The sequence below is a fragment of the Taudactylus pleione genome, unplaced genomic scaffold (assembly GCF_031769625.1).
Source record: "Taudactylus pleione unplaced genomic scaffold, aTauple2 ptg000485l, whole genome shotgun sequence".
NCBI lineage: Eukaryota > Metazoa > Chordata > Amphibia > Anura > Myobatrachidae > Taudactylus > Taudactylus pleione.
In genome coordinates this window covers 6,291,304-6,435,482 of record NW_028284887.1, presented here as the reverse complement: position 1 = coordinate 6,435,482, position 144,179 = coordinate 6,291,304, and positions in this window count along the sequence as shown.

The window sequence follows — 144,179 nt, the reverse complement described above, 5'->3', positions numbered from 1 at the left end:
AGTTCACCTGTAAAAAAAATGTTTAAAAAAACACAGGACACACACACCGTGACAGTATAAGTTTATTAAACATACATACACACACACACATGTACACATACTCACCTATGTAACCCTGTAGCATCGGTCCACTTGTCCGGTAAAGTATCCATAGGGGACCTGTGAAAAAAAACATACTCACCATCTCCTATGCGAGGTTCTGTCCTCTTCGTTCCAAAGTAGGCATCCCCGGACTTGGCAAAAAAAAAAACGAAAACGCGATCCACGAACTTAGTACCGTTCTATAGAACGGTACTTCCCGAATGAGAGCTTAGCGGCGGGGTATCACCATGGAAACCCCGCTGCTAAGCGTTCATTGGCTGAGAGAGGTCATCTCCCGTCTCTCAGCCAATGAACGGCTCCCTCCATTGTAGTCAATGGTGGGAACCGCAGGGTAAACTTTAATAACCTTGCGGCTCCCAGCATTGACTACAATGGAGGGAGCCGTTCATTGGCTGAGAGAGACGGGAGATGGCCTCTCTCAGCCAATGAACGCTTAGCAGCGGGGTTTCCATGGTGATACCCCGCCGCTAAGCTCTCATTCGGGAAGTACCGTTCTATAGAACGGTACTAAGTTCGTGGATCGCGTTTTCGTTTTTTTTTTTTGCCAAGTCCGGGGATGCCTACTTTGGAACGAAGAGGACAGAACCTCGCATAGGAGATGGTGAGTATGTTTTTTTTCACAGGTCCCCTATGGATACTTTACCGGACAAGTGGACCGATGCTACAGGGTTACATAGGTGAGTATGTGTACATGTGTGTGTGTGTGTGTGTGTGTATGTATGTTTAATAAACTTATACTGTCACGGTGTGTGTGTCCTGTGTTTTTTTAAACATTTTTTTTACAGGTGAACTACAGGTACTAGTGGGCCCTTAATGCCCTGCATGCTGGTACTTGTGGTTCTCCAAGTACCAGCATGCGGGGCAGGCTTGCTGGGACTTGCAGTTCTACTTGTAAAGACAATGTTTGATATTCTTTATTTACACCACACCACACAATCAACCCGCCACCCACCGCCACCAGGGGTGGCGGGGATAGCCCCGGGCTATCAGCCTGGGCCTGGGGTGCCCTGGAGAGGGTGACCCCTTTATTGGGGGGGTCCCCAGCTCTCCAGGGATCCCCGGCCTGGGCTGACTAGCGGTCAGGGCTGATGCTGCGGCTGGGGGGCCCGGTGAAAGGGCTCCCCTGGCTGTGGCATCAGCCCCCCGCTAGAAAAAGTCCAGTGCTGGTTCTGGAACATACAGGGGAACCCTACTCATTTTTTTCCCCTGTATTTCCAGAACCAGGACCGGATCAGAGCCCAGAGCTGGTTGCGCAGAATACGGGGGACCCCTACGTCGTTTGTCCCCCGTATTTTGGCAACCAGCTCTGGTTCTGACTAGCCCGGTGCTGGTTGTGTTTAAGTACAGGGGACCCCTATGTCGTTTGTCCCCTGTATTTAGCACACCCAGCACTGGGTCACTAATGCCCGGGGCTGGTTGCTCTTTTTTTGGGGGGGAGGACGCCATTTTTTTCTCTTTTTACACAGGTTTTTTTTTTTTTATTTACCACAGCAGCACAGACGGGTCTCACGGACCCGTTAGTGCTCTGTGTCAATGACACAGATGCAAGTAGCACGGATCTCCTGGTCCGTGCGTGCATCTGTGTCATTGAAATACACAGCAGCACAGACGGGTCTCACTAACCCATCTGTGCTCTGTGTCACTGTCAATCACACAGATGCATGTAGCACGGATCTCACGAGTCCGTGCTACATGCAAATGAGCACCATAATGCTGATTGGCTGAGAGCCGTGACAGACGGCTCTGTCAGCCAATCAGCACTTTGCCCATTAAAGGCAAAGGCATTTTTTTTTAAATGGCCGCTCGAGGCAAAACCTCGAGATCCGACAGCAGATCTCGAGGTTTTGCCTCGGGAGAGGGATCCGGGGCAGACAGGGAGATCCGAGCTTGGGCTCGGATCGCCCCGGATCCCCGAAGTTCGGGTGGGTTCGGTTCTCAGGGAACCGAACCCGCTCATCCCTAATATAAATATATATACACATATATACTGTATGTATGTGTAAGGTATGTGTGACATGAATGTGTGTGTGTATATATATATATATATATATATATATGTGCTTGTGTCAGGGGTTAAAGCCTACCCTCCTAGAAGTTGTGGGAGGCTCCCGATTTTTTGGGTAATCCCCCGCACCCCCAGAAGGATAGGCACTTCTCCCTCAATAGGGAGAAAATTACCGGTAATCGGCTGGTGCGTGCATTGTGGGCCAGACCTAATGATGATTATATGATAATCGTGTAATTTAGCCCCGCCCCCTTTTTAAATATCCAATGTTCGTGGAGAATTCCAGCAAGGTGGTGGAGCTTAATGATGTGATCCTGCCGGCCCCACCCCCAACTCCGCCCACCTGCTTTTCCTCCCCAGGCTTCTCCCAAGAGTCGGCAAGCATGGGTTAAAGTGGTCCAAAGTGGGACGGAACTGTGTTTCTTCAGTTTTCATTGTAGGCGAAACCAATTCTGCCTTCCCTGGCCTCAAAACTGTCAGCTGTGAACCTGCAGCTGCTTATCACTCAGAGATCCACGCTACACCTACTATGAGAATCCCATTCCGTGCCACACTTGACTTGGGTGAGGTTGCAGGATTGAGCTGGAGCTATTTCTCTTCAATCGTGAGAAGCGGCTGCAGATCTATCACTGCATACACAGTCATTATCTCCTACATTGTCTGCTTATGCTGCTGGCACCGGGGGAACACGTTACCCCCCACACACTGACATGTGTGCTCTGGGAATAGGCTGCCTCATATACACTGATGTGTGCCCGGGAACACACTGCCCCATACACTGGTGTGTGCCCCAGTAATATATTGCCCTCCATATACTGGCATGTGCCCGAAATATACTGACAAATATACCCAAAGAATATGGTGCCTCATACACTGAATTGTGCATTGGAACATGCTGCCCCCAACACACTTCATGTATGCACGGGAACACATGTCCTATCATACACTCTCCATATAATTCATGTGTGCTGCTGGGATATGTTGAATATGCCGGCGGACGGGACACCCACTCTGTCATTACCGTACGGTTCTGGTTTTTGCTAAGTGGCATTTTATCAACATATGTAGTAGAATGGACCAAAGTATGTTATATTTGCAATAAAGTAATTTTGGTTGTAATAAAATACAATTGGCTAAGCATGCTTGCCCACCTTGCCTGGCGGGCAGGCCTGCCCACCTTTCCCAGTTGGCCCACCCACCTTGCTTGGGCGGACACACACCTGATGTGATTGAGACTGTGAAAGAGTAAGTACAAGCAGCCGCAGCTGCACTGCCTATTTAAGTAATTGTGGTTTTATGCACTGTTTTGTTTGAAAGTCAATGTCTGTGGCTCGGCGGCTGGCTTTCCACTATGACTGTCATCTGCCCCACTGTGTGCTGCCCACCAGCGCTGTGGCCCAAAGTGCCAATAAGGGCCACTACTCCTTGGGGCACTACTATTGGAGGCATTACTACTGGGGGCACTACTAATGATGGCATTACCACTGGAGGCACTACTAATGGGGGCACTACTACTGGGGGAACTACTACTGGGGGCATTACTAATGGGGACATTGCATAAGGGGCACCACTACAGTGAGCATTGCATAAGGGGCACTACTGCTGTTGGCATTATGTTTAAGGGACACTAATGTGGGCATTGTGTGAAAGGGGCACTACTGTTTGTCATAACATGAAGGGACACTACTTTGTGGTGTAATGTGAATCAGGGGCACAACAATATGTGCGGTGTAATGTGAATAAGATTGTGCTACTGTGTGGTGCAAGTTGAACTAGGGTTACTATTGTGTGACCCCACCCCTTTCTTTTGAGACCATGCCCCTTTGTACGGCATGCTCTGTCATTTTATTGAAAAAACGGAGGGAAAGCGATATTTATAGTCTGCAGGGGGGCATCAATGACAGGTGGGGGACACTGTTGTGGGGGGAGTGAGTTCCACCATGTCTCTAGGACCACTTTAAGCACTGCCTCTGTGAATGTGTGTGTGTAAACCCTCCCCATAAAAATCCTGCATTTGCCCCTGTATTTGATTTATTTTTATTTTTTTTGCTGGAGGTGGTGGTGGTGGGGAGGTGACACCATGAGTTACAGCATCGGGTGACACCAACACTAGTGACGCCTCTGCCATAGAGGTAAAAATGCATAGTAGCGCATGTCAGAGGTCAGGCCTCCTGCTGAGCTCGGGCATGTCCTAGAGACCGCTGGCTCAGTTACCTGAGGCAGTGCAGGAAAGCTTCTCATTCAACAAGAATCAGCCCCATGTGCCAAACTTTATTACTGTTTTGAAGCTCATTTTACAGTTGGACATACATGCCCTTTTCAGCGCAATGCACATAGTTGTTGCTTTTACAATCTCTCTAAAATGCTTTTCAAAAGTAGACAAGTATGGTTTATTAAAGTTGCACTTTATTTTGGCCTGTGTTATTATAGTTAGCTAGTACATTGCATCTACATAGGTTTTGTTATTATTATACATGATCTTGGTTAATTAACTAGAGTACGTATATTGTCTAATAGTAAACGCTGAGAGGAGGAACACTAGGGCATATATATACTAAAGTGCGGGTTTTTAGAAGTGGAGATGTTGCCCATAGCAACCAATCAGATTCTTACTATTATCTTCTAGAAGGTGCTACATACATTATTAATAGAATCTTATTGGTTGTTATGGCCAACATATCCAATTCTAAAAGCCTGCACTTTAGTAAATATACCCTCTAGCGGTCTGATTCTGAGATGGGAGCAAACAGAAAAAAAAGGAGTAACTTTGAACCAGGGCAAACCATGAAGACAACAGAAATGACAATTTGAATGTTTCACCAGTTATTTTTTTATTTCACTCTAGTAAGTTAGCAACAATTCTTAACTTACAATCTTTTTTGTGTGTTTTTTAGGGCATTATAAGACAGTGCATATACTGTATATTCTTAATACCAATAATTATCTATTCATCTTTCATATTGTAGTCATGACATTTTATCATTCCTCTCTATTCTGATCACGTTAATCTGCAATAAGTTTACTTTGTTTTGCAATGGACTTTTTATGGTTAGTACCATAAGTGCCACTAAGTGGTATTATTTCTTTGATTTAGTTGACATGTATTGAAGCATAGAGTTTGGCAATTAAGTATGCTTTAATAAAAGCTTTCAAATTTATAGTTTTGGCTATAAAGGCCTGGAATACACTCTCCCTCTCAAACAGTGCAGACTCCATTTTGGATTTATGGTGTCACATTTGTTAGCTTGGCAGCATTAGTAGCCAACAGAGAATATTTCTCACTGTAGTACCTGGACTTACTCTGTGGTTAGGGATTTATTTAAGAAATTATCAGTTGTGGCCACTTCCCTGACAAGTTTTGACAATATCACATAACAGCCTAGAAAAGTATATATTATCCTGCACAGGATCAAAAAAAGGTCAGATGATCAAATGCATATAAAGTAAACCAGCAGTAAATAGAAACAAATTTCAATAATAATCAAATTTCTGAGAAATATAAATAAATAGTCGCTGGAGGTGCTCCCAGAAATCAAATAACAAGTACTTAAAACATGATAATTAGCCTAGGATAATTAAAAGCAAGAGATTCCTTTGTGGGGCACACTTTTGAATAATAATTGTGTATTATATAGAATTAAAATTTTACTTTTAATGGTTCTTCCCATTAAGAAAAAGGGGACATAATGACTCTTATATATAACAATATATAACGAATATGATGGAGTCATTCCTAAAATAAGAAGTACAAATGCAAAAACATTCACATATACACAAAAATATAAAAAAAAAAAAATATATATATGTATTTGATTCCTGACGATGGGGTTACAGACGCCGAAACTTTGACACGCTGATTTCACACTAAAGTTCGTTTTGTATCCAGTCTCTGAGTGACGCCTGATTTGTCATATATATATATATATATGTATGTGTATATATATACATATATATATGTATATATATATATATATATATATATATATAAAGCAAATATTAGGTAAATTGCTCAAATAATTCTCAAAATGGTGAAGATTACTGGTAAGAATATATCACTGCAATGTTTAAAATGGCAGATTTAGTTATGGATCCCAAACAATAAATAATCAAACAAAAGATATAAACTAATTCAGATTTAAGTGGATATCCAACCTTGCATGTTTCCATATCCAGCCTGATTGTCAGCAATTATCTCTTTTGATGTACACTCCCCCTCATTCAAAATACAAGAGGGGGGTGGAAAGGGGAGAAAAAGGCAGGTTTTGAGTATATATAATATATCTCTAATATATCTTGTTTTCTATCTATATTAGAATAACCAGGTTACCACAGGCTAGATAGAATAAAGAATCAAAAAGAGACACAATTCTCAATTTAGTATTGAGGGTTATATCTTGGTTATTAGAAAAAGGCATACATTGTTTAAAAATATCAAATCTGTTGCAACATGTGCTTAGTGTCTCTGCCCTTAATCGCAGTTTATACCAGTGGTTCCCAAACTGTGCACCGCGGCACCCTGGGGTGCCTTGGGACACTTACAGGGGTGCCTCAGGTTGATGGTCCAGCACAAAATCAAATTCTTTATGGTCAATGTAATGTAAATATATGGACAAACAGAAGCGCAAACCTGTCCCCATCACATAACTGAACCTAAGGATGACAGGTAAGCACAATTTACTTCACTTTACTACTTCACTACATTTTTATCTGAATTTCTCAATAACAAACTTTTGGCTTAGGGGTGCCGTGAAAACAATGCTGATACACTAGGGCGCCATGATTAAAAAAGTTTGGAAACCTCTGGTTTATACTGTTATTTGAGTGGACAAATATATTTATTAGAATGTGTTTCATTTAATCATGCTAGTGTAGCGGTCATACTGTATATTCAGCGAAGACACCCAAAAAAGCAGTGTATTCAAATAACGTGTTTGCTAATGTCAATATATTAATTGATTCCTTGCATGATTTGTGCAACACTAATACAAAGAGGTGTTATGAAAAACATTATGACTTCATAAAAACACATAAGTATACATAAATATATTAGAATATCAATCCAGATCTAAATGATGTAATCAGTTTGCTTTGTTGCATACACATCATATTTTAGGCATTTATCAATCAGAGTGTAGAATATTATGCTTCACCATAGCACAGGAATTGATATATAAATCCCAGGATAAATTGATAAAGAAATATAGGGTTAAAGTATGGTACCTGCATCCTGGACACTTCTGCTGTCTAGGGTCATCAAGGAGCGGACCTGAGATGAGAAAGGGTCCCCTGAACAGTGCCGATAGAAACAACAGTAAGTGCAGGAGACGCTGAACCCATATGCAGTGTTATACGGTCCCTGTTACTGGAGGCATTGCAGGGGCCGAATGCACTGCAGAGAAAGGTCACTTCATACCGCAAAGGAAATACCTGGGATACCAATAGATAATAATGGATTGCTGACTCCTGGATCTGCCGTTCGTGGTTCCCTCCTGCAGTTGGGAACTGTGACAGGACGTGCGTTTCACTTACGTCAGGCTTGATCACCTGTTTACCTGACTGCATGTTGCGGAGAGTGGATTAAATAGGAAAAGGTCACAAATCCCATTTAAGCCTACATGACTGGTCAATCTAGATGTCTATCAAACTTGATAGGTCTAATAAGTCCAGGAGAGGACCTATACATAATTTTTGTTGTTATTTAAATGAGAGCCTCTCTCATCATGATTTATTCCTAAATCTATTCTCCATTAATTATGTCTATTAGAGATTAATCACGCAAGTGCCAGTATATAGAGTAAGGTCCCTTATGGTTGTTATTAAAATAACCCAAAATAGTAGCACATTTATCCTGCACTTATAGTGTTGATCTTAGTTTATTTACCAAAATAATTTTTAGAATTTTTAGATTATAATTATTGTCACTGATATCTTGATCATCTTTCTAAAATATAGTATATCAATATTATTTCCATATATACTTCTTCTTCTTCGTGTATAAAATTGTTTATTGCTGTACTACATTAATGTAATGAGAAAATAAGAATGAAAAGTATATATATATATATATATATATATATATATATAGAACCAAGTTCCGGCACTCATGAGGAAAATGTGTAATTACTGATCCGGGTGCCTTCCACAGTGTAATTCACAATCCAAAAAACGCACTGACAAATACAGGATCCAATGGCGGCACCCCATAGAAATAACATCACTCCAAAGTGAAAGCTATGACTTTGGAGTTATGTTATTTCTACGGAGTGCTGCCATTTGATGCTGTATGTATATATATATATATATATATATATATATATATATATATATATATGTATATATGGACAGAAAAATGAATAATTAAATAAAATGGAAAGAATTGCCCAGTAAATGTAATATACCATATTAAATGTATACAAATTGCAACGTGTGATATCCCATACCTTTATATAAATTTTTTTATATTTGTTATATATAACGCATTAAAAATAAAAATATAAATAAACCTGTCTCCTAGGAGGAAAAATTCATCATATATGTAAAAATCCAAACTCTTGGTTATAAGAGCAAGAAAAACTAGTCAAGTAAGTGAAAAATAATAAAATGTAGGACACCCAATAAAATGAAAATAAAGATAAAAAATGGGTGAGAATGTAAAATATATAAGTGAAAAAAATGTGAATGAGTAAGTTAATAAGGTGTGTGTATAATATGAAGTATATTATCAGTGACTCTTACCACCAACCCATATGCTTGTGTAATAATACAAAATGGTGTATAGTCCAAAAATAAGGGAAAAAAGAGTCTAGTGTGACATGAATGAATGTATACTTGAAAAATATCTTAATTATGTGAATATAAACCAAAGTGTGAGACCAAGATTAGTGATAGACAATAATGTGAAAAGAGAAAAGAAGATATAATAACCAAATAAAAACAAGAAATACCCGTGTTTTATTGTTTAGTGTTATTGATATTGTGTTTAAAATATCTGGAATAATAAATCTATTTAGTAAGGTTTGAGGAATACAGTGTAATTAATCTGTTCATTTAAGCGGTAGGGTGCAAGGCTACCTAATCTCTAAGTCCACTCACTTTCCTTTTTTAATAGCTCTTTCATGTAGTCACCTCCTCTAATGCCAAGTTTTATTTCTCCAAGCAGAATACTTTCAGTTTGTGTTCTGGATCATGGTGTAAGTGGTAATTATGTTTTGCTACAGTTGTCAGTTGTTTCATATTTATAAAATTTCTGTCTGCATTTCTGATATTCCCCACATGTTCCAAAACTCTTGATTTGAGCATGTGGGTAGATATGCCCACATATTTAATGTTACATGGGTAAGTCAGACAGTATATCACAATCATTGAGTGACAATTAAAGTGCTAATTTATCTTATGTGTGTGTCCAAATTTATCCTCAGTTTCCTCAACTTGGGTCATATATTGACATGCTCTGCATGTTCCACAAGGAAAAGTTCCTATTATGTTGGATATAGATTTTGGAGTCTTAACAAATAATGTATCACGGAGGTTTGTTGACCTTCTCCAGCTCATTAACACATTCATACCCAATCGCTGTGCCAGATCTGGGTCTGATAATAAAATAGGCCAGTGCTTTTTTTGCATGATTTTTTTAAATTCTTTCCATTCGTTACAGAAGTCCCCAATGAATCTGATCTCATTTATATTCTCTTCTGTTTGTTTCTGAAAAATTAAGGATCCTCTTTCAACTCTAGTGATGGAGTGTTTTGCTTTTTTTATCAGTCTATAGCTGTAGCCTCGTTCTCTTAGACAGGCTGTTAGCACAATGTATTTATCCTTATAGACACTATCATCCAAACAATTTCTTTTTAGTCTCATAAAATCCCCTTTAGGAATGTTTGTAATGGTTGGGGGAAAATGAGAGCTTGAGTTTAGAAGGACATTGTTTTTTGCTGTCTTCTTACGTTATAATGCTGTTGCCAGCATGTTGTCCTTGTCCTGATAAATATTCAAATCAAGGAATGAGATGTTGTTAGTACTGTGTTCAAAGGTCAATTTCAGATTGATGACATTAGTATTGAGCCTCGTTATGAAATTTATAAGTTGGTCCTCCATTCCATCCCATATGATAAAGACATAATCGATGTAATGAAGCCAGGGGACTATATGGCATTTCATAAATTCATTATCTTCTTTGAACACCATCTCCCTCTCCCACCATCCCAGAAAGAGGTTGGCATATGGAGGCGCACATGCCGCCCCCATAGCCGTTCCTCTTATCTGGAGATAGTAGCGGTCATCAAATACGAAGTAATTGCTGTTCAGGACAAACCGTAGCAGTCTTAGGATGAAAAATTGAAAGTCCCCTAGGCCTTCCATATTCAAGAGATGAAGGTATATAAAGATTCAACATCCAAACTAACCAGCAGTTGGTGATCCTGTAATTTGAAGTCATTCAGCCTTTTCAATACATCACATGTGTCTTTCATATAAGAGGTTAACTGTTATGAAAGATCTTAGATGTACATCTATAAAGACACTAACTTATTCCGAAAGTCCATCAATCCCAGAGACAATTGGTCTTCCAGGTGGTTCAGTCATGTTCTTAAGGACCTTAGGGAGGAGGTAAAAAGTAGGAATCTTAGGGTGCAGTACCTTGAGGAGTTCAAGTTCATCTTTCATAATTATGCCAGTATGGAATGCTTGGTCAATTATTTTTAAGTATGATTCCAAATTATTTTCAGTGGGGTTTAACATTATTTTCCGATAGAGTGTGTTGTTCAATTGTTTATAAGCTTTGTTGATATATATGCTCTTTGCCAAATTACTGTTTTCCCCCTTATCAGAGAGTTTGATTACAACGTCATCCCACTTCCTAATTTCCATAATAGCTTGTTTTTCACTTCGAGTTAAGTTGTTAGGTATTTCATATAATCTCTTCTTTTATACAGTTGATCAAATTCCTGTGAAACAAGGTTTAAAAATACCTTAGTTTCTGGACTAATATAGTCTGACCTATTCTTACATTTAGGTCTTTTCTTGGAAGATTTTATGTTACTATCCTTGTTCTCACCATAGAGTTCCTCAAATATTTCTTACATTGCAAATCCTCTGCTGTCCAAAGATCATAGTTATCTCTCAGAGACTGTTCTTCTGATCCATTCTCTAATTGAGAATTTGTGATGTTTGAGGTAGCTTTAATCTTTTTATTGACATGGAATTTAGTTAGTAAGAGTTTTCTTCCAAGGAGCTGTAAAATCTTTTCCCATTGAAAGCGATCAAAAGTTTTAGAAGGAGAGAATGAAAGGCCTTTACACAGGACACTATTTTGTGCTTCTGTTAAGATATGTTCCGATAAATTTATAATCTTAAATTGAGGGGGGTCGACTATTTGTTCTTGTGGGTTCAGGTTTGATATTGAGCTGGTGATATTGCTTCCCATCTTTGCCGATCCCTTCCTCTCATTGAAGTGATGTATTCTTACCAGTAATTTTCACTATTTTGAGAATTATTTTAGCAATTTATCTAATATTTGCTACATATATATATATATATATATATATATATATATAAATATATATAAAGTAGAAAAAAGAGGGACACTCACCAGTCTTGTAAAAAAGTTAGTCCATTTTTAATTCAAGTAATGTACCATACTCAATGTTTCGGTCAGAGTTTCTGACCTTCTTCAGGATAACCAGCATCAAATACAGTTCAACAGCAATAGCATAAGATACAGGAATATATGCTATTGCTGTTGAACTGTATTTGATGCTGGTTCTCCTGAAGAAGGTCAGAAACTCTGACCAAAACATTGAGTATGGTACATTACTTGAATTAAAAATGGACTAACTTTTTTACAAGCCTGGTGAGTGCCCCTCTTTTTTCTACTTTGTATTACCAGTGGATTTCAGATCAGGTCTCCAGTGGTGTGGTGGACACCCCAGCATTACTTCTATAGAGTTTGATGTGAGTGCAGCCTTTTCCTGGATATAAATATATATATATATATATATATATATATATATATGTTTAAAAAAATATTTTTGTTTATAAAATGTGAAATTTTTTTGTATCTGTATTTGTACTTGTTATTTTAGGGATGATGCCATCATATTTGTTATATTTAAGAGTCATTATATCCCCTTTTTCTTAGTGGGAGGAACCATTAAAAGTTACATTTTAATTCTTTATAATACAAAGGGAAACTCTTGCTTTTATTTAGCCTAGGCTAATAACCATGTTCTAAATATCACATAACAGCCATACAGGGTTAGTTGCTAATGTTGCACAAAGGTGTACATCTGCCCTTAAAGCTATATCATTTGCTTCTCTTTACATTTTCTTTGACTCTTTACTCCCCATAAGGGCACCTAATACGTGACTGCCAATTCCCTGCTGCTTATTGTGAGTGTTTAATCGCTATTGCAGCAATCTATATAAATTGTGTCCTTGTCCTGCACTGTAATGTACTGTAAGTTGCTTGTTTCTTGTTCACTTATTAGTTCTATGTACTATGTAAGGCGCTACGGAACACTTGTGGTGCCATATAAATAAAGGAAAATAATAATAATAATAATATAGTGATTTGCTTTCATCTGTCTACTGTAGAATAAGCAATAAAATGTCCAACCAGGTGCAATGTACATGTAGCTTGTTTACAATGAGAGTATGTTGATACTTCTTACATATGTAACCTAGCTATTTCTCTGGTTTCTCTTAAGGTGGGTACACACTAGAATGATGGATCGGCCTATCTGATTATTGGTAAGTGCATTCACAGTTACCAATTGTCGGCCAGATGTGTCATGCCTGATGCACAAATGGGCAGGCCCGGCCAGTTGTGATGTCAGGCACCTGTAGTCTCTGCAGCAAGTGTATGGGCAATCGTCTAATGGGCCGATATATCTGCAGATATATTGGCTATCGACTTTGCTGCACAGCAGAAGTGATATCGCCTGAACACACTGACCTGATGCACACATGATATCAATTGAATGGCTGATATGTTGGCCAGTGTGCAGCAAGCACTAGGCTAGCTCAGTGTTCTTTATAACCCTCTCAAGTGTATATAAAGTTTAATAACATGGAAAGTAATTGGGATGACAAGTGGGATAGTGCAGCACAAAATACAGAAGTCCCACTATATTTACTCCTCCAGAACCATGGATGGGCAGCAAGCCAATCGGAACTCGCCATACAATCTGCGAGTCTTGCATGACTGACGAGCCAATCATGGCTTGCCACGTCAGCAGTCCTGTGACCTGTGTCAGCCATATAAATTGTCCTTATTTTTATTTTGCAACCTTACCCATTCTACAAGTATACATTCACTACACACATCTGATGTTCTACCCACCCCATCATTAACATCAGGCACTCACATTTAAAGTGTGCCTTCATTTTTGTCTATTAGCATTTTTATCTGAATGAAGCTGCTACCATCCCACAACTACAGGTGCACTCTGACTATCACTGAACACTAGGTCTGTGGGAACCAGTCAGGCCTCAGACCTGGGCCAACCGGTAGACAGGTGCTAAGTCTGATCCTGCAATAAAAGTTAATTTGGGCATTAGACCCTACTCAATGTATTAATTAGGCATTCATTAATTCTTAGCCCCCGTTATAGGTGACCTGGGCATCAGACCCAGATCACTATATAGAAAATTAGGTGAGCATTAGGATTGAGTCACTGGTAATAACCTGGTCATTAGGCCCAGGTTATTTCAAAGGAAACACACCCATTAGGCAGGCACTAGGCCCATGGACACTGCATTCAACCTAGGTATTCAGTCCAGTCAGTAGATTATGCTCTCATAGTGAGTTTGGCCAAGGCCATGCAGTCTTTTTTGTTGTAGTGTGTGAATAGTTGACCAGCTCTAACACATGGATTTCTTACCCATTTTCCCACCAAAATACTATGAGTGGATGAAGAGCTGACTGGCTTTCATCAAAAGTGACAATTAATGCTAATCGTTTTAGTCCCGTTACATTACCAAATAATTTGTTTCTTGTGTAGGGCAGGGGAAAAAAGCCAAACAGTTCTAGCTAGGAGAGGTATAGTAGATCTCACATAGTAGAGCTACTTGTTGAAGGAGAATTGTTGTGCATTGTATGCTCATTGTATGTTTCCTATGCTTGTATGCCTTGTTTTGTTATGCAGTGCACCTTAGCTGATGTAGTTTAAAAGGTAAGGAGTGTTTTGTTCATAAGGAATTTAATATAGCTAGAATTAGTTTGTGATGTTATTTTAGAATGTTTAGCACTGTTTATTTTTTATAGATTAGATATTGTTTTGTGTAGGTTGCTAGTTAGATGCACTATTGTGCTACAGAGTGATAGTTAACAACAGTTAAGGTAGGGTAGAAAGGTTGCACAGTGTTCTTTTACAGGTGCTGCATGACGTGGCCAACGTGACAAGAGTCAGGAAAGTGAGTAGCTGCTGTGCATGTCTGTATTCCCCCTACACCAGTTTGGTGATCCTTAAATGCCTGTGTAAGGCCCACGTTATACCTCTGAGCGAAAGCACAAATAGGTGAAAAAGGGTGGCTGAGGCCTTGTATCTGTGATAATCATTCGTCTACCCAGAGAAGATCACTGTCACCCTTAATATGTTCCCTTTTTCCTTTCCATGCAGAGAGAGAGAGACCGCGTATTAATTGCTCATGTTTACCTGTTCCTCAGCCGCCAAGTCGCCAGGTTACTGCACAATGCCAGGAATCGCCCCTATTAGGAATCCTCTGCCCTGGAATGAATGGTGAGTACCCCATTGGGGACAACAGCACCTGTCAGACGCCATTATGACCAAGATTGTAGGCCTAAGATGTGTTCACTAAACCCGTAGTACCTGCACACGTGGTTCATGTCAGACATAAGATAGACTTACAGTACACCCACATTTTAAAACATTGTTCGAATAAAATAAGCAAAACCCCTTAAATGTAGTAGGTACAAGTACAGTACATGTCACAGGGTGATCAAGAGCCAAATTCAGGAAAGATAAAGAGCTAGAGTGGTTGTGAGGCAAAGACAGGTAAGAGAAAGCCAGTGTGGTTTTCATATGAAATCAGAGAAAGTGGAGACTGAGTGGTTGACAGACTATGCTGAGTATCTGGATTACAGTGCAAGGGCATAATAATTAGCTATTTCTCTTGCTCTTGGCTTCTAGGCTGTAGATTGTTTGCAGACAGGAAAGGGTGGAGAACATGAGAAATGCTAATGCGTGATGAGGACGGACTTCTGAATTTAAGTTTTGACAAACAGCTCCTGCCATGGTTCACTCTGTAGATTTGATACTCTCAAGTTTACAGTATGGAGTCTATTTACATGTTTCTTATGAGAGGGTGATACACTATAAGGGATAATCATTATCACCTGTTTGGTATGATTGGCTAATCATGCACCACACTATAATCCTACAAAATCCCTGATTTTGTGCAAGTGCACCAGAAGAATTAATACTGTTTTAAAGGCAAAGGGTGGTCACACTAAATATTGATTTGATTTAGAGTTCTCTTCTGTTCATTCACTTTGCATTTTGTTAATTGATACAAATAAACTATTAACACTTCTATTTTTGAAAGCATTCTTACTTTGCAGCATTTTTTCCACACCTGTCTAAAACTTTTGCACAGTACTGTATATGAAGTGCCAAAAGTCATGGGAGAGATGCCTTAGGGGTAAATTTACTAAGATGAGAGTTCTATTAAGCAGTGATGTTGCCCACAGCAAAAAATCAGATTCCAGGTATTATTATCTTCTAGAAGGTGCTAGATAAATGAGAAGTAGATTCTGATTGGTTTCTATGGGCAACATCACTTCTTAAATAGAACTCCCATCTTAGTAAATTTACCCCTAGTGTCTATAGCCCGGTGAAGTGTAGCAACTCAACATGGCATCAGTTCCACAAGTGGACAGAATACCTCTAGAGAGATGTTGACCAATGCCGTCTGGATAGCTTCCCACAGCTCCCTTATTTTTGTAGGTACATGATCTTAGGTATGTATATACCTCTCTCATGCTCAATTGGGTTCATGTCGGGTGAACGTGGTGGCTACACCATTCATCGGAACTCTCCAGAATGCTTCTCGAACCAATTCTGGACAATTTGGGACCAATGACACAGTTCATTATCCTGCTTGAATATTCCATTGTTGTGGGGGTACATGAAGTTCATGAAGGGCCGCAAATGGTCATCAAGGAATGCAATGTAGTGGTTATTGGTCAATGACATTTTCAGCTGGACCAAACCCATGCCTCGTGAACACACCCCACATCATTTTGGAACCACCACCAGACTGCACAGTGACTTGTTGACAACTGGGGTCCATGGCCTCATGTGGTCTCACCCCACCCGAACCCTACCATAAGCCCGGAACAACTGGATCCATGACTCAGACAATGCCACATGTTGCCAGTTTTCTAGGGTCTAAATAGCAACATCACAAGATCAGGTGAGGCACTATGTCTGGTGTCGTAGTGTTAATAGGTGCACTCTGCTGGGTCTTCTGCTCCCATATCTCATGGAAGCTAAAGAGCTGCACTCAGTGGCATAAATTCATCCCAGACACCCGGAGGCAAGTTATAAGTTGATGCCCTCCACTTCACACGTCACAGCCACTGACACTGTAATGTAGCATTTTGCAAGCAGTTGCACACAGAATATAGGCATGCTACAGTTCACTTTAATCAGCAGAAGCTGCTTATGCATTCTATTGACATCATTGTGCAAATAAGATGCATTTGAAGGGAAAAATTAGCACAAGAAGATGCTCAGTGCTACCAAGTCACTCTGCACTCATGTATTATGTGTCACATGGAGGATAGATGTATGTGGACACATCTGTATGCATTAGTCACAGATAAGATAGTGACCTGTATGGTGCAATTAGCATAAGGCTCGGAGTCCTTCTGATGTAGGCGTAAGCCACCTGATGTGGGGTGGGGACTGGGGAGCCCTCCTGATACCCCTGATGGGGAGGAAATCCACCTGATGTGGTGGCTTTCAGGACTGAGTTTAAGTCAAAATACTGTAAGACTGCCACTGTGGTGGGACTACAAATCACAAAATGCCCACTCTACTGCCAACTGTATCACATGCCGGAAAGTTGCTTCTCCAAAGATCTACCCCCCAGACTCAGTCGTTGATGCCTCAGGCCACTACCTCCCATGCTCTCTTACCCACAGTTCTCTTCGATGCATCCTTGTAGACATCCGGCTCCTTGAAGATCTGATGCCGTGCTTATCCTTGGGCCAGCCACTCAGGACTCTGCTAGGGCTGCCGACAGGGAGGAGTGGGACGGAAAGTTGTGGTGGTTGTAGGGACTGCTGCACAAGTCCATGGCTAGGCCTGCCCCCAGGGAAGAGTGGGATGGGAATTTGTTGGTGAGGGGATCCGCCGAGACTGCTGCACGGGTCAGAGTGGCTAGGCTTGCCACGAGGGAGGAGTGAGACTGAGAGTTGTGGGTGAGGGGGTTGCAAGACATGTCACACTGACATAAGATGTGACAACACCAATGAGTAAGGACAGGCTATAGATAAAAAAATGCAGCAGCTGATGGTCTGATACAGAGCTCTACACTAGAGTATGGTGGCTTCTCAGGTGTCGGGAAGAAGTGCCATGTATTGGGCGACCGTAACGGTACACTCTGGGTACATAGTTACAGCCCCAAGTGGGGTGAATATATTGTGGGCAATGGAGGAGGTTCCCCTTCAGTGCTAGAGCCTGGCGGCAGGCACCTCCATTGTCTCCCATAGTTCTGCCCCTGGCTGCACTGACCTACTAGATACGCATCTGGTACATCCTGCATTGAATGTGGATGTGATTTGAGCAAGTGTCGCTTTTATGTTACCAGTAGGGGTGTGCACCAGCCACTTTTATTGTTTTGTGGTTTGGTTTTGGATCTTAATCTTTCTTCGTGTTTTGGATCTGTATTGGTTTTGCCAAAACCACCCTTCCGTGTTTCGGGTTCTGGGTTTTGTGTTTTGGATTTGTATTTGCTTGAAATAAAGCATAAAAACAGCTAAAATCACATAATTTGTGGGTTTTTCTGCTCCTATGCTATTATTAACCTCAATAACATTAATTTCCACTAATTTCCAGTCTATTCTGAACACCTCACACCTCACAATACTGTTTTTAGTCCAAAAGGTTACACCGAGGTAGCTGGATAACTGCTAAGCGACACGAGTGGGCGGCACAAACATGTGGCCCATCTAGGAGTGACACTGCAGTGGCAGACAGGATGGCAGTTTGAAAAACTAGGCACAAAACAGTACATAATGCAAAGAAAAAAAAGAGGTGCAAGATGGAATTGTCCTTGGGCCCTCCCACCCACCCTAATGTTGTATAAACAAGACATGCACACTTTAACAAACCAATCATTTCAGCGCCAGGGACTGCCACATGACTGTGGCTGAAATGATTGGTTCGTTTGGGCCCCCACAAAACAAGCTGGCAATTAATCTGTCCCTGCAAAACTGGTTCTACGGAGGCAAGATGTCGTCCTCATCCTCCTCATCCACTGATTCCTCACCCTCTTCAGTGTTGTGTACATCCTCATCCTCACAGAGTTTTAATTTGTCCTCGCTGGAATCCAGGTCCCTTTGTACATTCTGGAGGCTGGTCTCCCTGGAAGAGTTGATAAATAATTTTTATGAACATCATAATCTGCACATTTTGTGGAAGCAACCTCCTACGACTTTCACTGACAATGTTCCCTGCTGCACTAAACACTCTTTCAGAGTACACACTGGAGGGAGGGGCAACTCAGGTAAAATAGAGCCAGTTTGTACAGGGGCCTCCAAATTGCCTCTTTTTCCTGCCAGTACAGGTACGGACTGTCTGACATGCCTACTTGGATGCTGTCACCGATGTAATCCTCCACCATTCTGTCAATGGAGACAGTATCATATGCAGTGACAGTAGACATGTCAGAAATTGTTGCAAGGTCCTTCAGTCTGGACCATATGTCCAAACTTGGTCCTGCCTGCCCTACATCACTGCAAGCGGGTTGCTTAGGATACCTAAGTTGTTTCCTGGCAGCCCCAGTTGCGGGAGAAAATTAAAAAGGAGCTGTTGACATGTCACGTTCCGCTTCAGCTGACAGTGTTTTCACCAGCAGGTCTTTGCATCTCTGCAGACTTGTGTCGGCCAGAATAGTTCAAGCACGGTTGCCAATATGTAGTGGTCTGATTTCAACAGATTGACCACCCTAGAATCCTGGCAAAACGAATGAAGGGCTTCATCCACAAGTCCCACATGCCAAGTGGAATTGCTCTGTCTTAGCTGCTCCTTCACTTTCTCCAGCTGCTTCTGCTAAAGCCTGATGAGGGGAATGACCTGACTCAAGCTGGCAGTGTCTTAACTGATTTCACGTGTGGCAAGTTCGAAGGGCTGGAGAACCTTACACAACACGGAAATCATTCTCCACTGTGCTTGAGTCAGGTGCATACCCCTCCTTTGCATATGTCATAGGTGGATGTATAGGCTTGAATGGCCTTTTGCTGCTCCTCCATCCTCTGAAGCATATAGAGGGTTGAGTTCCACTGCGTCACAACCTCTTGCTTCAGGTGATGGTGGGGCAGGTTCAAGAGTGTTTGCTGGCACTCCAGTCTTCGGCACGCAGTTGCTTAATGGCAAAAGTGGCCAGAAATTTTTCGTGCCACCTAAAGCGTATCCTGCACGACCGTCATTTTTCAGAAAATTCTGCACCACCAAATTTATTGTGTGAGCAAAACATGGGATGTGCTGGAATTTGCCCAGATGTAATGCCCGCACAATATTGATGGCGTTGTCAGATATCACAAATCCCCAGGAGAGTCTAAGTGGGGTAAACCACTGGGCAATGATTTCTCTCAGTTTCTCTAAGAAGTTGTCGGCGGTGTGCCTCTAACTGAAACCGGTGATACATTGTAGCCTGCCTTGGAACAAGCTGGCATTTCTGAGATGCTGCTACTGGTGACGCTGCTGTTGTTCCTGCATAAGGTGATACATTTACCCAGTGGGCTGTCACAGTCATATAGGACCTTATTCAGAGGCGGCCGTATGGTCTACGACCGCACGGCCGCCTCGATGTTTTGCCAGTGCGCATGCGCATGAGGGAGGCGGCTCCCTCGTGCGCATGCGTGAGACTCGCTATCACTGACAGCGCTGGTCGCAGCGGGTCTCTTTCCAAAGGGGGCGAGCTGTCAATGTTGATTGACAGCTAGCCCCATTTGGAAGGCGGGCCAGGGGGGTGGCAGCCCAAACGGAGCCTGCCATTTGGGGGAGGCCCCACTGACATCACTAGTGATGTCAGTGGAGAGCTTCCGGCTCTGACAGAGCCAGAAGCTCTCCGGGTCTTACGACAAGTGAGACCCTACCCAATCACCAGAGCGGTCGTTAGAGCTGTGGGTGTTAACCCACAGCCTAACGACTGCAACAGAGGCAGCCGGTCAGGATGCAAGTGGCCGCCCAGTTTCTGAGAGACCGCTTGCATCCTCTGACCACCTCTGAATGAGGGCCATAGTCCTTAGTCTGTCCTGTTCCACTTGTCCACATGTCCGTGGTTAAGTGGACATTGGGTACAACCACAATTTTTAGGACACTTTTTCTGACGTTTCTCTACAGTCTCGGTAACACCTGCCTAGTGAAGTGGAATCTAGACGGGATTTGGAACCGGAGACACACTACCTCCATCAATTGTCTAAATCCCACAGCACTAATGGCGGAAACAGGACACGTCTAACACCAACATAGCAGTCAAGGCCTCAGTTATCCGTTTTGCTTCAGGATGACTGCTGTCTTTCTTCACCCTCCTCGCTAAGGACTGTTGGAGGGTCAATTGTTTAGTAAAAGTAGTGGTGTTCAGACTTCCTCTCTGGGATGATGAACGACACCCAGCAGCAACAGCAGCAGTGGCAGCAGGAGGCGTAGCAATGCAGGATCCTCCGGAGGAATCCTGGATAGGAGAGTCAGTCATGCCAGTGACATGGCCTGCAGGACTACTTCCGATCCTGACTAAGGAGGAAATTGACAAGGAGGGAGTTGACGGTGTGGCTTGCAGGCGCTTGGATACAACAGGACAATGGGATTTAGGTGTCCCTGGACTGCTTACGGTCTTAGCCAAAGTTTCTGAACTTGACAGTAACTTATTATGAACGCGCTGCAGGTGCCGTATAAGGGAGGATGTTCCTAGGTGGTTAACGTCCCTACCCCTACTTATTTCACCTTTACATATGGTACTTATGGCAAGACAGTTGTTGTCCGGGTTTGAATAGAAATATTGCCAGACCAAAGAGGTGGAATGTTTGGTCTTCTGCCCAAGCATGACCGTGATGGGCTTTTTCATCCCACGGACAACAACTGTCTCCCCCGGAGCCTGATTTAAACAAACCACATCACCAACAATCCTCCTCACCAACTTCCTCCTCAGCGCCATCTACACCAGTATCCTCATCCTGTTGTACTTCAACAGTGACATCTTCAATTTGCATATCAGCAAGTGGACTGTGGGTGCTCCTTTCAGCACTTGCAGAGGGCGTGCAAATGGTGGAAAGAGCCACCTCTTCCTGTCCAGTGCTGGGAAGGTCAGGCATCGCAACCGCCACCACACTTGGACTCTCCTTGGGGATTTGTGATCTCTTCTTAGAACGCACATTTCTTCGCTGTGCTTTTGCCAGCTTAACTCATTTGATTTTTGTAGCGGGAGGAGGGCTTCCATTGTCATGTGAAGCTGAACCGCTAGTCATGAACATAGGGAAAGACCTTAGCCGTTCCTTGCCACTCTGTGTCGTAAATGACATATTGGCAAGTTTACGTTTCTCCTCTGATGATTTAAATGTTTTTTTAAGGTCATTTTCCTGAACTTTGTCATTTCGGATTTTATATGCCCTTTACTATGACATTGGGCATCGACCTTGGCAGGCGACGTTGATGGCATTTTATTGTCTATGTCATGACTAGTGGCAGCAGCATCAGCACTAGGAGGAAGTGGTTCTTGAACTTTCCCTATTTTATTTTTATCGGACAAAGTTTTGTCCTCCATTTATGCTATATTGATTTATACGTGTGGCTAAGGCGCACACAAACACAGAAAAGGAGAATTTTATTTTTTTTTGGGAGTGCAATTTGGGGTTACACCATCCTTTAACATACGTATGACACAGGTGCACCCTTGGTGCTGCTCCTTTGTTGATGCACGTGTGGCTACAGCGCACACAATTCACAACACAGAAAAGAAGAATTTTTAATTTTTTGGGGAGTGCACTTTGGGGTTACACCACCCTTTAACATACTCAGGGCCGGATTAAGGGCAGGGCAACCGGGGCGACCCCACACACTGTCCCTGACCCCTGGCCACATGCCAGCGAAAAGGTTGATCTCGATCTACTGGAAGCTCACGGAGCTCCCTCCTGTAGATTGCGATCAACTTATTGTAAGTGGGTACGTTGATCTCTGAATACTGATCGCTTCAGAGGCCAGCGTTCCCAGTTATGCAGTGGGCGGGTGATGTCATGACATCACCCGTGCACTGCAGGGGAGAGGAGCCAGCGTGCCAGATTCAGCAGACAGCGGCAGCAGAAGTAGCAGTGACAGCAGGACTCAGTAACTGTGACGGTGTGGAGCGAAGACAGGTACGTTTTTTAACAGGGTTGTGGGTGGGGAGGGAGAGCCACTGGGGGCACTACTTTACGGGCCACATCTGCAGGGGGCATTTAAGAAGAGGCACAAATACTGTGGGCATTGCAGGGGGCACAAATACTGGGGGCATTGGAGGAAAGGCACAAATACTGGGGGCATTGGAGAAGGGGCACAACTAGTGGGGGCATTGAAGAAATGGCACAAATACTGGGGGCATTGGAGGAAAGGCACAAATACTGGGGGCATTGCAGAAGGGGCACAACAACTGGGGGCATTCCAAAAGGGGCACAACTACAGGGGGCATTCAAGAAGAGGCACATCTACAGGGGGCATTCCAGAAGGGGCACAACTACAGGGGGCATTGGAACATCAGGCAGATAGACCGGTGTGTGTGTATATATACAGTATATATATATATATATATATATATATATTTTTTTTTTAATATATATATAACTTATTGACAGGGGCCCTCACATGTTTGTTGCCGAGGGGCCCCAACAGACCTTAATCCGGCCCTGAACATACTTATGACACAGGCACATGCTTGGCGCTGCTCCTTTGTTGATGCACGTGCGGCTACTGCGCATACATTTCACACACAAAAACAGAAAAAAAAGAATTGTTTATTTTTTGTGGAGCACACTTTGGGGGTTACACCACCCTTTAACAGACTTATGACACAGGTGCACAGTTGGCGCTGCTCCTTTGTTGATGCACATGCGGCTACAGCGCACACAACTCACAACACAGAAAAGAAGAATTTTTTATTTTTATTGAAGTGCACTTTGGGGGTTACACCACCCTTTAAGAGATGAGCCAGCCGGCCCTTTACTTATGATACAGGTGCACGCTTGGCGCTGCTCCTTTGTTGATGCACATGCAGCTACAGTGCACATAATTCACAAACACAGAAATATATATTTTTTTGCACTTGGGGGGAGCACCCCTGATAGACAGATCACCCCCTGGACAACACTACAGCATCCCTTTAGGACTACAGCCTTTATGGGACACTGCACAACACAGCCCAGCCAGCCCCTATACACTTTTGCAGTGGACCCAGGCCCTATGGATAACTGACTGCACAACACAGCCCAGCCAGCCCCTATGGACAACAGCAGCACAACACAGCCCAGCTAGCCCCTATGGACTTTGGAGGAGTGGACACCGCCCCTATGGACAACAGCAGCACAGCACAACACAACACAGCCCAGCCAGCCCCTATAGACTTTTGGAGTGGACCCATCCCCTATGGACAACTGACTGCACAACACAGCCCAGCCAGCCCCTATGGACAACAGCAGCACAACACAATCCAGCCAGCCCCTATGGACAACAGCAGCACAACACAGCCCAGCCAGCCCCTATGGACTTTGGAGGAGTGGACACAGCCCCTATGGACAACCACAGCACAGCACAACATGACACAGCCCAGCCAGCCCTAACTCCCACCCTCCCTGTTCACTGTCCACAGCCGGAGTGAGAAATGGCACCGACGCGGGGACCTTTTATAGAATCCAAAACCCACGAGATCCGGAAGCGGGATGATGACGTTTTGCCTTGATTTCAGTTCCGAGTCAGGCGGGAAAACCCGAGCCGGACTCGGTTCCCGACTCGGATCAAGGGGGCTCCGGGGGGTTCGGATTTCAGAAATCCGAACCCGCTCATCCCTAGTTACCACGGACAATTCTGGATAGACTCTGCTGGTCACAATGAATGACACCGCACTTTAAGGAATGTTGAATGTCCACACAACTTCAGAAATGGATTGTCCCATCCGACACTGACTATGATGTCCCGTTCAAACTGTGATAATTCACATTGCCTTGCCATGAGCAGCCTAGCTGTTGTTCACACTGACTCACGAGATGTCAGATTACAACTGATGCAGGTCTGTGCATTTCCAAGACAGCACAGTATGGTTACGCCACCTACCATGAGCTTTACTGCTATACCATAACTTTTGGCACTTCGCAGGCTCGGAACTCAGATCTAAAAACCGGATCTCAGGTTTTTGGATTGCATTTAAGTCCCTCATTTGTGATTTCAAAATTAACTGGAAATGACTGTAAATTAATGTAATTTGTGTTAATAATACTATAGGAACAAAACAGGTCCAAGTTACATGACTTTAGATGTTTTTATCAATTTCTAAAGAAATCCAAAACCAAACCCGAACTGAAACACTTGAAGATGGTTTACGAAAACATGACAATGATTTAGAACTGAAACCAAAACTCTGGGTCTGTGCACTACTCTAAATATAATATAATTCACTTGTACTGCTGTCTTCAACTAAACAATGTAAATCATACTTGTATATTGAGAATTGGAGCCTGCTAAAGTGATATTTGCTTTAGGCCCATAAATGTTTGGATTTAGTAGAACATAGTTTGCAATTTGTTTAGCTGCGCTGGCTTCAGCTCAGTTAAGCCATAAAAAAAATATTATATTTGCAAGAAAAATACGTTTTCAGACAATATTTTCAGTAGTCATTGTTTTAAAATGTTTTCCATTATGTGAGAAGCAGAATATCAATTTACAATTGTATTAACAGCGGTAGTTGTGTATAATCTTTTTGTCATGGCTGCACTGAGGCTCTGCATATTGTAGCTAGTTGCTATACCTACCAAAGCCTGTAATAATGGCTAGAAGTGCTTTGTGACAGTCATTAATCCAATGGCAATTTCACATTATCGAAACATAAATTAAACCAGCCAATGCTCTGCACAACATCAGCCCTCATTATTCCAAGAAGAACCCCACTAAGAGTGAAAACTAGAATAAATCAATTCTGGACATGCTGGCTATCTACAGCTCCCTAAATCAAGAGAGAAGTGTGAGATATTCTAAGTGAGGATCAATCTTCCCGTCAAAGCGGTAAATACCATAATCTTTTTTTTTTCCCACTATGGTTTCGAAATTGTAGCTGCCAGGATCAGGATTTATGGGCAGCTATTGCTACAGCCTCTTTGAAAATGACCATTCAAAGAGCTTTTTTAAAACAGAGGTCAAAACTGTTGAAGCTACTTTGGGGGGCCTAATGGATGTGGCATGTAACTGCCAATACTATGGTAGTTTGTTCTCTGTTTGCTAAATAAGCACTTGTGCTCAAGCTCCCCAATTAAACATGTACTGTTTAATGAAGAGTTAAAACAAACATGCTGAATCGACTGTATGTGTTGAAATAATGTTCCCAATCTGCAGGTTTATCAGGATCACCATCTAGGTAATATAGGTAATGTCAGGGACATTCAATTGACTAAACAATGCAGTTATAGAAAAGGGACTTATAGAAAATACAATACACGCACTTACAGGTTAATGAGACTTCTGTAGACAAACTTGTATGCATGTTTAACAGAAATGCTATGGGTTTTTTACATATAGCCAAATCTTGAGATGAATCCAAATCAACATATACAGAGTGTTAAGTGTGCTTTTTATGGCATGAATGTTGCCCTACACAGGGACATATCGTCCGAGGGAGCCCGTGAGCAGTGGACCCTCTCATATAACCAGCGCCCACCCAACCAGGAATCTTACCTTGCTTCAGCAAACAGGTCCTTCTTCTTCCACTGAGCCATCTTTCCAGTGATATTCAGGAAGATGGTGCATGCGCACTAGAGAACAAAGGCTATGGCATATTGCCCGAATCTTTGCTGTCACTGTTGGAGTGAAGAAAGTATACTTTGGGTGCAGGGTGTGTGGTGCAGGGGCTTCCCTGCACCCATTATAAATACACCTACGGCCCTACGAGTGTTGATGCACAATGTTAGATGCACAAATGAGCATATGTGCAACTCAGCAGTTTTATGCGTATGTGGCCTCATTTAAGTCAGGTCCCTTTATTCAAGATCAATGTCCTTTAATTAATGGTTACAGAATCCAAGCCTGTACAATTATAAACATAGTGGATAGGGGGAGGTGGCTTGGACAGAGACTTGTAGTAGTACAATGCAAGGGACAAAGAACACAGGTGTACAATCTGAGTACTAAGAAAAATGATAGTAAAAATAATCCTGATAAAGTCTACAATTAAATGGAGTATAACTTAGATTCTAAGAAAAAGTTTGGCCAAAATTGTTTCCCCATCCACCACGTTAAGGTGAACCCCATAAGATGGGTCCCTAACATCCCTAATACTAACACATTAGGGTATATTTACTAAAGTGAGAATTTTTAGAAGTAGAGATGCTACCCATAGCAACCAATCAGATTCTAGCTATTATCTTCTAGAAGGTGCTAGTTAAATGTTAAGTAGAGTCTGATTGGTTTCAATGGGCAACATCTCTACTTCTAAAAAAAAATTCTCACTTTAGCAAATAGACCTCATTATGTGAATTTATCCAGGACTTACCTCTCATAGTGCTCATTCTAATATGTAGACAGTAATGTAGGAACCTGTGCAGATGATTAAAAGCACCTAAGGGCAGATGGCTGGGATGCAAATGCCCAGCAGAATGAGTCTCAGCCTTCAAGTGTACAAAATACAAAAATATAGTGGACACGTGGAGGGGGTTTGGACTACACACCCTAATTTTAAACATAATAAGAGGTGCTACTATGCTGAGACTTGTAGTACAATGCAAGGGACAAAATACATGTGCACTCTATGAGTAATAACAATTTTAAACATAGATCACAGTCTTAAACTATATTTAAAAGCATAGAGAACAATTTGGTATTCCATTTTATTTTTTAGCATTGTGTACTGTAAACTCAGTACACAATACTAACATCCTTTAGGCTCAGGACGGCTAGTTAACCACTTGCCTGGTATGGTCTTATCAGATACGACCATACCAGACTGGGCTTTCCCTGACATGGTCGTATCTGATACGACCAGTCAGGAAAGCTCTGTGGGTGGCTGCTGGAAAATAATTTTCTAGCAGCCGCCAATCACAGAGGGACCTCCTGGTCCCTCTGCACACTGTCCCTCCCTGTGGGCTGGCCGATCACTGCTAGCAGTGATCGGACAGCCCAACGAAGGTGCACCCACCCCTGACAGCAGCCCGGCGGCTGCTGACTGGGGCAGAGAAGGCAGTGCTGATAGCGCTGTCCTTCTCTCCATTCCCCTCCAAAGAGCAGCCGCCGACAGGGCAGAGAAGGCAGTGCTGATAGCGCTGTCCTTCTCTCCCACCTCCGGAGAGCAGCAGCCCAGTGGCTGCTGGCAGGGCAGAGAAGGCAGCGCTGATAGCGCTGTCCTTCTCTCCCACCTCCGGAGACCAGCAGCCCAGCGGCTGCTGGCAAGGCAGAGAAGGCAGCGCTGATAGCGGTGTCCTTCTCTCCCTCCCCCTCCAGAGCTAGCAGCAGCCCGGCGGCTGATGGCAGAGCAGAGCAGCCGCCGGGCAGTATATATATATATATATATATATATATATACACACACATATATACATACATATATATATATATATATATATATATATGCATTTGCATCCTATCAATGACATGTGTTAGACGGACCTAGTTTTTCATTTCCCTTTCTTGCCACTAGTTATTTCCAATATGCACATATTCGATTATATAAAAAAACATATAAATCCATACATAATACAATTGTAAAACTACACTATACATATATAAAATATATTTTTCAAATCAATATATACGATGTATAAACACATGATCATAATATAGCTGTGACAGATATTTTTTCTGTTATTACTTTTCTATAACACATGCATGCTCAGACATTTATAAAACTTTTCCTGATTCATACAAATTAAATTGAATTATTCCGAACTATTGCATATGCTATTTTATAACTTAATTATTAATTATTAAGAAAGGGTGTAATTTCTATCCCTTCATTCAGACCGTTTGGTATTAAAGTATCTAGTGCCAAAATCCAGTATGTTTCCCTCTTCAACAGATCTTTATCAAGGTCACCACCCCGATTTTTTACAATCATTTTCTCAATACCTTTAAATTTCAAAGCATCAGGATTGCTACTATGATACTCTTGAAAATGCCTCGGCAAGCTATGATTTGTAACCTTATTTTTTATGTTTCTCATATGTTCTAAAATGCGAATTTTTAGAACCCTTTTTGTCTTCCCTATGTATCTTAAGCCACATGGGCAGGTAACCATATATATTACAAACATAGAATTACAGTTTATAAAATTTTTTATCTTATGTTGAGTACTAGAATTTTTTCCAACAAAGCTTTTAGCCCCATGTTCTCCTAACTTGCAAACCTTACAATTACCACAAATGAAGAATCCTGGTATTTCTCCCAACACTTTATTTACATACTTGAACGTGGGATACAGAGGGTCCAATTTACTTTTAGAAACATAGGACTTAATATTTTTGGCTTTTTTATAAACCATACTTGGACCTTCGGGGAGACATTTACCCAGTACAGGATCTAATTTTAAAATATGCCAGTTTTCTTTTAGAACTTTTTGAATTATCTTTGCCCCACTGTTATAATTGGTTACAAATGGGCAGAAACGATCTTTTGCTGATTCATGAGAAATGGTTTTATTTTTATAAACCAGCAAATCCTTACGATCTTTTTCCCTGGCTTTCCTTCTAGCTTGTTGGATAACATCTACTGGATATCCACGTTCTAAAAAACATTGATTATATATTTCAGACTGTTGATCAAATTTTTGCAAAGTGCTACAGTTTCTGCGTAATCTTGAGAATTGAGAAACCGGTATATTTGTTTTCCACTTCTCAAAATGGCAGTTAGAAAATTCCAAATAACTATTTGAATCAACTTTCTTAAAAAATTTATATGTCACAATTTCTTTAAATTTCTCAAACTCAGTCGTGTCAAATACCAGATCCAAAAATTCAATCTTTTTTTCATTAAAGGTATAGGTGAATGTTAAATTAAAAAGATTGTTGTTTAACTCTTTCATGAAACTCTCAAAACTCTCTTTATCCCCCTTCCAGATAATAAGGATATCGTCTATAAATCTTTTAAATATTATTACTGAGTCAAAGCCTGTTATATTATTAATAGTTTTTTCCCAGGCGCCCATGTAAAGATTTGCTAGACTTGGTGCGCAAATCGTGCCCATCGCCATCCCGCACGTCTGCACAAACCATTCCTCCAAAAACATAAAGTAATTATGTTTTAACACAAAGTTCAAACTATCACAGATGAAATCCACCAACTCTGAGGGAATCTCATTGTCAGCTGACAGACAGTCTCTGACACTCTCAATTCCTTTTTCATGGGGGATTGAAGTGTACAGTGACTGTACATCACATGTAATTGATAGGATGCAAATGCAGTGTTATACACACCCCCACAATGATTGGCTAAGTCAGCCCTCAAATAGAACTTAGAATGTCATGAAGCACCGCCCTCTGACAAAGTCTCTGACGAAACACGTTAGGGCGTGGCTTCAGTGACGTCCACTACACGGATCCCCGGTGCTCTGTATGTCTGAACGGGTACGCACGAGGTCCGACCTGCAGCAGCCTGGCAGCGGTGTCTAGCGGCAGGGTGTGTGAACCCGGTGGACAACCCAGACAGTGTCCAGAGACATTCGGTGGAGTATATCTTTTATCAAACCATGTGGTAACCAGTCCACACTGTTTTTAATGAGGTACGAGCGGTACCATGTGATGTGTATATTTTATCAGCAAAAGGTGCTTTATTAAATCAACATTTACTTTGCACTATGGAGCGCTCTTCTTTTATTATTTATTAACAGATCTATTGGACCCGAATTCTGGTCATTTAAAGGAGAGCTGCGGTCCTTGGATAAACAGATTGAGGACCTGGTGTTATTATATCATTCACACTAGGAATCATCCAGTGTTTCTTTCTTGCTGGACTCAAGTGGGACTTAAGTGTTTATGCTACAGTGCATGTTTTAATTTAAGCGCATCTTCTGATACATGTCCATATATATATATATATATATATATATATATATACATATATATATATATACACATATATATATATACATATATATACATATATATACATATATATATATATATATATATATATATATATATACACACATACATACACGCACTATATATATGTGGGTATATATATATATATATATATATATATATACATACACACGTGTGATCTATACACATGGATATATACATATACTGTGTATATACAGTATGTGTATATATATATACATACGTGTATGTGCGCATATATATATATATATATATATATACATAGTGTGTGTGGAGCCCCAACCGATGTCAAACAATCAATTGTTTCTATCGATGGTTGAATCTATCGGCCATCGATAGTACAGCTGTCAATGACCAGAACTACAGTATACCATAAAAATTTAAATTTTTATGGTATATGGTGTTTAAAAAAAACAGTGCGTTGAAATAGTTTTAAAAAGATGTTTTTGACCTAATTCAATCATAAAAAAAACGACAATTTCGGAGCGGTTTTTGGAAAAAAAATTTGTCAGTTAAGTGGTTAAAAACCTGGCCACCCTGCATTTAGCATACTTGCCACAGATTTATAGGGAAATGTAAGCAAAATTAAAAATAAAAGCATTATGTTCACATTTTCTGAACACTCTGGTAGTAAGTATGTTGTTCATGTCTGCAAGGTCCATGAATGTTGCTCTCCTTATAATGTGGAAAGGTAGATAAATCATACATTTTTAAGGCACGGGAAAACAGAAAACTCATCCCAGGCACTGAAGGGTTAACTGTTATTGAGCCATTACATTTGGCACCTCAATTAGTCTTTTTATCTTCGCCAATAAAGTCAGTGCTGCTTCCAAAGAATATCTTTTCTGTTCTTTCATAGCTGCTGCAAATCAAATCTATATGATAACTGAAAGCACCAAATGGATGGTACAGTGATAAGGAAATCTTATTTTCAAGAGAGCTGTAGAAACAGGATGCTGCATCAGTCTGGATTCATATATCAAAGCAAAAGAATATGAATAATTAAGAGGAAAGTATCACAAAAGGTTATACAAGTTACTTCGTAGCTTGCAGTGTCTCATAATGGGACAACAATTCAGTCTTACACATTACTGCGGTGCATAAACACATCAAACTGATAGCATGGACTTTGTAAATCTGTTACCTTGTAAAATAAATTTTAATATATATCAAATAGAAAGGAAAAGTTATTTTGGTGGTGCTTCTCTATATTGCATTGCTCTGCAGTAGTAGGATAATTACTTTTAATATGACTGGATTTCTATATCCTTAATGACACCAAGGCGCCATACAGATTGAGAATTGTTATATATTCATACAGTACATGGCCAGTGATGTTACAGAACAACTGGTATATTACTCTATCTTATAGTTTGGGACTGGAGCATACAAGTTTGCATAAAAAACCATGTTACGATGTGGGGGGATGGGGTGCAAATTTCAAATGTACTGTACAACTGACAAATTAACACTTTCCAAGTATTTGTATGCAACATGCAAAAGTAGGCAGCATTTTACCTGCATGCAAAATAAAATGAATGTGGCTTTTTGAGAGAAATGTGTCACAAGATACTGTAGGTGTGTCTGAGAAAAAGTGGTTGGTTGTTATCTTTGTGTACAGTTTATGGTAACAATAGTGTTACCAGGTAAAGATGATATAGAAATCTATCCTGATAAATGAGAAATGTGATCATACACACAGGTGTGTGTGTGTGTGTGGGGGGGGGGGGCTTACTGGGGATGGTGGAGCAGTGACAATTTTTTTCCTGGGGGGGAGGTCAAAACCACTGGTAGTAAGTCAAAACATGGAAACTCATATTTTATTGGTTCTAAGATAGGATATAACACAAAGTTAAATGTATAGACAGCTAATGTATGCAAAGTATACAAATTAATTTAGCCTATTATGTACAGTGTAGTAATACATTTGTTAGGGCTTTAGGGCTTATTCGTCAAATCTACAAATACTATATATGTTATGAATGCAGCATGGTAACATTGTGCTTAAATTGCACTAACTACATCATATCTTCCAATATCCATGTACTTTAGAATTAGAGCAAAGGGGGTGTTGTCACACCAGCAGGTTTGTGGTCAAGCCATGTGCTGGCATTTCATGAATCCAAGGGGCATATGCCACACTTCAAAAGAGCTAAATCACCCCTTATTTAATTCTGATCCCCTGAAATCCCCCATGTACCGGTGTTAGGAGTTGTAATAATGTGTTGATTGACAGCTGGCTGAAAAGTTACTCAAATGGGGATCGTCCCACCTACAGTAAGGTATGAGAGGTATACCACAAGCATAACACTCTGAAAATACAGATGACTTTGAGATCAGTGACCACTACGCCATCTCAATACACATGTAGGCCAGAGAACAATGCTTACTTCATTCCCAAAAGACTGGATGTTAATAGTCTGTTAAAATGTAAATGGGGTGGTTATGTGTCATAGAGAGTCAATGACCCCAAAGCTACCTGTATTTTAAAGTGTGCATTCAAGCAATGTGGTATAACTGCACTACATACCCTAAAACACATATCCTGTATATGAAATACACATTTCAAGAGATATATAAACCCTCTAATATAAACCCTCTACTACTGTATGTACAAATATATTATTATTTACAAAAGTAGCAATTGAAAAGTTTATATACAGTTAATGTCAGCACTTGCAGAGTGTGTGATATTTCTGTTTTACTGTGATGTAAATATGTATTATGGTGTAGGTCGTTTGCAAGTAGAAGTAAAAGTTTGATTACTTTTAAAATACATTCATCTAATAGATAATAAACTAAACATCCTAGCCTGCCTCTTTCCTCACACAGAAAATGTATTCAGGATATGAGGCTCTAATCAGCCAGACATACAGAACATTATGGTATGATTTTCAATAAAGCATCCAAAGCAGTATTGATCTGTTACCCACACCGCTAGCAAATACATGCTTGTTTATAATTAATGGTTGTGTGTCTTTTAATGCATACAATGGAATCATGAAAATGTCAAATGTTTATATTGTACAGATAGTTTAGAGGATTTTTTTCATAATAATTAATATTGCAACTGTTTCCAGTTGTAGCAGCTCCTCATTCAGAAAGAGCAGTGTTGGACTCAGTAATTAGGGGTTGGGTACAGGATCCCTATGGAGTTTGATAAGTATTTTAACTATAATCCTCTACCTAGCCCTAACACACCACTCCCGCAGCCTAACCCTAACCCACGCCTCTCGCAGCCTAACCCTAACATTCCCCATAGTGACTAACCTAAACCAAACCCTAATACTTTAAGTCAGGATCTGTCGGGATTGTGAAAGTAGAGATGCCGCTGTTGGTATTGTCATCGTCGGCTTCCTGACCGTCGGGATCCTGATTACATCCCGTAATTAGTACCCACCAGCATATGCAATAATGAGTATAGATGGCTCGAAATGTTTAATCCATGCAAATAGACAGTGGACTATATTGATGGATGACATATATGGATTATTAGTAGAGATGTGCGGGTTTGGTTTTATTTGGTTCTTATCACCAAAGTAGTGCAAGTTCCTATTAGTTCGAATTTTGTCTTATTTGCTATCCAAAACACGTGAGAGATGGGTAGCCAATATGATGCCGTTTTTGAGAACCGAACATATCCGAGTAAATCGGAACCACACATCTCTAATTATTGGCTTCACCAAAAGGCTATGATGCTGGTTGGAGCTTTTCACAGGAGAAAATCAGCTAAAGAGCAGATATTCTAAGATATGGATGGGGGAATTCCATATTTGAGTGGTGTAAATAGACGAATACTATGGACACTAATCAGCCCTTATTGTTGTTGAATGCAACATTTTAATACATGCAGAGATTTTTTTTTACTAAAAGAGATTTTCACAGTAATTTTCCAAGTTTTCCAGACACCCCCTTCACTCTTTATTAGCACAGAAGTGGCCGTTGGCTTCTATTTGTGAGTATTGGCATAATGATCTGCCACCTCACCCAATGAGTGATATAAATAGTCTTAGCCAGTGGCGGCTCTAGAGTTGGGGCTGCAGTGCAGTCCAAAATTCAAATAGTGTAAGCCACACCAACTGTCACCCCAAACACTGCCAAGCATTGCCGGCCCGGGACTCACTGGCAGTTTGTGTGGCTCTCCTATTTGAATTTTGGCCTGCGCTGCAGCCCCAGCTCTGGAGCCGCCACTGGTCTTGGCCTTTCAATATTGACACTTAAAGTTTACATTTGCATTAAATTTAATGATAATTGTAACTGCCTTGTTGCCAAGATGGTTATGTGTGCAAATTTTGACATGTACACTGCCACTCACCTGCTGGAAGAAGCATAGCTGTCTACTTATCTTTTAGAACTTCCAATCAAATAAGAAAATGTATAGGGGGAGATTTTTCAAAGCTTGAAAGAGAGATAAACTGGAGAGAAATAAAATACTAACCAATTACCTTCTAACTTTACAGCCTGTGTTTATCTCTCTCCAAACTTTGATACAGTAAATCTCCCCCATATTGACTAGAACTAGAAAAATTAAGAACTCAAATTAGTGCTTAGTAACAAAAACCATGTGAAATAACAATATAAATACACAAAACAAATGTGATTGGCTTTGTAGAATACACTGGTTCATACATGAAATAGTGTAAAATACAACAAGACAAGGGGCACCACCAATATGGCACTAAAAATATAAACATTCAAAATTATATTTTAACCTTTAAGGCTACTGGCAGTCCATCTCCTTCAACCTTCACTGTGTATGTACAGTGTATATATATATATATATATATATATATATATATATATATGTCCTCTTCAATGCAGCACTGTCATCAAATATTCTTTAACAACAGCGGGGTGCATGACAGCTAGTAGATGAGTAAAGCATCACAAGCAGGAATCAGTATTTAATGCCGGCGGCTGAATATCAAATACCGACAGCAGAACACCGATGGACCTAATTCCCGACTGGGGCTGGTAAGTATCCTAACCCTCCCCTCTCTCCCCTTAACCCTAACCCTCCCTTAGTGGTGCCTAACCCTAACCTCCCCACCTAGTGTCTAACCCTAACCTCCCCACCTTAGTGCCTAAACCTAACCCCCCCTCCCCGTACCCTAACCCTAACCCCACCTAGTGATACCTAATCCTAACCCCCCCTTTCCCTACCCCAACCCTTCTGAGGGGGTGCCTAACCCTAAGTCCCCCTGGGGGTCCCTTAACCTAACCTTTCCCCCACTCCATGCAGCTAGATGCTAAGATACCTTTGTTCGGAATGCCGGGTGTCAGGATTTTGTAATGGGGATAATGATAGGCATCAGGATTTCGACGCCTATCTTCAGGGGTCGGGCTGTCAATGTCGGGATAGCTCCCGCCGGTATTCTGACTGCATCCCCATAAGCATATCCAATAATAAAAAATTTAAAAATTACAGGCACTCACAAATAAATGCAGCTATATATTATATTTAATCATTGCTTACTGCAGTTTTCAGTCCATTTAGACTCTAGTCGACGTAGGAGCAGTTCACGGTAACCACCCCTCAAGGGTGGGGGGACCCAATCAATCAATCGACATCTGAGGGATGAAAATTGTCCCTTTTGTACCCTTATGGCCACCGGTTTATCAGAACTCCCAATGCTTAGGGCCATTCTAATCGAGCTCCTATGATTTGCCATTCAGTCTCTAAAGTTTCTTGTAGTAAGACCCACATAGGCAAGTCCACAAGGACAAGTGATTACATAAATCACAAAGTCAAGTGTGCAATGTAGCCGAAATCTGATAGGAATGGCTATCCCACTGTGTGGGTGAGGACACAAAGTCCCAGTGACCATAGACCGACAAGTCATACAGTTAGCCCACTTGAAGCAACCTTTCTTAGCTGGTTTCAACCACATCTAATTTGGCTCAGTCTTTGGTGGTTCATGGGTCGCATGGGTCAGAAGTTACTTTAAGTTTGGCCCATGCCTATAAGCCATCAAAGGGGGATGTTGGTTGCACTTCTTTAATATTGGGTCAGTGGCTATAATGGGCCAGTTGTGCCTAATGGCCTTCTGTTTGATATTAGATTTAGTGAAAACCATACGACCCTCTATAGCTGCATTTTTCTTAGATTATCCCAGGGTTATATTATTTCTTGCTTTGTCTAGCCATCTCATGATTACCTTATTGGTATAGCCACTTTCTCTGAAGCGATCTGAGTTTAGGTGCAATACACACATGAATTGGGACACAGGAAGGCTTTCTTTCAATTTAGGTGGATGGTGGCTAGAAGCATACAGCAAGGTGTTGCTGTATATATAGGGGCTGATTGAAAAGTAATGAGATAGCCTCTGTTTTTCTGTCCCATAGGTAGACGTGGCAACTCTACTGTATGCTGGTTACTGTGAAACTCATACATCGATGTGTCTGAAACTATGGTTGGACTGCCGTAGTCTTCTTTGTTTGGTCAGTTGAGTTGTGCAAGAACACCGTTCGAATGTCATAGAGGATACCTGATTTCCTGAAATCGATTGTGACGAGTGAAGAATTGTGGATTCGTTGTTATGATTCAGAATCCAAACATCAGTCCAGTGTATGGAAATACTTGAATTCGCATCCCCCAAAAAAATTCTGTGTGAGGAATCCGAAATGATCCCTTTTCGCAACCCGGGACTCCTTCCCATAAGGAAGGAGCAGGTGTGCAGAAGCAAACACCATCTGAAGATGGCAAATGCTCTTACAGTCAAGCTCCAGAAAAATTGTATTTTCAGAGCTTGATGAATTTAGTGTATGGGGACAGCGGGCCACATCGGGAGTGAAAGGTAAGCAAGAGAGATCTGTGATATCTCCTGCCAGGGGCGGATTGGCTTTAGGACTCACAGGTAAGATTCCTGGGGGGGGGAATGTCCCTGTAGGGCTGTCTGTCAGCCGGGTGACCTTTTTTTATATATATATATGTGGCCCGGCCCCAGTACATGCTGTAACTGGGAAGTGATCCTTATTGGTTAGTCTGTGCCTCGGAGGAATCTGCTAGTGCAGCCTGTGTGTGGTGGTAACTGAGGGGTATGGGACAGCTCTGAGATACAGTGCTGCTAATCTCCCCACGGTTGGCACATGGAGATGGAGGAGGAACTCCATGTGTGCGGTCAATGTGTGGCATTGGGCTGAGGTACTAGACATGTGGAAGGAGCCTGAGCCACAGGTGGGAGGCTGCCATGTACATGTAGTGTGTCACTCCAAGACCAGCTTACACTGACCGCAGCCGGGAGAAAGGGGTGGAAGTGATCCAATGTCATTGCTGGACTGGGGCTTCTCTTTCCCTTTCCCTGTAACACAGTTACACTGGGCTGCATGTGCAGTAACCCTTCTTATTTACAGCAGCTGCCTGAGTGGGAGTCTCTACCAGTGCAGCAGCACTATAGCGGGCAGAACTTTCCCCGGTATATCTCTGACCTGCACTGGACTCCTGTCACATTTGTGCTGGTCACTCTCTGTCTGTGTTTTAATGTTCTCCAACACATCTTCCCTTTTGGCTCCTGACACTATCCTATAACCCTGACCCACAGCAGGTGGGAGGAATGGGCAGTTTAGGTGATAATTTTAGATTAGTTTGTTTTTGTTTTCAGTTGAAACTGAGAAATATGATGTTGTGCATGGGGGGTTAGTGCTGAATAATGTCCTGACAGTTCTCTCTGCAGTATGCCTCAGACTAAGACTACAGCACTTGTTGTGGCCCTTACAGAGGTGTTGGGCAGAATATGACCCCAGTCACTTGGCTTCTCTACCTTAGTCCTTTTGCTGTGTTTATTATGCGCTCAACTTTTACATCAGCAGGACTATGGTGCCCATATATTAATGATCACAATTGCAATGCATTCTGGGCACAATATTAGCACCAATCACATTTCTGGATGCGATCATACTGCCCAGATGTAACAAAAGGCAGATACAGGGACAGGGGCTAAAAAAGAAGCCCGTTCCTGCGATGTGCAAGGAGTGAGGTGACCGTCAAGTGGCGAGATTGAAGTGACTGTGACATGACTCAAGCGTCATGCGGGGTCTACTGACCACACATGCGCTGCATCCATTCCCTGGGGAGGGTTCTAATGGAGACACAGGGAAATGGAAACATATAGACACAGAGATGAAGCTGGGGATACAGGAGATGGTGTTGGGGACACAGAATATGGCACAGGTGACACAGGAGATGACTCTGGGGGAGAGGAGATGGAGCTGAGGAAACAAGAGATAGCATCAGGGGAAAGGAGAAGGCATTGTCTATAAAAGAGATGGTGTTGGGGAAGAAGAAATGGAGCTGGAGATGCAGGAGATTGCGCTGGGGATTCAGGAGATGATGCTGGGGACACAGAAGATGTGGAGGGAGGGGGATAAAGCTGAGGAAAAAAGAGATGGCGTGGGGAGACAGGATATGGCACTGCCAGAGAGGAGATGGAGCTAGGGACACAGTAGATGGTTCTGAGGGAGAGGAGATGGAGTTAGGGACACATATAGTGCTGGGAGAGAGCAGATGGAGCTGTGGAAACATGAGATGCCACTGTGGGAGAGGAGTTGGCACTGATGATACAGGAAATGGCATTGGGGACACAGAGTAGATGACGCTGAAGAGACAAAGGGGGGTGGTGCTGGAGAGACATAGAGGGATGGCGCTGGAGAGACACAGAGGGATGGCCATAGAGAGATATTGGTATTGTGCTGGAAAGACAGAGAGAGCTGGTGCTTGAGAGACAAACACAAGGGTGGGCGCCTGGTGCTGGAGATACACAGGAGGATGGTGCTGAAGGCACAGAGATAGGACCACTGGTAGGATTAAAAGAAAAGGCTGGGGGACATAATCTTCAGTAAGGCAATTTTTCTAAATAAACCATATTACTGCTACAAATGGTACCAAATTAGCAAATATATTTTATCAATATAAAATTGTTTGATCAGGGAAACTGACATTGTGCCCTGCCTCAAAACTTCTGTTACTATGTATGATCTGGTTCAAACTAGGCATGAGCGGGTTCGGATTTTAGAAATCCGAACCCCCCTGAGCCCCCCAGAAACCGAGCCGGGAACCGAGTCCAGCTCGAGTTTTCCCGCCAGACTCGGTTCCCGGAACGAGGCAAAATGTCATCCTCATGCTGTCGGATTCTTGCAGGGTTTTGAATTCTATAAAATGTCTCTGCGTCAGCACCATTTTTCACTCAGGCTGTGTACAGTGAAGAGGGAGGGTGGGGGTTGCTGTGCTGGTGCTGCTGTTGTCCATAGGGGCTGTGTCCAAAGTCTATAGTGGTTGGCTGAGCTGTGTTGTCCATAGGAGATGGCTGGGTTGTGTTGTGCAGTGCTGGTGTCCTATAAAGGCTGTTGTCCATAGAAGCTGTGTGCAGAGAGGGGGGGGCTTCAGTGGCTCCTGTGTCACTGTAGTCCTAAAGGGGTGCTGTAGAGTTGTCCAGGGGGTGCTCTGTCTATCAGGGCTGCTCCCACCAAGTGCAAAAAAAATATTTTTTTTTTCTGTGTTGATGCACGTGCGGCTAATACACACACAAACAGTAGCAGTGCCAAACATGCACCTGTGTCATAAGTCAAGGGCCGGCTGGTCTGTTGAAGGGTGATGTAACCCCCAAAGTGCCCCAAAAAATGAAAACATTTAAAAAGTGTTTATTTTTCTGTGTTTGTGTGCACGTTAGCTACATGTGCATCAACAAAGTAGCAGCGACAAGGGTGCGCAAGTGTCATAAGTCAAGGGCCGGCTGGTCTTTTGAAAGGTGGTGTAACCCCCAATGTGCCCCCAAAAATTAAAACAACTAAAAAGTGTTTATATTTCTGTGTTTGTGTGCATGTTAGTGCACGTGCATCAACAAAGTAGCAGCGCCAATTATGTACTCTTCGGGTCCTAGTTTTTCAAACTGCCATCCTGTCTGCCACTGCAGTGCCACTCCTAGATGGGCCACGTTTTTGTGCTGCCCGCTTGTATTGCTTAGCATAGTCATCCAGCTACCACGTTGCAACCTTTTTGCCTAAAAACAATATTGTAAGGTGTGAGGTGTTTAGAATAGTCTGGAAATGAGTGGAAATGAATATTATTGAGGTTAATAATAGCGTAGGAACAAAAAAAAAATTCTGTGATTTGAGCAGTTTTTATGCTTTTTTCCTAAAAAATACAGATCCAAAACACGAAGAAAGATCCAGATCCAAAAACCAATCCAGACACAGAACACGAAAAGTGGCCGGTGCACACCCCTAGTTCAAACTCTGGGCCTGATTCAGAGCCGTATGCAAGTGGCTGATCGCTCGTTCGACGAATGAAAGAAAATGTAAATTCAAGTGCTCGCTCGTAAGTTCGCTCGTAGCTAATCTTCCGCCCCAAAGTCTCCCAACCCCTCCTATAGCTAACGAACGAGCAAAATTGCGACCGTCCATCTCCAAATTTGGTTGCAGGGAACGCTCGCACAAGTCCAAACTGGAAGTGGGCCTGTCAGATTTCGATTACCTGCTCGTTCATTCTGCATACATACTTTAATCGTATCATGACAATCAATATATTAATTAGCTTAATTTCTCTTCACATGTTTGCCAACCGTTTTTTTTTTCATTTTCAATAAACTTTATTGTTGTCCGTGTGTGTCATTTTTCCCGCAGAATACGTACGGTTTCACCAATGGTTTACTTTATCAAAAAAACATGTTGTTAACAATTATCCTATTGTTTTCCTGTGTTTAGGATATTCCTATTTTCAGGTTTAAATTTCTTTATTTAAATTAGCTTACGCATGTCACTGCATGAAGCCTATCATAACTCACATTATATTTTGGAGCCTGTAGGACACATGACTCATACAATAACCAATACAATGGTTCCTGTTAATTTACAAAGTACATTGGCCAATCAAAAGTTTTCTCTGGCCTTTATTAAAACTGTTTGTTCTTAAAAAAATCATTGCCATCATGAGAGCCTCCGCATTTACCACACGGGAGCTGTTGGTCCTCACCGAGGTCATGGACCGGAGGATCACCAGCCAGCCTCCCCCCATCACCAACCGGGCCAAGCGATCGGCATATGCGGAGGTTCGCCACCACCTCATCGGCTAGTTAGAGCGCAGGTGGTCGGATCTGCGGTGCCGCACCCCCCGCTTGCTGGCATGTTTTCGGCAGCGGATCGCTGCAAGTAAGTGTTTTTTTTTTATTGTAGGATTTGTTTTCGGCCCTATCTGCGTGTGCTTGTTTCCAGTATAGCCCTGTTTGTTTGTTGCAGCCCTATCTGCGTGTGCATGTTTGTTTCCAGTATAGCCCTGTTTGTTTGTTGCGGCCCTATCTGCGTGTGCATGTTTGTTTTCAGTATAGCCCTGTTTTTTGTTTTTTGACATGTCTGTGTGTGCATGTTTGTTTTCAGTATAGCCCTGTTTTTTGTTTTTTGATATGTCTGTGTGTGCATGTTTGTTTGCAGTATAGCCCTGTTTTTTGTTTTTACACATGTCTGTGTGTGCATGTTTTCCTTTTTTAGAATGTTTGTATTTTTTTGTGTTGTAAATTTGGGTTCCAGTCCCCCCTCCCAAAAAAATTAAAAACATTTTTCCTTAATCATTTAGGGGCTGAACGCAGAATCCGGCCTCGCCGCAGAGTTCGTCGCCAGGCTCGGCCCCTGATGCCGATGCCCAGTCCCAGCCCATCTCCCCAACCTTCCCCCAATTCCCCCTCCACCCCTGCCTGGCCAATAGTTGAGTCCCCTCCCTCTCCCAATTTGCAACACCCCCAAAATTCCCCCTCCCCTCCACCCCCCCTCTCTTTTCTTCACCCTCCCCTCCACCCCCCCTCTCTTTTCTTCACCCTCCCCTCCACCACCCCCTCGATTTTCCAGCCCGTCAACCATTTCCGCCCTCTACCCTCAATCAACCCACCAGCACTGGCCCACCTCCGAGGAGGAGGAGGATGGAGGGCCTCCAAGACCATCCAGGCCAATGACCGGTATGTTTACCTTTCTTTTGTTGTAAAAATACATTTTGAATTGGATATACAATGTCTTGGATATTTTCCACTGATACATATCACACATGTGAAAACACTCATTCTTGGGGTTTTTTGATTTACCCTAACAAGAGTACTTCGTCCTTTCTGTGTCGCCTTTTTGTGTGTTCATTTATAATTTATTATTGATACCATCTTAGCATTTGCCAGTACTTGTTTTTTTACCACAAAACTGGATCTTGTTTGCAACTAGATTTATTTGATTAGTTTGTTTATTCAACTTATAATGTAAGGTGTCATTTCATTAAGGATCCCTTTCTTTTATACCAACAGAGGACCAGAGGTGGATGCATGGTATGCAGGAGGGCTTGGCCGCCTTGCGTGGCCACGTCATTGCCATGCTAGTGGTCCTGGACCACATGGCGGCGCTCCTTCGGAGCTGATTTTTTGTTTGTTTGTAATTCGGTTTTGTATATTTTTTACAATAAAATAGCATTGTATGTTAACGAGTCTCATTTCTTGACTGAAAATAATACATTGTTTAACATTCCATAAGTCCACGATTTGGTCATGTTCTTTAAAGTAAGGTAAATTAGATTTTACAAAGCGGTAGAAAGTATGTAAGCTGACACATTAAACACCTCACCATACCAATAGGTTTGTGGAAAAACCAACAGTTTGTGGTTTTTCTTGTGGTGGGTAATGTAAATAGAAACTGAAACCTGCTTAGGCCTATTTTGAACAAACTACTGATTCACCCTAATACCTTTGTTGTTTTTTCTAAGCCACAAAGCATGTTCAAAGACTTAACAATTTCACACATTACAGGATTCGGCATTATGAAAGGTGGCATTTTTTGAGCCAGGTTACTCATGCTTGTAATGTGTAAATAAACAGTCTTTTTAACAGAAAAGAAAACTTTAATACACAGCAAACACAAACAGAAAGTGAATTGTGACAAGCAATTCACACAGTGAAAACACACTACAAAAAACAACCTACACCAAACGCAAAAAAAACAAACAACACTCAAGAACTGTTGAAATAAGTAGCAGGCCAACATGAATCCACAAATGAGGTGATGAAATAATTTATCCACAAGTTAGTTCCAATGTGGCCACATGTAGACAAATTAGTGGGTCAGGTAGTAGGCATCGTTTTTACATGGTTTGAAAAGGAAGACAAGAATAAAAAATGAAAAACAAGATTAAAAAGGCACATTACAATCGTACATGTAGACACTGGGACAATTAAGTAAATGTTTGTCAATAATTACCTGAAAAAATGGGCCACCACATCATCGCGTATGGCCCCCCCACATACTGACCTCCGACCAACCTCGGGGGGCCATCCTCAGGTAAGGCATCCTCTGGCTGCATTGGAACACCACTCCTTATGGCGATGTTGTGAAAGATCCCACACAGGACCACAATTTTCAAAACCATAGCCGGCAAATACATGAGTTCGCCACCAGAGCGGTGGAGGCATCTGAATCGGCCTTTTAAAAGGCCGATACAGCACTCCACCACCTGCCTGGTGGCTGTAAGTGCGGAATTATACTCACTTTGTGGGCCTGGTGTGGGAGCCAAATAAGGAGTGAGCAGCCAGGGCGTGCAAGGGTAGCCACTGTCTCCTGTGAAAAAAAAAAAACAACAATCAGGTTCACTGTGTATCAAGCTTTGCATTGGTTTCAAATAAAGGGCTCCACTTACCCAGAAGCCACGCATCACCAGCTTGTAGGTTGTTTAATTTATGCCAAATCCCTTATTGCCGGATACCGAATGAGTCATGTGCACTCCCGGGTAAGTTTGCATTCAGGGACAGGATCTGGAGGGAGGCATCACATACCACCATTACATTCAGTGAGTGATAGTGCTTGCGGTTCCTAAAAATTGCCTCCAGCCGTGCTGGAGGCTGAAGTGGTATGTGAGTACCATCCACAACCCCTATGATGTGTGGGAAGCCAGCTATTTGGTAAAAATTGGCCTTCGCCACACTAAGGGAACCCATATCCAATGGCATGTTAATAAAATGATGGAGGTGCTTGAAAAGGGCCCTCAGGATCCTTGAAAAGGAGGATTGGGAGATTCCGGCCACTATTCCCACCGTGGTTTGAAAGGATCCTGAGGCACAGAAATGTAACACCGCCATTAATTGCGTAAGTGGTGGTATTGCTGTAGGACTGTCAATTTGCCGCTCCAGATCACTCTCTATTAATGAGAGAGTGTCTATGATGATTTGTGGAGGAAGACGGTGTCGTCTTAAAACCTCATCATCGGGCATTCCAAAAAGGGTGACACGTGTTCTATATATCTTGGGCCTTGCACGCCTACGATGCCTACGCCTGGGACGAGTTTGAGGTTGGTCGGGTTCCGGAAGCATGGCCAAAATAAGACGACCAACATCAATCTGAAATGGTAAGCCAGGTAGTTAATGGTTGTTCAAAATGATCTTTCCAAAAAATACTTATCTTTGCCGCAAAATCCAAAGATGCTTACATGCCGGGGTATTGTCATGAGTGCAACAACCTACAGTTCAAAATTAGAAATTCGTTTTAGAATTTTGGGGTGCCAGATTTTATTTTTTAAAATTTGGCAAAATGCGCACAAAGATAGGGTGGAGCACACATTATTTGAAAAATGCACCCTACATTGAGTGGACAAACAAGAATGGACATATTTATTTTAGAAAAAACATTTGTGCGCTAAATAGTTCGCATTTTTACATGGGGATTAAGGAAACATTAGTGCGCTAAATAGTTCGGATTTTTACATGGGGATTAAGGAAACATTTGTGCGCTAAATAGTTCGCATTTTTACATGGGGATTAAGGAAATATTAGTGCGCTAAATAGTTCGCATTTTTACATGGGGATTAAGGAAACATTCGTGCGCTAAATAGTTCGCATTTTTACATGGGGATTAAGGAAACATTAGTGCGCTAAATAGTTTGCATTTTTACATGGGGATTAAGGAAATATTAGTGCGCTAAATAGTTCGCATTTTTAAGGGATAAACAAAGGAAATATATTTGGCTAAACATTACGCTATATTTATTGATAATACATGATTGTTAAACTTAGAAATAAAACAGTAATGTACCAAATATATGCGAAAACCAACACATCCAAATTGGTAAATCAGGAAAAAAAGATAAACTAACAGAAATTCGACTAAGAAGTCACAGTCCAAAAACTCCAATGGGGCCCAGCCAAAATAACTGTAAATAAAAAAAATAAAAAAAAGAACATCTGGTTTGTATATCCCTTATTTTTTAAAGGAGTTGAAAAAATTACTTACTCCAAAAATAACCGACAAAGAAAATAACCGCAATAAAAAAAACTAACGGAAAATAAGGAACCAAAAAAAACAAACAACTCCTACTTCAAAAACCCGCCTCAATCCACTAATCCCGCCAACAATCCACTACTACACAAGAAACCTCCAACAATCATCACCCGCCACCTCGACTCGAGTCACCCAAAGCAATAAATAGTCTTTATTTTCCCGCTCCAATTGAGGACGGATCATAGGAGCGCACAATCAAAGATGTCGACGAATAATACGGACGCATGTATAAATACGTCACGGAAATATCAAAACGGTCTGCTGTAGTTCAAGTTGGTGTTCTCAAAATGGCTACAGAGCAGCAAAACAATGGGCAAGAGATGCCCGGTAAGTATTTGACTCTTTTGGCTTAAAAAAATTTTTAAAACCAGAATTTAGTGAAAACTGAACATCTAAATTTAATCAATGTTTTTGCAAAAAGGTGTTGAGGATGCCATGGAAGAGGCTGCTGGGCCGAGTAGGCCCACAAAAGAAGCCAAAAAAAAAAGGCAGCCACAATTCACAAGAAAGGAGATGGAGGTTTTGGTCCAAATGTGTTTTGACATCCTGCCACAGGCAGATCGGAATATGGGTGCAAGCCAGAAGTGGAAAATGTGGGATGAGATAGCCAGTGCTGTCATTAGGGTGGGTGAGTTTGGATGTCAAACGCCGGTACGTAAAAACTACATTTTTTGAAAAAGTGGTTACAGGGCCAAATACTGTAGGAATAATGCCAACTTTTTCACCCACAGATGGACCGATTATAAATATCGGCTGAAACAAAAGCTGGCAGAGAGGGCTAGGCATGCAAGGGGGACAGGTGGGGGTCCCACCCCTGTGTCATTGGAGCTGAATGACTTGGAAGAGCTGGCACAGGGGTGTGTGCAGTATGAGGAGGTGTTTGTTGTGTCCAACATGGATACGGACATGCCAGACTTTGCGGCTCCTCATGTTGTCCCAGGTAAATGTTATGTTACCAACTCTGAAATGTGTTTGTGACAATATGGAAATTCTAATGTTACTCTTTTCTCATTTTTCTAACAGAGACACAGGCGGATGAGTCTGCTCCAGAGGGGAGCCTTGGCCGCAGAATTTCTGCTGGCTCTGCAGGGGAGGAAGCAGTAGATCCGGCTGGGGACCCTGCAGAAGCCAGTCCAGGGCAATCCCCCTCGCAGGCAGTGGCCCTCCTCATGGATCTCAATTTTAAATCGGATCACCACACGGAGATTCTGCTGAGGATGGATGCCAGTCTGCTACGGGTGGCGGAGGCCATGGTGCAAAATGCTGCGGCCAACGTGACCATTGGTCAGGCCCTGGCGGAAAATACCAGGGCCTACATCTGAATTGCCAATGCCCTGGAGCAGCTCGTTCGCCAGCACATGGTGGAGCCGCCCTCCCTTCCTGCCGGAACATCAGGATCCTCCATCTCTGGCACAACAACAGCCATCCCTCCAAATGTGCCTAGCCCTCTGCCTACTCCAGAGGCCCCAACAACTGCATCTGGAGAGGCCAGCCAAAGGACATCCCGGACCCGTTCAGACTCCCACCCTAACCCAGCCAAATGTGGCAAAAAGCGATGACAGCACTGGCTAATTTTTCCACAATCCTTCTGTGCTTGCCCCATATTCCTTAAGGGCCAAAACTTCCCTCTCCTTTCTTGTGAATTGTTTTTAATGTGTGTTATTTTATTTTTGCAAAATGCCACTAATTTTGTGTATTCATTTTTTGGCACAATTATTGCTGTAAGCCACACATGCAAACTGGAAAATACACTTTTCAGATGTGACCATCAAGAGGGAAGGCAGTAAATTAAATACATATATCTTTTCTAAACCCACAGATCGCAATACGTTGCTGACAGCATCCAGCTTTCACCCTATTGCCACTAAAACCAGCTTGCCTTTTTCACAACTAGTGAGGGTCAAAAGAATAACAAACGACAGAGACCAATTGGAGCATGACTTAAACAAAATGTGTGATAGATTCAAAGACAGGGGATATTCACCAAGAACCCTGCAACATGCCAAGAATAGGGTCGATAAACTCACTAGAGGCGATCTATTAAAGAAAAGTATTGAAAATAGTGATGAGAATTTGAGTAAAATCAATTGGCCACGTAGATATAATGTGGCCAACAATATTATAAATAATACCACTCGCTCCCTGTGGCCCATTGTGCAGAATGATAAGGACCTTAAAGGCCTTAAACACACAATGATATGCCCGTGTTTAAAAAGGAACAGAAACCTTAGGGACTTAATAGTGAAATCTGACATCACTGAGCTGAAGAATAAATTGCCTAATATACAAAAGAAAAGCGGAGGTTGTTATAAATGTATGGGCTGCGTGACATGTGGCCATATGATTACGGGCACATTTTTCACACATCCCCATACAGGACGCAAATTTCCAATAAAATATCCACTCTCCTGTTCAAGCTCTTTTGTCCATGCGGGCTGTGTTATGTGGGTAAGACCATCCGTACTTTTAAAGAACAGAATGGCAATTAATGGAAAAATGTCAGAACAGCCAGTGGCCAGACACTTTTGTGAAAAAAGCACAATATGGCTAATTTGAGACATATGGTCATAGACCACATACCTGAGAACCCTAAGGGCGGTGATCGACATAAAGCCTTGTTAAGACTGGAAACTAAATGGATATATTTATTAGATACCATCAAACCTAAGGGTCTTAATGAGCATCTGGCCTTTTTAGCATTCATCTGAGGTAGATATAGGATTATATATTCTCTTTGAGTGTAGTCCCAGTATGTTGGGGATCAATAATAGGAAAATAGAAGGTGTCTATTTTTAAGACTAACTTTTAAGCAATACATAATATGTGATATTCTGGATCAGTTAGTTCCACTTACTAAGTACAGTGAGGAAATTGTTGTCTGTAATGTTTGTTATGACATATGCATGAAAAGTAAGTATCACCTAAAGTGGTAATCTATTCAAGTGTAAAGCATTTACATATCCAATCAGGAATTAGCTGCAATTTTTAGCAGGCACTTATTTGTTTATTATTCACTGTTTAAACAATGAGATATCTCGCATGAAATGTGATTTCTTTACACGGACCGAGCGTGCACGGTTCCCTAGGCAACGTGATGGCTGCGGTGACGTAATCGGTGATTGCCGATGCCTGAGCAGAAGCCGGAAGCTGTGCTGAACGGGGCCAGACATGCGCGTTCCAGGGGGGAATACAGGTGTATATAAGGTAAGATGTATGTGTTTGTATTTGTCCTGATGATGAGTTTTATAATAAACTCGAAATGTTGACATGTGACATAGTTGCCTTTGTGGATTATTACCAAGACCGGAGAGTGACACCAACATTTGTTCTATCTACTATTCAGTGTGCACCACGGCAAGTAAACTTGGATAAGGAGTGCCTACACTTTGGAAATTGTATATATATATATATATATATATATATATATATATACAGTGCAAGCAATAATTCAGGTAAATGCAGTTCCATCTGATGCTTAACAGTTGCATAATAGTGCATTGTCACAACACTATACTGAACTAGCAAGGGTTTCATCACAGTCTATTGAGCAAAATGCTACAGAATGTTATATATAGGGATTCAATGTGCCAGTACTCCTTAGGACATAAGCAGGATGTGTCCTGGTAACCTCCAAATTACCCTCACAGCAAAAGAGGGAAATATACAATATAGCAAAGCTCAAGTTTATCAACAGCTAGCTTACCTAAATCACTCTTCATTTGCTATGTAATATCCCTTTAAATCTTTTATGAATACAATAATTGTAAAAGACATATAAAGGAATTGATTCTGTCTTTTGGGTGAACTCTGGTGTTATGGTCTCACTATAGAAATCTAAAGAAGAAATCCTCTGAAATCCTACTTGTTCAAATGTCTCCAAGGAACATATACACAACCAGGGTATTAAAGCATTATTTCAATGAGTATAAAGGCAATGTGTTGGTGACAGTTTGTATAGCTGTGGCAGCCTAGCCAGGCTGGAGCCGGCAATAGACCTGCAGAGAAGCAGGAATAGACTTTATTGGCACACTAGCTGCACCATGATAGTCAGGGGTCGAGAAGTGAGTTGGACGCCCTAAACAGGGGCTAGGTTGTTTATTATTTTATGTGTCCTGGTTTCCATGCTGGAAAGTAAAGCATCATTTATTTACTTGAATGCTGTGTGTGGACCCTCATTAAGCACCTAAACACTGCACCAATCCACCCTCTACCAAGCGAATTACCCCAAGTTATCACATATAATGGAGAATGCAAGCAAAAAGATTCTATGCAAGAAAGGTCTACACAAGACAGATCTGTGCAAAAGTGGATTACATCAAGTAAATGGACATAAGGCGGCTCACTGCACCTGCATTGTTGAATGCTCATCATGGTGGTAAAAAAAATGTCTGCAAGTGTGCACTTTTCCTTGGAAAGGAAGAGTTGGAGAATTGTCTTTTTGTGGGAGATGCAAAGTTTGTAAGAAACAGAAGTATTGAAGTGTTTTGCAAAAGTGAAATTGCAAGTTTATTTTCTGCTGAAGAGAAAAAGTTAAAGTCTGTTTTGAAGTATTTCATGGAAAAGTTGTATGCATCTCTGAAAAACCGTGCTTCAAAGTTGCTAAAAGTTATACAACTTGCAAATTTATGGAAAATTGGCAATTGTAAAATATATAATGTCTGTGAATAGAAATGTGTACTTTCCTCAGCATTGGAAGAGTTAAAAGAGATTGTGTGTTTTATTCTGTTGAAATCAAGCTCATTAAGTCAAGGTGTGGTACTGAGGGAGCAGATATTTCTATTGAAAGGCTGTTGAGACTGTTTGATACAGGCTGGTAAATATAGTGCCACATGAAGGAAATGTTTTGCTGTGTTGAAAATACTTTTGAAGACAAAGGGGTAAATTTACTAAGAATCGAGTTTGGGAGAGTTTGCAATCTCTGGGGAGTTTGGGCATTTTTTTCCACTTGCAAATTTACTAATATTAAACTTGGGAGAGAGATCTCCTTTGCTACGGGAAAATACTGGAGAGTTAGCAAACAATTCACCATCGGCTAAACTCGAGAACCTTTTCACTAGTGAAGATAGGATTCGGGAATTTACTGTACCAAGCAGAGAGTTTCTAAAATCTCATGAGATGGGACAACTCTCCTATAAAAATTTGGGAAATAAATTCACCTGCTCGTGATCTGCGAGTTTGGCAGAAACATACACAGATCACTGTGATCCATGTATGTTTCTGCCTGAAAATAGAAAAAAAAGGGTTCATATTTATAAAAATGACGGGAGGTCCCCCCCAAAAGCCTAACCAGCCCCGTACTTAGCAGCCTGTCCTGGTACCTAAAATTACAGGGAACAAAATGAGTAGGGTTCCAACATAATTTAGGTACCAGCGCCAGGCTGCAGGGCCAGTCCTGGTTTTAATTATGGTGGAAAAAATGCTATAATAAAATCAGCACTGGACCCAAAATGACCGGGGTGTAATGCCACAGCCTGGAGACCCTATTACCAGGTCTCCAGGGCCAAAGCATTCTTACTGCAAGTTGCTCAGGCAAGATGGGGATCTCAGGAGAAGTGGGGACCCCCCAAGAAGGGGTCGCCCCGAAACCCCTGGCTTGGTCTGAAGCCCGGGTCTCTTCCCCACACCCATGGGATGTGGGTAAATGGGTAATAAAGTGATAAATCTAAGTAAACTTTTGTATTTTACAGTGGGACTACAGGTGCCAGCATTCCTGCCCTTTAGCACCCATTGTAAAATAAATAGTTAAATAAAGACACCACACATTGTGCCTAGTAAAACTTTATTCCATACACCTACCCATTTACACATACTTACCTGCTTCCAATTGTTTATTTCCCCTTTTCCAAGTATAATCCACAGCAGGAGCTAAAAAATAGAGTCTATACTCACCTAGATCTTGGCGCTGGTCTCCGTACCATCCAGGGTCTTTTTACCAACACCAGAGACCAACACCAGGATCTAGGTGAGTATAGACTCTTTTGTTTTCAACTCCTGCTGTGGATTCTATTTAGAGAATGGGAAAGAAACATCTGGAAGCAGGTAAGTATGTGTGAATGGGTATGTGCATGGCATAAAGTTTTACTATGCACGGTGTGTGTAGTGTCAACATTTAACTATTCATTTTAAAGTGGGGGTACAGGTGCTGGCCACCTGCTGGCACTTGTAGTTCCACAAGTGTCAAAGGGCAGGTATGCTGGCTCCTGTAGTCCCACTGTAAAACACAATAGTTTACTTATATTTATCAATTTATTACCCCTGTAGACACAGCCCAGTGGTGCAGGAAAGAGCCCCGGGCTTCTGACCAAGCCTGGGGTTTTGGAGGGGACCCCTTCTTGGGGGGAAACGGGCATTAGCAGCAGGGCAGGTGGCAGCAGCAGTGTGGGCGGTGGTGGTGTGGGCTGCAGGACCCGAGCGAGGTAGCTGCAGACAGATGCAGGCTCGGATCAGGAAGACCCATGATGCCTGTATATATGTATAAATAATCAATAACAGAATCATGTATGGATCAGTGAATCTGTCTGTGCTTCTGTGTTTCAAAAAAATTAAAACCTGTGTTAAGAAAAAAAAAAAAAACTACGTGTCCCCACCCCCAAAAAAAACCAGCACCTGGCTTTGGAGACCCAGTACTGGTTGTGCTAAATACAGGGGACAAACCAGCACCGGGCTTTTCAGAAGCAGTCCTGGTTGCCAAAATACAGGGAACAAAAGATGCAGGGGTCCCCAGTATTATGCCCAACCAGCGATAATCGCGACCATTGCCAGGCCGCTCGCACTAGCTGTGGGTGGTCACCCACAGCTATGCGAGCGGCCTGGAGGCCGGAAAAAAAAAAGAAAGCCTTGATTCAGAGCCTCTGAATCAGGCTCTTAGACTGTATGAGGTCACGTCCAGTAGCATCCCACGTGCAATGGTATGAGACATAATGTAAGTCTATGGTATAAATAGCCCATTTGATGCGCACTTTTAATTTGTTGTTGGTGGCGGAATGTTACATTAGTCTTGACAAAGGCTTATCTTGTAGCCAAATTTTTTTCTATTCAAAATATTGAGAAGTCTGGTGAGTGCTCTCCTTTATACCTACTAATATATATATATATATATATATATATATACATATGTGTGTGTACAGAATACGAACAAGCAGTGGCATTCGGAGACTAGTTCAGGTTCAAATGGTGTATATTACAATTAATACATAGCCCAACGTTTCAGGACCCAAACGTCCCTTAATCCTTTATACCTACTAGTGTATGTGTATATATATATATATATATATATATATATACACACATAATGTTTCCATTTCCATCTCAGTTTAATAACATATTAATCCTTCACCTCTATAGTAATGCATAACCGCTATAGTAAGACATTACCTTCCCTCACCTGTGTACTAACACATTCCACTCCCTCACCTCTATAGTAACACCTTTTCCTCTCTCATCTGTGTTGTAAAACATTTGACATTCCCCTCCCTCACACCTTTAGTAACACCTTACCCTCATTTAAACCTGTAGTAACTTATTCCCCTCCCTCACCCCTAGAGCAACACATCCCCTCCTTTGCCTCTGTAGTTACACATTACCCCGCTCACCTCTGTAGTAACATATTCCCTTCCCTCAACCGTGTTGTAACAAATTCCCTTCCTTCACCCCGTAGTAACACATTTTACATTCCCCTCCCTCACCTCTGTAATAACACATTTTATTCCCTCACTATTAAAATATGGGAGCCACACCAACTGCCAGTAATGTTTGGCAGCACTTGGGATGACAGTTGGTGTTTGAATATGAACTGTGCTGCAGCCACGATGAGACAGTCAGGCAGGACATTGCACAGGGGGAGGAAACATTGTAGCCCTTTTCACCCACTTAGAAGTTGAATTTCAAAAAATCCCTTCTTAGTGGGCACCTATGTCATGGAATATGGTATACACTGTACTCCTAGATTTTCATGTTTCAAGGTCCAGGGGTTTGGGCTGGGTGCTGATGAGTCATTAAGTTAGTCAGTGAGTCAGGAAATATGAATTTATATATATATATATATATATATATATATATATATATATATATATATTGTGATAACTTGAGGTAATTAGCTCAGTAGAGGTTGGATTGGTGCAGTGGTTAGGTGCTTAATGAGTGTCCACACACAGCATTCAAGTAAATAAAAGATGCTTTACTTTCCAGCATGGAAACCAAGAAACATAAAATAATAAACAACCTAGCCCCTGTTTAGGGCATCTAACTCAACTTCTTGACCCCTAACCATCATGATGCAGCTAGTGTGCCAATACAGTCTCTGCCTGCTTCTCTGCAGGTCTATTGCCAGCTCCAGCCTGTCTTGGCTTCCACAGCTATACAAACTGTCAATCTTGGTAGCCTTCCCTGTATCCTACAGGTATAGGCCCTGGCTTCCTCAGCATGCAGCCCAGCTGCTTCAAGGTCACACAATTTGGGAGGTTTGTGGTCCCCCTGTCTCCTGCAGGTCTGGACTCAGGCCTCCTGGCCCCCAATGGCTTGGCTTAGCTTCACTGGGCTCTCTGGCTGCCACAATCCCACATATACTGTCTCCAATGGAAGTCTGACTGGGCTGCCTTCTCATCAGCCCACACTTAAGCTGTCTCCACAAGGCAGTCATTACATGTCTTCCCAGAATCCTTTTCTCCTCTGTGTGAGCGGATCTCTCCTGCCCCACACACAATCTGCTGCTCACCAGTGCCATATCTGGTGATACTGCCACATATCCCCCTCTACAGCTTGAAACTCATTGGTTCAGCAACATGGGATGAGGCATTCTCATGACGATGTCCCTCTTCACTCACCTCATGATGGAAATCCACCATATCCACGGTCATACAAACTCTTGTGATGTCTGGGGTCTTATCCTGAAAAATTCCAGAATTTATTTTCCTCCCTTTTCCCTCACTTTCTGGTAGCAATGGTACTTAATGATTTCTTTATGCAGTACTTGAGGCTCATCCCTGGGTATCATGTCAAGCATTAAAAACTTGAAGTAACTCTTCCTAAAGTGACATGCTTCATGTTGATATTTGTCAACTGCATCAAAATCCAGCAAGTTGTTTTCCTCAGAATCTTCTGATTCAGACCAAGAACAGCTTTTTCTTTGTTTATTTTTCATAAAAGAAAGGTTCCTGTTGCTTAAACCTCTAAAAGGCACACCTTTTGGCCAACTTCTGCTTATCCACTTTTTAATCTTTAGCCTTAAAGCCCTGTGTTTGCTACTGGCATACTTCACTGATAGCTCCTATTCTTTCAAGGGGCCAACATAATCCTGAGACTCATCAGCATCACAACTTCTGGACCTTGGCTTTATGTCAACCGACCATGTACTGGCACTGCCACCCTCAGATTAAAGACTCTCTTGTCCATGTAAGATACTTGAATCTTTGCTCTATTGATCTGCAGACTTTATCTCATGGCTATGATGGCTGCCAATCCACTAAGACATATGTAATTTGTATTTTCTTGTGCTCCTGCTTTTTGAGCCTTGAAAATATGATGAACAATTTCAACATGTTCCACCAGCACAGGTTTAAGTTCACTCTCCACAGAGGTCTTCATTTTCAAATACAGTCTAGCTGGACTACTTGCTTCAAGCTTTATCATGTGAGACCACTCCACTTCCTCATAGACAAATTCAGCAGCATTGCAAATTCCATCCTGCTTGCATAAAAGGCATTGTTTCACATACATGAGTATTATTCTTAACAAGACTCTCAGAATTAACTTTATTTAAGGTTCTGATTTCCACAGCAAAATTGTGTGTCTGAGTCACATTCACATCACTCTGAACACATGGCAACAAGTAATTCTCATCCTTTAAAGCCATCACTATCTCCGTAGACTTTTGTACATCCTGCACCTTTGCTTGACAGGTCATGCAATTACCATCTGTAAATGTCAGTACTTTATCATCAAGTTTGGACACAGTTTTGCAATCTGGACCTGTCCCCCTTTGGAGGACTTCACACCCTCAGCTATCACTGTAAGCTGAAAGACACAGCAAGGAATCTCATCCACCTTTACAAGACAGACCTTTAGGGAATTTTCCAACTCTGATACTTCTGTCCCTTCTTGTACACTGGAATCATTAATGAGGACATCTCTATGGTCCCACTGCTCATCACACAAGACTGTACACTGGTAGCATATCACTCTGCATGCCAGCCTTTTCAGGATCAACCTGTAACACTTGCTACTTGTATTTATGTACTTCTGCCACACAGGGTTCAGCGAAGACATTGGATGCCACTTTGGGCCCAGAATCCACCTTCAAAACATTATTTAACTTATTTTCCTCTTCTGATTTTCCCACTGCCATGTGGAACTTTTGAGTTGTAGACAGCTGCTCTTCCAGCTGGGCAATTTTCGCCATTGGCACTTTCCAACTTGCTCTCAGATTGCAGCAGATTGCTCTCCACAACTTCAAATTCCGCAAGACTCAACTTTTGTACAATTATTTCAGACTCTGCCACGTTTAATTCACTTTTCAACTACAGTTCTTGGTATTCCTCTCCACTTGGAATCTTTGTAACACGTTCTGTGTACTTAGCAGACACAACAAGGTTCTCACTCTGTTCTTGCAACTTCCAAGCCCTGCCATGGGCAAGGTTAAGCTCTCTCTTCAAAGATTCACTTTGCTTTTTTGGCTTTATGCAAACTTTCCTCCAGCAATACATTTCTTTCCGTCAGAGATTCTGAAACTGCTTCAGCTGCAGCTAAATTACACTGGAGAGTTTGTACTTGCTCCTTACAGCTGACTTCAAGGCAGACCATCTTCATCTCTTTTTCTTCATGGTCTGTCTCCCACTGAGCACGAGTCCACAGCACCTGGAGATATTTCTCTTTTACTTCATAAAACTTTTCAGCCAAAGAACTTTTCTCCAGTTCACAATCTTTAAGCTTTACTTGAGTGGATACAATTAAAGAGTCTTTTTCTTTTAACACCAACATCATATCCACCACTTTTACTTGCATGCGCTCTGCATCACTCTGATATCTCCGGACACCTTCTTTCAATTCTTCCCCTTCGTTCTGAAGTACCACACACTTCTGCTGCAATTCAACAATATTTTGCTCTAATACATCATTCTTTGCTAGGAGCCCATCATTCTCATACTTTTTAAGACATTTGCATGCTTCAGCCTTCTCAAGGTTTTCATACACAGCTGCCAATTTGAGGTCTGTCTCTTTAAGAACTTCACATTTATTTCATCCTGCACAAATGCCATTTTCAAAGAAGACAATTCACTCTGTAACGTCTTTTCAATTTGGTCATGCAAAAGCTTCTCTTTTGTAGACTTGTCCTCAAACAGGGGTATTCAATATAGGTGCGATAACATCGTTTTTGCGTTAATATCACAATTATGACGTCATTATTGTAGGTTTTACTTTTACACCCTATTCAATTTCAAAGACTTATCGCAGTTTTGACAAGTCTTTGATAAAAAACGGTGATAACTTTTCACCATTGAATAGGTGTCGAAAAAAAGTGCAGAATTTGGGTTTAGGGGTGCAGGCTTAAAAAAAATAGCCTGCACCCCTGAGAATGTCATTGAAAAAACAACTGTGTCAAAAAAAGTAAAATAAAAAATAGGGACACCCAAAAAAATTTACTTAAAAATTGGGGTGCAAAAAAAAAATGGGGAAAAATTGTTAAACAATAGGGAAATAGGTTCAGGGCTGTTCTGCATGTATGCGGCAGGTGTTTTGAAGAATAGAATTATAGCGGCAGGTGCACAAATGCAGAATTTTTATGTACCCCAAATTTGATGGGACCACTTAAAAAAACGAAAAAAATAACCTAAGTGCTCTTCTGCATCACTTCTTCAATGTCGGGAAAAAAAAACCTGCTGCGGCTATTTAAATCCCCGACTTTCAATTAAAGGCTAAAATGGGGGTACCCATAGTGTTCCCCCATGTTTTTACAACTTTAGGGGGGTCTTACAATTATTTTAAGGAAAAATTCTTAACTTTAAGCAAATCCAACTTCGGAGTGGGAGAGCGCACCAGACTTAACGCAGAAAAAAACTCCGATATGAAACGTTAACTTTGACAGTGAAGTTAACGTTTCATATTGAATACCCCTCTAAGTCACTTATCTGGTCAAAATAGTGCAAAGTGTTTCACTCCAAACTTCACACAGAGTCAAATTATTCTATGCTGATATAGTCCTCTCCTAGTGGACCTTGCACCATACACTGACCACACACAATGACATTTTATTCTGCTTTTTAAATGTCTCTTTGTATGGAATTACACTTTTTACCCCATCTCTTTGAAAAGTTTCACCACAGAGGATTTCAAACAGCTTTGAATTACTTCTTGTAACAGACTTTTCTGGTATTCAGACTGTAAACTCCAGCCCAGGTTTTCCATCTCTCTAGATTGAGAATGAACCTTTGTAGAAGGTATTCTACCTTTAGAATATTTCTTTTTATTTCCCATAATTATTGGCACAAAATACACAAGAACAACTTGGTTTTGGTTTTCACTATATCACTCTTTGTGGTAAATTTACTAAGAATCGCGTCTGGTCGAGCTTGTTTTATTTTAAACTCAATTAGCTTCACCAAAACTCGAGAGATTTGAGGCTCCTGAAACTCTCGAATTTACCAAGAAGTGAGTTTAGCTGAGAGTGAGATGGCCAATGGTGAAGCAGAACGAGATATCTCCCCCAAGTAGCACGTTTTGCAAGAGATTATTCACCAAAGAATGCAGTGTCTTCTCTCTGCAAAAGTCTCCCAAGCAAGCAGCCTGCACATATCAGTGAGATATGTGAAGGCTGCTTGTGTTCTAGGCTTTTAAAAAATAGGTTAAATGTTAGAAAAAAAATTACATAGGGTCCCCCCCTAAAGCTTAACCAGCCCTGGACTTGCCAGCCAGTCCAGGTTCCTAAAATACGGGAAAAAAACGAGTAGGGTTTCGCTGTCATTTAGAAACCAGCACCAGGCTGCAGGACCAGACCTGGTTTTCATTAAAACGCATTTTGCCTCAACAGGACTTGATGGTCTTGCTGAGACGAAATGTGTGAGCTCTGATTTCTTTCCACATGAAACAATTTACTTCCTGAACTAAAATAAGCAATAGAAATCTTTTTTCAAAATATTTATTTCCATTTTTTACAAATTACTTGCATTTTTTCTTGCCATATACTGTGTCCATTGAAGACTGATTGGAGTGGACAACTATTGGATTAACTTTTTTATTGCTATTTATTTTTTTACTATGTTTATCTTTACTTGTGTGTCACAATTATAATAAATTCAAATTTTATTTAACAAATATTTATGTTCTGCACATCGTTTTTGCACTTTCAAAAGATTGCATAAATTATATGATTTTAGCTGTTTTTAAAACTTTTTCTCTCTTTTTTATTTAAAAAATCCAGATCCAAAACCAAAACACTTGGTTTGCAAAACCAAATCCAGTTCCAAAACCTTGAAGGAGATACAGATCCAAAACCAAACTAAAACACGGGGGTCGGCGCACATCCCTAATATAAATCAGTGATTTTCATTCATCACATAAATCCCTAAGCCACTACTGTAAGCTTAGAAACTGGAAGTGCAGTAGATGTCAGAGGAAGTGATGTCATTGTTTTCCAAAATGACAATCAAATTACTAATACAACTTTAACGTTATTAAATTGCATTTAAAAAACACATATCTAAGGATTGCCTATTTAATCACATTGGTGAATGAGCCCTACCCAAGTATATCTAGTAAGTCACCCATCATTTTATTATTTTCACAATACTTAAACTTAAATCTAAATAACAAATAAAGACACAGACAACTGAGTAGATAGGAAAAAAGGAGGTCACAGCCAAATTTATTGAATCTAATTGGAATTGAATTGATTCCATTCCAGATGCACCTCAATGCCCCAGTAGTAGTGCCCCTCTTGCAATGCCCACTGTAGTAGTGCCCCTTATACAGTGCCCCTTATACAGTTTCCCCAAGAGTGCACCCTTATACAGTGGCCCTAGTAATGCATCCTTATACAGTGCCCCTAGTAATGCACCCTTATACAGTGCCCCTAGTAATGCACCCTTATACAGTGCCCCAGTAATGCAGTTCATGAGTGAGCTCCAGCCTGGCTCTGGCAGTGGGATCAGCAGCCAATGAGAGTCTGTGTGACCCTCTTTGGCTGCCAAAACAAACACACCACTGCCAGGTAGTACGAGTTTGGGGGGTCACCACCAGTCCAATGGTGCCCAGGGCATGTACCCTGCTTGACCCCCTCCTAGATACACTACTGGATTCAGCATGGTGGCGAAAAAGCAGTGCTATCTTGGCTACAGCCCATATAAGGATTTTATTACTAAAATGGGGGTGGAGTTTCCACCCCATGCATAAACAATATTGGGTAGTACCACCTCCCCTTAACTAGCACAGTGCTGATCCCTCCATAGAATAGAGACCTGATCCTACCCTTAGACAGCAACCAACTTGCCTCTCTCAAAGGGGAAATGCTATCCAAGCTCTGCTGCACTGCCGCTTAGGAGCACTGCTTTCCTGAAGCTGCGCCTCACCTGCTGGAAGAAAAACATAGAAATCAATTCCAGTGATAAAATTGCACCAATTATCAAATAGCTGGGTGGGTGAGAGGGATCACAAAGTGGAAAGAGAAAGCTGACTCCTCTTCCATCCCTAAATATGAGCTAGGATAGGCTACCAATTTTGATAAATTTACTACAACAACTACTTAGAAAACATCAACAAAAAAATAGTTCTATCCAGTAACTCTACAATAAAAAAAACAGGGTGCTTATCTCCACTCAAGCTTATGCTAGCTTTCGCATGCTTTTTTTTGTATCTGCACCAGACTGGCAAGACTATGAAAGCAGTATAGATGTAAATGGCAAAGCATTATTATATTCTGTGCTGGAATTCACCAATTACTTTTGATTTAATTGCATGATTGAATATGTGTTAATTGTCTGTTGACAGTGTTTACATTTCATGCTGAATTTAAACAATTATTCAGATTGAGCTGAAAAACCATGGCATACAATTAAATTGTTTTGTTGCGAGTCAATACTCAATAGAATTTTTGGTTAACCAGAAAAACACTTTCTAAAATTCAATGCAATGATGGACTAATCTTTTATTTTAAGCATTAAAACTTGATTACTTTGATTCATGTATATTGTAGCGTAAAACCTACCACAAACATTTCACAAAATGATGTGCAGTATAAACAAAAATAGAAACTGAAAAATAAAACAAAATTGGTAAAATGCACAATGTGTGTAATAGGTTAATAATTTATAATGCAGAATTAAAGCCCCTGCTCTTATATTTACCATAGTCAGCCATCATTAAGGTGCATACAGATAGAGATTCTCTAGAGTTTCCTCTTTGTCTGTTCTTTTTTATTTGAATTTGAACTAAGCAGAAAAGCTTCCAATGTGCTTTATTGATGGAACCTAACATTTCCGCATGAGTAGAACAGGAAACACTGTAAAAAGACAAATGTGCTCAGAATTTCAAACTTAAATGTAACAAGGTACCGTATAATGTCAAACTGTACTAAAAAAGCTTCACTCATCTTTACAGTACCTTGAAGAAGCTCCACATTTTAGAAATATAAAAAACCTTCTCTCTGTAAATTTATTACAGTGGAAACTTAAACAAAAGTTTTAACATACAGTTTACTTATTCTGAAAATGTTTTGTAGAAAGGCATGGTGCACAACTAGTGATTTCTGCACAGACTTCAGTAATGTCTTAACCACTTAACTGGCCTGGTCACAAGCTCTGTTGCTTCCCCCTGCTTTTGCAGATGACATCCATTCTGCACATATGCTTGATATGGTTCCTTGGCATTTTAAAGGGCATTTGCCCTGTTGTCCACATATACTGTAATATATGACATTTATTCCTCGGTCTGCAAGTGCATATAATTAATTTAATTTATATACAGTATGCATAATGTTTGGGAGCTTAACTTGGTTCCAGACTATAATGTGCAATTCTTACACTTATTATTAATCTGGGATAAGACCCAGAGCAGCAATGTTCAGTATGTGCATACTCTCTATTTTGAGCTCACTTGAATTATTCTGAATAATAATTTTATTTTGTCAGACTGTAAGTTGCACTCAAGGGAGGAGCTGTGAAAACTGAAACATCTTTTGCTTAACTGCCTTTCATTTTGTACAGATCATAGGGTGAGTTTGCAAAGCTCTACAGTACGTGATGCCTACTTTCTCACGACTTCTGCAAAAAGTGTTACAGAAATTCAATAACCTATCAGGCTGTGTTTCTATTATTTCGAACAAAAATCTGTTTTAGGGGAACATCAATCAATCTTTTAAAGATCGGACTCTCAAAATATGTAAATTCTCTGGCACTAAGCTGCTAAAAAAAAAATCTATTTGGACTTTGAAATTAAAAAGCTGCAGATAAGAAAACACCATTTCAATCATTATACAAGATGCATTTCCCCTCCTGTCCTATTTATATTTGAAATGCCCCATTATTACTGAATCCTAAACAGGTTTTGTATTTTGTCACATCATTTATGTTCTTACCCATGTTAAAGATAGTTATTTTAATCTGTTCCTTCATGCGAAAACATATGTACAAGTCTTCAGTTCTATCTAAAATACATAGCTTACTTTGTAACACAATTTAAATGTATTGACTTAATATCAGTGCAAAATATATCTTATATGTTATAATCATTAGAAAACATTGATAGTCTTGTCTCACACAAGTTATATTGTGCATCTTTGGGGAGATGTATGACGCTACTGAAGTGGGTCCTCTAACGGCTGCATGGAATAAAAGAACTTTAGCCAAAGAGGAAGAGTTTAATACACCTTTTCAGCAAATTGCGCACTCCCTCTTTTGGCAGGACCGCTGTCACCGACCGGCGCTTGCATGTATACTGCCCATACACCGGTAAAATTGCTTCCTGCGGCACCCGCAGCTAATACAAAATTTGTATGCACAATTCCTGGTCCTCAAAAACCAACAGCCAGGGACAGTACTATACATGCAGCAATGACAGCTGTAGCTGTTGAAATCGATAGCTGCAGATGTCAGAACAGTCAGTGCCACTGACCATTCATACATCTGCCTGCACATCGGCGCACCCATCTTGAAGATAGGAGCGCCAATATTAACAGGGGCGCATGGAGCCCCTGTCATCCTGCTTGCTTCCCTGCATTACAACATGCAGGGAAGTGGTAACTGCAGCACTTAACATGCACAGTTAATGTTTTGCCCCCTATTGCATCATACCTCTCCACCCTTGGGTTATAGGGCAAGGCAGCAGGTATTGATTTGTAGGAACCATTGTTTTTTAAAACATAAAGTTTATTGAGATGGTCACAACAAAAGGAAGCAATGCTATACAGACAGTCACCAAAGACCATCAACAACAAAACAAACTCAATGCCTATCAAAATAAGGCATATCACATAATGACCGGTTTTATTATTACAGACATGGGGAGAAAAGGAGATAAGAGTCTAGAGAAATGATGGTGTGGCAGACTGTAGTGAGGATAAGAGAGAAAGAAACAGACATAGAAAGAAGAGAGGAAAGAGATCTGGGTGGATGGACTCCAAACTAGAAAAAATAAAAGGAGGAGAGAAGAAGGTAAATTAACCTATTTCAAAAGGGGAAGGTACATTTTGTGAGGCAAGCCAGATGCCCCAGACTTTATTGAATGATTTAGAGGAATGGTTAATGATACTGGTCATGTATTACATATGGTATGTGTACCAAATATGGGATATAATTGAGTGCAGAGAAGGTTTCTTACAATCAGCAGCAATCTAGCAAGTGGTGGCAATGTAGTGTATTTTGATGCCTGGTTGCCATAGGGAGACCCAGAGGGAGAAAATAAATCTACCATAGGTTCACACGGGGTGGAGATCTGGAGAATATGGGAGATGAGACCAGTAACCTTCCGCCAATGATTCAAAAGTTGTGGGCACGACCACACAAAGTGGATGAAGGTGTCTTCTCCATCTATTCTATGTGTCTGGGAACATTACTGAGATGGAAAGACACATAGTACCACATATACAATAATTTATAAATGTTCTCCTATATTTTATCACAATTTTTCTATATTTTAACACAAATTTAACTGAGGGCAGCATTGTCCCAAATCTCTGACCAGTCATCCCCATTCAATGCATTCCTTAAGTCCCCTTCTCAGGCAAACTCATGGGAGTCACACAAAGAAAGACGACTTTTCAATCAACAATGAATATCAGAGGGAAATTAAGCCTTTAGTCGACGGATCATCTCAAGCAACAAAGAACCAATTAGAGAGATTTTGATTAACTTTAGAGTGATAATGTCTAAGCTGGAGGAATCGATAAAAGTACCTAGAGGGTATGGCTAAATCAGATTGAATTTTTGAAAACAAGGGAAAATTATTATACTGTATGAGGTCATTTAAATATCTGATATTGCCCATCCTCCAATGAATAAGCAAATTTCTTAAGATACCTAGAGAAGTCAGGATTGTGAAAAGTCTGTATAACTGGGGAAGAATGAGGAGCAAGCAGATACACTGTATTTCCAGTTAGCATAGTCCCATATTGTTAGCTAATGGGATACTATTGGGTGAGAGGAGATGAGTCTAGGATGGTGTTGTCTAGGGAGCCAGAGTAGGGATGAGAGAGTGGACAACCACTGTCCATTTGCCTCAATGTCTGACCAAATATTTTTCACTCCAGGATTGCATCAGAACATGCAATGGGTGAGTTGAGCAGTCATATAGGATCTCTTGAAGTTTGCCACTCTGCTTGGAGTGCTGAAGTAGCTTTAGACATACACAAGTGCACCTTCCTGCCCAAATGAAGCGTGAAGTATGAAACTGCAAGAATTTATAATAATAATAATAATAATTTTATTTCTATAGCACTTTTCGACTAAAGGACTCAAAGTGCTTTACAATTACAGAACACAATACAAAATAAGCTTAAACAAGGGACATTAGTGAAATGCTTGGGTGAATATGTGAGTCTTGAGACTATGTTTGAAGGATTCTAGAGTGGAGGCCTCTCAAACTGTGTGGGGAAGTGAGTTCCAAAAGGTTGGAGCCACAAAATTGAAAGCTTGACCCCCAGATGAATTCCGTGAGATTCTAGGTACTGTTAATATTCCTTCATCAATGACCGCAGTAATCGAGATAGATGGAAGCTGCTTCAGGTACCCTGGGCCATGGTCATGTAGGGCTTTGTAAGTTAGTAAGCCAATCTTGAAAACAATTCGCTATCTGACAGGCAGCCAGTGAAGGGAGTAGAGAATGGGTGTTATGTGGCTGGAACATGGCTGGTTGGTTAATAGCCTGGTAGCTGCATTTTGTACCATCTGCAAGCGGTGCAATTCTTTTTATGGTGGAAAATAAATTGTGAGAGTCTGAAAAAAGTAGAGATGCCAAGGGAAAACATTTATCTTCACCAAATTCACCCAACCTATCCAGGAAATAAAGTGGTTAGACTAATAGTTCAAGTCAGATTTACTTTGAGAAAGGATACGAGGAAAATTAACCTGCTAAAGTTGATGGTAACGATGAGTAATAAAGACAGGAACCATTTTTTAAGTAGCGGAGATAAAATACCACTGTTGAAGTTATTTTTCAAAATTTTAAAGATATGGCACAATGGTTAGTCTCCTGCCTCTCAGCCCTTGGGTTATGTGGTACATTTTTTATCAGGGTCTTATACTGTATATGTGGATTTTGGGCCTGATTCAGACCCATACACTAACCTGTGTTTGCTCGCTATGGGCGATTGTCGCCCATCGGCACATGCGTATGCATCGCAGTGTGTGTGCATGAGCCAGTCACTGTGATCAGGAATCATGCACTCATAGCACAAAGACTGAGTGCTACTTTGAGTGATAGTGCCATTTGTGGGTGGTAACAGGGGAAGGTGCTTGTGAACGGGGGAGTGGTGTTGCGAATGCAGGCTTGCCTGGGCGTTAAAACTGAGTTTTATGGGTGTGCATAATTAGCATGGAAGCGTCATTGTACACGTCACTTGGTTGTATTTCAGCCTGCAGTGATCGCAGCGCTTGCGGTGGGGTAGGGGCAACCTCAAGTGCTGCGTGCAGCTCCGATGGCTCTCGATGCTACTGATTAATCACACACTTCCTGTTAAGAAAAGAAAGAGTCGTCACTCTACAAGACATAGAGGGCGTCCTTACGCCACACAGTGCGATCGCAGAATTTGCAAACTCGGCCCCTTTTGGCCGCGAGCGATCACGGCTTAGCGTCCGGGTCTGAATCAGGCCCTTTGTGTGTTCTCCCTGTGTTTATGTAGGTTTCCTGTCTCAAAACCTACTGCTAGGTTAATTGCCTTCTAACAAAATTAATCCTAATGTGTATGTGGCAGAGAATATAGTTAGTAAGATTCACTGGTGTAGGAACTGATAAAGTGCTTCGTAATATGTGAGTATTATATAAATAAATTATAAAGTAAAAAGTTATTACACCTCAAGAACTGGTCCTCTTCTACTTTGCTCCTTCCATATCGCCTGCGTCCACACTCCTCATATAGGAAATCAGAGGAGGCATCCAGCATTAGAGATGTGTGTGGACCCCTGTGTAATGGTTTTGGATCTGGATTCATCTTCTTGTTTTGGTTATGCAAAATCACCCTCAAGTGTTTTGGTTTTCGATTCGGATGAAAGTCAATTAAAAATCTATAAAAACTGCTAAAATGTCCGAATCCAAAACCTGAGATCAGTTTTTAAATCCATGTTCCAAACCAGCAACAGATCAGAACTGAGGACCTCATTCAGAGGCAGTCGGAGGATGCAAGCGGTCGCTCAGAAACTGGGTGGCCACTTGCATCCTGACCGGCCGCCTCTGTTACACCCACAGCTCTAACGACCGCTCGGGTGATGGTCGCGATGGTCAGAGACCATCACAACCATCGGGGCTTACGACGAGACCCTAGGGTAGGGTCTCACTTGTCGTAAGCCCCGGAGAGCTTCCGGCTCTGTCAGAGCCGGAAGCTCTCCACTGACATCACTATTGATGTCAGTGGGGCCTCCCCCTAATGGTAGGCGTTCCCATGGGAACGCCTCCGTCTGGCAGCCACTACCCCGGCCCGCCCACCAAAGGGAGCGTGCTGTCACTCACCATCGACAGCACCCCCCCTTTGGTGCAAGACCCCGAGCGACGGGTCTCGCGCATGCGCACGACGGAGCTCCCTCTGTCGTGCACATGCGCATACGCCCAACATCGACCCGCTTGCGAGCATCCTTCGCTCGCGAGAGGGCCTGAATGACCCCCAAAGTTATCATATAAATTGACAACCCTATAATCCTGACAAGACATAATTTACTGTAGTTTGAATAGCATGAAATTATACAAATAAGAAGGTGTCACAAGTAGGGGTGTGCACCGACCCCTGTGTTTTGGTTTTTGATCTGTATCTCCTTCGTGTTTTGGATCTGAATTTGGTTTTGACAAAACTGCCCTTGCGTGTTTTGGTTTTGGTTCTGTATTTTTTCTAAAAAAATCATAAAAGCAACTAAAATCACATAATATGGGCATGTTTTCACTCCTACAGTATTATTAACCTCGATAACATTAATTTCCACTCGTTTTCAGTAAATTTTGACTACCTCACAGTTCACAATATTGTTTTCATCCAGTTTAGGCCCATAATTTGCACCAAGCTAGCTGGCTGACTAAGCTAAGTGGCAGCAGTGGGGCGGCACAAACATGTGGCAGTTCAACTTCCAACATGGCACATCAGGAAGCAAATATTTCTTATTATTCAAGAGAGGCTTAAAGGAGTTGGAGTATGTATGTAGTTGAAGGCAGGAACAGGAAGGATTGATTGGTAGTATATTTGATTTCATTTTTGATTCTGAATTAAATTTATGAGGGAGGAGGGGAGGCATTTACAAAAAATTTTTGACACATTCACAATCAGTCCTTGCCCCAGTTGAGCTCTACTGGTGGTGCAGTATTTAAAAAAAAATGAAAGTTGCATGCAGGAGATGCTGTCTGTGGCAGCACACCAAATGAAAGCTCTGAACAGGAAGGGGGCAGAGGGATTTTGAAAGTCTGGTACTAAACATCTGTTATCATTGTGCTTCTGGGATTATGGATGGGAATGCTGGGAGAGGAGGAGAGCGGCCATCTTTAGATACCATAACAAAATAGCCTTTCCATTTGGTGTTTGAGTTGCAGCTGACCAAATATGGCTGTTATGATCAAGGAAAACCAAGCCCACCAGGTTGGTATCTACAAATCAAGGTTGAAAAATGGCATAAGAGTTTTTTTTAAGTATACCTATTTGTGATTTTAGTTGAAATAAACACAGTGTGAAACTATATAAAAAAAAGTAAGCATCAGAGCAGCGGCACAAAAGCACGGCAGTTTAAAAAATATAGGACATCTATTAAACTTTTGCAACAAAGCAGTGGCAGATAGGGTGGCAGTTTCATAAACTATAAAATTAAAAATGACAGGCAGCAATGCCCCAAACAGCACAATGCAAAGAAAAGAGGTGCCACCCACCCTTATGTTGTATATAGGACAAGCACAGTTTAAGAAACCAATCACTTCAGTGACAGAGTGCCAATTGTGGCTGAACCAATTGGTTTGTTTGGGCCCCCACAAAACAAGTTACCAATGGGCAGCTGACATTGCTGGCAATGATCTCTCTGTGCACAAACTGGCTTTAGAGAAGCAAGATGTTGTCGCCATCATCATCCGATTCCTCACCCTCATCAGTGTGTGCATCATCTTCACACAATATTAATTTGTCCCCGCTGGAATCCACCATTACAGCCTCAGGTGCCTCTGTAATTTTGGATGTAATTGGTGGTAAAGATCTTCCTCATGATATTTGTAGTTAATTTTGATGAACATCATCTTTTCCACATTTTGAGTAAGTAGCCTCCTATGCCGATCACTGACAAAGTTCCCAGCTGTGCTGAAAACTCTTTCTGAGTACACACTGGAGGTTGGGCAGCTCAAGTAAATCAAAGCCAATTTGTGCAAGGGCCTCCAAATTACCTTTTTTAGTTCAAGTAGTGAAACTAACTGTCTGACATGCCTATTTGGGCGCTATCATTAAAATAGTCCTCAACCATTCCTTGAGTTGTGAAGTATCAGATGGAGTCACAGTAGAGGTCTCATTAATTGTAGGCAATTCTTTTAGACCCGACCAGATGTCAAAACTTGGTTGTGTTAACTCATCTGCATCGCCAGTGGGTCTTTTTTTGGAAAAAAGTTTAGTTTTTTTTAGGCAGCCGCAGATGCTGGAGAAACTGAAGCCATCACTGCATCACAAGCCGCTTGAGTTGACAATTTGCTTATCTCTTCAGATCTGCGGGCCTGATTCAGAGCCGGATGCTCTGACCAGAGTGCTCGCTCTGAATCAGTGCTCTCCTACATGGAAATGGAGTGGCCTCCTGGCCGCTCGCATAGCTGCGGGTGACCACCCACAGCATATGCGAGTGGCCAAAAAGATGGTCGAGATGGTCAAGACCATCACGACCATCGAGCTTGTGACGGAGACCCTGCGGTAGGGTCTCGCTGCCGCAAGCCCAGGATGTCAGTGGGGCCGGCTTCAGATGGTAGGCATTCCCATGGGAACGCCTCCGTCTGGCAGCCACGCCCCTGGCACACCCACCAAAGGGGGCATGCTGTCAATCAACATCGACAGCACGCCCCCTTTGGTGTAAGACCCGGAGCGACAGCTTAGCTGTCGTTGTCCGGGTCTCGCGCATGCGCACGACAGAGGGAGATCCGTCGTGCGCATGCGCGAGACCCGGACAACGACAGCTAAGCTGTCGCTCCAGGTCTTGCACCAAAGGGGGTGTGCTGTCGATGTTGATTGACAGCACGCCCCCTTTGGTGCAAGACCCGGAGCGACAGCTTAGCTGTCGTTGTCCGGGTCTCGCGCATACGCACGACGGAGCTCCCTCCATCGTGCGCATGCGCATTGGGGGAACATCGACCTGCTTGCGAGTGTCCTGCGCTCGTGAGCGGGTCTGAATGACCCCCTGTGTCCATTGTGGAGAAAGACAGAATGTAAGACTTAAACCTATGAACGATCACGGTTGCCAAAATGTATTGATCCGATTGGAAGATCCTGACAACCCTTGGATCCTGGCAAAGCGAATAAAGTACTTGATCTAAAAGTGCTACATGCTTAGCGGAATCGCTTTGTTTCAGCTCCTCCTTAAGTTTCCCAAGCTGCTTTCAACAGTCTAATGAGAAGAATTCCCTGACTCAAGCTGGCAGTGTCTGAACTCACTTCACAGGTGACTACTTCGAAGGGTTTCAGCATTCTGCACAACACAGAAGATATTTTCCACTGAGCTTAAGTTAGGTACAGTCCTCTTCCTATGTCATACTTTGTTGTGTAGCTTAGGATGGCTTTTTGCTGTTCCTCCATCCGTTCAAGCATATAAAGGGTGGAGTTCCACCTCATAACTGCCTCATAACTAACTCTTCTTGCAGGTGCTGCAATTTTCTACATGCACCTGCTGAATGGCAAAAATGCCCAGAATTTTTGCAGGCTACAGAGAGCATCTCCTGCATGACCCTGTCATTTAAAAAAAAATGTTGCACCACCAAGTTAATAGTGTGAGTAAAACATGGGACGTGTTGGAATTCACCCAGCTGTAATAATATTGGTGGCATTGTCAGAAATCAAAAATCCAGAGGAGAGTCCAAGCGGGGTAAGCCATTTTGCAATGACTTGCCTGAGTTTTTCTAAGAGGTTATCAGCAGTATGCCTCTTAGTGAAACTGGTTATACACAGAGTACTTGCCTCTGAATAAGCTGCTTTTTCTTAGATGCTGCTGCTGTTGGTGCAACTGAAGGCATTACAGCCACCCAGTGGTCTGTTACAAACATGAAATCTTGCATTTGCCCTTTTCCACTTGTCCACATATCTGTGGTTAAGTGGACAGTGGGTAGAATGGCATTTTGGAGAACATTAATTCAGTTTTTAATGTCCCTGTACCGGCTGGGAATTGCTTTTCTAGTGAAGTGGAAACGAGATGGGATTTTGGTAGTGGGGACAGAGGAACTCAATTACCTGTCTAAAACCCACGGCGCTAATGGTGGATAATGGATGCACATCTAATACCAGCACAAATGTTATGGCATTAGAGTTCAGCTGTGCAACTGGGTGACTGCTGTCATACTTGCTCCCCCTTGCAAAGGATTGTTTAACAGTCAATTGTTTTTCAGAACTACTACTAGTAGTCTTCCTGGTCCTCTTCTGGGAAGAAGATCCACTTCCAGCAGCAGTGGCAGTTGTAGCACTCAAGGATTCTTCTGAGGAATCCTGGATAGGGGAGGACTGAGCTAGTCTTATCAAATTGGATGCAGAACTACTTCCTATCATCATTGAGGATATTGTTGATGAAGGTGTTGGTGGTGTTTGGATCTAGCAGAGAGCTTGGATCTAGCAGAGAGAAGGGAGCTAGCCAACACTGGACTGCTTGTTGTTACTTTTTTTAGCCAAAGTTTCTGAATTTTGCAAACATTTTTGATGGATGCGCTGTAGATTATGTAACAGGGATGAGGTTTCTAGATGGTTATGGTCCATATCACTGCTTACTCTGGCAGGACAATGGGTATATATGGCTTGACAATTCTTGTCCGGATTTGACTAGTAATATTAATGAACACATATAAGAATTGGATTGTTTTGTTTTATGCTCAGGCATGACAATGGGCTTTTCCTTATCATGGGCAACAACTGTTTCCACTGGGGCCTGATTTACACAAACATCATCCTCATCAACAACATCCTCATTATCCGCATCCTCTTCATCAACATCCTTATTAGTGTCAGCTACACAAATATCCTCCTCATCCTGGGGAACTTCCACAGAAGCATCCTCAATTCCTATGTCAGCATGTTGACTTGTGCTGCTCATACCCACATTTGCAGAGGATGCAGAAGTTGTGGAAGGAGGCTCCTCTTCAAGTACAGTTTTGGAAGAGTCAAGCTCACACATGGCATCCGTCGACACACTTATTAGACTCTCCTCAGGGATTTTTGACATTTCTGTGCACACAGTTGGTTCATGTATCTTAACGATTTTAATTTTTTTAAACATCTACAGGGAGAAGGGCTTAGATCATCATAAGAGGCACAACCACCAATCATAAATAAAGGCCAAGACCTTAGCCTGTCCTTGCCACTTCGTGTGGTGAAAGGCACATTGCCAATTTTATGTTTTTCTGCAGCTATCTTTCCCTTTGATGTTTTTTTCTTTACCAATGTAAAAGATTGGTTCTTTGATTTTAGGTGCCCTGACTTAAGCCATGTACACCTTTGGGTATTGACTTTAGTAGATGACGTAGACGGACTAGTATCATCATGACTGGAGGCACTGGCAGCAGCTCCAGCCTTAGTATGTGGGTCCTGCTCTCCTTTCAACTGATCATTCTCCATATCAACAAACACAAATTAAGTGGGATACAGCACCCACGTCAATTTGTACCAATTAAAAATATTACACTGCAGTATCAATGACCTACAGTGTCACAATATATTTTAAGAATAAGAAAAGAATAACACACTTTGCTACCACTTACAGTGTCACAAGATTTTTTACAAGTAAAACACTGAGCTACCACTTACAGTCTCACAAGATCTTTTTGAGTAAAGCACTGCGCTACCACTTAGTGTCACAAGATTTTTTATGAATAAGAAAAGAATAACACACTGCACTACCATTTACAGTATTACAATATTTTTTATGAAGAAAAATAACACACTGCACTATGGCTTATAGTGTCACAATAAGTGGATGATAAACTGCATTCAGGCCGGCAATGTCACCGAACAAATATTTTTTTACACTGGGGAAGAGCACATCTGAATGAGGCAACAGCCCCTTGATGAACAACACAGCACCGCTTTATGGACAACAAACACCCCTGCGAAGTGTGGATGGACCACCTGCAGAGTAACAAATACATGGATGATAAACTGCGGTCTTGCCGGCAGTGTCACTGAACAATATTTTGTTTTACACTGGCAAAGAGCACCCTTGGATTGACAGAGCACCCCTGGACAGCAGAGCACCCTTTTATGAATTGCAGCCCTAGCCCCTTGATTGACAGGACAAGAGTGACATAGCAGCACCCCCCACTTTGTGTACTGCGTCCCCAGCCCAACAACACTGCACCCTTGAACAACTTCAACACTGCACCCTTGAACAACAGAGAAGAAGAGAGCCCCTGGATTAAAAGGACAACTGTGACAAAGCAGCTCCCTCCACTTTAATTTCTGCAGCCCCTGTCTGACAACACTGCACTCTTGAACAACCAAGAAGAACAGAGCACATCTGTTCTGTACACTCTCCACAGTTGGAGTAAAAATGGCGCAGATCATCGGGACTTTTATAGAATCCAATACCTGCGAGAATCCAACAGCAGGATGATGATGATGTTTTGCTTTGTTTTTGATTACGAGTTAGGCTGAAAAACCCGAGCCATACTCTCCCCTATGTTCAGGTGGGTCCAGTTCTCATAAAACCAGACACTCTCATCTCTAGTCACAAGCTAAGCTATACAACTCTATTGTGTAGTTTGTGATATGCTAGACATCTAGTGATGACACACATGCAGGAATTCATTGGGAACCTAAAGTGGCCCTGGAAAATATCTGAAAGTGGCTTCATGTAGGTAGGCATTTTATGGAACTATAATCAATAAAGGGCACATTGCAGAATTCAATATACAATACAGAGGGCATTACAAAGATGAACATACATCACAGGGAACAATACTGAGACCATCTCAGAGACTGACATTCAAATACCGTAGGCTACTTCCTACGTATTGTGACCCAATCAACTGCATCCAAAAATGACAAAAGTTGAAAAAATATTTTTTTTTCTTGGTTTAAAAAAGATTTTTCAAGTCTTTTAATAAAACTGCATGGTAAATGAAACAATCCCTCATGTTCCTATCTTATTGTACTTGGTGTGGTGGCAGTTACAACTTCAAGTACAGTAGCTTTACTCCTGTCCTGGTATAAAACAATCATGAAACTATAGTAGGAAAGGCGCAACCCAGTAGTAGTGCTGGCAGTCATAGTACTTCTCCAACATCTACTTTTTAAAGAAGGTCAAGGGGTGAGAAGGTATAGGAATGGGCACTCCAAATCTAAACAATATTTGACAAGCTTTAATAAAACATCACCTCTAACTATGAATGAAAAAGTTACTGCTGAAAAATATAAAATTGCCTACATGTCATACATCACACACAGTGGCAATGAAAGTCAAGTTGTGGTCCTACTACTGCTCTTTTAAATTTATGCACTAGAATTCCTATTGTGAAAGCCAGGGCCAAACACAGTCAGGCATCTGTAACCTTGTGTACACCATCTTCTAGCTCTAAATCTAAATGCGTCACCTCTAAAACAAGCAAATCAGTACACAAAAAGAACACGTACAGTAGGGCATTATTTATGAAGCAGCAGCTTGTGTAAGCCACTGCTTTCCAGTGGGATGCAAGTGAAAATTTTAAATGGCACCTGCAGTCAGTGTAAAGCCTGGCATGCTTTACACTGACTGCAGGTGAAAGCTTCTGCTTTGTATATAAAGCCCTAAGGCTGAAGAACAAACTGTGTTTACAAATGAGTAGAGTCTAAAGATGTCCACAAATACTGTGTGTGTGAGTCTCACATTCTGATTCTTACACTGTAATCCTACAGAAGCCTCCTTCCTTCATTTCTGAACCTTCTGCAAATGTGAGGATGAGTAGTAGTAAAAGTAATGATGATGATGGTTTAGACATACAGTAGAAAATGAGTATGTTAATGTGGAAGTAGTAAATGTTCAACAGGATGAGGGGGATTATTATGTATCTGACACTAAGGAGGATGTGGATGATGAGTGTGTTGGTCAGGAACACATTGATAAAATTCAGGAGGGTGATGTTGTTTGTGTCAAAGTCAGCCACCAGTGCCAGCACAAATCAGGGATAAACACAATGTCATGCCTGGGCAAAACACCAAAAAAAGCCACCTCTTTTTTGTAGAATTATTAAGACAATATTTGTCAAGTTAGCTGTTGCATTTTTAGTGCCAAAGTAAGTAGAGGCAGGGATGTTAACTATCTAAGTACCTCCTCCCTATTACATACTTTGCAGCAAGGTCATTCAAGTTTTTTATCAAAATCATTTATAATAACAAGCCATCCAGAAAAAGTTACAAGCAGCATGGATAGATACCAGCACATGCAATCTCCACTGCCAGCTCCTTCTTCATCAACCTCCTCATAGGCAATTGGAGGTAGTCCTGCATCCAATATGTAATGGAAAACTGATTCCCCTATTCAGGATTCCCAAGGACAATCTTAGGGACTGATTCAGCAAGGATCGCAACTTCTAAAGCGTACACAGATGGCCAATTGTTTCTCACTGTGCATGCATTGCAGTGCGCGTGTGCAAAGGCACAATTACCATTGGGTTACGATCACAATGACTACACAGACCCATCGCAGAGTGATTGACAGGAAGCACTGTTTGGGGGTGGTGATGGTGTGGTGATGGGGGTGGTGGTCAGAGAAATGCAGGTGTGCCAGTGCATTTGAACCCCATTTCAGGGGCATGTATAAATTAGCCACTGCAATACAATACACAGCTTGAGCTCTCACAGCATGCAGGAAACTTAGCAATTTAGTTGTTGGGCCAGATCTGCCTTATGGCTCTGATGTACTTTGATTTTACTGATGTTTTGGCTGGATTGCAAGATATTACAGATGTGTGAGAGGGGAAGTGGGCATCTACATGTTGCCAGTGAGAGTGCTTTGCTATTGGAATTATTTGAATACTTTCACAGCAGAACTGCATGTGTGATTGCTACAGCAATCGTAATAGCGATCCTTGCTGAATCAGGCTCTTAGCATGCTATGGCTGCTGCTGCTAAGGGTGAATCTTCATCACATAAGGTGACCAAGAAGAATAATAGTTTCAAACAAGTGTCTGTAAAACAATAATTTGCAAGATCACTGAAGCTATGATGGCTTATGTTAGCATTAGGTCTGCATACAATATCTGCCATCAATGCATCTGGTTTTAGATGATTAGTTGAGGTCATATGTCCACACTACCAAATTCCATTTCAATTGTATTTTACCAGATCAGCAATTCAACACCTGCTCCGGGACATTAAACAAAAACTTATTGTTTGCCAATAAAATTCTTTTGTACCGACTATCCAATTATCTACAGATATATGGACAAGCGGGACTGGTCAAAATAAAGATTACATGACTGTGAAAGGCCATTTGGTGGGTGTATTGCCTTCAGCAGCAGTATCTAAGACACAACGCCATCTCATTCACAGACAGACTACTCTCTGTATCATTGGTTTCACTAAGAAGCATACCTGTGTCAGTATGTTGGAAAAAACTCAGGGATGTGATAGCAAAATGGCTTAACTCACTAAGACTGTTCCCAGGCTTTGTCATTTCCGATAATGCAAGTAACATCGTATGTGCAGTACAACTGGGTGAATTTGAACACGCACCAATAAACTTGATGGTTCAGAATTCTTGGGGTAGAGGGTGCGGAGGGTGCGCTCGCCCTATGGGTGTAATGCTGGAGTAATAGTGTGTTGTGGTCTTTTGTGTTCGATGTTGTTTGTGGAGTGATGGGGTGTAGGGAGGGAAGGGGGTCTAATGGACTGGAGGTGGTGGGTGAGGAAATGAAGACAGAGGCAGAAATGGGGGCCAAAGGGTTTATTGGAAAAAAACAGTACTAATCCTGTCTGGTCCCAGGCACCCAGGTGGGGTGAGCGATCCACTTGGGGGTGTGTGTGGGTGGAGACTTGGGAGGTGAGTGGACCCTTTTAGGGGGCTCCTTTCCGTGTAGTTCAATAGACCGGCACGTTACCCCTGCTGGACCTTTGGTCAACAGTCTTTGGATGTCTCGGGGGGAGGGGAGTGGTGGGTTGGCAGTGGGTCTGGCGGTTGTGGATGTACACCCTGGCGGCGTCCCGCGCAGGGGTATAAGTCTCGGAGTCACTTACCTACCGGTAAGATTTGTTGGTGAAAAAGGCTTTTGCTGCTGGTAGCTGGTGTTAGTTTCCTTTTGCAGATGCGGTGTTGGATGGCTGTTGCGGTGTCAGCGGTTGGAGGGAGCGGTTGCTCCCAGGGGGCGGTGCGTGGTCGCCTGGGTCTAGCAGGTGGAGGTCCAGCAGGGGTAACGTGCCGGTCTATTGAACTGCATGGAAAGGAGCCCCCTAAAAGGGTCCACTCACCTCCCCAGTCTCCACCCACACACACCCCCAAGTGGATCGCTCACCCCACCTGGGTGCCTGGGACCAAACAGGATTAGTACTGTTTTTTTCCAATAAACCCTTTGGCCCCCATTTCTGCCTCTGTCTTCATTTCCTCACCCACCACCTCCAGTCCATTAGACCCCCTTCCCTCCCTACACCCCATCACTCCACAAACAACATCGAACACAAAAGACCACAACACACTATTACTCCAGCATTACACCCATAGGGCGAGCGCACCCTCTGCACCCTCTACCCCATTATATCGTTACACAGGACCCGGTACTCCTGCTTTTAGGAAGGTGCAGCACCCCAACACAAACAATACATCTCACATCCCATCTGCCCATACAGCAGAGCGCAGTTCTAAACCATCATTTGCAGGTTCAGAATTCTTAAATAATGAAAGGTCTGTACAGGAGAAGCTGGCTGTGGTCTGTAAAATTTCTAAACATTTTTAGCATTCAGCACCCGCATGTACAAAATTGCAGCAGCTACAAGAACAGTTCCTTTTTCCAGGTAAAATTCCACTCTTTATATGATTTAGCAGCTGGAGAAACATCAACAAGCCATCCAAATGTTCACATCAAGTCATGAGATAGAGAGAGGGGGACATGTTACCACCTTACTGCAGAACACTTTATGATACTCTTGGTTTTATGCAAGCTACTGAATCCATTTTAAATTGTTACCAATTAAATCATTTCAGAATCTACCAGCATGAGTCATGTCATACAATTAAAAAAAAACTGAAAAAGCAGTTAGAGAAGCTAAAACTAAGTGATTCAACTAAGTTAATAGGACTTGTAGATTAAGGGCCTGATTCAGACCTGGTCGCAAGCACTGTGCGCTTGCAACTGGGTCGATGGTGGCCCAGAGCACATGCGCACATGGAGCCAGCTCCGTCGTGTGCATGTGTGAGACCCGGATAGCGACGGGCAATCCATCACTCCGGGACTCACGCCAAAGGGGGCGTGCTGTCGATGATGAGTGACAGCATGCCCTATTTGGTGGGCAGGCATGGGGGGTGGCTGCCCAGATGGAGGCAATCCCATGAGAACACCTACCATCTGGGGGCAGCCCCACTGACATCACAAGTGATGTCAGTGGGAGAGCTTTCAGCTCTGTTAGAGCCGAAAGCTCTCTGGGGCTTACGGCCATGAGAACCTACCACAAGGGTCTCAACGCAAGCCTGATGGTTGCGATGGTCTTGACCATCACGACCATCATCATGGCTGCTTGCTATAGCTGTGGGTGGTCACCCACAGCTATGCGAGTGGCCAGCTGGCCGTTCTTAAAAAAAAGAGCGACCGGCTCTGAATCAGGGCCTAAGTTATTTATTTGCTTCACAAAGGATTTGCAATATCTTGAAATTGAATCACTACATTTTGGCAACCATGCTTGATCCTAGATTTAAGTCGTACTTAATGTGTTTGTTTCCAACTGACACATATTTTAAGAGATGCAAATAGCACTCTTGTAATCAGGTAGTCAGCTCAAGTGGCACATGAAGTGATGCTGTTTCCTGCTTTAGTTTCTTTTGCAAATTCTGCTGCCAGAAAAAAACTGACCTTTCCAAGAGACCCACTGGTGATGAGTATCTGTCAGCTCAGTGCACCTGAGTGAAATAACATTATGACATCTGGTAGGGCTTAAAAGAATTACCCACAATCATTGACACCTCTACAATTACTCCATCTGATACACTGTGCATCAATAGAATGGTGGAGGATTATTTTAATTATAATGTACAAGTTTGCATCTCATACAGTGCTTTTGAATACAGGGAGGAAAAGGGAAATTTGGAGCCCCTTGTACAAATTAGCTATGGTGTACTTAAGCTGCCCACTCTTCAGTGTGTATTTGGAAAGTTTGTTTGGCACAGCCATGACCCTTGTGAGTTATTGGTGTAGAAGACTACTTCCAAAAATGTATAACAACTGATGTTCATGAAAATAAACTACAAATTCTATGAGGAATACATTTGCAGCCAATTAAATACAGAGACTGTAATGGTGGATTTCAGTGGGGATAAGATAATATTGTGTGATTATATTGACAAAAGTGATGTGTGTGATGATGAGGATGATGATATTTATAATTTTGAGGCTGATCTTCACTGTGAGCTTTAAATCCATTTGTAGTTTTGTTTATCCAAACCACCAAGATGTTTTCTTTGAAGGGACCAGACAATCCAAACACCACACCCACAACAGTGGCAGCCCGTGTTGCTAAAGTGCTTAGTTTTTATAAACTGTTTATGTCCTTTTTAATATACAACATAAGGGTGGGTGGGCCCATTGACAATTCCATCATTCACCACTTTTCATTATGGACATTTACCACTTTCCTGTATTGGTGTAAATACGTTTAACCCATTACTCCATCTCCATTTACATACTGTATACTGGCCTGAGGTCTGTGATTGCTGTTTGGAAAAGTTTGTTAATATCTTTTCCACTAGGCTGTTACTCTGGCTTGAATCACCTGCATTGACCTGATGCCTGTGATTTGCTGTATGGATTCAGTTTGCATCTGAAAACACACATTTGGAAGTTTGGTTTTTCATAATTTGTTTCATGTTTCCAGTTTACTTTTTTAATTGTAAATACATGCTTTATATTCTACTAAATACTCCACCTCCAATCACCTATACTGGCCTCTGGCCTGTGATTTGCTGTTTGGAGTAATTTTGATAATGATGTCATTTTGTACTAGACTTTGCTCCAGCTTCAATCACCTGTACTGGACTGAGGCCTGTGATTTGCTGTTTTGATTCACTTTGTATTTTAAAACTCCAGTTTGGAAGCTTGGTTTTAATTTTTCCTTGTTTCCAAATTACTTTTCCTTGCAGCAGTAATAATTTAATGCTTTACCTTCCACTAAATAGTTCTTCAACTTCAATCACCTGTACTGAGCCTGTGATTTGCTGTGTGGAGTAAGTTTGATGGTGATCTAGTTTTCTACTAGACTTTACTCCAGCAGCAATCATATCTACTGGACTGAGGCCTTGGATTTGCTGCATATTATATTTCCTACTAGGCATTTAATTTTAGGCTATTAGTTCTTGATTAATGAAAACATTCTATAGGCTCATATAGTTATTAAAACTGCCATCATGGCTGCCACTGCTGTTCCACCAAGTTTCACAGATGTGGTATATATTTTTAAATGGCCATATGTTTGTACACGTTGTCCCTTAGTCTAGCCAGCCAGCTTGCTGCAGCCTTTGACCAATATTGAATAAAATAATATTATGATCTCTTAGATGGTCAAATTGACTGGAAATGACTGGTCAAGAATGTTATTGATGGTAATAATACTGTAGAATCAAAAAGAGATACAAGTTAAATGATTTTAGCTTTTTTAATGCATTTTAAAGAAATCCAAGACCAAAACCAAAACATGACAATGATTAGGAACCAAAACCAAAACACGGGGGTTGCAGACACCTCTGGTTTAAGTAATGATAACATACCTCTAAAGGACAGGTACTCTACAACAAGAGGCTTAAAACTTACTATAGCATCAATAACATTAACTTCCAGTCATTTCCAGTCAATTCTGACCACCACACAGCAAACAATATTGTTTTCACCAATATTGGTTATAGGCTGCATGAACTAAACTAAGTGACAGAGCAGCAGCACAAACACATGGCATACCTCTACTTACTTTGGCATTTCAATTGGTACAGATGCCTTGACAAATGTTGTAAGAATTTGGGTTAAAATTATTCCACATGGAAGAGGTGGAATTTTTGGTCTTTTACCCAGGCAGGACAATGGCCATCTTTTTATCACTGGCAAGAACTGCTGCCACTTGTGGCTGATATACTTTAACATAAACAACATTATGCTCCTGAATGTTATCAACTTGTTTATGTCCAACACATTCATCGTCAATATTCTTTTAGTATCAGATACACAGTTGCTCCCCCCATCCTGTTGCACTTCCACATTAGCAACCTCAAATTATATGTCTAAACCATCATCATCATTACTTTTACTACTACTGCTCTTCACATTAGCAGAAGTTTCAGAAATGGTGGAAGAAGGCTTCTCTAGGATTACAATGTCAGAATCATAAATGTTACACTTACACAAACTGTAGCACTTGTGAACACCCTTAGACTCTCCTCAGGAATCTTTGTGACCACACAGTTTGTTCTTTAAGCTTAGTGTTCTTTTTGTGCACTGATTTGCCTGTTTTAAAAGTGACACGTCTAGACTCAAGTGAGAAGGTGGTGCATGCGGGGTTACAGAATATGCCTGACTGTGTTTTCAACTGGATTTTGCAATAGGCATTATAGTGCATAAGAACAGTAGCAGGACTACCATCCACAAATAAAGGCCATGGACTAAAGCTTTCTTTGGTACTGCATGTGGTGTATGACATGTTGGCAATTTAAACATTTTTCAGTAGTAACATTTCCCTTCAAAGTAAGAGGTGATGTTGATTTTAAACTATGGGTACCCTGCAAATCCTTTCCATTTTCAGCAAAGCCCTTTCAGGATTTCCTGTGTTTCTGTTGGGCTGGAACACGATCCACCTGCACCGATGTCCATCACACAAATGCATTACCCAGCAACCCATCGTGGCAACTAAGCAGAAGTTACTGCAGAAGAGGGTGGCAATGCAGGACCTTACCAGACAGGTAAGTGATTTTAAATACCATTGATATATTCGTTAATATCTCTGTGATACTAAACAAAATATACCACCGATAATAAGTACAGTAATTTGATAAATAAAGCCCTATATCTTCTTTCTTCAGACAATGAAATATGAGACAAAATGTACTTCAAATTGTCTATTTTATTTTCTGCACTAAGCACCCTCTCTAAATAGTAACTTAACTTTGTTTAAATGTGATATCAGAAATGCCAGGTTTACAGGCAGAACAATTGATTCACATATTTACAAATGTTGCGGCCAAAGTTAGTGAATGGATTGTGAATAGAATTTTAAGCAAGTCAATCATTTGCACTTACCATACTACCTGCAGAGAAAATAAATTGTCAATCTTCACCACAAACAATCTGGCATATTTGTAGGGTTTTTTATACAAACATTAACTCCACTCAAGTAAATTCATTTTGCTTCATCTAATCCATGATAAAAATAAATAAATATAAAGTATTCACAATGCTTCACTTTTTCCACATTTTGTTATGTTACAGCCTTATTCCAAAACTGAATAATTTCATTTTTGTCCTCAAAATTCTACACACAATACCCCATAATGACAACATGTACAAAAGTTTTTTGTGATTTTTGCCAATTTAATTAAATAAAAACTAAGAAATCACATGTACATAAATATTCACAACCTTTGCTCAATACTTTGTTGATGCACCTTTGGCAGCAATTACAGTCTCATGTCTTTTTGAATATGATGCCACAAGCTTGGCACACCTATCTTTGGCAGTTTCGCCCATTCCTCTTTGAAATACCTCTCAAGCTCCATCAGGTTGGATGGGAAGCGTCAGTGCACCACCATTTTCAAATCTCTCCTGAGATGTTCAATAGGATTCAAGTCTGGGCTCTGACTGGGCCACTACTACTTTTACTACTACTTCTGTTCACATTTGCAGAAGGTTCAGAAATGGTGGAAGAAGGCTTCTCTAGGATTACCATGTCAGAATCATAAATGTTACACTTACACAAACTGTAGCACTTGTGAACACCCTCTGGCTGGGCCACTCAAGGACATTCACAGAGTTGTCCTGAAGCCACTCCTTTGATATCTTGGCTTTGTGCTTAGGGTCGTTGTCCTGCTGAAAGATGAACCATTGCCCCAGTCTGAGATCAAGAGCACTCTGGAGCAGGTTTTCATCCAGGATGTCTCTGTACATTGCTGTATTCATCTTTCACTCTATCCTGACTAGTCTCCCAGTTCCTGCTGCTGAAAAACATCCCCACAGCATGATGATGCTGCCACCACCAGGCTTCACTGAAGGGATGGTATTGGCCTGGTGATGAGCGGTGCCTGGTTTGCTCCAAACATAACACCTGGCATTCACACCAAAGAGTGCAATCTTTGTCTCATCAGACCAGAGAGTCCTTCAGGTGCATTTTGGCAAACTCCAGGTGGGCTGCCATGTGCTTTTTACAAAGGAGTGGCTTCCATCTGGCCACTCTAATATACAGGCCTAATTGGTGGATTGCTGCAGAGATGGTTGTCCTTCTGGAAGGTTCTCCTATCTCACAGAGGAATGCAGTAGCTCTGACAGAGTAACCATTGGGTTCTTGATCACCTCCCTGACTAGGGCCCTTCTCCCCCGATCGCTCAGGTATAGCCGGCCAGCTAACTAGGAAGAGTCCTGGTGGTTCCGAACTTTTTCCATTTATGGGTGATGGAGGCCATTGTGCTCATTGGGACCTTCAAAGCAGCAGATATTTTTCTGTACCCTTCCCCAGATTTGTGCCACAAGACAATCCTGTCTCAGAGGTCTACAGACAATTCCTTGGACTTCATGCTTGGTTTGTGCTATAAAATTCACTGTTAAGTGTGGGACCTTATAGAGGCAGGTGTATGCCTTTCAAAATCATTTTAAATCAACTGAATTGAATTAAAATGATACCACAGGTGAACTACAATTAAGCTGTAGGAACATCTCAAGGATGATCAGTGGAAACAGGATGCACCTTGGCTCAATTTTGAGCTTCATTGGAAAGACCCTGAATACTTATGTACATGTGATATCTTAGTGGGTTTTTTTTATTCAATTTGCAAAAATCTCAAAAAAACTTTTTACACGTTGTCATTATGGGGTATTGTGTGTAAAATTTTGAGGACAAAAAAATAATTAATTCCACTTTGTAATAAGGTAGTAACATAACAAAATGTGGAAAAAGTGGAGCGTTGTGAATACTTTTGGATGCACTGTATATATATATATATATATATATATTTAGTCCCAACATTACTTTACATCTGATCTGAAGATGTGAGAAAAAAAACACTTAATTCTAGAGATGTGCGCCAACCCCCATGTTTTGGTTTTGAATCTGTATCTCCTCTTGTTTTGAATCTGGGTTGGTTTTTGCCAAAACCTCCCTTCCGTGTTTTGTTTTTTCTTAAAAAATCGTTAAAAAAGCTAAAATCACATAAAATGGCCTGTTTTTGTTCCTACGGTATTATTAACCTCAATAACATTTATTTCCACTCGTTTCCAGTCAATTTTGACCAGCTCACCAAATTGTTTTCATCCAGTTTAGGACCATAAATTAAACAAAGCTAGCTGGCTGACTAAGCTCAGCGGCAGCAGTGGGCAGCACAAACATGTGGCAGTTCAACTTCCAACATGGCACATCAGGAAACAATTATTTTTATTATGCAAGAGAGGCCTGAGGGAGTTGGAGTATGTTCTGTATGTAGTTGAAGGCAGGGATAGGAAGGGTTGATTGGTAGTAAATGTAATTATTTTTTGATTCTGAAATAAATTTATGAGAGAGAAGGGGAGGGGAAGCATTTACCAAAAAAATATACACGTTTCACAATCAGTCCTTTTTTATCCCAGAAGGGGACCATGAGGACTTCTAGTAGTGCTTTCCAAAACAATTGACTGTTAAATAATTCTTTGCAAAGCTTCCACATGAAAAAGCATTTCCCAACCTTTAAAGAGACAGTAAAAAAAAAGTTAGTTAGTGGCCTCCAAAGTGCCACTTAACCAGCACAAATATGTGGACAAGTGCAAGATTTAATGTCGTGCGGTGTGTGTTTCTTGAGAATCCTGTGCCTGATTCTGCTGCTAGGAGTGGATTTTCATCCCAGAAGGAGACCAGGAAGAGTGCTACTGCTTTCCAAAACAATTGACTGTTAAATAATCCTTTGAAAAGCTTCCACATGAAAAGCATTCCCAACTTGTACAGGGACATTAAAAAAAAACAGTTACAGGTTGAGTCTCCCATATCAAAAATGCTTGGGACCAGGGGTATTTTGGATAACGGAATATTCCGTATTTTGGAATAATTGCATACCATAATGAAATATCTAGGGAATAGGACCCAAATATACCCACAGAATGCATTTATGTATTATATACACCTTATACACACAGCCTGCAGGTAATTTTATACAATATTTTCAATTATTTTGTGGCTAAAAGAAAGTTTGTGAACAGAAATGAAATTAATTTATGTTTCATATACACATTATACACACAGTCTGAAGGTAATTTTATACAATATTTTTAATAATTTGTGCCTTAGACAAAGTTTGTGTACATTGAACCATCAAAAATCAAAGGTTTCATTATCTCAGTCATGCCAAAAAAATTCCGTATTCGGAATATTCCGTATTTCGGAATATTTGGATATGGGAGACTCAACCTGTATTTATTTATTATTTATTACCAGTTATTTATAAAGCGCACCCATATTCCGCAGCACTTTATTTGTCCACTCACATCTGTCCCTGTCCCAGTGGCGCTTACAATCTATATACCCTACCACATGCTCACACACACACGTTAATTTTTGTTGGGACCCTATTAACCTATCAGTATATTTTTGGAGTGTGGTAGGTAACCGGAGCTCCCAGAGGAAACCCAAGCAAGCACAGGTGGATATAAAAATTACACACAATTAGGGCCATAGTGGGAATTGAACCCACAACCTCAGTGCTGTATGGCAGTAATGCTAACCCTTACACCATCTGTGCTGCCCAGTTAGTTAGTTAGTGGACTTTAAACTGGCCTTGTACCCACTCTCCACTTAACCAGAGCAGATATGTGGACAAGCGGAACAGAGCAGCAAATACATCATTTCAGATTTAAGGTTTAAATCATACATTGTGTCTTTCTTGAGAATTCTTAAGCACCATGCCTGCTGCTGGGAGTGGATTTTCATCCCAGAAGGGATGAAAACATTGTTTCGTCTTCCCAATGGATGCAGATCTGAAGAGATGTAAAGAACTACTGACAGGAAAAAATGGCAATTTGTAGGCCCTTACACAAACTGCCTTTGCTTTACTTGAGCTGCCCACCTTCCAGTGTGTACTCAGAAAGATTTTTCAGCACAGCCGTGAACCTTGTCAGTGATCGGCCTAAGACTACTTCCCCAAAATGTGAAAAAGATGATGTCCATCAAAATGAACTACAAATTCTATGAGAGACCTTTACCGTCAATTACGGGCACAAATTACAGAGGCACATGTAATGGTGGATTGCAGTGGGGACAAATTATTATTGTGTGAAGAAGATGATGTATACATTACCCCAGATTATGCCATCACCCAAGCCTATATTGTCATCCCATCCTGTGTTGTGTATAAATTACAGCTGAGCTCCCTGTTAGCTTGGGGATTCTTTGTCCACTTTAGTGGATGTGAGCTCCATTTTAGTCCATATCACCACACCCCCTACACATCTTCTGACCTGGGTTACAGGAGGCGCAGCTGCACTCTAGAATACGGTTGCATGCAGTTGCCCCTCTGACTCACTGAAATTCAGGCAGAGGGGCCATGGGTAGGGATTAGGGACACTATAAGCATAAAATGCCATTTTAGCTGTTTATTCCATTTTTTTTAAACCATATTCTCTATTTTCCCCTTTTGAAAATGTTTAAGCAAATCTCAGCTGAGGAGTATGTGATGTCATGGCTAACGCACGCACACACAGAAAAAATACCAGATTGATTGGACTAATTTTGGGGGGGGCATATGGGGTGGAGAGCACCCTGAATGAGGCAACAGTCCCTTATGACACAGGCAGCACACCTGCGCATCTACGATGCTGGTGATAATAATACCATTTTTAAACCAAAATTCTGGGTCAGACCTGTAGTTCAAACAGAGCGTCTCATTCAGACCCAGTCGCAAGCACCAATATTGCTCGGAACCGGTTCGATAGTTAGTCCTGTGCACGTGCAGCAGCCGCACTGCACTTGCGCAAGCCCCGGAGCGATAAAGAAACTCTCTCGCTACGGAGCTCTCTACAAAAGGGGCAGCTGTCTATGTTGTTCCACAGCTAGCCCCGTTATGTAGGTGGGCCGGGGAGAGGTATCCAAAATGGAGGCATTCCTAATGTTTTGTGGGTGGCCATACTGACATCATCAGTGATGTCAGTGGGGAGTTTACTGCTCTTTCAGAGCAGGAAGTTCCCTGGGGCTTGTGGCTGCCGAGACCCAACCTTAGGGTCTCGTCACAAGCCCCAATGGTTGCGATGGTGTTCACCATTGTGACCATCAACCTGGTCGGTCATTAAGCTGTGGATGGTAACCCACAGCTTACCTAATGACCAGGAGGCCTCACTTCAAAAATGAAGTGTCTGCCCTCATTCAGAACGAGTGCTCACTTCTTGTGAGCACCTCTGAATGAGGGCAAGAGTTCCAATCTGGATCAGGCCCAGAATTTCCCTGGCACTGACCCAGGATGTTCCCGAGTCAGTGCCATTCACTCCAGAGCCAGGTCTTCTGGCATTGAAGTGGATGCATGGTAATGATGTCATCTCCAAGCGCCACTAAAGTCGGACCAATTGGCCGGCATGCGGTGTGCTCCAGGTCATCGTTACCCAGAGCTTGCCATTCACACTATAGGGTTTCATGGGTTACTCCCATATTAAACCCTGCAAGTTACCTGGGTTGGATTGCCGGGTCACTCAACCTGGCAATCCAACCCTCTCCCCTTTTACACCAAGGAGCTACCTGGGTTAATCCTGCAATAACCCAGGTTTTAGAAGTGGTGTAAAAGGGGTATAAGTGTGGCTAATGCATACACACACACAGAAAAAACCCACATTGATTAATTGATTTATTGGATACATTTTTTTCTTGCACTTTGGGGGGAGAGCACCCCTCAACTAGGCAGCAGTACCCCTGCACAGCTATGTTGCTGGTGATAATAAGTGAGACTAATTTGCACACACACACAGAAAAAGAAACACATTGCTTGATTGGTTGGATTCGTTTTTTTGGCACTTGGGGGGGAGAGCACCCCATAACGAGGCAGCAGCCTCTTGATAAATGGCACAAGCAGCACCCCTGTGCAGCTATGTTGCTTGTGATAATAAGTGGGACTAATGGTCACACACACAGATAAAGAAACACATTGATTGATTGGATTAATTTTTTTGGCACTTGGGGGGAAGAGCACCCCACAATGAGGCAGCAGCCTCTTGATAAATAACACAGGCAGCACCCCTGTGCAGCTACATTGCTGGTGATAATAAGTGGGACTAATGCGCACACACACACAGAAAAAGAAACACATTGATTAATTGGATTAATTTTTTTTTGCCACTTGGGAGGGAGATCACCCCTCAAGAGGCAGCAGCCCCTTGCTAAATGACGCAGGCAGCACCCCTGCACAGCTATGTTGCTGGTGATAAGTAGGGCTAATGCGCACACACAGAAAAAAAACACATTGATTGATTGGATTAATTTTTGGGGGGCACTTGGGAGGGAGAGCACCCTGAGTGAGGCAGCAGCCCCTTGATAAATGGCACATGCAGCACTTCTGTGCAGCTACATTGCTGGTGATAAGTTTGGCTAATGTGCACACACACTCACAGAAAAAAATGTCTTTATTTTTTCACACTGGGGGTGAAGAGCACCCCTGATGGACAGAGCACCCCCTGGACAACACAGCAGCACCACTTATGGACTGCAGTGACACAGAAGCCAATGAAGCCCCGGTCTTCTTTCTGCCGCACAGCTCCTAGTATATAGAGTAACACAGCCCTTATGGACAACAGCCACAGCCCAGCACAGCAGCCAGCCATAGTATGGATGGAGTGGACAACAGCCAGCCAGCCCCTATGACCAGTGGCAACAGCCCCCAGCACCTATTCAGTATGGATGGACATTAATCAGCCAGCCCCTGACAAGTGACAAGAGTAGCCAGCTCCTTCAACACACAGCAACAGCACAGCAACTGCACAGCACAGCCCCCTCCTTCCTCTTCACTCTCCTCAGCCAGAATGAAACTGACAGTGATCGTGGGACCTTTTATACAATCCAAAACCCGCAAGAATCTGCCAGTGGGATGATGAAGTTTTGCCTCGTTTTGAGATCCGAGTCAGGCTGGAAAACCCAAGCCGACTTGGATCTCGGCTCGGACTGCCAAATTCTGAGATCCGAACCCGCTCATCTCTACTTAATTCCTATTGAAGTTACCGCTGCTGAAATTCTCATGGTGAATTGAATAGGAAAAACTTTGCAGCCAAAGGAAAAAGCCTTGTGCCTCTGGATTTTCAAATAATTTGCATCCAATTGTATATGCCCCAAAGGGCTAAATTTACTAAGCGTGGGTTCTAAAACCCAGCAGTTTTGTGGTAGTTTTGCAGTGGTTTTGCAACACATCAATTTGCTTAGGCCACACTTGCTGCAAAATTGCAGAAAAGCTCAATTTAAAATAGAGATGTGGATCGGTTTTGGTGAAAACTGACCAGATTTCAACTTTGGGGTTCCAAGTCCAACCAAATAACAGCTCAGATCACTTTGGGGTTCCATGTGGAACTGCGTGCTGAATCGGGTCTTCTCACCAAGTTCAGAACTTGGATCTCAAAAGCAGTTCTTGCATGTTTTGGATTGCATGCAAGTCCCTCCCTCGTAATTTCAGGTGCCATTTCACACAGGAGATTGTATGAAGAGTCTGTGGACTTTAGTTCATGCTGAAATACTTTATACTAGTCACCATTAGAGAAAGTTGTAGTTAGATGGAATGGGTGGTAAGCATGTAAAAAACTGCAGACATCTTTATCACTGTGCATGTTTGTTTATGAGACACTAGCTAGCACCTGCAATCCAGTGCAAACAGGATCTTGAGTATGTTCGTTAGAAGTGAACTTGAAGTCAGCTGTACTTACAGTACAATTGTTTTTCATAGATGTGCCATATTCTTTTAAACTACACTAGGGATTGAAGCCAACCCCAGTGTTTTGGTTTTGGATCTGTGTCTCCTTCGTGTTTTTGATCTGAATTTGGTTTTGGTAAAACCGTCCTTGTGTGTTTTGGTTTTGGATCTGTATTTTTTTTTTAAAAATCATAAAAACTGCTAAAATCACATAATTTGGGCATTTTTTGTTCCTACAGTATTATTTACCTCAATAACATTAATTTCCACTAATTTCCAGTCAATTTTGACCACCTTACAGTTTGCAATATTAATTGAATCCAGTTAAGGCCAAAAAGGTTGCATCCAACTAGCTGGCTGACTAAGCTAAGTGACAGCAGTGGGCTGCACTATCAGAGTGGTAAGGTAGTGGAAGACAGGATGGCAGTTTAATAAACTATATGACCCCAAAGGAAGTTTAAAAACCAAGAATGTTTTCATTAATCAATTTTTAAGGACTAAAGTCAGGGAAAGGACTGAAGATTTGATTTGTTTTTAATTTAATGTTTTGATTTTTTTTATTATGAGGGAAGATCAGTGTAGGAACAAGTTCGTAAGTTCATGTAAGACATCTTTGATCTGGAGGATGTTTTTTATGCAACTAATAGAAATGCAGTGGCCTTACTTTTGGAGGTGCTACTAGTACACACTGTAATTTCTTTGTGCTCAGGGAGGTTGTTAGGGATAATGGGACCAATACTTGCTGTTTACATCAGAGGAAAGCAGTATGTTGCTCTCTAGCTGAACTAGAACTCCCAGCATCCATGATGTTTGCCAGGCCTACTAGAATTTATTTGTCAACATGTGGCATGCCTCAGTTTTCCTCTGCCTGCTTTACACACTATGTAATTTCTGGACATATTTGGCATTCAGCAACTGCTTGTAGAAGATTTCAGTGGCTGTGGCAGTTCATCTTCCTACATGGCACATAAGGAAACAAATGTTTTTATTATTCAAGAGACCTGAGGGAGTTGGAGTTTGTATGTAGTTGAAGGCAGGAAAAGGAAGGGTTGATTTGTAGTAAATTGAATTACATTTTTGGATTAAAAAGCAAATTTATGAGGGAGGAGGGGAGGGGAGGAGGCATTTACAAAAAATATAGAATCATTTACATCATACCATGCCCCAGAAGAATCCTTGAGCACTATGCCTGCTGCCTCTGCTCATGGGAGTGGATATTCATCCCAGTAGTAGTTTAAAAAAAAGCATTGACTGTTAAACAATCCTTTTCAAGGGGGAGCAAGTATAACAGCAGTCACCTAGTTTTATAGCAGATCACTGACACCATAACATCTATGCTGGTATTAGATGTGCATCTAATATTCACCAATAATGCAGTAGGTTTTAGTTTTAGACAGTTAATTTAGGTCCTGTGTCCCTGCTACCAAATCCCATTTAGATTCCACTTCACTAGAAAAGCAATTCCCAGCCTGTAAAGGATTGTTAAACAAATTAATTTGTGTCCTCCAAAATGCCATTGTACCCACTGTCTACTTAACCACAGATATGTGGACAAGCAGAACAGAGCAAACACAAGGTTACATGACTATAACAGCCCACTGGGTGGGTGTATTGCCTTCAGCGGTACCAACAGCAGCAGCAGCATCTAAGAAACAGCAGCTCATTCAGAGGTAAGCTACTCTGGGTATCACCGGTTTCACTAAGAGGCATAATGTTGACAACCTTTTAGAAAAACTCAGGGAAGTCATTGCAAAATGGCTTAGCCTGCTTGGACTCTCCTCAGGATTCATACTTTATGACAATGCCACCAATATTGTGAGAGCATTACAGCTGGGTGAATTCCATCATGTCCTATGTTTTTCTCATGCAATCAACTTGGTGGTGCAATTTTTCTTTAAAAATGACAAGACAATGCAGGCGATGCGCTCTCTGGCAGAAAAATTTCTGGCCATTTTCACTATTAAGCAGGTGCATGTAGAATATTGCAGCACCTGCAAGAAATGTTAAATTTGCCCTGCCACCATCTGAAGCAAGAGGTAGTTACAAGGTGTAACTCCACCTTTTATATGCTTCAGTGGATGGAAAAGCAGCAAAAAGCCATCCAAAGCTACATAGCAAACTATGACATAGGAAGAGGATGGGGATTGCACCTTACTCAAGCTCAGTGGATAAAAAAGCTTTCCTTGTTGTGCAAAGTGCTGAAACCCATCAAAGTAGTCACCTGTGAAGTGAGTTCAGATACTTACAGTTTGAGTCAGATAATTCCCCTAATTAGACTGTTGGAAGAGCAACTTGAGGAACTGAACGAGGAGCTGAAATGACGTGATTCTGCAAAGTACATTGGACTTGTAGATCAAGTGCTTATTTACTTCACCAGGAACCAAAGGTTATCAGGACCTTCAAATATGATCAATACATTTTGGCAACCATGCTCAATTCTAGGTTTAAGTCATGTGTTGTGTCTTTCTTTCCTACAGACACAGATCTGAAGAGATGCAAAGATCTGTTGGTAAGCAAATTGTCAGCTCAAGTTGCATGTGATGCAACGATGGTTCCTCCTTCAGTTTCTCCAGCATGAGCCAAGGGAAAACTAAACTTTCCCAAAAGACCAGCTGGTGATGCAGGTGAGGCAACACAACAAAGTTTTGACATCTGGTCAAGTCTAAAAGATTGCCTACAATTAAATTAATGAGATCTCTAACATGACACCATCTGATATGGTCACCATTCAAAGAATTGTTGAGTACTAATTTTAATGATGGCATCCATTTGACCACTAGCAGGAAAAAAGGCAATTTGGAGGCCCTTGCACAAACTGGCTTTGCTTTACTAAAGCTGCTACCCACCCTCCAGTGTGTACTACGGAAGAGTTTTCAGCACAGCCGGGAATCTAGTCAGCCAGGTGGCTACTTTCTCAAAATGTGGAAAAGATGATGTTCATTAAAATGAACTACAAATTCTATGAGAAAGACCTTTACCGCCAATTACATACAAAAATTACAGAGGCACCTGTAATGGTGGATTCCAGCGGGAACGAATTAATATTGTGTGACGAAAGATGATGTAGAGACTGATGAGGATGAGGATTCGGATGATGATGGTGACAACATCTTGCCTCTGTAAATCCAGTTTGTGCACATAAAGATAATTGCCAGCAATGTCAGCTGCCTATTGGTAGCTTGTCTTTTGAGGGCGCAAACAAACCAATCACTTCATGATTGAGGATATTGTTGATGAAGGTGTTGGCGGTGAAGATGGCAGGTGCTTGGATCTAGCAGAGAGAAAGGAGCTAGCTGACGCTGGACTGCTTGTTAGTACTTTTTTAGCCAAAGTTTCTGAATATTGAAAAAAACATTTTGATGGATGCACTGCAGATGACGTAACAGGGATGAGGTTCCTAGATGGTTAAGGATCCTACCTCTACCTATTCTGGCTTTACAAGGGGTACAGATGGCTTGACAATTGTCTGGATTTCAGTAGAGATAATTCCACACATAAGAAGAAGTGGATTTTTTTGTCTTATGCCCAGACATGTCAATGACCTTTTCCTTATTGTGGGCAACAACTGTTTCATCCACTAGTGCCTGATTTACACAAACAGCATCCTCATCAACAACATCATCATCAACATCCTTATTAGCGTCACCTTCACAAATATCCTCCTCATACTGGTGCATTTCCACAGAAGCATCATCAATTTCTATGTCAGCATGTTCACTTGTGCTTAATTCATCATAAGAGGCAGAACCACCAATCATAAATAAAGGCCAAGGCCTTAGCCTTTCCTTGCCACTTCATGTGGTGAAAGGCATATTGCCAATTTTATGTCTTTCTTCAGCTAACTTTCCCTTTGATGTTTCTTCTTTACCATTGTAAAAGATTGGTTCTTTGATTTTAGATGCCCTGACTTAAGCCCTATATGCCCTTGGGCATCGGCTTTAGTAGATGATGTAGACGGACTAGTATCATCATGAATGGTGGCAATGGCAGCAGATCTAGCCCTAGTATGTGGTTCCTGCTCTCCTCTCAACTGATCATTCTCCATATCAACTAACACGAATGAAGTGGGGTACAGCACACACGTCAATTTGTACCACTTTTAAATATTACACTGCAGTTTCTACTTCAGTGACCTACAGTGTCACAATATTTTTTATCAATAAGAAAAGAAAAACACACTGCGCTACCATTTAAAGTGTCACAAGATTTTTTATGAGTAAAACACTGCAATACCACTTACAGTATCACAAGATTTTTTATGAGTAAAACGCTACGCTGCCACTTATAGTGTCACAAGATTTTTTTCTGAATAAGATGTGCTATGACTTATAGTGTCACAATACGTGGATGATAAACTGCGGTCTGGCCGGCAATGTCACCAAACAATAATGTTATTTACACTGGAGAAGAGCACCTCTTGTTGAGGCAGCAGCCCCTTGATGAACAACACAGCACCCCTTTATTGACAACAAAGCACCCCTCCAGGGTGCGGACAGACCACCTGCAGAGTCACAAATACATAGATGATAAACTTCAGTCTTGCCGTCATTGTCACCAAATAATAATGGAGTAGCTAGCACACACACAAAAAAATACCATTTTTTATTTTTTGTGGAATGATAATTATTAATTTTAATTATCATTTTATTGGGGAAGAGCACTCCTGGATATGCAGAGCACCCCTGGATGACACAACACCCCTTTAAGTACTGCAGCCTTAGCCCCTTGATGGACAGGACAACACAGCAGCACCCCTTTATATACTGCAGGCCCCCTATATGTACTGCAGCCCATGGCCCTTTATGAACAACACAGCAGCATCCCTTTATGTACTGCAGCCCCTTGATTGACAGAACAACAGTGACACAGCAGCCCCCCACACTTTATGTACTGCAGCCCCAGACCCTTTATGGACAACACAGCAGCAGCTTTTATTTACTGCAGCTATCCCAGCCCCTTGATTGACCGGACAACAGTAACACAGTAGCATCCCCCCCTTTATGTACTGCAGCCCCAGCCCGACAACACTGCACCCTTGAACAGGCAGAGCAGAGAATGTCTGTTGTCTTTACACTATTCACAGCCAGAGTAAAAATGGCGCCGATCACCGGGACCTTTATAGAATCCAAAACCCGAGCGGGATGATGACATTTTGCCTCATTTTGGATTCTGAGCTAGGTGGGAAAACCCAAGCCAGAGTCAGATACAACTCGGAATTGCAATGTTCGGGTGGATCCGGTTCTTGGAGAACCGGATATGCTCATCTCTATCTCAAAATGCCATGTGTTTGTACCACTGCTGTGTTGCTTAGTTTAGCCAGCCAGCTTGCTGCAGCCTTTTGCCAATATTGGTGAAAACAAAATTGACTGTAAATGAAGCTTATTGCTCTTAATAATTCTATAGGAACAAATACAGGTCTATCTTACACGATTTTATCTTTTTTTAAATTTTTAAAGAAATCCAGATCCAAAACCAAATACAAAAAAAATACTTGAGGGTGGTTTTGCCAAAATCAAACACAATGATTTAGAATTAAAACCAAAACCAAACACAGGGGTCTATGAACATCTCTACTCTAAATTGGAATAAAATTTAATATCAAAGTAACATCAACGTTTAGACCATGGAAAAAATGCAATAGAATAGAAACCCTGGATTTATGAAGGGGCAGAAAATTGCCAGCAAACCTGCCTCAAAAAAATTATTAAGCTCAGACAGGCATGATTGGTGAAACAGCAGATAATTTAATTGATATTGACAGGTAAAATTGATTGACAGGAAACTAGTCAGTTAGGCTATGGAGAATTATAATTTCTCTCACCAGGGGTGGGATGCATCAATTATTGCATTTTGCATGTGATGTATCCCGCCACTGATGGCAAGCATAGTGGCATTTAGTAACACAGTATGCTTGTACAATTGCAGCTAAAATTAAAAAAACAGTTAGAGCTTTCCTTTGTGATATAAGGACCTCTGGGTTTACGACTCAGGAGTATTTCTGCTCATGCGTGGCTTTCAGCCAGCGCATAAGCGAGCCGCTGGGAGGGATCCCTCTCAGGGAACTATGCTGAAAGAAGCCAAAGTCTCCTACTAAGCAATGCCATCTTTAGATGGCGTTGTTATCCAGATTGGAAATGGTGCATATGGTGAATGCGTTCAAACCTCTGAAAACAGCATTTTCTGAGGGTTGACCGCATTTTTGGTGTTGGTGCATCCTGCACCAAACATGACTGGACTATAACAGAAATACACAAACAAAAATATATAACATAAATAACTAATCAAAATCACACACAAAAAATCACACACAGGGCTGATTCTCTACGGATCGCTATTGTGACCGCAGCTGTGATTACACACGCAGACCCTTTGCGAAAATATGGTAATAAATGCTATCGCAATGCTGACGCACAGCCAGCATAGAGACACCCACTGGCACCCACTACCACTATCTCACATCCGTAATACCTTGCAGTCTTGCGTATACATTCGGAACACTGAGTAACATCTGCCCCTCGTGCACAATTACAATTGGTCAGACCTTACTCCGAAATTGATAACCTCGTCGCACGCTTTGAATACGCAAGCTGCATATGTGGCTAATTTATGCATGCCCATACAACCGTGTTCAAATGGACAGGTACACCTGCATTTCTCCAACCACTCCCCTGTCACCACCCCCAAACCTTGACTACCTGTCAATCACTCTGCGATGGCTTACTGTGTTCTGCATGATCGCAGTGTGAACGCAGTGTAGCCATCACATACACGCACTGCGATACATGTGCAGTATGCAACAATCAGCCAACTGCGTACGTTGTGGAAGTTGCGATCAGTAATGAATCAGGCCCACGGTACTTTAAAAACAAAAAACACACAACTCATGTAGACAATATACAAAACTAGAATCCAGACAACTTTGTTTTTAAAAACCCACTACAATTAACAATCACCTTATGGGCTTGATTGAGAGGTGGACATCGATGTGGCTACGTCTGTGTCTTTTGTCTGTCATCTGTCAGCGACTATATGCAAATGCTGCTGCAAAGACCATCCCTGATCTGTGCGTATGAATTTTAGAAATGTGCGCTGACCCTTGTGTTTTGGTTTTGGTTTTGGATCTGTATCTCCCCTGGTTTTTAATCTGGATTGGTTTTGCCAAAATCTCACCTCTGTGTTTTGTTGTTCGGTTTTGGATCTGGATTTTTTTTTTTAAAAATCATAAAAACAGCTAAAATCACATACAATGGGCCTGTTTTTGTTCCTACAGTATTCTTAACCTGAATAACATTTATTACCAGTCATTTACAATCAATTTTGACCACCTCACAATATTATTTTTTTCATCTAGTTAAGGCCAAAAGGTTGCATCCAGCTAGCTGGCTGACTAAGCTAAGCAACACAGTCGGCAGCACCAACATGTGGAAGTTTAGCTTCCAATTTCCAACATGGATACAGTGTGTTATACAGTGTGGGTTGGATACACCAATAGTGCACTTACTGTGACAGCAGTGTCGGCAGTGCGGGGTTGCTGACAGTGTCCTCAGTACATGGGATGGCAGTGCTGCAGTGCTAGCAGTGTCCTCATTGCAGGGTACCAGCAGTGTCAGCAGAGCGGGGGTGCCAGCGGTGTCTTCAGTGCAGGTTTCCTGGCTGTGTTGGCAGAGCGGGGGTTGATGGCGGTGTCCTCAGTACATGGAGTGGCAGTGCTGTGTTGCTGGCACTGTCCTCAGTGCAGGGTTCCCGGCAGTGTCAGAAGTGCGGGGGTGCCAGCGGTGTCTTTAATGCAGGCTTGCTGGCTGTGTTGGCAGTGCAGGGGGTTCCTGATGGTGTCCTCAGTATGTGGAATGGCTGTGTGGGATTGCTGGCAGTGTCCTCAGTGCAGGGTACCAGCGGTGTCGGCAGCATGGTGGAGCCAGTGGTGTCAGCAGCGGGGCTGCCAGCTGTGTCAGCAGTGGGGGTGCCGACAGCTGGTGTGCCAGCAGTCGGGGGTGCCACCTGCGGGTGTGCTGGCAACGGGAACCAGCGCCATCTTCCTTTTTTCCTGCATTCAATGGGCTTAACGCTGATTGGCTGAGAGCCATGACAGATGGCTCTGTCAGCCAGTCAGTGCTTTGTCCATTGAAGGCAAAGGGATTTTTAAAAACGGCCGCTCGAGGCAAAACCTCGAGATCCGACAGAGGATCGTGAGGTTTTGCCTCGATTAGGGTTCCGGGGCAGGAGGAGTTATCCGAGGGGTGCCTCAGATCACCCCGGATCCGTGAAGTTCGGGCAGGTCTGGTTCTCAGGGAACCGGACCAGCTTATCTCTAATGATTTTGCAAGGACTGAAACATCCACTGTCAGCATCCATACACACTGTAATACTGACTGGTGTATCTTTAGCCAATCACAACTCAGAAAAGCCCAGCATTTGTCCAAGACATTTTTTGACAGACAGTGAGGGTCACCCTTCTGCACCTGGCCTTCCCCACAGCATCAATCCACATCTTAGCCTCGCCACCTTAACCAGCACAGGCTTCACAAGGGCAGTGGAGGGAAAGTGTTGGTTCTTTTACAAGAGCTCTCCACTGGTCCCAGGGCTTCCACATTGCTTCCTATTTTTTTGGTCCTGGTCAGCAGCATCTTTTTTTCTACACATGTGGTTACCTCCCGATAATTGCTGAGGCTTTCTTCTGCTCTTTTATTTACTGTCTTCTTTCTTTTCTCCAGTGTTTTTCAGTGCTCAAGTATGGATATCCTTAAAACAGGTACTGTAAGGGGGCTTTGAGGACACTGGATTGCAGCTTCCAACAATTTAAGGAGAAGCATATAATTTCTACTTAACATATATTTAATGTATTTGCAATCTTACAGATATGCCCTTAGCAAAATAAACCCAGACAAGCTAACCCTCCCACAACCACCACTACTGATCTGCCTACACTAGTATCCTTTTCTCATATCATCAAATTCAGACTTGTATGTTCTCACATATATCCTGGAGTATATTAAGAGATAAATATTCTGACAGAAACGTATCTCTATTTTCTCAGTTAATGAGCCCAATCAGTACAGAAGCAAGTTTTCCATGCATGCCTACAGATGAAGGTGATTCATGTAGTCTTGTCAACCAAATAGCTTTCTTCCTCATGGGTGTAGTATATGTCTATAGTAAGCAGGTCCACCAGATCTGGAGATCTGTTTGGCCATAGGACTAGGGGGTAGGAGTGTGGCCAAATGTGTGAGAGCGTTGTCAATACAGTGCATCAGTTGATTCCCACAACAGCTCGGTCCTTTACCACTCATGGCTTAATTTGAAGAGTAGGTAAATTAATAATATTACATATTGGGCCTCTTTGACCATTGATGCTTTCTATCTGGATACAATAAATGAATTAAAGAAAGGATATGTACCAATCCTATTTCTAGATATAAAATAACAATATTATTTTAAATGTGTACTTGTTGTATATTGTATCTCATTTTTATGATTATTGTTAGTTGTTACATGTTACTAAGATTTGTTATATTGTACTGTATCTACTGTCTTCTTAGTTTCCTATTTAGTATGCAGCTACTTAGTTAGCTAACCTAATAAATGTAGATGGTTTTAATGTATTGACTGAATTTGCCTATTTACCAGAGCAGTTATTTTTTTTGTTCAGTCATATTAACGAGCTTTATTCATTAAATGACACTACCTGTTAGCATATTTTAATGCTCATCAAACATATAGGTCACTACTAGTATGCAGTAAAATGTATCATTGTATAAAAGATATGTTACTGTTGTAGATTCTAGGTGGGAACGTTTAATTTTATAATTGTTGGCTGATGTTTTTCTATATTTGGTACCACATGACAAAATTGGAGCTAGTAGGGAGTTCTATGCAAGCATGATAAATACGGTACAGACTAAACAGATCTTGGTGCACTACAATCTACAGCATGACATGTTCACTGCTAAGTTATCATAATATAATTTTTTTTTATTATGTCCAGTGAAATAGATTAATTTAAAGATGAGAGAGAGAGTTCAAAATAATGTACAGAATAAGGAATTGAGCCATTGAGATATTAATGGGACAAATGTTTGAAACCTTGGACTGTCACAGAAAATTAGGGACAGTTGGCAGCCACAAGGTTACTTTAAGCCCCAAGCAGCATCACATTTCCAAAATATAGTGATTTCTGCCCTATTGTAGTCTACGAACTGCATTGTATAATACATATAGTTTATTTTTTTCTGCTCTAGCAGCTTCAAACAGCATTTCTTGTCTTTGTGGGGAACGTGGCTTCTAGGTACTTTTATCCATTCACCCCTTCCCTCCCAAACAAGCCAGTTTTCGAGTTGGCTATGTAAATAGAAAGTCCGGGTAATTTTTTAGCTATACAGGTGGATCTATGCACATCCTGTGTTGGTGAAATACTGCTGACTTAGGGACCTTTATCCTGACCAACTATACATGATATATACCATTCCTGTTGGGAATCGAGCACTTGTTATGAAAACTGTACCCAAGCTCTTTGGGATTACTCACAATCTAACTAGCATAAGTATAACTTTGTATGGCACATTATTGCATTGTAACTAACACAAGGTATAAATCATCATGTTGCACTAATTGTAGTGTTACATTTTTGCTATTACGATAAGAATATAACTATTTATTACTGTTTACCAGTGGAGTGAGTTTCCATATACCTTCCATAAACTAACTACATAATTGTTAGCTGACAAGCATATAGCGATGCCTGCATCCATTCACTGCATGGTGACATAAGCTACAAGTCTCTAGAACCTGCCGTAGCACAGCAGGAATCCTGACGTGCACTATTGCGCATACACACCCTATTGGCGCATTTTTCCTCCAGCTATATGGGCATGACTGTACGGTAGTTTAATTGCCATGTTGTTATAATGGTATAACCGATACATTAACGAGACACACGTACAACTTTCAATGAGACAAGATGAATTATTATTCACTACTGGTGGGGTTATGTGTTTACATGTACTAGTATATTATTTTGAAAGGAAGACACATTTTTATTATTATCATTATTATTATGCTTCCCTCACTGCACCCTCCCTAACAGCTGCAGGTGGGTGCAGTGCAAAAGGATTCAGTAGAGTATTGAAGGCACTACATTGGTCCACAACTCCCCTGCACCCTGCAATGACACACCCATACAGTTATAAGGTGCAGGGGCTCGAGTGTCGTGTTGCAGACGCACAATCAGCATCAGGGGCTTAGACGTGTCAGACGCTCGCACAGCGTGTTGGGGCTCAGGGGCTCAAACACAACCATAGTTTTAAATAAGACCACATGATTTCCAGTTCAATAATGTTGCAGTAGTGTATTGGAGGCACTACATTTCTCCACAACTCCCCCGCACCCTGCAATGACACACCCATACATTTTTGTGTCAACCATTTTTGTGTCAACATTTTCACCAACCCCCTAACCAAATAAAAATATATATAAAGAAAAAATTAAAGTGGCGACCATTTTAGTGTTGACTATTTTAGTTGAATGGGACGCAAATCTGCGCACATACGGTACTGTAGAGTAGTGCAATTGCCATGGTGTTATGGCGATATATTAGCAGCTAGGTTTTCCAGTACCTCGGTTTTCCGTGCTACTAGAACGACCCTGCCAATAGACGCATATTTGTGTATCGAGTCTCATAAAGCAGCCTAAATTTACACCCACCCGTTGCCGTTATTCTTTTAAGCTTAGGTGCAGTGAGAGTATGCCGGAGGGGGAGCATTGGACAGTGTTGGGTGCCGGAATACCTACAGAGGAAGGGAGAAGGTAAACACAGTGACGTACACTGTAATCATAAATTTTATCTATGTGGTGTGGTGGGGGAAGTGCATAGCCAGCCCTGGAGTTACAAGTTAGGTAGCCTATTGCAAATGGATCTGAGAAGTGCATGGGGGAAAGGTGGAGGAAGGTTAAAAAAATTTACCTACTTTTATTTTTTAAAAAAACTATTTGCATCCCTTTCAAGTTATAGTACTACAGTATAGTGTACATACATGTCTGTAAATGAATCAGCGTTTTGCAGATGTGACGCACTAATGTGAACTCAATAGCTGCTAATGTATTGATTATATTGTCATAACACCATGGCAATTGCACTACTGTACAGTTCTGTATGTGTGCTGATTTGTGTCCTGTTCAGTGGTCTTCTGCAATATTATTAAAGATTGGTATTACGTACATGTGACATGCAAATACACTGCCAAATGTCCCAAACATGATTGGGCCTCTTGTCAGGGATATCCTCCCACTTCTACAGTATGTATCGATGGATACAAATGGCCAACATGGTCGAAAGGTCAACACAAACATGGTTGACACAAAAATGGCCAACACATGATTTTATTTTTTTTTTCATTACAATTTCTTTTTAGGGTTAGGGTTTGGTCAAATGGTCGACACTAAAATGGTCGACACTAAAATAGTCGCCACTTTTATAACAAAAAAATTATTTGGCTATGGTGTTGGTGAAAATGTTGACACAAAATGGTCGACACAAAAATGTTCATCACAAAATTGATGTCGACACATGATACATTTTTTTAAAATGTTATTCGGTTATGCATTGGTCAAAATGTCTACACAAAAATGGTCGGCACGTTGTTATTTTTAAATTGATATAAATTTTTTATGGTTAAGGTTTGGTCAAAAGGTCGACACAAAATAGTTGACACAAAAATGGTCAACATATATTTTTCTTGAGGGTTTTGGTTAGGTGTAGGGATAATTCATCTCATTGAAAGCTGTGCTTGCATCTGAGACCTGTCTGAGCCCCTGAATCCCAGTATGCTTTAGGAGCGTGTGAGACCTCTTTGAGCCCCTGAAACGTGACAATCGAGTCCCTGTACCACATAACTCTATGGGTGTGCCATTGCAAGGTGCGGGGGAGTTGTGGAGCAATGTAGTGCCTTCAGTATACTACTGCAACATTACTGAACAGGTAATCATGTGGTCTTATTTAAAATGGAGGTTGTGTTTGAGTTCCTGAATCCCAACATCTGTGGCTGTGTCTGACCCATATAGGCTTCTGACACTGAAAGTGCATCTGAAACCCAACACTCGAGCCCCTGCACCCCATCACTGTATGGGTGTGTCATTGCAGGGTGCGGGGGAGTTGTGGAGCAAAGTAGTGCCTTCAGTACACTACTGCAACATTATTGAACATGAAATCATGTGGTCTTATATAGCACTGAGCTTGCGTTTGAGTCCAAGAACCCCAACACCTGTGGGTGTGTCTAAAACTTGATTAGTGCAGATGAATGCACCACTGTACTTTATAAAAAAAATATATAGAGGAATTAATCTAAAGTAATCATGATTACGAAATAATATTGGGCTGAGTTGAGATTCGAACCCTGGACCAAGGCAATGTAAAACCACTGCTCTACCACTAGGCCAAAAAGGCTTTCACATCTATCTACTGAATCCTTGTACATTCCACCCACCTGCTGCAGTTAGGGAGGGCACAGTGAGGGAAGCATAACAATAATGATAATAATAAATAAAAATGTCGCTTCCTTTCTAAATATTATACTAGTACATGTAAACACAGTACCCGAGCAGTTGCCCGAATATTAATTCATCCCGTTTCATTGAAAGCTTTGCATGTGTGTGAGCCCTTGAGACAAAAATATCAAAAAAAAATTTTTTAAAAAGTACAGGACTCACACACATACTGTACTGTAATGATTTAAAACTTTATTACAGATTCTTCTACAGCCCTGATTCCATGACGAAAACGCTGTACAATAGTGTACCAGTCAAAGGTTCTGTAAGCCAATCATCGGGCAGTGATACAGAAAATGCATTACATATCAGATGCATGCGCAGTGTAGTTTAGCAAAAGCGACACCTGGTGGACAAAAAGTTGTATTATACGCTATGACAGTACGTTCTGTTGAGATTAATACTAAAAGGTGCGACTGAATGCATACCGTGTGGCGCTAGATATGGAACAACAAACTATCTGGGTCCATCTGTAAATAAATACATATGGGACATCTGCTCCTTAAATAACACATAAAAACACAGTAATATACAAAACAGATATATATATATATATATATATATATATATATATTAAAAGGTTTTAAGATATAAAAATGAAAAAATATATTATTGAAGGTCAGTGAGGGTATAATAAATAAGGCTAATTTATATTTAAGTAAGAAATGTGCATGTCTGTTTTATATATTTAAAAGCTAAACAGTTTGTTTTGGGAAAGGTCATAGAGTCCAATTAAGCAAAGGTGCATTTTTTTGTGATTTTGTTGCAGGATTTAAAGGTTTGGGGATTTTTAAAAAAAAAAAAATCCAGGTTTTGCCTTTAAGAAATTTTCTGCATTAAATCCTGTGGCACACTGCCTTTGTAAATAAAAAGTCCAGGTAAATTTTTAGCCATACAGGCAGGGTCAGACTGGCCCGCCAGGGGGAGGGTAATTTCCTGAAAGGCCATACAGCTTCAAGGCTTTGCCCCTTTCTGTGACGGGTGGGGTTAGCAGGCAGCGTTTGGGGGGGGATACAACATGACAATCCCCAATCTCTTCCCTCCTATCTAGTTGGAATCTGACAGCAACTGCAGTAACTTTGGAAGGCCGCCTGGTGATTGCTTAACCCACGCTTACAGCAGAGTGCACCCAGATCGCCATCCCTGTACGGAGAGGAAACCCTGGGTGTCTGACACCTTATCACCTCCCAAGTGTTGGTGGGGGACATGGCAACTCAGTTAGAGGCTCTGCTCCTGCCACTGCCACACCTGCAGTAGCAGCAACCATCGTCATCAACACTGACTGACCCTTATTGATTGTGGCCACCAAGGTAATTACAACCATTGGATGGGAGGTATTTTTTTATATTTGGGACTATTTATTTGATGTGGTGGCTTTTTACTATAATAGTAGGGTGTTTTTATAGTTTGGGTGGGTGGTTTGGTGTTATTAATTTATTATCTATAATTTCAGGAGGGGGGCTATATATTAATCTGAGTAGTAATACATGTTCAGGCTGTTGTGGGTGTGTATGAATGGGTTTATATTAGGGGTGAGCGGGTTCGGATTTCTGAAATCCGAACCCCCCCGAGCCCCCCCGATCCGAGTCCGATCCGAGTCAGGCTCGACTTTTCCCGCCTGACTCGGATCTGACATCGAGGCAAAACGTCATCATCCCGCCTTCCGAGTCTCGCGGGTTTTGGATCCTATATAAGGTACCCGCGTCGGCGCCATTTTCTCACTCGGCTGTGGACAGTGAAGAGGGAGGGTGGGAGTTAGTGCTGTGTAGTGTAGTGTAGTGTAGTGCTGCTGTTGTCCACTACTTCAAAGTCCATAGGGGCTGGCTGTGTTGTGCTGTGCTGCTGTTGTTAATAGGGGCTGTGTCCACTACTTCAAAGTCCATAGGGGCTGGCTGGACTGTGTTGTGCAGTCAGTTCTCCATAGGGGCTGTGTCCACTCCAAAGTCCTGTGCAGTGTCCCAGTCCTAAAGGGGTGCTGTAGTGTTGTCCAGGGGGTGCTCTGTCCATCAGGGGTGCTCCCCCCAAGTGCTAAAAAAATAATATATTTTCTGTGTTTGTGAATTGTGTGCGCAGTAGCCGCACGTGCATCAACAAAGTAGTGCCAAGCGTGCGCCTGTGTCATAAGTAAAGGGCCGGCTGGCTTGACCGTTAAAGGGTGCTGTAACCCCCGAAAGTACACTCCAGTCCAAACCAAAAAAAAATTATTTTCTGTGTTTGTGAATTGTGTGCGCAGTAGCCGCACGTGCATCAACAAAGTAGTGCCAAGCGTGCGCCTGTGTCATAAGTAAAGGGCCGGCTGGCTTGACCGTTAAGGGTGCTGTAACCCCCGAAAGTACACTCCAGTCCAAACCAAAAAAAAAATTATTTTCTGTGTTTGTGAATTGTGTGCGCAGTAGCCGCACGTGCATCAACAAAGTAGTGCCAAGCGTGCGCCTGTGTCCCATAAGTAAAAGGCCGGCTGGCTTGTCCGTTAAAGGGTGCTGTAACCCCCGAAAGTACACTCCAGTCCAAACCAAAAAAAAAATTATTTTCTGTGTTTGTGAATTGTGTGCGCAGTAGCCGCACGTGCATCAACAAAGTAGTGCCAAGCGTGCGCCTGTGTCATAATTAAAGGGCCGGCTGGCTTGACCGTTAAGGGTGCTGTAACCCCCGAAAGTACACTCCAGTCCAAACCAAAAAAAAAATTATTTTCTGTGTTTGTGAATTGTGTGCGCAGTAGCCGCACGTGCATCAACAAAGTAGTGCCAAGCGTGCGCCTGTGTCATAAGTAAAGGGCCGGCTGGCTTGACCGTTAAGGGTGCTGTAACCCCCGAGAGTACACTCCAGTCCAAACCAAAAAAAAAATTATTTTCTGTGTTTGTGAATTGTGTGCGCAGTAGCCGCACGTGCATCAACAAAGTAGTGCCAAGCGTGCACCTGTGTCATAAGTAAAGGGCCGGCTGGCTTGACCGTTAAAGGGTGCTGTAACCCCCGAAAGTACACTCCAGTCCAAACCCCCAAAAAATTATTTTCTGTGTTTGTGAATTGTGTGCGCAGTAGCCGCACGTGCATCAACAAAGTAGTGCCAAGCGTGCGCCTGTGTCATAAGTAAAGGGCCGGCTGGCTTGACCATTAAGGGTGCTGTAACCCCCGAAAGTACACTCCAGTCCAAACCAAAAAAAAAATTATTTTCTGTGTTTGTGAATTGTGTGCGCAGTAGCCGCACGTGCATCAACAAAGTAGTGCCAAGCGTGCGCCTGTGTCATAAGTAAAGGGCCGGCTGGCTTGACCGTTAAAGGGTGCTGTAACCCCCGAAAGTACACTCCAGTCCAAACCAAAAAAAAATTATTTTCTGTGTTTGTGAATTGTGTGCGCAGTAGCCGCACGTGCATCAACAAAGTAGTGCCAAGCGTGCGCCTGTGTCATAAGTAAAGGGCCGGCTGGCTTGACCGTTAAGGGTGCTGTAACCCCCGAGAGTACACTCCAGTCCAAACCAAAAAAAAAAATATTTTCTGTGTTTGTGAATTGTGTGCGCAGTAGCCGCACGTGCATCAACAAAGTAGTGCCAAGCGTGCGCCTGTGTCATAAGTAAAGGGCCGGCTGGCTTGACCGTTAAAGGGTGCTGTAACCCCCGAAAGTACACTCCAGTCCAAACCAAAAAAAAATTATTTTCTGTGTTTGTGAATTGTGTGCGCAGTAGCCGCACGTGCATCAACAAAGTAGTGCCAAGCGTGCGCCTGTGTCATAAGTAAAGGGCCGGCTGGCTTGACCGTTAAGGGTGCTGTAACCCCCGAAAGTACACTCCAGTCCAAACCAAAAAAAAAATTATTTTCTGTGTTTGTGAATTGTGTGCGCAGTAGCCGCACGTGCATCAACAAAGTAGTGCCAAGCGTGCGCCTGTGTCCCATAAGTAAAAGGCCGGCTGGCTTGTCCGTTAAAGGGTGCTGTAACCAACGAAAGTACACTCCAGTCCAAACCAAAAAAAAAATTATTTTCTGTGTTTGTGAATTGTGTGCGCAGTAGCCGCACGTGCATCAACAAAGTAGTGCCAAGCGTGCGCCTGTGTCATAAGTAAAGGGCCGGCTGGCTTGACCGTTAAGGGTGCTGTAACCCCCGAAAGTACACTCCAGTCCAAACCAAAAAAAAAATTATTTTCTGTGTTTGTGAATTGTGTGCGCAGTAGCCGCACGTGCATCAACAAAGTAGTGCCAAGCGTGCGCCTGTGTCATAAGTAAAGGGCCGGCTGGCTTGACCGTTAAGGGTGCTGTAACCCCCGAGAGTACACTCCAGTCCAAACCAAAAAAAAAATTATTTTCTGTGTTTGTGAATTGTGTGCGCAGTAGCCGCACGTGCATCAACAAAGTAGTGCCAAGCGTGCGCCTGTGTCATAAGTAAAGGGCCGGCTGGCTTGACCGTTAAGGGTGCTGTAACCCCCGAAAGTACACTCCAGTCCAAACCAAAAAAAAAATTATTTTCTGTGTTTGTGAATTGTGTGCGCAGTAGCCGCACGTGCATCAACAAAGTAGTGCCAAGCGTGCGCCTGTGTCATAAGTAAAGGGCCGGCTGGCTTGACCGTTAAAGGGTGCTGTAACCCCCGAAAGTACACTCCAGTCCAAACCAAAAAAAAATTATTTTCTGTGTTTGTGAATTGTGTGCGCAGTAGCCGCACGTGCATCAACAAAGTAGTGCCAAGCGTGCGCCTGTGTCATAAGTAAAGGGCCGGCTGGCTTGACCGTTAAGGGTGCTGTAACCCCCGAAAGTACACTCCAGTCCAAACCAAAAAAAAAATTATTTTCTGTGTTTGTGAATTGTGTGCGCAGTAGCCGCACGTGCATCAACAAAGTAGTGCCAAGCGTGCGCCTGTGTCCCATAAGTAAAAGGCCGGCTGGCTTGTCCGTTAAAGGGTGCTGTAACCCCCGAAAGTACACTCCAGTCCAAACCAAAAAAAAAATTATTTTCTGTGTTTGTGAATTGTGTGCGCAGTAGCCGCACGTGCATCAACAAAGTAGTGCCAAGCGTGCGCCTGTGTCATAAGTAAAGGGCCGGCTGGCTTGACCGTTAAGGGTGCTGTAACCCCCGAGAGTACACTCCAGTCCAAACCAAAAAAAAAATTATTTTCTGTGTTTGTGAATTGTGTGCGCAGTAGCCGCACGTGCATCAACAAAGTAGTGCCAAGCGTGCGCCTGTGTCATAAGTAAAGGGCCGGCTGGCTTGACCGTTAAAGGGTGCTGTAACCCCCGAAAGTACACTCCAGTCCAAACCCCCAAAAAATTATTTTCTGTGTTTGTGAATTGTGTGCGCAGTAGCCGCACGTGCATCAACAAAGTAGTGCCAAGCGTGCGCCTGTGTCATAAGTAAAGGGCCGGCTGGCTTGACCATTAAGGGTGCTGTAACCCCCGAAAGTACACTCCAGTCCAAACCAAAAAAAAAATTATTTTCTGTGTTTGTGAATTGTGTGCGCAGTAGCCGCACGTGCATCAACAAAGTAGTGCCAAGCGTGCGCCTGTGTCATAAGTAAAGGGCCGGCTGGCTTGACCGTTAAAGGGTGCTGTAACCCCCGAAAGTACACTCCAGTCCAAACCAAAAAAAAATTATTTTCTGTGTTTGTGAATTGTGTGCGCAGTAGCCGCACGTGCATCAACAAAGTAGTGCCAAGCGTGCGCCTGTGTCATAAGTAAAGGGCCGGCTGGCTTGACCGTTAAGGGTGCTGTAACCCCCGAGAGTACACTCCAGTCCAAACCAAAAAAAAAAATATTTTCTGTGTTTGTGAATTGTGTGCGCAGTAGCCGCACGTGCATCAACAAAGTAGTGCCAAGCGTGCGCCTGTGTCATAAGTAAAGGGCCGGCTGGCTTGACCGTTAAAGGGTGCTGTAACCCCCGAAAGTACACTCCAGTCCAAACCAAAAAAAAATTATTTTCTGTGTTTGTGAATTGTGTGCGCAGTAGCCGCACGTGCATCAACAAAGTAGTGCCAAGCGTGCGCCTGTGTCATAAGTAAAGGGCCGGCTGGCTTGACCGTTAAGGGTGCTGTAACCCCCGAAAGTACACTCCAGTCCAAACCAAAAAAAAAATTATTTTCTGTGTTTGTGAATTGTGTGCGCAGTAGCCGCACGTGCATCAACAAAGTAGTGCCAAGCGTGCGCCTGTGTCCCATAAGTAAAAGGCCGGCTGGCTTGTCCGTTAAAGGGTGCTGTAACCAACGAAAGTACACTCCAGTCCAAACCAAAAAAAAAATTATTTTCTGTGTTTGTGAATTGTGTGCGCAGTAGCCGCACGTGCATCAACAAAGTAGTGCCAAGCGTGCGCCTGTGTCATAAGTAAAGGGCCGGCTGGCTTGACCGTTAAGGGTGCTGTAACCCCCGAAAGTACACTCCAGTCCAAACCAAAAAAAAAATTATTTTCTGTGTTTGTGAATTGTGTGCGCAGTAGCCGCACGTGCATCAACAAAGTAGTGCCAAGCGTGCGCCTGTGTCATAAGTAAAGGGCCGGCTGGCTTGACCGTTAAGGGTGCTGTAACCCCCGAGAGTACACTCCAGTCCAAACCAAAAAAAAAATTATTTTCTGTGTTTGTGAATTGTGTGCGCAGTAGCCGCACGTGCATCAACAAAGTAGTGCCAAGCGTGCGCCTGTGTCATAAGTAAAGGGCCGGCTGGCTTGACCGTTAAGGGTGCTGTAACCCCCGAAAGTACACTCCAGTCCAAACCAAAAAAAAAATTATTTTCTGTGTTTGTGAATTGTGTGCGCAGTAGCCGCACGTGCATCAACAAAGTAGTGCCAAGCGTGCGCCTGTGTCATAAGTAAAGGGCCGGCTGGCTTGACCGTTAAAGGGTGCTGTAACCCCCGAAAGTACACTCCAGTCCAAACCAAAAAAAAAATTATTTTCTGTGTTTGTGAATTGTGTGCGCAGTAGCCGCACGTGCATCAACAAAGTAGTGCCAAGCGTGCGCCTGTGTCATAAGTAAAGAGCCGGCTGGCTTGACCGTTAAGGGTGCTGTAACCCCCGAAAGTACACTCCAGTCCAAACCAAAAAAAAATTATTTTCTGTGTTTGTGAATTGTGTGCGCAGTAGCCGCACGTGCATCAACAAAGTAGTGCCAAGCGTGCGCCTGTGTCATAAGTAAAGGGCCGGCTGGCTTGACCGTTAAAGGGTGCTGTAACCCCCGAAAGTACACTCCAGTCCAAACCAAAAAAAAATTATTTTCTGTGTTTGTGAATTGTGTGCGCAGTAGCCGCACGTGCATCAACAAAGTAGTGCCAAGCGTGCGCCTGTGTCATAAGTAAAGGGCCGGCTGGCTTGACCGTTAAGGGTGCTGTAACCCCCGAGAGTACACTCCAGTCCAAACCAAAAAAAAAATTATTTTCTGTGTTTGTGAATTGTGTGCGCAGTAGCCGCACGTGCATCAACAAAGTAGTGCCAAGCGTGCGCCTGTGTCATAAGTAAAGGGCCGGCTGGCTTGACCGTTAAAGGGTGCTGTAACCCCCGAAAGTACACTCCAGTCCAAACCCCCAAAAAATTATTTTCTGTGTTTGTGAATTGTGTGCGCAGTAGCCGCACGTGCATCAACAAAGTAGTGCCAAGCGTGCGCCTGTGTCATAAGTAAAGGGCCGGCTGGCTTGACCATTAAGGGTGCTGTAACCCCCGAAAGTACACTCCAGTCCAAACCAAAAAAAAAATTATTTTCTGTGTTTGTGAATTGTGTGCGCAGTAGCCGCACGTGCATCAACAAAGTAGTGCCAAGCGTGCGCCTGTGTCATAAGTAAAGGGCCGGCTGGCTTGACCGTTAAAGGGTGCTGTAACCCCCGAAAGTACACTCCAGTCCAAACCAAAAAAAAATTATTTTCTGTGTTTGTGAATTGTGTGCGCAGTAGCCGCACGTGCATCAACAAAGTAGTGCCAAGCGTGCGCCTGTGTCATAAGTAAAGGGCCGGCTGGCTTGACCGTTAAGGGTGCTGTAACCCCCGAGAGTACACTCCAGTCCAAACCAAAAAAAAAATTATTTTCTGTGTTTGTGAATTGTGTGCGCAGTAGCCGCACGTGCATCAACAAAGTAGTGCCAAGCGTGCGCCTGTGTCATAAGTAAAGGGCCGGCTGGCTTGACCGTTAAAGGGTGCTGTAACCCCCGAAAGTACACTCCAGTCCAAACCAAAAAAAAATTATTTTCTGTGTTTGTGAATTGTGTGCGCAGTAGCCGCACGTGCATCAACAAAGTAGTGCCAAGCGTGCGCCTGTGTCATAAGTAAAGGGCCGGCTGGCTTGACCGTTAAGGGTGCTGTAACCCCCGAGAGTACACTCCAGTCCAAACCAAAAAAAAAATTATTTTCTGTGTTTGTGAATTGTGTGCGCAGTAGCCGCACGTGCATCAACAAAGTAGTGCCAAGCGTGCGCCTGTGTCATAAGTAAAGGGCCGGCTGGCTTGACCGTTAAAGGGTGCTGTAACCCCCGAAAGTACACTCCAGTCCAAACCAAAAAAAAAATTATTTTCTGTGTTTGTGAATTGTGTGCGCAGTAGCCGCACGTGCATCAACAAAGTAGTGCCAAGCGTGCGCCTGTGTCATAAGTAAAGAGCCGGCTGGCTTGACCGTTAAGGGTGCTGTAACCCCCGAAAGTACACTCCAGTCCAAACCAAAAAAAAATTATTTTCTGTGTTTGTGAATTGTGTGCGCAGTAGCCGCACGTGCATCAACAAAGTAGTGCCAAGCGTGCGCCTGTGTCATAAGTAAAGGGCCGGCTGGCTTGACCATTAAGGGTGCTGTAACCCCCAAAAGTACACTCCAGTCCAAACCAAAAAAAAAATAATTTTCTGTGTTTAGCCGCACGTATATATCAAATCGATATAACATAAATGGAGGACCAAACTTTCTCCGATAAAAATAAAATAGAGAAAGATCAAGAACCACTTCCTCCTAGTGCTGAAGCTGCTGCCACTAGTCATGACATAGACGATAACATGCCATCAACGTCGTCTGCCAAGGCCGATGCCCAATGTCATAGTAGAGGGCACATACAATCCCAAATGGCAAAGTTCAGGAAAATGACCTTGAAAAAGACATTTAAATCAGCTGAAGAGAAACGTAAACTTGCCAATATGCCATTTACGACACGGAGTGGCAAGGAACGGCTAAGGTCGATCCCTAGTATGTTCATGACTAGTGGTTCAGCTTCACATGACGATGGAAGCCCTCCTCCCACTAAAAAAATCAAAAGAGTTAAGCTGGCAAAAGCACAGCGAAGAACTGTGCTTTCTAAGAAGATATCACAAATCCCCAAGGAGAGTCCAAGTGTGGTGGTGGTTGCGATGCCTGACCTTCCCAGCACTGGACGGGAAGAGGTGGCTCTTTCCACCATTTGCACGCCCCCTGCAAGTGCTGAAAGGAGCACCCACAGTCCACTTGCTGATATGCAAATTGAAGATGTCACTGTTGAAGTACAACAGGATGAGGATACTGGTGTAGCTGGCGCTGAGGAGGAAGTTGGCGAGGAGGATTCTGATGGTGATGTGGTTTGTTTAAATCAGGCTCCGGGGGAGACAGTTGTTGTCCGTGGGATGAAAAAGCCCATCACGGTCATGCCTGGGCAGAAGACCAAACATTCCACCTCTTTGGTCTGGCAATATTTCTATCCAAATCCGGACAACAACTGTCTTGCCATATGTACCATATGTAAAGGTGAAATAAGTAGGGGTAGGGACGTCAACCACCTAGGAACATCCTCCCTTATACGGCACCTGCAGCGCGTTCATAAAAAGTTACTGTCAAGTTCAGAAACTTTGGCTAAGACCGTAAGCAGTCCAGGGACACCTAAATCCCGTTGTCCTGTTGTATCCAAGCGCCTGCAAACCACACCGTCAACTCCCTCCTCGTCAATTTCCTCCTTAGTCAGGATCGGAAGTAGTCCTGCAGGCCATGTCACTGGCATGACTGACTCTCCTATCCGGGATTCCTCTGGAGGATCCTGCATTGCTACGCCTACTGCTGCTGCTGCTGCTGTTGCTGCTGCTGGGAGTCGTTCATCATCCCAGAGAGGAAGTAGGAACACCACTACTTTTACTAAACAATTGACCCTCCAACAGTCCTTAGCGAGGAGGATGAAGTACGACAGCAGTCATCCTGAAGCAAAACGTATAACTGAGGCCTTGACTGCTATGTTGGTGTTAGACGTGCGTCCGGTATCCGCCATTAGTGCAGTGGGATTTAGACAATTGATGGAGGTAGTGTGTCCCCGGTTCCAAATCCCGTCTAGATTCCACTTCACTAGGCAGGCGATACCGAGACTGTACAGAAACGTCAGAAAAAGTGTCCTCAGTGTCCTGAAAAATGCCGTTGTACACAATGTCCACTTAACCACGGACATGTGGACAAGTGGAACAGGGCAGACTAAGGACTATATGACTGTGACAGCCCACTGGGTAGATGTATCACCTTACGCAGCAACAGCAGCAGCGTCACCAGTAGCAGCATCTCAGAAACGCCAGCTCGTTACAAGGCAGGCTACGCTGTGTATCACCGGTTTCAGTAAGAGGCACACCGCCGACAACCTCTTAGAGAAACTGAGGGAAATCATCGCCCAGTGGCTTACCCCACTTAGACTCTCCTGGGGATTTGTGATATCTGACAACGCCACCAATATTGTGCGGGCATTACATCTGGGCAAATTCCAGCACGTCCCATGTTTTGCTCACACAATAAACTTGGTGGTGCGGAATTTTCTGAAAAGCGACAGGGGCGTGCAGGAGATGCTTTGGGTGGCCCGAAAAATTTCTGGCCACTTCCGCCATTCAGCGACTGCGTGCCGAAGACTGGAGCGCCAGCAAACACTCTTGAACCTGCCCCGCCATCACCTGAAGCAAGAGGTTGTGACGCGGTGGAACTCAACCCTCTATATGCTTCAGAGGATGGAGGAGCAGCAATAGGCCATACAAGCCTATACATCCACCTATGACATAGGCAAAGGAGGGGGTATGCACCTGACTCAAGCGCAGTGGAGAATGATTTCCGTGTTGTGCAAGGTTCTCCAGCCCTTCGAACTTGCCACACGTGAAGTCAGTTCAGACACAGCCAGCTTGAGTCAGGTCATTCCCCTCATCAGGCTTTTGCAGAAGCAGCTGGAGAAAGTGAAGGAGGAGCTAAGACGGAGCGATTCCGCTCGGCATGTGGGACTTGTGGATGAAGCCCTTCATTCGCTTTGCCAGGATTCCAGGGTGGTCAATCTGTTGAAATCAGACCACTACATTTTGGCCACCGTGCTTGATCCTAGGTTTAAAGCCTATGTGGTGTCTCTCTTTCCGGCCGACACAAGCCTGCAGAGGTGCAAAGACCTGCTGGTGAACACACTGTCAGCTGAAGCGGAACGTGACACGTCAACGGCTCCTTCTTCATTTTCTCCCGCAACTGGGGCTGCCAGGAAAAAACTTAGGTATCCTAAGCAACCCGCTGGCGGTGATGCAGGGCAGGCAGGACCAAGTTTGGACATCTGGTCCGGACTGAAGGACCTGGCAACAATTTCTGACATGTCTACTGTCACTGCATATGATACTGTCACCATTGACAGAATGGTGGAGGATTACATCGGTGACAGCATCCAAGTAGGCATGTCAGACAGTCCATACCTGTACTGGCAGGAAAAAGAGGCAATTTGGAGGCCCCTGTACAAGCTGGCTCTATTTTACCTGAGTTGCCCCCCCTCCAGTGTGTACTCCGAAAGAGTGTTTAGTGCAGCCGGGAACCTTGTCAGCGAAAGGCGTAGGAGGTTGCTTCCACAGAATGTGGAGAAGATGATGTTCATCAAAATGAATTATCAGCTCTTCCAGGGAGACCAGCCTCCAGAAGGTACAGAGGGACCTGTGGTGGTGGATTCAAGTGGGGACGAGTTAATACTTTGTGAGGATGAGGATGTACACACTGAAGAGGGTGAGGAATCGGTGGATGAGGAGGATGAGGATGACATCTTGCCTCCGTAGAGCCAGTTTGTGCAGGGACACATTAATTTCCAGCTTGTTTTGTGGGGGCCCAAACGAACCAATCATTTCAGCCACAGTTGTGTGGCAGACCCTGGCGCTGAAATGATTGATTTGTTAAAGTGTGCATGTCCTGTTTATACAACATAAGGGTGGGTGGGAGGGCCCAAGGACAATTCCATCTTGCACTTCTTTTTTTTCTTTGCATTATGTACAGTTTGGGGCCTAGTTTTTCTAACTGCCATCCTGTCTGCCACTGCAGTGTCACTCCTAGATGGGTCACGTGTTTGTGCCGCCCACTCGTGTCGCTTAGCATAGTCATCCAGCTACCTCGGTGCAACCTTTTGGACATGAAAACACTATTGTGAGGTGTGAGGTGTTCAGAATAGACTGGAAATGAGTGGAAATTAAGGTTATTGAGGTTAATAATAGCATAGGAGCAGAGAAACCAACAAATTCTGTGATTTTAGCTGTTTTTATGCTTTTTAAAAAAAAAATACAGATCCAAAACACAAAACCCAGAACCCAAAACACGGAAGGGTGGTTTTGGCAAAACCAATCCAGATCCAAAACACGAAGAAAGATCCAGATCCAAAACCAAAACACAAAACACGAAAAGTGGCCGGTGCACACCCCTAGTTTATATATTAAATGTAAATACTGTAATGTTTGGGCTGCTTGAGAAAAAATAGGACTATTTATTCAATTTACAGTAAATGCTCTTTATTTTGTGACTGCACAGCTCGCAGTGGGGTGACGTGCTATTGATTTATTAGTGAGGTTGGTTGGGGAAAGGTTGGCTTAGAGTGTTTAGTCATTGCAAAGACAGGTAAGAAAGAACATAGAAGTCAGCCAACTTTTCTAATTCTGGTGGTACATTCACACATTTAAGTGATTGCCTTACTAACTCAGGACTTTGGCCATCATTCAGACCCAGTCGCAAGCGCTGAGCGCTCGCAACCAGGTCGATGTTAAGGCCCTGTTCACGCGCAGCGGCTGGTCTGCAAGTGCGCAAGTCCCGGAGTGAGAGAGAAATTCTCTCACTCCGGAGCTCACTACAAAAGGGGCGGCTGTCGATGTTGATCGACAGCTCGCCCCGTTTTGTAGGTGGGGCGGGGGGGTGGCTACACAAACGGAGGCATTCCTGATGGAACGCTTGCCATTTTGTGGACTGTCACACTGACATCAACAGTGATGTCAGAGGGGAGCTTCCTGCTCGATCAGAGCAGGAAGCTCCCTGGGGCTTGCGGTTGCCGAGACCCAACCTTAGGGTCTCGTTGCAAGCCCTGATGGTCGCGATGGTCTTGACCATCGCGACCATCAACCTGGTCGGTCGCTAAAGCTGTGGCTGGTGACCCACAGCTTAGCTAGCGACGAGGAGGCCGCACTTGAAAAATGAAGCAGCGGCCCTCATTCAAAGAGAGCGCTTGCTTCTTGCGACCACCTCTGAATGGTGGCCTTTGTCCTAACTTCCAGGACAGTTGGGGGAATTGTACCACTTATTACATATTCATTTTAAGGGGGAGGGAGGTGCAGAGTCTAGTTTAGCCTAGATTGGCTAGAACCCTTGATCAGACTCTGCAGCCTTTAACTTCCAGTTGAGATCCAATGCTTCTAATCTTCTCTTCAGGTAACTGGACTACTTCAGGTAAGCACTATTGGTATTATTGTTTATGTAGTGCTTCAACACTAATGATTCTAACTAACAAGTACTCTTTTTAATAATCTGGCTCTGGACTTGGGCAATTATTCTGTTTACTTCTGCCCCCCTGATGGCTAGCCACACCCCCTAAATTGGCTGGCCACACCTCTCCAGCCTTGCTACGTCTCCCTTCAGCATGCCCCTACCATTGCATATTCCCTGCAAGCCCTTTATGCCCCAGTATGACACTACATACAGGTGCATTTATGCACATCCTATCTTGGGCAAATACTGTTTACATAGTTCTTGCCTCTTGTACCACTCTATCGGCCATTAAATTGTCATAGACCCTCACAACCACTTTCCTGCCTGCCTTCTATAGAACCTTTACTCTTCTAGAGTCACTGACTTTCTGAATAGTATAGTGAAGAGTTATGGTGGGAATACAGCAGATAAGAAAATATTTCTGTCCTTTGTATCTCTTCCACAGTCACTTACTGGGACACATTAGACCATGTATCAAGCGCTGGATGATACATGGACTAATCCACCATCAGTGATAATAGGCCTGATTCAGAGGTAGTAGCTACTGCGAATTATGCTAATGCTGCAGCCAATTAGCTCTCTACTGAGATGCCAGCTGGCTGTGGTTCTAATCTACTGCAGTGCACAAATAGTCGCACCATCAAGCAGACTTCAGCTGCACCACCAGACATTAGCGCAACATTATGGTTGCTCAGAATGTCCGATGGTACATGGTCACTGGTGCCACTGGAACTGCAGCTTTTAATGCAGTCACTGATACCAACTAGAGATGAGTGGGTTCAGATCTCAGAGATCCAAACCCACTCGAACTTAGCTATCCGAGCCGAGATCTGAGTCGGCTCAGGTTTTCCCGCCTGACTCATATATCCAAATGAGGCAAAACGTCATCATCCCGCTGTCCGATTCTCATGAGTTTTGGATTGTATAAAAGGTCCCGCAATTGCTTCCATTTTCATTCTGGCTGTGGAGAGTGAAGAGGAAGGAGGGGGCTGTGCTGTGCTGTTGCTGTGTGTTAAAGGGGCTGTCTACTGTTGTCACTTGTCAGGGGCTGGCTGCTTAATGTCCATCCATACTGCATAGGGGCTGGCTGTTGTCACTTTTCATAGGGGCTGGTTGGCTGTCCATACTAGAGCTGGCTGCTGTGCTGGGCTGTGCTGTACCTGTTGTCCATAAGGGCTGTGTTACTCTATATGCTATGAGCTGTTCTGCAGACAGAAGAGGGGGTCTTCAGTGGCTCCTGTGTCACTGCAGTCCATAAGGGGTGCTGCTGTGTTGTCCTGGGGGTGCTCTGTCCATCAGGGGTGAAAAAAATAAAGAAATTGTTTTTTTTCTGTGTATGTGTGTGCGCGTTAGCCACACTTAGCAGCAACGTAGCTGCGCATGGCTGCTGCCTGTGTCATTTATCAAGGGGCTGCTGCCTTGTTCAGGGTGCTCTCCACCCGAGTGCTAAAAATAAGTATTCCAATCAATCAATGGGTTTTTTTTCTGTGTGTGCACATTAGCCCCACTTATCACCAGCAACGTAGCTGCACAGGAGTGCTGCCTGTATCGTTTATCAAGGGGCTGCTGCCTCATTCAGAGTGCTCTCCCCACCAAGTGCCAAAAAAAATGAATCCAATCAATAAATCAATGTATTTTTTTCCTGTGTGTGAGTGCACATTAGACCCACTTATCAGCAGCAGCATAGCTGTGCAGGGGTTCTGCATTAGCCATGACATCACAAACGCCTTAGCTGAGATTTGCATAAACATTTTCAAAAGAGGAAAATAGAGGATATGGTTTAAAAAATGGAATAAAGCAGCTAAAACTGCTTTCTCTGATTATAGTGTCCCTACTCCCTACCCATGGCCCCTCTACCTGAATTTCATGTAGTTGTCAGAGGGACAACTACATGCAACCGTATTCCAGAGTGCAGCTGCTCCTCCTGTCGCCCAGGTCAGAAGATGTGTAGGGGGTGTGGTGATATGTACTAAAATGGAGCTCACATCCACTAAAGTGGACAATGAACCCTCAATCTAACAAGGATCACAGCTGTATTTATACACAACACAGTATGGGATGACGATATTGACTTGCGTGATGGTATATAATCTGGGGTGATGTACACATCATCATTTTCACACAATATTAATTTGTCCCCACTGGAATCCACCACTACATGTGCCTCTGCAAATTTTGCACGGTAAAGGTCTTTCTTGTAGAATTTGTAGTTCATTTTGATGGACATCATCATTTCCACATTTTGGGGAAGAAGTCTCAGACTGATCACTGACAAAGTTCCCGGCTATGCTGAACACTCTTTCTGAGTACACACTGGAAGGTGGGCAGCTCAAGTAAAACAAAGGCAGTTTGTGTAAGGGCATACAATTTGCCACTTTTTCCTGCAAGTAGTTCTTTACATCTCTTCAGATCTGTGTCTATTGGGAAGACAAAACAATGTCTTCATCCCTTCTGGGATGAAAATCCACTCCCAGCAGCAGGCATGGTGCTCAATAATTCTCAAGAAAGACAACGTAAGACTTAAACCTTAAATCTGAGCATGTTACATTTGGTGCCCTGTTCCGTTTGTCCACATATCTGCTCTGGTTAAGTGGACAGTGGGTACAACGGCAGTTTGAAGGTCACTAAATGTGAGTATGTGGTAGGGAATATAGATTGCAAGCTACACTGGGGCAGGGAGCCATGTGAATGGACAAATAAAGCACTGCAGAATATGTGTTTGCTTTATAAATAACTAGTAATAAATAATAAATAACTTCTAATGTCCCTGTACAGGTTGGGAATTGCTTTTCATGTGTAAGCTTTGCAAAGGATTATTTAACAGTCAGTTGTTTTGGAAAGCAGTAGCACTCTTCCTGGTCCCCTTCTGTGATAAAAATCCACTCCTAGCAGCAGCAGCAGGTGCAGGATTCTCAAGAAAGACACACCGTAGAACCTTAACGGGTAAATTTATTTTACTAAAGTGAGAGTTTTTAGAAGTGAGTTTTAGAAGTGATTTGGCTGGCCCATAGCAACCAATCAAATTAACTATCTTCTAGAAAGTGCTAGGTAAATGTTAAGTAGAATCTGATTGGTTGCTATGGGCAACATCACTTCTAAAACTTCTAAAACTCACTTGTAAAAACTCTCACTTTAGTAAATTAAATTTACCCCAGCTTAATCTTAAATCTTGCACTTGTCCACATATCTGTGCTTTTTAAGTGGCAGTTTGAAGGTCACTAACTAATTATGATTTTTTAATATTCCTGTACAGGTTGGGAAATGCTTTTTCATGTGGAAGCTTTGCAAAGGATTATTTACCAGTCAATTGTTTTGGAAAGCTTTACTAGAAGTCTTCCTGGTCCCCTTCTGGGATGAGAAAATCCACTCTCAGCAGCAGCAGGCATCTTACTCAAGGATTTTTTCTGGGGCAAGGACTGATTTTTGGAAATGCCTCCCCTCCCCTTCTCCCTCATAAATTTACTTTGGAATAAAAAAATTTAATTAAATTTACTACCAATCAACCCTTCCTGTACCTGCCTTCAACTACATACATACTCCAACTCCCTCAGGCCTCTCTTGAATAATAAAAACATTTGTTTCCTTATGTGTCATATTGGAAGCAGAACTTCCCCATGTTAGTGCCGTCCACTTACATGGTTAGTCAGCCAGCTAGCTGGATGCAACCTTTTGGCCTTAACTAGATGAAAAAAATAATATTGTGAGGTGGTCATAATTGATTGGAAATGACTGGAAATAAATGTTTTTGAGGTTAAAAATACTGTAGGAACAAAAACAGGCCCAAATTATGTGATTTTAACTGTTTTTATGTTTTTTTAAGAAAAAAATCCAGATCCAAAACCAAAAACAAAAAACATATCACGGAAGGGAGGTCTTGGTAAAACCAACACAGATCCAAAACCAGGGGAGCTACAGATCCCAAACCAAAACCAAAACACGGGGGTCGGCGCACACCTCTAATACCAATGCACTTGACAAATTCACCAATGAAAGCAATCTCTCATTCACTGCTCAGGAAAACATATAGAAATGGCATGGATCTCCATGCAATTCAGATCTGCGTCCCCCAACAGTAACCATCGGGGTGCATGCAAAGTGTGTCTCAGGTGCATGCCCAGATTTAAAACATTGGTCACTTGGGCTCGATGCTTTAGACCGGCCCATCTCTGAAACAGGCCCTAAATAAGGATTAAAGGAGCGTAGGCATCAGAGAGGAATGGGAAAGATGAGGTCTGAAACTTCTCTCTCTGGTGCTCCTGAAATATTGCTGAGATTCTCATCTAACTCCATATTAGGAAAGTCTGCAAACATTTCATGAGCTGTGGAAATAATCACACATTTATATATATAGGACCTAACAATGTGATATACTGATACATGCCTTCTAAATCCAAAACAAGTACACTTTGTCAGTAATAAAATTATAGGGACATTACAAGTACAACATATTATATTATTCTATTCCAAACATTTTTACATTATATAGATAGAAAAGTTGGCAAATGAAAAACCATTTGTGTTTCACTGGCAAGCAAAGTTCAGCAGCTAGCACAGCCTATTGGCTACAGACATACAGGGTTGGCCAGTGGATGTTATAAGCACACGATGCTGCTGAGATTTTCCTTTTCCCAACAGTTCAATTAATAGCAAGATTGATTCCATGTAATGACAGGAGGCATCCTCACTTAGGTACAGCATGGTGGAGTGGTCATGATGTGTCATAGATGTGGAAAATAGTTTTTTGAGCTGGTGGTTAAACAGCAGGATCCTGCCAAGAGCCTCATTATAATTCCTGTGCTAATTAAAACAACAGATGTTGTAATTAAAAGATTCCAGTATTTAAAGTGCCAATAATGGATAGAAATGATGGGCCTTGAATGCTAACACAAAAGGATAATCCCCTTCATCTTAACTTTATTGCTGGACTCGGTTTATATCTGGCATAAGGTTAAGGATGCCAAGTTCTGAAATTCTTTTTGTCATACTGTAGGTAGTAACATACTGTGATTAATTCTGTGGCACAAAATACTGTATTTTATACAGTGTATCAATATAATAATCACAATCTAAATCTAATATGATATATATTACCAAATGAAAGCTACTGTAACATGTGATTCAACAAAATCACCTTTTCTTGTAACCTTGTTTGCATAAATATCCCTGAAGTGTTTTAGGGCTGAGTTTCTCAGGCTCATGTTATGCAACCCAGGCCAGCAGATAATAGCAGGTGACTTTGAGTAGTCTGGTGGATGATCCATTGCATACACATTGTAGGTATCATTGAGATAAGCCCTTGCCTAACAGGAGGTAGCTCCTATATTGCTCTGCTTCACAGTGTCTGGCCCCCTTCCCAGTTCCAGCCACCATTGCAGTTCAACAGGAATGATCCTCTCCTTCCCCTACTCCAAAAGTTCCTGGCCATCCCTTCCTTCTCCACTTCATGTGATTCTGCACACTGGCAGGTCCAGAGAGCAATTTATCCAGGGATGCAAGTGTCTGGGTGTGGGCAGTGTATTAATGTAGTGTGTATGCGTGTGTACAGTACCATATGTGTGTATTAATGTAGTATTAATGTAGTGTGAGTGTGTGCGTGCATTTGTATGTCTGCTCCAGCATGTGTGTATTATCCTAGTGTGTTTGTATTAATGTTATCTGGGAGGGTGTATGTGTATACATATATATATATGGAAAATGGGGAATTGACTGTGAGTGACAATTCTGCTAGATCAGTGTAAAATTTGCAATACTGTGCAAATAATTGCTTGTAAAGTGCTAATTGGTTAAAGTGCATAAAAGTGCTAAATACATACAATTATTGAATAAATATCAGAGTGCTTAATAAATTAAAATGCATAATTGTGCTAAGTATAAGACCCAAGTAAATACATATCAGGATGATGCCAATATATAATTAAAAAACATACAATTTATTCAAAAACATAAAACAGAGATATAGCTAAAACAGAGAAAACAATGGGGATGTTTAAAATAAATTCTCAGAATATTCAGTGCAATTTTAAAAATAAAAAATAAAAGCTTATCTGAGTCAAGGTTCAATGGAATACAATTTTCCAAGGACAAGAGATAGGGGACCCCTATCTCTTGTCCTTTGAAAATAGTAAATTGCACATTTTACACTGATCTAGCAGAATGTCGCTCACAGTCAATTCCCCCTTTTCCTTTTCTACAAAGTTGTATACTACCAATACTACCTATTGTTGACAAAGAGCTGATGCCCACTTATTGATATTGGGCTTATCCGCAATTTACACTATAACTGGTATATTTTATTTCACAATTTCAACTTGATACTGGCGCCTAACCCACAATATTTTTTATATATATATATATATATATATATATAGATTAGAGATATGCGCCGAGCCCATTGTTTTGGTTTTGGATCTGGTTCTCCCCTGGTTTTGGATCTGGATTGGTTTTGCCAAAACCTCACCTCCGTGTTTTGTTTTCGTGTTTTAGATTTGGATCTGGAGTTTTTCTTAAAAAATAAAAAAAACTGCTAAAATCACATAAAATGGGCCTTTTTTGGTCCTACAGTATTAATAACCTCAATAACATTTATTTCCACTCATTTCCAGTCAACTTTGACCACATCACAGCTCACAATATTGATTTTTTCATCTAGTTATAGGGCCAAAAGGTTGCATCCAGCTTGCTGGCTCAAAACTGATTGATATAATTATTAATAGAGTTGAGGACTGTGCAAAGATAATGGTTGGGATACCCTTGAGGATTGAAGAATTGATAGTTGATAGTTGGTGCAGCCCCTGGCTGTAAAATTGATAATAAATTAATTAAAAAAACAATTCATTGGTGCAGACCATGGCTGTAAAATTGGTAATAAATTAATTAAAAAACAATTTATTGGGTGCAGCTCCTGGCTTAATAATTAATATAAAGAAATTCATTGGTGCAGACCCTGTCTGTAAAATTGATAATAAATGAATAAAAAAACTATTCATTGGGTGCACCTCCTGGCTGAATAATTAATAAAAAAAAATCATTGGTGCAGCCCCTGGCTGTTAAATTGATAGTAAATTAATTAAAATCAATTCATTGGGTGCAGCTCCTGGTTGTAAAATTGATAATGAATTAATTAAAATACAATTCATTGGGTGCAGCCCTGGCTGAATAATATATAAAAAAAGAAATTCATTGGTACAGCCCCTGGTTGTAAAATTCATAATAAATCAATTTAAAACAAATCATTGGTTCCTAAACCAACCATAACATTAATTTAAAATGTCAGACAGAAATGCCCCAACCAGCACATAATGGAATGGAAAAAGTTGCAAGATGGAATAGTCCTCTTGGGCCCTCCCACCCACCCTTATGCTGTATACGAAACAGGACAGTTTAACAAACCAATCATTTCAGCGACAAGGACTGCCAATTGTGGCTGAAATGATTGGTTTGTTTGGACTCCCATAAAACAAGTTGCCAATGTGATATGGACATGGAAATGAAAATGGTCCCATACAAAAACTGGCTTTACATTACTAGTTGTCGTTGTCCAAACCTCATCATCCCCATCAGCATATATATCCTCTTCTTCACACAATATTTATTCATCCCCGCTGGAATCCACAAGAGGCACCTCTGTAATTTTGTCATGTAATTGTTGGTAGAGGTCTTCCTTGTGGAATTTGTAATTCATTTTAATGAACATCATCTTTTCCACATTTTGAGGAAGTAGCCTCCTATGCCGATCACTGACAAGGTTGCCAGCTGCACTGAAAACTCTTTCAGAGTACACACTGGACGGTTGGCAACTTAAGTAACGCATAGCCAGTTTGTGTATGGGACTCCAAATTGCCACTTTTTCCTGCCAGTACTGAAAGGGACTGTCTGACATGCCTATTAGGTTGTTATCTCTGAAATAGTCCTCCACCATTCTGTGAATGGAGACCGTATCCCACATAGTCACAGAAGATAACATGTCACTAGTTGGCAGTTCTCTTAGGCCCGACCAGATGTCATTTTTTGGTGAACGATCTGCATGACCAGCAGGCATTCTGTATGGAAAATTGAGTCTTTTCCTGGCAACTGCAGAAAATGAAGGAGGAGATGATGGTGTTTCACGTGTGGCTGCAGTTGACAATTTTTATACCAACATCTTTGCACAGTTTAAGATTTCGGGCTGTTGGAAAAAATCTCACAAGGTAGGACTTAAACCTAGGATCCAGAATGGTCGCCAAAATATATTTTTCAGATTTCACTAGATTAACAACTCTTGGATCCTGGTGAAGTGAATCAAGGACTTGATCCACCAGTCCAACATACTTTGTGCAATCGCTCTGTTTCACCTCCTCCTTCAATTTCTCCAGCTGCTTTTGCAAAAGTCTGATGAGGGGAATGACCTGACTCCACTGCGCTTGAGTAAGGTGCATTCCCCCTCCACGGCCTATGTCATAGGCTGTTGTATAGCCCTGGATGGCCTTTTGCTGTTCCTCCATCCGCTGAAGCATATAGAGGGTAGAATTCCACCGAGTGACTACCTCTTGCTTCAGCTGATGGCAGGGCAAATTTAACTGCACCTGCTGGTGATGCAATCTGCGACAAGTGTTTACCGAATGTCTAAAATGTCTGGATATTTTGCGGGCAACAAAGAGCAACTCCTGCACAACCCTGTCATTTTTAAAAAAATGTTGCACTACCAAATTAATTGTGTGAGCAAAACATGGGCTGTGTTGGAATTCACCCACATGTAATGCTCTTACAATATTGGTGGCATTGTCCGAAATCATAAATCCCGAGGAGAGTCCAAGTGGGGTAAGCCATTTAGCAATGATTTCCCTGAGTTTTTCTAAAAGGTTCTAAGTGGTATGCCTCTTAGTGAAACCAGTTATACAAAGAGTAGCCTGCCTCTGTATCAGCTGTGTTTTGGTAGATGTTGCTGCTGCTGTTGCTGTTGTAGGCAATACAACTACCCAGTGGGCTGTCACAGCCATGTAATCCATAGTTTGCCCTGTCCCACTTGTCCACATATCAGTGGTCAAGTGGACAGTGGGTACAATGGCATTTCTGAGGACATTGATAAGGTTTTTTTAATGTCCTTGTACAGAATTCAAATTGCTATTCTAGAGAAATAGAATCTAGAAGGGATCTGGTAGTGGGGACACAGGACCTTAATTAACTGTTGAAAACCCACTGCAGTATTGACAGATACTGGATGCACATCTAATACCAGCATAGCTGTTATGGCATCAGTAATCTGCTGTGCAAATGGGTGATTGCTGTCATACTTGTTTGCCCTTGGAAACGATTGTTTAAAAGTTAATTGTTTTTTGGAGGATGCGCTACAAGTAGCCTTCATCCTGGTCCTCTTCTGGGATGAAGATCCACTCACAGCAACAGCAGCAGCAACAGGCATAGACATCAAGGATCCTTCTAAGGAATCACGGATAGGAGAGGAGTCAATCATACTTTGAATACCAACATTGGATGCAGCAGGACTACTCCTGATAACGAATGAGGATGTTGATGATGCAGGTGTTGGTGTTGGAGATTGAAGGTGCTTGGATCTCACAGAGAGGGAGCAGGTAGGTGACACTGGACTTGTTACGTTTTGAGTTTTGGAATTCAACTCTTGCTAGGCAACAGTTACATATGGCTTGACAACTGTTGTCCGGGTGGAAATAATTCCACACATGAGAAGTGGATTTTTTTGTCCTTTGCCCCGGCATGACAACAATGGGCTTTGGATTTTTCAATCCATAGGCAACAGCTGTTGCCTTACTTACACAAAGGACATCCTCAGCATCAACATCCTCATCATCAACATCTTCATCATCAAAATCCTCATCATCCTTAGTGCCTTCAACTACCAAAATATCCTCCTCCTCCATTGGCAATTCCACAGAAGCATCCTCAATGACTACATGTGCAAGATGTTGAGTGCCATTCCCCACATTTACAAAGGGCACACAAATGTTGGAACTTGGAGGATCCTCCAGTACACTAGTATTTAGGTCTGGCTCACACAAGGCAACCGCGGACACACTTGCACTCTCCTTGGGGATTTGTGATATCGATTTCACAGGGCACACAATTGTTTTTTCCAAAGGGCTATTAGAATCAGCAGTCTTCTTAAATAAAGGCCAAGGCCTTATCCTTTCCTTGCCACTTCATGTAGTGAATGGCATAATGCCAATTTTTTGTTTATCTAAAGGCAAATTTCCTTTCAATTTTTTTTTAACTTCAGTACAAGTAGCTTTACCATATTGATGGCGTGACTTAAGCCCTGGGGCATGGACCTTTATAGAGGACGAGGTAGTTGATGGCCTTGCACTGCTGGCGGCAGCTACAACATGTGGTTTTTGGCCTTGCTCTCCTGTCATGTGACAGCCCTCCATACTTTCTGCAGTCTTGAAGCAGTGTCACAAGCACCAATAGTGTAGCCAAGGTGTGGTTACAAAATTCACACACGTGCAGTCGTGCACACACACAAAAATATTAGACAAAAAAAAAGACAATTGATTTTTATTTTTTATCAGCTCCAGAACTTGGGCCCAGAGCACCGATTGATCACAACTGGAGTTGGGCAGCACTAGGTTACAACTTGCATCGCTGGCTGGATCTTGGTCGGCTAAGCCTAACACGCACACACACAGACAGTAAAAGATAAAAAAAAAAGACAATTGATTTTTTTCCTCAGCTCCAGAACTTGAGCCCAGAGCACTTTATGATCATGACTGGAGTTGGGCAGCACTAGGTTGCATTGCCGACTTGCTAGATCTTGTGCGGCTAAGCCTAACACGCACAGACACACAGACAATTATTAGAAAAAAAAGACAATTGATTTTTATTTTTTTTCAGCTCCAGAAATTGAGCCCAGAGCACCGATTGATCAGAACTGGAGTCGGGCAGCACTAGGTTGCAACTTGCATTGCTGGCTGGATCTTGTTGGTTAAGCCTAACACGCACGCACACACACAGACAGTAAAAGATTTAAAAAAAGACAATTGATTTTTATTTTTTTTCAGCTCCAGAGCTTGGGCCCAGAGCACAGATTGATCACGTCTGGAGTCGGGCAGCACTAGGTTGCATTTTGCGTTGCTGGCTGGATCTTGTGCGTTTAAGCCTTACATGTACGCACACACAGAACAATATAATACACAAAATGAGACTGTTTTGGGGGTTTTTTTTGCTATTTTTTTTTCCAGTCCAGAACTTAGGCCCATATGGACGCAGCAGAGCCCAGATGTATTCTGCACCAGACCAGATGGACACAGCAGACAGCACAGCCCAGAATGAATCAGCAGCACCAGCCCAGGACACAGCAGACAGCACAGCACCACCAGCCCAGGACACAGCAGACAGCACCAGCCCAGGGCACAGCAGACAGCACAACACCAAACAACACCAGCAACTCTCCCAGCCCTACACTACCCACCCTCCCTGTTCAGTCTCCACAGCCAGAGTGAAATGGCATCCGCTGCATGGTCCCTATATACTACATTGATCATTGAGACGTAAGCTCGTGAACAGCGAGATTTCCGACTCTATGGTTTTGCCTCGGTTTTGAGATCTGAGTCAGGCGGGAAACCCCGAGCCTGCTTGAATCCGACTCGGATCTGCTAAATTCGGGTGGGTTTGGATCTCTGAAATTTGAACCCGCTCATCTCTAATATATATATATATATATATATATATATATATATATATATATATAGCCACAAACATACACTGCTATATATTACACACACACATATATACAGTGTGTGTGTCTACTGTGTGTGTAGTAATGTGTGTTTGTAGAGAATAATGTTATCTGGAGATGTATGCAATGAGAATGGGAACTTCGACCTCAACTATTGAAATGTGTTTATGAATCTGCCTTTTTTACCTACCATATGCCCTTTGCATAGACTGTTAAACAAATCTTTATATTAAAAGTATGTGCCTCATTTCACCTTCATTCATCATATATGCTGTGTATATGCTATGTGAAAACTGTTTCTGGCAGGATGTGCTATAGCTGTGAAGACACAGTAGTAAAATAAAAATGCTGCCAAACACCATAACAAAACTATTCCAGCAGTTTCACACAGCTTATGCTTCATTTGCTTCAATGATGAAGCAAATGGAGCTTCATCTCAGGCATGCCAGAGAGCGTGACTCGGGAAACCTCATTTGAACAATGCAGGAGCAAGACAGCTTGCACCATGGAAATAAAATAACTAAAATAAATAAAACTAAATAGTGCAGTCATCAACTCTATTATCCCATAAATCTATAACCGTCAAAATAAACTTCAGAGCTGTCAGGCTTCACCACTCCAGGTAGATTTCTATTTAACTGGTCATTTCCCTGATAATTGGTTTTTAAATGGGACAGCTCCCATGGAAATAAGTTTGACATCATTTACCTTCTGAAAGTTTACCAGGCCACCATTGCTCCTTTGTAATATTAAATCTGAAAGCAACCAAAACATGGCTGCCTGAGTAGCCGTTTTGTTGGATGCAAAAGTTACTCAATATTTACATTCATTCTAAGAGAAGATTTATCTTTTTTTTTATTAGTGTCACATCTAATAACATATTAAAATGCAGTGCAAATAATATAATTGTAAACTATACTGTTCTATGTAAATACAGATGGAGCTTAGTTGTTTTAGACAAGCTACAAGATTGGGCACCTGTTACTGTGTGGGCTGATCATATTCACTGTACCTACCAGTGAATCATGTCTGAGTGAGCAGAATTACTGTTAATATTACATTAAACATGCAACAAATACTGTATACAGTACATTTAAGAAATATGCAAATGAACAACTATATAAAAAATATACAAATCCACAAATAAATTTGGGGTCCTCACCAATCATTCCATTTCACGTATTTAATTTTCTACTTTTCTTTAGAATATTTTTGTAAATCTTTGTATTCTGGCCACACAGTATAGATCGTGTGTCATATAATTTGGTGTCTGCCCATCTTTATGTTCTGTCATGTTAGTACAGCAAATATGATCTTCAGTGTATTAGCATAACAGCAGATGAGCCAGCTTATAGCTTCACGGTACCACTGGGCAGGTACCACCAGAGTGCCTCTCTCCCTCTCCCTCTCCCTCTCTCTCTCTTTCTCTCCCTCTCTCCCTCTCTCCCCCTTATTAAATGAATTACCTGGGTGTCCCCCTGGGAATAGTAAGTTCTAAGCAATACAGGGTGTGAATCAACGGCTCTCCACGGTTTTCAAACACATACTCACTGTAACAGCGTATTATATATCACCATTTCAGATGCTATTTAATACACCTTTCATCAGGATAAATACAGAAAAACACTCTTATCTCACTTATACCACCCATGCTTCTGGCTGCGGGCGTCATGACGACATTCAGACCGCGAAGGGGGGTGGTCCGGTAACTATAGTTACTGTGTATACCATTACCAACTATAATGCAACGATGCTGAACAACTTATATGAACGCTACATATCTATCTGATAACTAATTAGGCTGCTTAAATAAACATAATACTTAAAGACCAGGGACATATACTAAAATAAAAAAGCTCACAGAAAGATAAACGGCCTTACTAGATGGAACTGGCTAACACAAAACTGTGCTTAACCCATACAGAAGATCACAAAGTTCAAGATAACTTGTCAATTTGTTAGCTAAAGCAGCAAATTAGAAAAAAACAGCCCAATCTATCACCACCCCTTACCAAAGATGGGACATGATCGACCAATATCTAATGCAGCATAGCCAATGAATCTCGTGCCAACTTAAAATGTTTTGCAACAGGCTGCTCAACCTCATTGCCTGTTAGAGCCAGGCGGATAGTCGGTCTGTGCTGGGCGGCCCGTTCCCTGAAGGAACAAGCAGTTTTGCCTATATAGGCCAGACCACATGGACACTCTGGGGCCTATTCATCATCGATAAATGGCCCGGTAACCATGCAGAAACCTAGTTTCCACATATTTTAGTTACCGGGCCATTTATCATCAGGGGTCCGATAGGACCCCCTGATATTGAGCAAACTCTGAAAACAGAACGGTTTTGGAGTTTGCTCACGAGAACAAGCGCCATCTTCAGACAGTGCTTGCTCTCATAGCCCTTCCTATGGTAATGAGTTCTGGGGATGCAAGGAGGAATCTGAGCAGATCCCTCTGCTGCCTTCTCACAGACTCCCCAGTGGCTGTGTGCATGCATGATCTCGGGTCATGAATGTGTAACCGGGTAGACGGGGAGGAGGTAATTAACATCTGTAGCTATGATACTTTCCAAGGGGATAGCTGCTTTATGGGCAGCTGTCCCCGCACCGGAGCAATGATGAATTGCTCCAGTGTAAACTATCCCCCACTGCAAATTAGATCCTTAAGTATCCCTCTCAGTGAGAACAATACTTAATCATCGGAGGTCATATGGCCTCTGATGATGAATAGGCCCTTCAATCATGTAAATTACAAATCTTGAAGTGCAACTTACAATAATATATGTTTAATTGGAATCTTCTTCCCAGAATGTGGATGTGTCACTACAGGGCCTGTCTCCAAATAGCGGCAGGTCGTAGAGCCAGTACACTTGTATGACCCCGATGCTATTGTGAGAAAATTAGCAGATGATGGTTTTGTGTAAATAGTTACGTCATTTTTAACTAGCCAGTCTCTCAAATTTATACCACATCTGTAGCAATTCAATAGTTTTGTATCCTTAAGGCAGAACAAAGTTTTGTCCGATCTTATAATGGCCATGTGAGATATAACAGTTTATTTTGTTTGTGATAAATTCAGGCTGTGATACTGTCTGTGTGAGATATAACAGTCAATGATGATTAGTAGATCAATGGCTACCATGCAGTGTGTCGCAGTTGGTCAGCACGTTTGTTTATTTGGGGAAAAAAAATTCAAGCTTCAATATGGATCATGACAATCAATCAACAGAACAGCAGAAGCAGCAACCAAGCACTAGCACTGCAGCTGCTGCCACTACCAGTCATCATGACGATACTGCTTCAATGTAATCTCCTAAAGTCGATGCTCAAGGGCATAGAGGCTTACAGTCAGGACATCTAAAACAAAAAAACTGTATTTTACAGTGGTAAAGAAAAACACACGTCTAACAAAGGGAAAGTTTAGTGCAGAAAAACATAAAATAGCCAACATGCCATTCACCACACCAGTGGCAAGGAAAGTCTCAGGCCTTGGCCTGTATTTATGAGTGGTGATTCTGCAACTGTCAGTGAGGCATCTTTTTCTGCCTCTCATGCAATACCTTTTAATTCTGAGTCTAGAAGAGTTGTAAAAAAAATTAAAACTACTAAGGTAGTAGAACAAACTGTGTGTTCAGAAACAGAAATTTCATAAATCCCTGAGGAGAGTCTTAGGGGTATATTTACTATAGTGCAGGTTTTTAGAAGTGGAAATGTTGCCAATAAGAGTATAGCTATTATCTTCTAGAAGGTACTTGATAAATGTTAAGTAGAATCTGATTGGTTGCTGTGGGCAGCATCTCCACTTCTAAAAACCTGCAACTTAGTAAATATACCCCTAAGTATGTCCACGAGTGCAATGTGTAATCCTGACATTTCTGAACTTGTAGAGAAGTCTGCTTTCTCCATTTCTGCACTCTCTGCCAATGTGAGAATGAGCAGCACAAGTCAAGAAGTTGCTGACCTAGACATTGAGGAAGCTACGGTAGAAGTGCAACAGGATGAGGGGGATATTTGTGTAGCTGATGCATGTTGATGATGAGGATGTTCTTTGTGTAAGTGAGGCATCAGTGGAAGCAGTTCTTGTCTTGAAGAATGTCATTGTCATGCCTGGACATAAGACAAAAATATCCACCTCTTATTTGTGGAATTATTTTTACCCAAATCAGGACAAAAATTGTCTTGCCATCTGTAGCATTTTTAATGTCACAGTAATTAGAGGTAGGGAGTCTAACCATCATGGAAATTCCTCCCTGTGATGTCATTTGCAGCGCGTGCATGAAAAGGTTTTGGCAAAAACAGAAACTTTTGCTAAAAAATAACAAGCAGTCCATCGTCAGCTAGCTCCCTTTTCTTTGCGATTCAAGCACCTGAAATCTCCATCACCAACACCTTCATCATCAATATCCTCAATCATGATCAGAACTAGTCCAGTATCCAATTTGATAAAGCTAAGTGAGTCCTTCACTATCCAGTATTCCTCCAAAGAATCCTTGAGCCTGCTGCTGCTGGGAGTGGATCTTCATCCCAGAATGGGACCAGAAATACTACTAGTAGTAGTTTAAAAAAACAATTGACTGTTAAACAATCCTTTGCAAGGGGGAGCAAGTATGACAGCTGTCAGCCAGTTGCACAGTCAGATCACTGATGCCGTTACAGCTATGCTGGTATGAGATCTGCGCTCCAATATCTGCCATTAATGCTGTTTTATTTTTAAACAGTTAATTGAGGTCCTGTGTTCCCGCTACCAAATCCCATCTAGATTCCACTTCACTAGAAAAGCAATCCCCTGCCTGTATATGGATGCTAAAAAAAATGTACTTATTGTCCTCCAAAATGCCATTGTACCCACTGTCCACAGATATGTGGACAAACGGAACTGAGCAAACTAAAGATTAAATGACGGTAACAGCCCACTGGGTAGGTGTATTGCCTTCAGCATCACCAACAGCAGCAGCATCTAACAAATGCCAGCTCTTTCAGAGGCAGGCTACTCTACAGTATGTATCACCAGCTTCACTAAGAGGCATACCGTTGTCAACCTCTACGAAAAACTCAAGAAGTCATTGCAAAATGGCTTACCCCACTTGGACTTTCCTCGGGATTTGTGATTTCTGACAACACCACACATATTGTGAGAGCATTACAGTTGGGTGATTTTGAACACATCTCATGTTTTGCTCACACAATCAATTTGGTGGTGCTGAATTTTTTTTAAAAGGGGCAGTGCAGGTGATGCTGTATGCAGAGCTATAATCCACAGACAGTAGCCTTGTGTATGAGTCCCTAATCTCTAAATGACAGAATTGTGTGGAGAACCTTAAGAACAACATCCTCAGTGGATCTATTTGAACTCTATGCGAACTGATGTTAGTCAGAACCCACCGGGACGCCATCCTTAAATTATCCCAGAACCACTCTTTCAAAACACTTTATAACTAATTTAGTGAGAGCAATGGGAAAATACAGTAGTCACTTCAACTGGATACCGACAAGGATTTAGGGATGGAAACAATCATAGTAGTTTTTAAATCATCTTGGAATAATACACTGAGCTAGTTAAAAATCCTAGAAAAAATACCCCTAACTTAAAATCCTAGAAAAAATACCCCTAACTGGGCTGACTAGCCACGCAAAACCCTACCCAGAATGCAATCTAGACCCAGGGCCTTCCTCTGTAGTATTTGCTTAGCGAAAACATAGCCTAGATTGAGAGTCAGGTAAAGTCTAAAAAAGCACTGAGACAAGAGATCACATACTGTGTTTTCACTACAGGGATCAGATCAGCCTTGATGCAATTGTGCATAACAAATAAATAATCTCTTAAATGTGTCTGTTGTGTGTCTTTGTTGCCCGTACTTCAGTATTAGATAGCACTTCCACTCTGTGCATGTGAAAACAAAATGATTTGTCCACATGTGGTAATAAATTTCCTATATAAATTGGTATATTATTCTAAACAACAGACAGATGACAAGGACATCAAAAATAGGACAAATAAGGAAAAATAAACAAAAGTGAAAGCTAAAATAAGCAATGCTTAACTTTGATGTTGGAAGGCAACATATGTAAGGGCCCCATGGGCCGCCCAGTGGTAAAAAATACCTTAACAGAGCCATAATTTTTAAAACTGAAATTGTGGTAACCCCCCCCCCTAAAAAGTAGTTTTTAGTACAGATGTGCAATGACCCCCATGTTTTGGTTCAAAATTGTCATCATATTTTGGTTCACACCCAGCAGCAGCAGCCACCCTAGCACTTAAGGATTCTTCTTAATATCAATGGACCATAGGCCGCACCATGGGACAGTGTACCTGCCTATGCCAAGAGCAGAAGGTCCTAGGGACCATGGCCACCAGTGTCAATGGAACTGCATCTTTAGACACAGTTTCAGACACCTTCAAGCCCGCAACATGTCCCCAACTGCTGCCCTCCAGTTACCACCCTAAAAAGCCCATTCAAATTGCAAGGATCTCCATGCATCTACATGCAATTTTGATCTGGTTCCCTGGCGGTAACCATCGGGACGCATGTTCAGTGCATCTTAGATCAAAGCAACTTTGGGCACTTGCATCCGATGCTTTACTAGTGTCCACTTCTGAATCACCTCCTTAAGGTCAAAATTTTGCACTCAACGGGGAGGAGGTGCACATTCACATGTTTTGCTAACCCATGACATTCTTTTTGTCTTCAGACTCATAATTTCCTTTTCAAAATATAAAAATTTAATAAAGTAGGACATTTTTCTAAGAAACCTTTATCAGTGTTTAAGGAAAATATTCATGATGTGTGAATTTTTTGATAATTAAATTCTAAAAATGTTCAACACATTTTTTTAAGTTTACTTTTCATAATGCGGCTCAATATTGTTTGCTGACATTTTCCACACCAAAAATAAATAGATAAAAATGAAATAACATGCACTGAGCCGGCACCTGCTGGGACCTTAGACTCTTTGTCATCTTTAATGACAAAACGGTTTGCATCCTGTGTTTCTGGTCCATTAGCTTCTCTGTTAAATAGAAAGAGCATAAGCTCTTTTGCCCCTGGATAGTCATATATCATCACAGAGATACAGAAAGCATGCTAATAGCCCACTATTATAATTTACAGTACACTGCCCCAATTCACCCCAAATTTCACCACCGGCTTATTTGTACAGTAACTAGCCATGCACTAGTACACAAATATATTTTGGGATGAATAAAAAGATCAGCTTTCTGCACATAATCAATACAGTAGGAATCTCATAAATTTTTTACAAATTCATTCTGTTATTTTTTTATAACATATTTGACCATCTTGTGTGTATATATATATATATATATATATATATATATATACACCAGTACGGGTGGCACTCCCATGTAATATGGCAAACGTATGGGTGCCTTCCGGAGAAGCTCCACTCCAGTGGGCTTCAATATACAAACAGACCGGCGGCACTCGTCCAAAGAAAACCACACAAACGGCAGGTCAAATGCGTTTCAACGTTTCGATGTTAATACATCATCATCAGGATAACAAGAAGACAAACAAATACACCTACTTATACCCACACCATTCCCACGTGTACGGCTGCTGCTTCCGGGTCCGACCCAGCGGCGTCCACCAATGACGTCACCCGCGCGACCCGTTGCCGCAGCAACCAAATGCAAAAGTGAAATAAACAAATAAATGGTATTTGACTAAACTCTCTATAATATCACATTACAAAAACATACATACATACATTTAAGATCAATAAATGCATGATATTGATCTTAAATGTATTGATATTAATGCATGATATTGATCTTAAATGTATGTATGTATGTTTTTGTAATGTGATGTGTTATCCTGATGACGATGTATTAACATCGAAACGTTGAAACGCATTTGACCTGCCGTTTGTGTGGGTTTTTTTGGACGAGTGCCGCCGGTCTGTTTATATATATATATATATATATATATATATATATATATATATATATGCCGGGATACCCGGCGTTGCCCAGGTTGGAGCCTGGACCCTGAAGTACACCTAACTTGCAGATTTTATTTGTTTTCTTTATCATCGCCTGAAAAAACCCCCACTGTTTGCCTACATGCATGCAAATAGTGGTGTAACTACCTTGTGTGCAAGGGGTGTGGCTGCTGTGATGCCCCAGCTGCCCCTGTGGCCCGTCGCTCCCCTTGCACCCAGTCATGCACACAAAGTAGGCCGGTCCAGTCAGGGACGTTGAGGTTTCACGGTTGTCAGCAATGTTGATTTGGTGCTGCCCACCAGCTGATTACAGCTGGCACACTGGCAGGCAGTCATGGAGAGAAAGAGCCATTGGTCGCAAGGCAATCAGTGCTCGTGGACTGCAAGGGAGGCTCCTGATTGACTGCCAGACCACGAGTTCTGATTGGCTCAAGACCGGATCCAGATTCATATTGTTTCAGTGCTTCCTGTCCTTGTCTGCTGCTGCCTGCCAATGCGACAGCTGTAAGTAGCTGGTGGCCTGGCCCCAAATCCACACTTGCTGACTGCTGATGGCACCCAGGCAAGAGTGTGGCATAATCTGTAAAGGGCATTACTGTGTAGTATATTGTGTAAGGGGCATTACTGTGTGGCATAATGTAAAAAGGGCACTACTACTGCATGGCATAATGTGTATGAGGTGTACTACTATGTGGCATAACCTGAATGGTCTCTGTGTGACATAACCTGAATGGGATCTGTGTGGCATAACATGAATGGGCTCTGTGTGGGGGGAAATGTATGTGTTTTAGTGTGGGGGAAAATGTACTGTATGTGTGTTTTTTACCTCTGGGGGACCTTTTAAGATCTTGCTATGTGGCCCAAAAAGTTCTAGTTATGCCCTTTCATGCAAACACAGAAGCTCTGGATTTAATATGAAGTTGCATGAGTGATCAAATTTGCTTAGACTGAGGTTAAAAGAACACTTTTATAGCTTTCGCACAGGTTTTCGGCAGACTGCCAATTTCCACTGCAGCCAGCATTTTTGGCAATTGTGTGACAGTGTGTGGCCCTGACAAAGTTCAAACCTAGGCAAAAACCTAATCCTGGTCAAACCACACCACCATGCCAAATTTAGTGGAGCTCAGTCCAAAACTTTGGATGTGCATAAAGGACAGATAGATATACAGACACACTCACTTTCTTGCTTATTATATAGATATAAATTAAGAAGTTTGTTTGTTTGTTGGCGAATATCTGAATATCTTCCAGAGCTCTTAAGGTAAAGCTGCCAAATCTTACATAATTATTTAGTACTGAAAAAGTAAGCTATTAGACCACATATTAACAATGCGACAATGCGACAAAGTGACAAATTGTATATACTAAATAAGAATCATTGCTCTGTTTTATACTGTATGTTTGTCTATCCGGTTATGCATTTGTACACCCCTATACCGATTGGGATGAAACCAACACTAGGTGGTCCAGTTGGAACCTGGCCAGGATTTAGGTGGGTTAGGGTTCCGGTCGGACCTCTTGTTGGTGTTCGCTGGGCAGGATATAGGTGGGTTAGGGTTCCGGTCGGACCTCTTGCTGGTGTACGCTGGGCAGAACTTTGACCCAGGGAGCCTGTTCTGAACCTTTCACTGGTTGGATTTGGACAAAAATTTCACAGAGTGGTTACATTGGATCCCAGAAGACATATTAGGGGGTTGAGGACCTGGTCGGACCATCTGTTGGTGTAGAACTTTGACTTGGGGACAATGGGATAAACTTTGACCCAGGGAGCCTCTTGTGGGCCTTCCACTGGATGGATTTAGATGAATACTTGTGGTGGTAATTGGTCTGGTATGCCTAATGGAGTACTTGGGGTCCTGGACGGACATCATGGCGGAATGCACCGGGAAGAACTTTAAGCCTGTTCGGACAAGTGGTGCCTGTTCTGAGCTTTCCACTGGATGGATTTGTACAAAAACTTCACAGAGTGGTAACATTGGATCCCAGAAGACAAACTAGGGGGTTGAGATCACAGTTGGACCTCCCATTGGTGTACACTGGGCAGAACACTGGGTGTACACAGGCAGCCTGTTCTGGTCCTTCCACTGGATGGATGTGGATGAAAACTTCACAGAGGGGTGGCAATTGGCCTGAAATGCCTATTGGAGTGGTTGTTATCCCAGTTGGACCTCATGATGGAGTGCTCTGGGCATCACTTTAACCCAAGGAGCCTCTTCTAGGTCTTCCACTGGATGGATTTGGACACTCCTGCACTGATTGGGATGAAACCAATGCAAGGTGGTCAAGTTGGATCCTGGCCAGGTTTCAAGGGAGTTGGCCTCCCATTGGTGTACGTTGGGCAGAAATTTCACCAGGGGAGCCTGTTCTGAGCCTTCCACTGGATAGATTTGGACAAAAACTGCACAGAGTGGTAACATTGAATCCCAAAAATATACTAGAGGGTCAAGGTCCCGGTCGGAACTCCTGTTGGTGCATGCTGGGCAGAACTTTGACTTGGGGAGCCTGTTCTGGGCCTTCTGCTGGATTGATTTGGATGACATCACATAATAAAACTTATTTACTTGGGCAATGTCAGGTACTTCAGCTAATATATATATATATATATATATATAGATGAACATTTTTTTGATAATGTATTATTGATTGACCATTGGGTCTTTTCTTCTGGATGATTTTGGTGAGAGGGTATAATTGCAGGAAAAATTATATTATATATATATATATATATATATATTATACAGACATACATACTGTATGGAACTATCAGTCCAGGGCTTGAGAGGTGGCAATTGGTCTTGGATGCCTAATGGAGTGGTTGGGGTCCCAGTCGGACCTCATGGCGGAGTGCGCCAGAAAGAGCTTTGACCCAGTGAGTCTGGGAGTCTCAACACTGGACGGATTTGGATGACATTGCATAATAAAACGTAATAACTCAGTATAGCTAGTATATATATATATATATATATATATATATGGTACTTCCTCATCTTCTACTAGTCAAAGAAGATACATAAGTAGCATAAAGATCAGCCAGTGTCCAACATCATTCCCTACCATCCAAGTGGGCATGGAGGGGGAATGCATCCAAGTGACGAGCAAAGCAAGCCACCGTGCCTGCAGCAAGGCGAGCGAAGTGAGCCCGCAAGGGGCCGAATGGTATTTCCTCATCTTTACGCTACTTACATATCTTCACTGACTAGTGAAGATACATAAGTAGCATAACCAGCGCCTCCAGCAGGGGGCCGAAAAGATGAGGAAGTACCAAATATATATATATGTATATATATAATATATATATATATATATATATATATACATATATACAGTCAGGTGCATAAATATTGGGACATTGACAAAATTTTCATATTTTGGCCTCTATTCACCACCACAATGGCTTTGAAATTAAACTTTAACTGCAGACTTTCAGATTTAATTTGAGAGTAATTACATCCAAATCAGGTGAACGGTGTAGGAATTACAACGGTTTCTATATGTGCCTCCCACTTTTTAAGGGGCCAAAAGTAATGGGACAAACTAAACAATCCTAAATCTAACTTTCACTTTTTAATACTTTGTTGCAAATCCTTTGCAGGCAATTACAGCCTGAAGTCTGGAACGCATAAACATCACCAGACGCTGGGTTTCATCCCTGGTGATGCTCTGCCAGGCCTCTACTGCAAATGTCTTCAGTTCCTGCTTGTTCTTGGGGCATTTTCCCTTCAGTTTTGTCTTCATCAAGTGAAATGCATGCTCAATCGGATTCAGGTCAGGGGATTGACTTGGCCATTGCATAACATTCCACTTTTTAGCCTTATAAAACTCTTTAGTTGCTTTTGCTGTATGCTTCGGGTCATTGTCCATCTGCACTATGAAGCACCATCCAATGAGTTCTGAAGCATTTGACTGAATATGAGCATATAATATTGCCCGAAACACTTCAGAATTCATTCTGCTGCTTTTGTCAGCAGTCACATCATCAATAAATACAAGGGAACCAGTTCTATTGGCAGCCATACATGCCCACGCCATGACACTACCACCACCATGCTTCACTGATGAGGTGGTATGTTTTGGATCATGAGCAGTTCCTTTCCGTCTCCAAAACTCTTCTCTTCCCATCACTCTGGTACAAGTTGATCTTTGTCTCTTCTGTCCATAGGATGTTGTTCCAGAACTGTAATGGCTTTTTTAGATGTCTTCCTGTTTTTGAGGCTCACCAATGGTTTACATCATGTGGTGAACCCTCTATATTCACTCTTGTGAAGTCTTCTCTTGATTGTTGACTTTGACACATATACACCTACCTCCTGGAGAGTGTTCTTGGTTTGGCCAACTGTTGTGAAGGGGTTTTTCTTCACCAGGGAAATAATTCTTCTGTCATCCACCACAGTTGTTTTCCGTAGTCTTCCGGGTCTTTTGGTGTTGCTGAGCTCTCCGGTGCGTTCTTTCTTTTTAAGAATGTTCCAAACAGTTGATATGGCCACACCTAATGTTTTTGCTATCTCTCTGATGGGTTTGTTTTGATTTTTCAGCCTAATGATGGCTTGCTTCACTGATAGTGACAGCTCTTTGGATCTCATATTGAGAGTCGACAGCAACTGATTCCAAATGCAAATGTCACACCTAGAGTCAACTCCAGACCTTTTACCTGCTTAATTGATAATTAAATAACGAGGGAATAACCCACACCTGTCCATGAAATAGCTTTTGAGTTGATAGTCCCATTACTTTTGGCCCCTTAAAAAGTGGCAGGCACATATAGAAACCGTTGTCATTCCTACACCGTTCACCTGATTTGGATGTAATTACCCTCAAATTATATCTGAAAGTCTGCAGTTAAAGCACATCTTGTTTGTTTCATTTCAAAGCCATTGTGGTGGTGAATAGAGACCAAAAACTGAAAATTCTGTCAATGTCCCAATATTTATGGACCTGACTATATATATATATTGGCGACTAGGGAAACAATATAGCATTAAACCTCGGCATTAATTACCATGGGGATATTTTTTTTACACAGTAATATTATTGACTTTCAAGATGAAATACTGTTTTTATTATTATTGTCTCAACAATGTAAGTGATGAATATTCAACCAGATTCTCCATAATGCTTATTGAGCTCTTTATCTCAGCCTCATAACTAAATTATAATAATTTCTTTATTTGTAACACTTCTATTTTTTACACGATAACATGTGACTTATTTGAATTAATATTTTATTTTTATTGTTTCCAATTTAATTTTACTGTTATGACTCAGTTCTTGGTGAAAATAATCAGAGGCATTTAACGTGGATACAATTCAAGTGCGTCAGCATGCAATTGTAGCTTTGAGAATAAATATAATTGGACTTGTTTGAGGATTAATTCTCATAGGTTTAAAAATGGGCTGGCTTGTGGGTGTTCTGGCGCACTAATAATTGTCATATATAGGCACAGATTTGTATGCAGGCCATAGTTTCTACCTCGCCTTGTTGTTCTGCTGAAGCTGCAATAGCAGTGGTCCCACTTTTCAGCCACCAGGGAATGCAATTACTTTAAAAGATGAAAAGTAACTGTACTTTATTTTGGACATAGATATTTATGTCTGTTTCTATAATGGTTTAATTTATTGCAGATGTCAAACACTTTCACACTATAAGGCACAGGTATTCAAAGTCGGTCCTCAGGACCCCAAACAGTGCATATTTTCCAGGTCTCTTAACAGAATCGCAAGTGAAATCATTAGCTCCACCTGTGGATCTTTTAAAATGTGTTAGTGAGTAACGAATACACCTGTGCATCTGCTAGGTGACCAGGAAAATGTGTTCTGTGTGGGGTCCTGAGGACAGAGTTTGAGAACCACTGCTATAGGGCACAGGTTCTCAAACTCGGTCCTCAGGACCCCAAACAGTGCATGTTTTGAAGGTCTCCTCACAGAATCACAAGTGAAATAATTAGCTCCACCAGTGGAACTTTTAATATGTGCTGCTGAGTAATGACTACACCTGTGCACCTACTAGGTGATCTGGAAACATGAACTGCGTGGGGTCCTGAGGACAGTTTGAGAACCTCTGGTATAGGGCTTTCGTTCTTAAAGCTGGTCCTTACACAGGGTCCCTTTATGAATGAACCCCTATTTGGTCTTATTGTTGTGGGTAGAGGAAGTTAATGTAATGCATTCCACCACTAAGAGGATTTTTAAAAAATTCTTGGTCAATGTTATGTTTCTTGTTCCAGCCCAAAAAAGGGCTGCAAATGAAAGGGCTGGTTTTCTGGACTGCTAGCAGAGGGAAGTGGTGGGACTAGTTCAAGAAGCAGCAGAAAAGACCAAGGCCCGTATTCAATTAGCCGGGAAAAGTCTCTGACTTTTTGCCTGTTGTACTTTCTGCCGCCTCCGACTGTTTGGGAAGCAAATTCGTGGCTTGCGCGTCCCCGCTTTTTGTCCAATTCAATTGCAGAACAGACGAAAATGGAAATCGGCAAATGCATATCAGGCGGAAAGTACTGAATAGAATGGAGGAATCAGTCTGTACCCCAAAATAAGATGCACTGACACTGGAAATCATTACAGATGTGTTCTATTAGCCCTAATAAACGTACTTTGTGTCCTTAAGTTGTGTTAAAAGTTTTCTAGAAGCTTTTTTGGAAAAATGGTGAAGAATGATAGAAAAGAGTATTTTTGGGTGAAAATAAATAGTCCAGTGAAATTTGGGGTACTTGAAAATAGGTGCTAGCATATCTTTGTGTCTGTAAAGTGCACTTTTAAAAAAAAGTGAAAAATCCACCTGCTGCATTCACCTGCAATCCTAAAAAAATTTTTATTTGCCTGATTTGTCCTTTGGAGGGGTGTTCAAAGGGTTCTGAATGAATTCCCCTCATTTGCAGCCCAAAATAGAGATTTTGCACTCTTTTCCGCCTGCCATTCATTGGAGATACTTTTCCGCCTGTTGCAGTGCATTGAGTTTCCGCGTATGCGAAAACGTCATGCAATTCAATTTGAAGATAAAACGCGGATTACGGCTTTTCGCTTCTAATTGAATCCAGCCACAAGCATGTGTTGAGTGTCTCTTTCTCTTCATTAAGCCATCAGAATGCACCCAGCACACAGCTCAGGGAGTAGGAAAGTCTGTAGCTGTCTGACCTGCAGGTGAAAGAGGGGGAGCACTGTCAGTGTGTCCATCTGACCTGTAAGCCTGTCTTGTTTCTGTCCTGTGAGCTTGTCTTCCAGCACTGTCAGCATGTGTGTCTTACATGGTTTATTTGTGCATGTCCATGTAACTGCTTTGTGGCTCATTTGTGGTTTGAAGTAAGTCCGTTTTGTGACATGTCTGTCAGATGAAGCAGTACATATCCTCTTTAATGCCTTGCACATAGGTGTTGCTTTCACA